At 42.9% G+C, this 142,287-nt stretch overlaps 1 protein-coding gene across 3 annotated transcripts; it reads right to left on the reverse strand.

Annotated features, from left to right (window-relative positions):
- Positions 1–16,506: 16,506 nt before the first annotated feature.
- On the reverse strand, positions 16,507–83,760 carry LOC137629522 (transforming growth factor beta regulator 1). 3 transcript variants are annotated; one of them, XM_068360909.1, is made up of 12 exons: positions 83,546–83,703; positions 75,179–75,273; positions 55,640–55,742; positions 49,725–49,836; positions 47,447–47,601; positions 34,169–34,306; positions 31,448–31,550; positions 21,372–21,550; positions 21,103–21,248; positions 20,770–20,889; positions 18,591–18,720; positions 16,507–16,690 (listed from the first exon to the last, which is right to left on the reverse strand). In XM_068360909.1, the coding sequence occupies exons 3-12, from the start codon at positions 55,739–55,741 to the stop codon at positions 16,571–16,573; spliced, it is 1,305 nt and encodes a 434-aa protein (XP_068217010.1). In that variant the 5' UTR covers position 55,742; positions 75,179–75,273; positions 83,546–83,703; the 3' UTR covers positions 16,507–16,570. The 3 variants fall into 3 exon arrangements, with proteins under 3 accessions (XP_068217010.1, XP_068217009.1, XP_068217008.1); XM_068360908.1 differs by lacking the exons at positions 75,179–75,273; positions 83,546–83,703 and adding an exon at positions 83,710–83,760; XM_068360907.1 differs by lacking the exon at positions 75,179–75,273.
- Between the last annotated feature and the right edge of the window lie 58,527 nt (positions 83,761–142,287).

Below are 142,287 nucleotides of genomic sequence, written 5' to 3' on the forward strand. Positions count from 1 at the left end.
ATTCTCCCTCGCGCGAGCGCCATTATTCTCCCTCGCGCGAGCGCCATTATTCTCCCTCGCGCGAGCGCCATTATTCTCCCTCGCGCGAGCGCCATTATTCTCCCTCGCGCGAGCGCCATTATTCTCCCTCGCGCGCGAGAGACTACACACCCCAATGAATGATGTACGGCAAGGTCGCCATCGCCTCATTCCCCTCCCCGCAAGCGCATGCCACTGTGCATTGTGGGAGAAGGGAAACTTCCACAGGGGTCCAGGATCCCAAAGCTACCACAGGCGAACCCACTAATGATAGTGACTCCTCCCAGGGATCCTTCAATCCCTTTCCCGTCAAAGGGTATGTCTGACAGTGCATCTGTCAGCCAACAGCCCTGATTCGGTGCCCTGATCAGAGCCGTAGCTCAGGCTTTCATGGCTGTCTTCTCTGAATTGGGACACAGAACCATGCCTTCTTCTACCCCTTTGAAGTGAAAAAGAGGAGTTAAGGACGCGGTCACTTCCCCAAGGGCGACTGACTCCACGCAGACCTTCGAGGCAGGTTCTTTTTATTCCTCAGACTGCTTCTCCTTCCCTTTCAGACGAAGATTTCCCATCTCCAAGGGAATCACGCGAGGAGAGACTTTCCCCCATCGCACCAATGGAGGAAACCTCTCTTCGCGCTGAGGGGTCTACTCAGTCGGGGATTGGAAGGAATATGCCGCTCTCGTCAATGTTGGAGTCTTATATCCTTCCCAGGAAGGAATCTAAAGACTCCAAATCATTGCCTAAGTCCTCTACTAGGACTAGGATGGAGCCAACTAGCCACTCAGGGAATTTCCGCGACTCCCCAAGAAGAGCCTTCGGGGATAGAAGGAGACTTCACTGCAAGTCCTACAGCAGGAGGAGACCAGCAAGGGTCAGAACATACATTTTAGCAAGTTCTGACTCTAATGAGGGCTCTCAACGGGTTTTCCGACCCAGAGATCCCTTCTCGAAAGGGCAAAGACACGGTCTTAGACCGCGTCTTTGGTACTCAGAAACCCTCTTAAGACCAGTGCAGCCCTGCCCTGGTCTCAAGGGGTAAAGAGTACCAGGGACAAGATCTCGCAGCAGCTCTCCGAGATGTCCTCCTCCAACCGTTTCGGTACCACCAACAAGCTCCTCCCATCTCCTCACGTACAGCAGAGGAGGTACTACCAGGGGAGTCCCTCTTGAGAGACACTCCAACTGGCAGGTCTCATTCTCGGCAGCCGAGATCCTCAACCAGGAGGAAGTTGCGAAGTGTGCTATGCAAGCCACTTCGTGGCTCGATGTCTGGTTGGGGACCTTAGGTATTCTGTTACGATCTGAGGATTTTTCCAAGGAGTGTACCAGGAAAGCTATGGAAACCTTCCTTCTCTCAGGTACTCGCACGATCGAGTTTCTGGCTCACTAAGTCTCGAACTTGTGGGCAAATACCATCCTGAAACGTCGGGATGCAGTAGCTGAGAGATTCCATCAGAAGGTCCCTAGCGCCAAGATAAATAGGCTCAGACATTCGTCCTTAGAGGGATCTGTCCTGTTCGAGCCTAAGGATGTGGAACATTTCGCTGAGAGGTGGAAGAAGTCTCATCAAGACTCCCTCTTTCATAGGGCTTTAACATCCAAGCCCTTTAAGCCTCCAGCACCACAGCAGTCCCGTCCAGTCAAGACCACTACGATGACAACAGCAGCAAAGACTTTGGTGTCTAAGCCCTTTGGTGTCAAAGAAAGGAAAGGCAAAAAGTCCTCCAGGGGAGGCAAAAATCCTAGAGGGAGCAGCCGAGGCCGCAAACGCTAAGATAGGCAGTCCCCCTGCATTTCCACCAGTGGGGGGATGCCTACAAAGTTGCTCAAACAGGCGGAAGCAACTTGGGGCCAATTCCTGGACAATCTCCGTGATCAGTCTAGGATATCGTATCCCGTTCATAACATCTCTACCTCCCCTGTCGACAAATCCAGTGTCATTGAGCTCCCTTGCCATGGGATCGGCAAGGGTGCAAGCTCTTCGAGCAGAAGTCCAGACCCTGTTGAAGAAGGGCGCTCTCCAAGAGGTCCTCGACGGATCCCCAGGCTTCTTCAGTCAACTCTTTCTTGTAAAGAAGGCGTCTGGAGGCTGGAGACCAGTCATCGACCTCAGCTCTGAACAAGTTTGTCAAACAAACTTCATGTGCACACTGGACCTAAAGGACGCGTACTTTCAGATCCCAGTCCATCCGTCTTCAAGGAAGTACTTAAGATTCAGCCTAGACAACAGAATGTACTAGTTCAAGGTGCTGTGCTTCAGTCTTTCCACAACACCACAAGTCTTCCCCAGAGAGTTCACCCTAGTATCATCTTGGGCACACAGGATTGGCATCCGTCTCCTCCGTTATCTGGACGACTGGTTAATCCTAGCAGACTCGGTGTCAACCCTTCTTCAACACCGAGACAATCTTCTGAGACTTTGCCAAGATCTGGGGATCATGGTAATTCTCAAGAAGTCTTCACTGCTTCCCACTCAAAGACTGGTATACTTAGGCCTTATTATAGACACCACTCTCCACAAAGCCTTCCCATCAGACGACAGGATAGCAAGGCTGAGGAAGGTCGCAAGACCTTTTCTCAGACGAGAAGAACTTCCAGCCTAATCGTGGTTACGTCTCCTCGGTCACCTTTCATCGCTAGCCCATCTAGTTCCCAATGGTGGCCTCAGGATGAGATCCCTCCCGTGGCGACTCAAGTCCCGGTGGAATCAAGCGTACGACTCCCCGGACATCCAGATCCCCATGGGACCTGCGGAACTGACGGATCTCCAGTGGTTGGTGGCAGACGAGAACCTACGAAAAGGAGTGGGTCTTCTCATCCTTCCCCCCAGATTTGATGCTGTTTTCGGATGCTTCAAAAAAAGGGTGGGGGGCCCATGTGCTGCACCACACGACCTCAGGCCTCTGGTCAGAGTCAGAAAAGTACCTCCGCATAAATCTCCTAGAGATGAAGGCCGTCTTTCTACCCCTTCAACAGTTCTAACAGTACCTGGCAAGTCACTCTGTGGTGGTGATGAGCGACAACACCATAGTAGTGGCCTACATCAACAAACAAGGAGGTACTTTTTCGCAGTAACTATCCCATCTAGCAGTAGAGATACTGAGATGGGCCGAAATCCACTCGATACCACTATTAGAACGCTTCATTCTGGGCAAGAGGAATGTGCTCGCCGACAACCTGAGCAGAGCATCTCAGATAGTGAGTACCAAATGGTCTTTGGATCATCTAGTAGCCAACAAAGTCCTGACTTTGTGGGGTTCTCCGACTGTGGACCTCTTTGCAACGGCCCTGAACTTCAGGCTCCCGCTGTACTGTTCCCCAGTCCCAGACCCCAAGGCTCTCTGGCAAGATGCTTTCCAACAACGGTGGGACAACATCGACGTTTAAGCCTTTCCCCCGTTCTGTCTGATGAGGAGGGTACTCAACAAGACCAGAACATTGGTCAATCTTTCAATGACCCTCATAGCTCTGCTATGGCATCACGCAGTGGTTCCCGGACCTTCTGCAACTCCCAACGGAGCCACCAAGAGAACTCCCTCCACGACACAATCTACTCAAACAACCACATGCCAACATCTTCCACAAAGCCTTAGGTTCACTATGACTTCACGCCTGGAGACTATCCAGCATCTCCTCTCTGAGAGGGGATTTTCGCAACAAGTTGCAATCAGGATATCTGGACACCTGCGAAAGTCATCAGCAGCATTCTACCAGGCAAAGTGGAAAGTCTTCTGTGGTTGGTGTCGTGGAAGGGGTAGCTCTCCACTCGATGCCACTATTCCAGCAATAGCGGAGTTCCTTGTGTATTTGCGTGAAGAAATGCGCCTATCAGTCTCGGCAATGAAAGGCTATCGCTCAGCCTTAAGCCTCGCCTTCAGGCTGAAATGAAAGGACATTTCTTCATCGCTAGAACTTTCTCTACTCATACGGAGTTGTGAACTTAACTGCCCTCAGTCGGAAGTGAGACCTCCCCCATGGAACGTGGTTCAAGTTCTCAGGTCTTTTAAGAGACCTCCCTATGAACCATTACGTCAGGCATCAGATCGCCACCTAACCTGGAAGACGGTGTTCCTGCTAGCTTTGGCCTCGACCAAGCGAGTCAGCGAACTTCATGGTCTCTCGTATGACATCGCCCATTCAAGGGGATGGGGGAGGTAACGTTCAGCTTCGTCCCTGAGTTTATTGCTAAGACTCAGAATCCAGGAGTAGCCGATCCTCGATTCGACTCCTTCCGGATTTCTAATCTCCGTTCTGTAACAGATGACCCTGACCATCTCTTACTATGCCCAATATGGAGCTTGAGCCTTTACCTCAAAAGAACAGCCGCAGCCCATCCTTGTGTGCCAGCATTATTCGTCGGCACAGGAAGGACTAGGAGGAGGGTCACCAAGAACACCATCTCTGCATGGATTCGCAAGGTCATTGATCTAGCACTGAATCCAGACCCTCCTCCATCACGTCGCCCCAGACCACATGGTGTCGGGTATAGCACATGATGTCGGGCATAGCTACGTCCCTGGCCTTCAAAAGAAATTTTTCAGTGACGCAGGTTCTTCAAGCTGGGGTGTGGAAACGGCAAACAACGTTCACATCCCACTACCTGCAAAACATGACCCACAGGAGACTCGATACTTTCTCTATCGGTTCTGTGGTGGCTGCACAACAGCTGGTTTAAAACCTCAAGCTCTTTATTAGACGAGTAGCAGAAGGTTGAAGGCATTGTTACCCGGTTTTAGTCTGCATGAAAAAAAAGGTTTGACTGGCCCTTATTCTTTTTTTCATCATCCCCTCTCTTGGGGAAAGCAGCATCCTGGGTTCTCTGCACAGCTGACCTCAAACCACTGCAGGTAAACCATGCTCCCTTTTGTTCCTAGTATTAATATTAATACTGTTACGTCCCCATACCCTGACGAGGTGGTATTGGGAAAGTCCTAGTCTACAAGTTTCCGTCTAAAGAACTTCAAAACAACTTTCTAGGAAGAGTCACACTTCTTCATACCTTCACACACAGCTTGCGTAGGCAGCAGACCTTGCGTAGCAAGCTTTTAGCGAGGTACAAGGACTTCTTATTTCTTGAGTGCTTACACACTTAAATAAGGAGTCCCCGGTCAAAGCCAAAAGCCAGACTGGCTGGGATGTCCATCTTTCCTAACGGGTGAGTTGCCCCTATTAAATAGCATGGTTTGTATTCCAGTTACGGAACAAATGACAAATTCGTAGATAATTTGTATTTTCCTAACTATATAAACCTTGGCTATTTAACCAAACTTGCCCGCCAGCCCTATCCCCCTTGAAGTCCTACTCCAAGCAAAGTGAGTTCAAGCACAGGTGTGTGAGAGGGGGGCCCGGGGTTAGCAAGCTACCCTCCCCTACCCCCGCTAACTAGCGGTCTGGGTAGTAAACCCTTGTTAAAAATGAATGGCTCATCATTTCAGCTACGTCGAAAGTAATACCCCTATTAAATAGCTAAGGTTTGTATAGTTCGGAAAAATACAAATTATCTATGAATTTGTCATATTGGACTTGGTGTGCATGTGTGTAAGATGAAGGGCGGGTCGCAGTCCAGTATCTTTTCTGCCTTCATGTCATCCAGATTTCATTGATGATGGTAAAAGTAGAAAATGTTAATGTTCTATAGCATAGACCATACATACATTAGCGCTTGATAAACAACCCTTTTAATATTCATGCAGCTTAATCACAAAATTAATGTTTGCTTCAAGATTTAACACTGTGTGTGCCATCCTGTGTCCTTGCAGTCTAAGAATGTAGATTCACCTAAAACTTAATGCCGTAACTTTTTTTTATCAATAATTCTCACCTATTGCAGGAATAGAAATTCCCTTGATATGTACAATCCATATTGTGTGTGTCCCTTTGAAAAGGTTCTAAAGACACAGTACAGGTGCCAGAGAAAAAAAAAAAAACCTTAAAATCTACATACTTGGCCGTACAGGTTTTACCATGTATGACTATACATTTTAGTATTGACCTAAATATAGTATTTATATTTTGAGAGTAGCTGGGTTAAATTTTTTATCTTCCTTTGTTTCTTTTGCTCTATATTTTAATAGCAGTAAGAAAAGTATGCAGGTTATTCTAACAGTAGCCGTGCAGTATTTGGCAGAAATTTTACTTAATTTTAATGCTAAATTGATGCTAAGAATTGTTCTTGGTTTTTCATTGATTTATGGTTCTAATACTTGATAAGATTTTGATTTAAGAAAACTTTTAATTAAAAATCAACATTTCCATTCAAGATGTTTTCAGACTAAGTGTTCCTGGTATCAACCAGGTTGTACAGTATTATTTTATACTTGGTTGAAGTGCCAATGTTGCTCTAGTGTTCTTATAATCAAGCATCTTCTAAATTCAAGTTTTTTTTTTTTTTTTCTGAAATTTATTTCATAAGAGTTTTAATTCTGTAATATTGATGGAATCTAGAGTCATTGCTGGACAGTTTTAGATTGTAATCCACTTTCAGATTTTAAATTTTAAAATATTTTATTATTTTAAGTAGTCTGTTGCCTAAATTATATTCATATTTAATGATTAACTTTTCATTCTTTTTTATCAATGTTCAGTACTTGTTTACTGAATAAATTTATCCTCCTGTGAAGACCAGCAGAATTTGTTTTTATTGATTATTATGCTGTAGATAATTTTTATGGGCAATTGTATTATATTAATGTGTTGTAAGCTAGACCTGTAGCTACTCAAAAGGCTCAGATATCAGGGATGACGACTCAGGCATAGTTGGTATGATTATGATTTTTGCCATTTATTGTAATTGCAAATGTACAAATGGGGAACCTGCATTAGGAATAACCTTGTATCCAGTATTTCTGCACCACTTTTGTACATAATTGTATAAATGTTATTTGATTTTACATCATAATAAGTAACATTTAAGCTGCTTTTCTCACATAACAAAATTTGACGCCGCAGCAACTCAGTAGTAGTAGTAGGTTTAAAAAGTCAAAGTTTCTCCTATGCAGTGCCCCTGTGTGTGTATTTACCTGGATGTTTCAGTTTTGTCTTTGGATAACTGCATTCTCAGATTGAAGGTCAATTTTGTTTAGGGATCAGTATTCAGAATAGCATGAGTGGAGTGTTAGACTGAAACCTCTATTTATTTAAGAATTTAATGATTTGGATAGTGAGTATTTTATTTTTTAAAAGTACTACTGCTAAAGTTCATTAAATCCTTGCTGCCCATCGCTTATTCTATAGCGTTCTTAGTATAGCAGTGCACATGAATATCTCCTTAATCATTCTTATTTAAAGATGATGCATAGTTATTGCTATTCTATCTACCATGGCACTTCCCCTCGGGAGGTAGCCAACATAAAACAGGGGGTGAGGACTTTTCTTCTAGTTCCTCCCTGCCTGACGAGGGACTCGGCAGAATTTATCTCGTAAAATGCTAACAAAGTTTGGATTAATCATTGATTTTATACATACAGTAAACCCTTTTTTGTTTTCATTAATATGCTCAAAATTACAGTTCGGCGAGTAAAAAGTGAAGCATGTGTACTTATGAAAGAGAATTAGTTCAAGTCGCTAAAAGCCTTGTAAATGCATAAGCAATATAAGTAATGCTAAGACCTAAACTTTGTGAATACATTTTCTTTCATTCCTTTATGTTAAACTTGAATGATCTCAAAATTTTCAAATACCAAATTGCCTAATGAGTAAGCTATGGCATATTAGTCTAATTTAATTAATTCATTAAATTCTGTAAATAGATATAGAAATGGACTTATTTATACATCTTGAGGACTTGATGTATAAGCTTATTTAACTGAAGATCATCCAGATTTAACATTTCTTTTGTGTAAGAGTTCATATTGCTCATTAACCTTCATGTCGTCTGATCTGCAGTGAATGTGATGAAAGTGGCCTTTCTATGCTCGATTTTCTCAATAGTGTAGCCAGAAGGCAAAAGAGCGCATTGAACATTACTGTCACTAGGTATACCAAGAACTGAATGGTAGTAGGACAAGAAGGGTGTAGTAGACAGTAACTATTAGATGAGCTATGTGAGAACTCTCTTTCCAGGTTATTTGGTAAGGTTGAAAGCGTAATCGCTGAACTGCACAATACTCTATCGGTCGCCACGTTTTGAATTAATATAGGAATACCAAGGTGGGAATGCTATTAAAATGTTTTGTATATTATGAAAGAACATAATTCTGTATGTTGTTTTGTTTCAAACAATAACCTAGTTCAGACTGGGCTAGTTTCACTCCGTGTTCCACCTTTTCACTTACAATGTGACAATTTACTTTCTATGCAAGATCACTTATAAATTGCTAATATGCAAAGTGTTTTCTTTCCTTTATGGATATACTATGATTTATTCCAGATATTGTAGCTATGACTTATTAAAATGAAAAAAGCATTGAACTAATGAATATGCATACAGTATATTTAGGGAGGCTTGTAATGTAGTTCAATTTTGTTCATGAGGATTTTTACTTGTATGTCATATTTTCTTCTTCATACCATGTTAATTTGATTTCATTACTTCAGTGGTTGTACCTGTTTTCACATTTAGAGATTTGCATTCTTACAAAACTTGACCTTACAGCAAAGTAAGTCAAACAAATAATTTAATAAGTTCATCATCTTTCTTTGTTTCTATATTTTATTGTGGCATTGTGCTTAGAATAATGTATTTACTAATTTTTTATTGGTCAATTTGCAGTTAATATTCAGAGCTGGACTGGCATGTTTTTTTGTTTATAATTCTATATTTAAAGATTTACACCCGTACTTACACTGGAGATCCCCTTAAAAGGTGTCTGGTGCCTGTGACGTCCTCTCCATTAGCTAATGCTGTATAGAGTAATTATACTGTGGCACCATGTGCCTAGGGATGATATTACTATAGCATAGCAAGTGCTATTAAGAATCTTTAGACGTTCCCATTTTAGATCTTACCTTCGTGGGTCAGTATGTAAGTTTAGTACAGGGTACTGTATTTTATTTTACCTTTTTCTTGATTGACATTGTAAATTATGTTTACTGCATTGAGGTCTGTTTTTATGTATTTTGGTGTTTCTCTCATGTCTGTATCCATTGTCAATACGTAAATGTAATATGAACATTTGGCGTTTCCCAGACTTATTGTCTTTAGTGACATAGACATTTGGTATATTGCCACATTTTGCAGGAACAACAAAACATTTGGATGAATATTCAGCTTTTCATCAGACTCAGTTTTAATGTTTTATTAAATTTTTTGAGATGTCTTTGTACATTACTGTGTAAATAAATATGATTTTATATGAGATTAATGCAGTTATTCATAACTTGAAATTTACGATTATGTTCGGTAAATGCAGGTACAAGTTCTCTGGCGAATTTGGAATGCTTTGTTACTGTTGTGTATTGACTGATTTAATTAACAACAAATTTTAATTGATTATTCAACAGGAGGATATTTTACTATGTACAGTATACTGATATAATTGTAAAATTCAGTTATTTTGTGATAGTCACTTTTGCTGATGATCTCATTATTGTGAGTTTCAGTTTTAATTAATTTTGGTCTTCTTGCCATGACTTTCCTTTCTTTTAACTAAATTGCCATGAAAAAGTTTGACACAAGTCACACTTGTTAAATTTTGTGGAACTTTATTATTAAAGTTTTGCTTGAAAATTATCCACTCTGATCTCTTAATTTATTTACCTATCATGAAATTTTATGATAAGAGTTTGAGTTGATGTTTTCAATTAGTTTACCTTAAAATGTTGTAAAACTAACCTTTAAATACTTATCATTCGTTTATTTCAATTTAGGCTATTAATTGAGCAAAAGGGACTCCTTTAACATTTATATGGAGAAACTAAATGTAAATATTATTTCCTACGCAAAATACAAACCACTGTAGGTAGGGAGCTGGATGGCTGGTGAACAGAGTGCAATAAGCCCCACTCCTATCGATAACTCTTCATGTGTTTAGCTGCATCGAATACAGATGTACTGATGCACCCTAAATCAAACTTTTCATTTCCTTTTTCTTTCTGGAAGTGAATGCTAGCTGTTGATCATTATGATGTGAACCATGATGCTTTATATAGGATGATAGACTTTACTTCCAGGTTTTGTTAAACCAGCTGTAGATCCACTCTTTTTCTGCTTCTTGCTAAGGACATGATTGTTTGCAATCATCCCCATGTGTAGATTGTAGGTCTTGACCTCTAAAGCTGAGTCAGACATGTGCTTTGAGGGATATGAAGAGAGCCTTGCTTTTTCCTTCCACTCATTAGATGCTTCTGCTAATGCTGCTTCTATGCTTATAACTCTGGCTCAGTCCGCTGGGAACATGCGTAAGGAGCAAGGAGCCCTTAGGGCTACGTTGTTGGGGTATCAGGTTCTGGCAGCATGCAGGGTTCCCTAGTGTTTGCCGCACCCCATTGGAGGTTAGAGGCTATTCTCTGTTTGTGCTACTGCTGTCCCCTGTGATGTATGTAGTGGTTCCCCTCCTTGGGCATAGCACGGCCCTGAGACTGAAAGGACATGCTGCCTCGGTGGTGGGGGGAGGAGGGTTCCATCCATTTCCCCTGACCCAATCATCCATTGTCCCCTCGCTTCCCCTGTGCTTTCACCTAAACCCTTGTGCCCGGAGGTCTGGGGCTTTTGCTCTCATGCAAGTGAGGCGCATCTCCTCATACCAGTGTTGTTCCTGTGGTTTCTTCCTCTTGTAGGAGCATCATTATCTGAGTCTCTCAGACTTCAACACTTCTGCTTGCAGAACCTAAGGGGAGGGTTGGAAATGGGAATTAATTTGCGGTTCTTCTTCCTTCTCCGACTCCTCTTGTCATCCTCTTCGGCTTCCGACTCTGCTAATACTGTTAAAAAGATATAGTCAAAGAAGTCGTCTGCTGCAATCATAGCAAGGGCTCCTTTAGACACAACCTCGCTGAAGGGCATGGCACCCGAGTGTGTTTTGGTCCCCCAGAATCACGAGAACATGACTGTGTCAAGGTCCCTGGCTACCCCGGTAGCCAAGCAGGATTCATGTTTTGACCCCAAGATTAGGCCCCCAGGGATGATACATGTCATGGATTTATGCCTTGGCCCGGCTCACTTCTTCGGCTTCCCCAGTAGCCAAATCAATGCACGGGTGGCCTCGAGCCTTGGCCCTAGGTCCAAGGCTACCCTGTTGGCCAGGTTGACGGGTGTTGGGGCTGGTTCCTGGTTACCTCATTAGCCAAGTGGAACAAATGTTATGACCCCGTGTTTCGATCCCCCAGCCGATGTATGTCACAGCCGTGAGCCTTGTCCTCATGCCCCAGTCATCCAGAGGTTGGGGTTGTGGTTCCTGACTACCACCGTATTCAGGCGGCCACACAGGATCCCAGAGCAGTAACCTCAGGTCATAGCCCTAAGCCTCAAGCCCCAGTGGCCCAGGCTTGGGATTGACTAGTATTGGTTCAAGTTTCAGCTCCCTGGGGACAATGCACATGGCCAGGGCTGTGATTCCATGTCACAGCTGATTGTGGCCATGGCTCGGGTCCCTTAGTTACGACTAGGACACGACTGCGCATTTTGTCCCTAGGGCTAATGCATGGGACTGGGGCCATGACACTGTGTCACATCCTCACTGCCTCCCCCTCCTGGGGTCATGGATAAGTTCCCCGGCTATCCCAGTAGGGGGAGGGGGCAGGAGTTTGCGGCCCCATACTACTTTTTGCCCAATGGTTGACGAAGAAGCTTTTGCATTCTCCATATCCCCTTCTGTTTGGACACCTGTTCCTCCCTCAACCAGCGATACTTAGGTAGAGCAAGTTGAGAGAATGGCAACACTCATAAAGTTTTCACTGCTCGTTTCTGTGCAGATTGGGAGCTAGAGGGATCTGCGTGGACCGTCTCTCCCTGTCCAGCAGTGGGAAAGTATAAGTACTGCTTCCATGTCTTTATGATTGTACTAACCACATACTTGTGGATTATTCTTCGGGAGGGGTGATGAATTCCTGGAGCAATCTGCTGTACCCTCTTTGATGGCTGGGCAAGATGGTACTCAGAATTTATCGGCCCCTAAGACAATATTCAGTGTTTCTGATGAACATCTGGGGACACATTTGGGGGTGCAACGGTCGGAAGGAGGCTACCTGGGACATGCCTGTGCCTCTCAATGGCCCGGCCATCCTAGGGTCTGACAATTCTCAGACAAGTCAATTTAAGAGGTAACTCAGTCACTTTGGAACTCTTTGGTGCAGGGTTCAGCAAGGAAGGCGATCATGCCTCTCCTAGACTCTGACAGGACCACCTGCAACTTTCACATAAAGAACTGGTGTTTACAGATCTCTTGAGTTACCCAACCTGTTCCTTTCCGGCATAGGGGCAGCGGAAGATGGTTATGCTGTTGCCAGTGTTCACCCTCCTTTTCTTCCGTTTAAGAGTAGGAAATTGCTCGTCGGGCTCTTTAAGCAAATCAGCAGAGGTATAGGCCTGAGCCTTAGCTAGTGGGAGTCATCCAGGATAGTTAGTTACTACCCTCTGCAGGCTTTAGCCCCCTCCTTATTAATTTTCTGATAGAGTACAATATTCATCCGTTTTTCCAACAACACCAAGAAACCTAGCCTTGCAGACAGAGGAGTATGGGAGAGGAATGTGCTTTAAGTCTTTTGGGGAGAAACTTTGGACTTTTACTGTGCCCTCTTCCTGTTTAAAGAGTCAACCAGGGGGGGGGGGAGTCTGGAGGGCAGTCATTGACCTCTTTACGGAATGAGTTTGTGTTCAAACAAATTTCAGGATGTAAGTAATGTGATCTATGCTGAGTTCCATCAGAGAGGATGACAAATTGCTTTTAGTGGATCTGAAGGATGTGTACTTTTATGCCTGTGCATCAGTCCATTAGAAAGTACTCTACTTCATTTCTCCCTCTATAATAAGATATACCAGTTTAGGACTCGGGGGTTCAAACTGGGTACTGGTCTTCATATTATTCGTATGTTCACCTTGGTAGTAGCTTGGGGCTACTAACAATGGAAACAACGGTAAATGTATCTCTCGAGTGGCTGATCCTGGCCCCATCGTGTGGCAGATGCTGCAGGATCAAGTTTGACTTTTCACTTCTGTCATGATCAGGGGATTGTGATATTCAAGGAAAACTCACTTACCCAAGTCAAGGTTGAAGCACTTTGGCATGCTGGTAACACGACAGCTGCGAGATTGTCAGACAATCACATCAGTAGGCCTAAAGAGGTAGCGCTTCCATTCTGTCAAACACGGAAGTACAAGCTTAGTGCAGGCAGAATCCTCTTGGCCATCTTTCTTCACTGGAAAGCACAATCCTCAAGTGGGCGGCTTCAGCAAAGATCTCTTCAAGTACTGTACTGTTTGAAGAATCACTGGTTAGTCCCCAGGGATCACCATCCCTCCTTGTGCCAGCAGGACAAGAGGCATGGGCGAATCTTAAATCTCTTCCACACAAGGTATTGCAGGTTGGGCACTATGATTTGCCCGTAATTCTCTCGCTTTGAAATAGTGTTACTAGATCAAAAAGTTCAAGGCAGATAGTAGGCACAGGCAGGCGAACATATGACTTGTGCCAGACACCAGGAAAAGGCCAGAGTGCAGTCAGACTTGTCAGGTAACATGGTCCCTAGTCAGGCACCCATCTAGTGCCTCAATAAGGGATATGGACACTAAGATTGGTATGCCTGTGGTTTCCTCGTCTATGGCGTCTTCTATATTCATGATCGTCACCCATACCACAAAATTGGTAACAATGTCTACCAGCCATGCATTTACCCCTCGTGTGGAAGGGGCTTTGTCTGTTGGCTAAACGAAGAACCCTCACAGGCAAGTCTCGCTCAACTCTCTGCCTCCTGACATGGAACTGTGCTCAGTTGAGCTTCTACCGCTAAAGAGTTATTGAGTCCTTTAACTGGCCAGATAGTACTATATTTTTCTTTGTCTACACATTCACCAAATAGTCTGCTTCATTCTTTACACATCCTCCTTTCCTCATATATTTTACAATACTAAGATAACCAAACAATTCCTCACACAATGGGTGCAGCTTTCTGGGAGGACACTCCATTGTTCTCTAGTCTTGGGTAGTGTGATAGGTTCTACCTTGGTCTTTTCTTGTTTGAGGGTACACTTACGCACACTATTCTGTTTCCTTTCCTCACTGGGCTATTCTTTCTGTTGGAGCTATTGGGCTTACAGCATCCTGCTTTTCCAACTAGGGTAATAATAATAGCAATAACAAAGAGGGGAGGGCTGTACGCCTAAACAACATGGTCATCTCGTGTGGTCGAAAGATGATGCACCTACTCTTCAATGTCCCAAGACTAGTAGCCTTTCTAGTGCTGCAAACTTTCCAAAAATGATGAGGCATACAGTGGGTTATTGTGACAACAGTACTGTAGTAGCTTACATCCAGCATTTCTGGATGGCATTCCATGCTGTAGAGTTGTCAGCGCAATACATTCCAGGCAAAAGGAATGGACTAGCAGTCACACTTGGTCATCAAGAGAGGAGTGTAGTATCAGAGTGGTATCTACATTCCAGTGTAACTAAGATTTTGGTTCGTGGGATTTTTCGGTGATCGTCCTGTTCGCCATACGGCTAAACAGAACAGGATGCTCCCCGTGCTTTCTCCCCTAGACCATTGCCAAAGGCATTTGAAGTCGCCTTCGAACACCCATGGTATCACATGGATAACTACGCCCTTTCTCCTTTCAACTCTGTTTCATTCGCTAATCTACCATGGGTTGATCCTGGTGGCTATCAGATCGCCTCATGCCGAATGGTTTCCCATTCTGCCTTGTCAAGATCCTAAAAGGGCTTCCTTACCCTTCACTCTCCCAAGGAAAGTTAAGCCATCCTCTACGACTTAATTTATATCATAAGAGATTCTTCGTAGGTTGGATCATCTCTATACCAGATCACAGAGTTCCTCACCTTCCTTGCTGAGAAGCTCCTCTCAGTCACTGCTGTCTAGGCTACCACTCGGACATGAGTATGGTTTTTTGACAGAAGGGGGTTACACCTCTCCTTCTCATAGGAGTTTCCTATGCTCAGGAGTATCTTCCAACAGTCTTTCTGATCTTGGTATCTTGCATATGAGCTTTTGAGAAGGCCTCAGTCAAGTTTCTGACTCTCAAGACTGCCTCTGCTGCCTCATTACCATTGAATAATTTAGGCGAATTACATGGTCTCTTTGCCTTAGTGTTCCACTCTTCTGGAAGGAACACCTTAGTTTGGTGCCCGGACACATGGTCAAACTCGGAACCTGCCGGACCATGACTCCAAGTTCAAGCCCTCCTCCACCCTCTCTCTACGTGAGCGTTGAGTGGTTCTGGGGGTACTATCTAAAGACTCCACACCTCAGACCCGAGTGTCGGTAACTTTATTAGCATGGGCAGAACCAAAAAAGAGGTCTTTCAAACAGGATCTCTTTTGGACTTCAGGAGTCAATCCATAATGCACACGCCTCGACTACTGAGAGTCTAAATAGCAGGTAGGACCGGGTCTCGCAGTCAGGAGCTAAGCCTCATCCTTCATTTCAAGAGGAATCTCGCCATTGGCCAAGTGTTGATCTTGCGGTGGCTGCTCAAGTAGTGTGTAGCCAGCCCTGACCCCATACGGGACGGAAATCATCTTGTCTATAGTAATGTATAGATATAAACCTGGAATGGAGGTAGAATGACTGACTCTTCATCTCCATTCTTTCGTCCCCTCTGTTAAGAACAAAGCAATTGAAGCGTTATTAGCTGGATCTGACTTGATGCTGGTGAACTATACTTTTGAGCTCTATTCTTTAGAACCTAGTGTAGTTATCCCCCATCCACCCTAGAGAAATGGCAGGATGGTGGAAAATATACCAACCTTATGCCAGAGGGGTATTCCCTTCGGGGGAAGGGATCCCTTTTTTCACCACATACCAATCTGATTGGAAAGCCTGACACTATCAGCCTACTCATTCCAATGATTGAAATAGGTTCTTTGAGTCATCTCCTTTGCTCCTATAATGGACCAGGTAGATTGACATTTCCAGGGAAGAAAAAGAACCTATCAGAATTATTCTAGGGGGACCTACTGACCCACTAAGCAGTGAGTCTCCCTACATAAAGGATGTTAGTTTGTATTTTGCGTAGCAAGAAATCACAAATTTTTTCAAGTATTCTGTATTTTTCCTAGCTATGCAAACCAAGTCCTTTGAGTTAAAATTTTCTTTTTAAAGATCCAACATTATTTCTTGCATGTTAAAAGGTTCTCTTAAGAACTTTCTCTGTCCTTCCTTTAACACACAGCCTACAGGCTATTATGCTGATGCATGTCCAATTAGGAACTTTTCATTGAAAACTCCAAATTTGGATCTGAAACATGTTGCATGTAGCACTATGCATTTAAACATAAACAAATCCACTGTCTCCCATTTATTACACCTATCTCAGCACCAAAGCAACCATAATCTTTAACTTGCATCCAGAAGGTTTGTAATCACACAAATCTACCTTATTGGGGTACAACTATAATTTTAAACTTACATTTAGGGTCTCCTTCACTTACAGATCTACTCTATGGTGATGTAACATGATGTCTGGCAAATCTTATGTTTCTCAACAGCGCTTCATGACAGAGAGATGCTTCTTTTTCCGCTTCAAAGACACTCTCAACTTCTGCTTCACTTCGACATACCTATAAATGAGTTGAGAGAATATTATAGTTTTATTAGTTAATAAACAAAGCTAATTAACTAATATTACAGAAAGAACATAAAATAAACTGAAAGGCCATAATATTTAAGCCAGAGTAAGATCATGTCTATTTCAGAAAAGTTTTTTTTGCTAACTATAGTTAAGTTTTTTATTTTTTATTCATGAATTTTTTTACATGGTAACATAGTAACTTTGCTGTACAGCAATTTAATAGTGAATGGTTGATATTTATTTTATATAATTGTTGAATATAAAAGCAAAAATTAGGAATTACTAGAGAAAACATTATTTGGTCATGGGCAAAACTACTGCAGGCAGAGGCTAAACAATAGGTCTTTGTAGTCATTATTAAAAATACCCTGTGCCCAATATAGAATCCTTTGGTACCCCAATTATTTCAATAGATGGTGAATCAAGATGTGAAGGGGGAATACACCAGAGAAATCAACATTGAACGCTATTGTTTAGTAAAAGACATCTATTTGTATACATTGTTTCAAACTTGTATTAACCTACATGTTATGTAAGAGAAGCTTTTGCCAAGCTTATTAAATTAGACTTTTAAATTTAGCCTAGAGAAATTGAGAGTTTAGATTAATATAAATTAATATACTGTATGCCTTAGAACTGTACTGTACTGTACTGTATATAAGGATACTGGTAAACAGTTTGATCTAAAGTTGGCCGTTACCAATTGCAGTACTGGAAAAACTTGGCTCCAGATAGTTTTCAGGATAAGCGGAAAAATATATTTACATTTTTCCATTCATTACTTGGCATTGATATGCTTCGAGTTACTTTCAAATTACTTTTTTTTTATTCTTTTCCCATAACTCTTCATCAGGACTACAATGGTTAAGTGATGGAATTACACTGTATTATAAAGGTTATGGTGGTGAAAATTTTAAGATACAAAACTATTTGGAAGATCCCATCCTCTTCCGAATATTATCAAAATCTATCCTGTCTCTCAAATTACTGTATCCCCTGGGGGTGGCAACATTCCTCATCAGCACATGTACTCTCACTTTGGAGAATTATGTTCATACCCATCACCTTCCAAAATCTATATTTTGGCAGTCTTTGTCACATATAATTACCATTAAATGTGGATACACAATTGCCTTCTACCATAAGATTTATAGGCTACTGATTTCTAAGTACAAAGTATTTATGGCTTCAATTTTGGGGGAATCAGACTATTTAAAAAAAATTCCTAACTGAATAGGCTTCCTCAGTACGGGGACCCTGGTTCTCTTATTACAAATGCCAATTTTAAACTCAGGGATAATATCTTACTTGAAACAATTTAAAGATAATCACATTACATCTGTTTACAAATGAGGAATTTTACAGTTCGGGTTCCTCTTTCAGTATTCTATACAGTCTTCCTAAGGTGCATAAGCCTGATATTCCTCTTCGTCCAAATCTGGCCTCCTATAATTTGGTGATTTTTCACACTCTTAAATTACTAGTCTCCAATTTGGAAAGTGCCTACCACAAACAAGACCTCTTTCCCAAACTCCTACCATTTTCTTCCTGAGGTGCGTAAGCTTGACATTCCTCTTCATCCAAATCTGGCCTCTTATAATTTGGTGGAATTTCACACTTGAGTTCCTATTCCCTATTTTGGAAATGCTTGCCACAAGCAAGACCCCTTTACCAAATTACTACCATTTTGTTTGAGGTAATCGTCCAGAAATCTGAACTAAATATGGTTACTGGAACAATATAAATACATGCAGAGTAGTTGAAAATCTTGCCAGTAAAATTCCAGCAAGATATTTACCCCTCAGGTTACTCTGAATATTAACATAAGATAATGAAATACCAAATCAATAATTACCTTGTCTCAAAACATGGAATTTTCTTACACCTACCTCAAACTTCAGCCATTTATATTTTGAACATTTTCTTGCCCCTGGACAGGCCTGCAAAACGTTCTGGACACTGGGATGAGTCAGGCCAAAGAAACGACATCCACGTTCATCACTGTCACTACCCTCTGGGCTACAATTGTGAAATATAAAAGGAAAAGAGACCTAACATTAATCACTGAACTATAAGAAGACCTGCTTTTCTGTAGTAAAGTTACAGACTAATTGAAGTTTTGATTCATCATTTGATTAAAAGAATTTGGGCCATATGGTATGGGTGCTGGTTCTGAGGAGACTATGCAGCTGAGAAGATCCCACAGGTACACTATAAAGTAAAAGTTGAAAGGTTAAATAATAAGAGGAAAGAAAGGAAGTAAGAATGGAGACAAAGAAGACTGAAAAGCGTGAATAACTAGGGGCTCAAAGGAGAAACAAAACCATCTTAATTAATGCCTACAATGCCTCTCCCTCAACTCTGCTGGTCATGAGTGACCTTTTAATCCTTAAATAACCTTGCCCATGATTGATAGTAAGAGGGTTCCTTTGATGTAGGAGTGGCTAAGGAATCTACTTTTGCTGGATATTTTGAAAGACTGGTCACTTTTCAATGAGGGAGCTGCTCTAAGAAAGCCATGGATGCTCTATCAGGTGCTTAAAGGATCTTGTGTTGGAAAATAACAGACCACACATGGTATTGAACCAATGAAGGCTTACAAACGTAAAGTCCATTGCTTATTGCTTGAGCAAACGTTGTGGCACATGAACGGAAGCTAATGCTGTAGCATCATACCGGGGACGGAACAGAGTCAATATGACCAGAGGCAAGAATGGCATGGGTGGCACACTTACCGATGGAGTTAGGGAATGTCTTGTTACAATGTGATTGGGAGAGGACTCGTAGGTATACAAAAGATTTATCTAGCAATTAGTATCATGGCATGGGAGATAGCTTATCAATTTCTGTCTAATGACACCCAGTACTTGATAGATGAGTAATTTTCAGACCACATATTTCTCACAGAAGTTGAGACCAAAAATGAAGATCTTGATTCACCAATAACACAAAGATGTTACAGACCTTACCCGACAACCCTTACCATTTGTACTGAGACACACTTAAGAAAGAAACAACAAAAACTTGAAATTAACAATAAAAAAAAAAACCTTGATGCTACTTTAATATAAATTCAGTTCTGCCATTAAAAGCTGGAAGAGAGAACTTATTCTATAAGTCCTCATTTGGATGTATGCCAGTTCCTTTTTGTTTTCCCTTCACACAAAAACACTGAACAATGTGACAAATTCTTCACAATCTTTTTTTTTTCCCTCATATTATATTTAGGGTATTAGAGATCCACACTAAACCAATATTATTTTAACAAGAGCAGAAATGGTCAAAATATAGTTAGAAAGAAATCAAGAGCTGGAAATAATTCAGAAACAGAAAATAGGCTGGTAAAGTAGCCTGGGGGAGCAAGGAAAAAATGATGCTGAAGCAACACAGTTGTAAAATAGAATGACGATAGATGCCAAGCAGCAGGTAAAAGTACCACAATAAGTAATGGGAGATTCTAGTTCAATTAAAGGTTAGTAAAACTAGGATAGTTCTGCAAAGAATAGGACAATATGTGAATAGATTTTAATTAACAGCCACATAAAGACCTACACACAAAATGGAAACCTGCTGCAAGTACACCTCATAATTCCTTTCAAGCTGAAGAGGAAAAAACTATTGTAAATTAGAGGGACGCTCAGTAGAGTGCAGACCTACGCCATGGCAGCTTATTTCTCAACCTTTTGCTCTACCTTTCTTTACCTTGACCTTTGACCTTAACATGCATCAATCGGTATGGATTTTTATACACTCAAATATGAACCAAGTTTGAAGTCTCTGTGACAATGATGTCCAAACTTATAGCCAATTATATGAATTAGAAATTTTGCTTGACCTTGACCTTCACCCTCCAAAATTTATTAATTTCTAGCTTTTTACATAAGAGTTAATCCCTGCAAGTTTCGTTACTCTACGATTAAAATTGTGGCCAGGAAGCTGTTCACAAACAAACACACAAACAGGGGCAAAAACATAACCTCCTTCCAACTTTGTTGGTGGAGTTAAAAATACTTAAAGCATAAAAAAAAAAATGGTTGATGAATATGAAAATTAATATCTATATCATACCGTATTGTGAGTAGATCCATGTCGAGAGCACTATTGATAGTCTGAAGTATATGATTATGACACTGTGTAGGGGAGTTACCAACAACAGCATCTTCCTCATCCTCACACACAACTTCAAATCTATAAGATGACACAAAATTAAATATAACTCAATAAAATTCACAACTAGTATTCAAATCTTATAGTCACCATCAAATAAAAGTAATTTATAGTTATTGCATTACATAAGTAACAAATAAAAAAGTTAAAATTCAAAATAAAATGTGTAATTCATCATTACTATTCAACAAAATAAGACCAAATCTAAGGAAAATTCTAGATTCTAATAAATACCTTGGACTATGGCCGCCATCCAAGATCTTGCAAGTATAGAGAACAGGGCGTAAAGGATCATGTAGGCTTGCATACATCCTAGATGAACAAAAACCAACAGGATAAATGCACTGTTCAGTGTGGTATGCCTCTCGTTCACTAACAATCTGAAAACGACAATAACGATGGACTGAAGTGAAAACATATTGTGTAATGTAATATATACAAGCTTAGATCTAAAAATACAATATTCAGAACTTAACAACTATAATGGTCAACTAATTACTGACCTCTCCAAGACTGTGTATAGTAAGAGGTCCCAGAGTAATGGGAAAGATAGGACGCCCAGCTGAATCTAAGGTGATAGGAGGGCAAAGTCTCTTGGGCTTGCTACTGCTGCTTCTCCTGGACTTTGCTTTCTCAGATGATGCCACTGTAGACATCAATGTGGTAGTAGTTGTGCTACTTCCTGGAATATAAGAAAAAACTTAAATATAACTCATTTTAAGAATACCTTATTAAGAAAGAAACATTAAAATATAATACTTACTTCAACAAATGACAAATTTGGAAGTAATCTGGATTTTTCCCAACAAAACAAACCTGTAGCTATTTATAGGGGTATTACTTTTGGAGAAGCTGAAAGATGAGCCATAAGACTTTAAGCGAGGATTAACCATCCACCCGCTAGTTATTGTTAAGAAAGAAAACATAGAAAAATAATACTTACTTATAAAAAGAAATATCTGCAAGAAAATAAGATAAGTAGTCAAAAGTTTAAAAATTCAGATATTATCATTATTACTTCCCTAGTTGGAAAAGCAGAATGCTATAAGCCCGAGGGCTCCGACAGGGAAAATACCCCAGTGAGGAAAGGAATAAGGAAACTACAAGAAAAGTAACTAACAATTAAAGTAAAATATTTCAATAACAGAAACAACATTTAAATAAACATTTCATATATAAATTATAAAAACTTAAAAAACCAAGAGGATGAGAAATAAGATAGAATAGTGTGCCTGAGTGTACCCTCAAGCAAGAGAACTCACCCATTTTCTCCCTTATGCACAAATCAAAATAGTTGTTCAGCATTGGATATAAATCATACTGAATACATAGCATTAAAAAATTGAAGAACTTGAATTGAAATACTGAATTATAAACAAAATATGCATACACTTGATGAAATTATAATTCATACTTTTGAACTTGCATTGATTTGGTTAAAATATATATCATTCTGAATTTTGAACTAGCATAAGTTTATACAAATAATTTCACAGTAAATTTTAAACAAAATACTAATACATTTGATGTAAATATTTTTCAAGTAAAGGGGTAACTCTTAACATCAAAATTTCCTAGCAATTACCAAGTATGATATAACAATGTTAAAACTATTACTCTAGTATTAACATCAGTAGGTATTTTCATATATACATACTTCAGTCAAGCTATTTTGCTATACACCATAAAAGCAAAACTGCTAGAATATAAGGCTAAGTATGAATGGAAATCCTAGCTGCAACACTAACATAGAAACATTTTTTACCTAAGGAAGCCTTGATAAGCTCTTCCCCTATCTATCCTATCACCGTTCACTTTTTCGAAGAACTCCAAAATAAATCAAATTTTATATTAAAAGAATGGAAGTGGATTTAGCATGTCCTGTGATTGGATATTTGTGTTGCATTACCACAATAGGAAAGTATAGGTTCCTTCAGGGATTTGACAGTCTTGTGCATTCCGCTAGTTACACAGACTTTCCTTTGAATACACATTATTACGCTAAATGCTCAGACAAATACCTTAAATATTTACTTCTTTCCTTAAAACAAAGTATGGTATTTTAGTTTGAATGATAATGAAATTACAGTTTTTGTAAAATTTCTGATAATCTGATAACTTTAAGTGTTAAAAAATTTGCACTTTTTTCACAGATATTATAACATGATTAAATTAAATATGTTCAACACTGCTCAACATAACCTTCACATATTTGTAATACAACATAAAAATATTACTTCCTTGCCTTTAAAGCTTTCCTGCAGGTGTTGTGGTAAAAAATGTTTGTTGGAAAGAGCAAGAAAAAAATGGCCATAAAGACAGGAATTTTTTTTTCTGTTGTAATAAAAATATGGAAAAAGAATGATAAGTAAAGTTGAGCATATTTTATATCATCCAATGATATCTTTAAAGACTTCTTTTTCATTCAAAATGCAAAATTTTACATTACTATATAAGTGTTATCAAATCATCAGAAATTTTATATAAATACTACAGTACTTTCACCGTTTTTCAAAGTCCTCAGACATGTCCTACTCCCATCTGTCTATAGCCTTTCTATGCCCATCTATACCAGCAAATTTTCTTAGCTCATCAATCTATCATCTTCTCTTCCTTCCCTTGCTTTATTTCCCATCTCTTGGGACCCATTTTTTTTTTTTTTTTTGTCCATCTATTAGCTGTCATTCTCATTATATGTCCTGCCAATGCCCATTTTTTTTCTTAATGTTAAAATATCCTGTACTTTATTTTGTTCTTTTTCTGTCTCAGTGTTAATTGCATCATTTTTCTTTCCGTAGCTCTTTGAGTTATAACTAGCTTATGTTCTAAGGCTTTAGTAAGGCTCCAAGTTTCTGATGCATAAGTTAATACTGGTAGGACCATCTGATTAAATACTTTTCTTTTTAGAGAAAGTGGCATTTTACTCTTCATAACCACATTTTGTTTACCAAAAGCTCTCCATCCTATGGTTATTTTACTTTTATTGTTGGTCTCAAGTCATGGGGAAACACTTACTGTCTGTCCTAAGTAAGTATATTCATCAACAATCTCTAGAGGTTCGTCCATAACCCATATTTGTTGTCTCGGCATTTTCATTGAACAATATCTTAGTTTTAATCTATTCATTTTCAGACCTACTTTTCTGCTTTTTCTATTCAAATCTTCAATCATCTTTTGCAATTCCTCCTACGATTCACTAAACAGAACTATGACATCTACAAATCTCAAGTTTTTAAAGTACTCCCCATTAATATTAATTCCTACATTTTCCCAGTCTAAATATTTAAAAACTTCTTTAAAGCATCTTGTGAATAATTTAGGAGAATGGGATCTCCCTGTCTAACTCATTTCTCATTCTGGATTTTCACACTATCTTTATATAGTTTTAGTATTGCTGTACTTCCTGTTTAGATATCTTCAAGTGTTCTAAGATCAGATTTGTCTATTACTTGTCTTTGAAGGGCTTTCTGAAGACTGAAATATGTTATTTTTATTAATAAAATAAATTTTTGAATATACTTACCCGATAATCATGTAGCTGTCAACTCCGTTGCCCGACAGAATTCTATGGAGGGATACGCCAGCTATCACAATACTAGAAGGGGGTGTACTTACCAGCGCCACCTGTGGCCAGGTACTCAATCATTTGTTGTTTACACCTCCTCAATTATTCCTCGGTCCACTGGTTCTCTCTGGGGAGGAAAGGGAGGGTCGATTAAATCATGATTATCGGGTAAGTATATTCAAAAATTTATTTTATTAATAAAAATAACATTTTTCAATATTAAACTTACCCGATAATCATGTAGCTGATTCACACCCAGGGAGGTGGGTGAAAACCAGTGTACATGATTAAAGGATAGCTAAGTATCCCCAAATTTCATATAACAGTTATCTCAAATAACAATGAAATAATAAGTACCTGGTAAGGAAGTCGAATAGAACCGTTACTCTGCCTTTTATTTAAAGTTCGTCTTCCTTACTGAGCGCAGCGTTCCTCTTGGAGGCTGAATCAACCCAAAGGTGCCAAAGTACAAGGGGTTGCAACCCTACTAAAGGACCTCTACCAAACCTTTAACCCAGGCGCTTCTCAAGAATGAATAGACCACCCGCCAAATCCAAGGATGCGGAAGGCTTCTTAGCCTACCGTAACAACCATAAAACAACAACAAAAGTATTCAAGAGAAAGGTTAAAAAGGTTATGGGATTATGGGAATGTAGTGGCTGAGCCCTCACCTACTACTGCACTCGCTGCTACGAATGGTCCCAGGGTGTAGCAGTTCTCGTAAAGAGACTGGACATCTTTCAGATAAAATGATGCAAACACTGACTTGCTCCTCCAATAGGTTGCATCCATAATGCTCTGCAGAGAACGGTTTTTATTAAAGGCCAACGAAGTAGCTACAGCTCTTACTTCATGGGTCCTTACCTTCAGCAATGCAAGGTCTTCCTCCTTTAAGTGAGAATGAGCTTCTCTGATCAGAAGCCTTATATAGTACGAAAGCCCATTCTTGGACATGGGTCTCGAGGGTTTCTTGATGGCACACCATAAGGCTTCTGACTGTCCTCGAATAGGTTTAGACCTCTTCAGATAATATTTGAGAGCTCTGACAGGGCAAAGAACCCTCTCTAGTTCGTTACCTACCATGTTGGAGAGGCTAGGTATTTCGAACGATCTAGGCCAAGGACGTGAAGGAAGCTCGTTCTTTGCTAGGAATCCAAGCTGAAAAGAACATGTAGCTGATTCGGTTGTGAAACCAATGTTCTTGCTGAAGGCATGAACCTCACTGACTCTCTTAGCTGTTGCAAGGCAAACGAGAAAAGCAGTCTTGAGGGTAAGATCCTTGAAGGAAGCTGACTGGAGAGGTTCGAACCTAGATGTCATAAGGAACCTTAAGACTACGTCCAGATTCCAGCCTGGAGTGGAAAGACGACGTTCTTTAGACGTCTCAAAAGACTTGAGAATGTCTTGAAGGTCCTTGTTGGAAGACAGGTCCAAACCCCTGTGGCGGAGGACAGAGGCCAACATGCTCCTATACCCTTTAATCGTGGATGTTGAAAGGGATCTCTCATTCCTAAGATGAAGAAGGAAGTCAGCTATTTGGATCACAGAGGTATTGGTAGAGGATATTGAATTGGCTCTACACCAGCTTCGGAAGACCTCCCACTTAGACTGGTAGACTCTACGAGTGGAAATTCTTCTAGCTCTGGCAATCGCACTGGCTGCCTCCTTCGAAAAGCCTCTAGCTCTAGCGAATCTTTCGACAGTCTGAAGGCAGTCAGTCGAAGAGCGTGGAGGTTTGGGTGCAACCTGTCTACGTGTGGTTGACGTAGAAGGTCCACTCTTAGAGGTAGAGTCCTGGGGAAGTCGACTAGCCATTGACGTACCTCTGTGTACCATTCTCTTGCAGGCCAAAGGGGAGCAACCAGCGTCAGCCGTGTCCCTTCGTGCGAGACGAATTTCTGCAGAACTTTGTTTATAATCTTGAACGGAGGGAATGCGTACAGGTCGAGATGGGACCAGTTCAGAAGAAAAGCATCTACATGAACCGCTGCAGGGTCTGGAACAGGGGAACAATAAAGCGGAAGTCTCTTGGTGATGGAGGTGGCAAACAGGTCTATGGTAGGTTGACCCCACAACGTCCAAAGTCTGTTGCACACACTCTTGTGGAGGGTCCATTCCGTGGGAATGACCTGATTCCTTCTGCTGAGGCGATCCGCTGAAACATTCATATCGCCCTGGATGAACCTCGTGACCAGAGTGAGGTTTAGACCTCTTGACCAAATGAGGAGGTCCCTTGCGATCTCGTAAAGGCTCCTCGAATGGGTCCCTCCTTGCTTGGAGATGTAAGCCAAGGCTGTGGTGTTGTCTGAATTGACCTCCACCACTTTGCCTAGCAGGAGGGACTTGAAGTTCAACAGGGCAAGATGGACTGCTAACAGTTCCTTGCAATTGATGTGGAGTAATCCTTGTTCCTTGTTCCACACTCCTGAGCATTCCCGTCCGTCCAAGGTCGCACCCCAGCCCGAGTCCGATGCATCCGAGAAGAGATGAAGATGGGGGGTCTGGATGGCCAATGATAGACCCTCCTTGAGAAGAAGATTGTGCTTCCACCACCGGAGAGTGGTCTTCATCTCTTGGTTGATAGGGATAGAGACTGCTTCTAGAGTCGAGCCCTTGTCCCAATGAGCTGCAAGATGGAATTGAAGAGGGCGGAGGTGGAGTCTCCCCAGCTCGACAAACAGGGCCAGAGATGAGAGGGTCCCTGTGAGACTCATCCACTGTCTCACTGAGCAATTGCTCCTCTTCAGCATGCTCATGATGCACTGTAGGGCTTGGTTTATCCTGGGGACCGATGGAAAAGCCCGAAAATCCCGACTCTGAATCTCCATTCCCAGGTACACAATGGATTGGGAGGGAATGAGTTGAGATTTCTCTAAATTGACTAATAGACCTAGGTCTCTGATTAGATCTAAAGTCCAAGAGAGGTTCTCCAGACAACGACGACTCGTGGAGGCTCTCAACAGCCAGTCGTCTAGGTAGAGGGAGGCTCTGATGTTCGATAAGTGCAGGAATTTCGCTACATTCCTCATCAGATGAGTAAAGACCATAGGAGCTGTGCTTAGGCCAAAACACAGGGCTTGGAACTGATAGACAACCTTTCCGAAAACGAATCTCAGGAAAGGTTGGGAGTCTGGATGAATGGGAACGTGAAAGTATGCATCTTTCAAGTCCAACGAGACCATCCAGTCCTCCTGTCTGACCGCTGCTAAGACCGACTTGGTCGTCTCCATAGTGAACGTCTGCTTGGTGACATACTCGTTGAGAGAGCTGATGTCCAGCACCGGTCTCCAACCTCCTGTCTTTTTGGCCACAAGAAAGAGACGGTTGTAGAAGCCCGGGGATTGATGATCCCGGACTATAACCACTGCCTTCTTCTGCACAAGTAGCGACACCTCCTGTTGCAATGCTAGCCTCTTGTCCTCTTCTTTGTAGTTGGGAGAGAGGTTGATGGGCGATGTGGTCAGAGGCGGTTTGAGGCAGAATGGAATCCTGTAACCGTACCTCAGCCAACTGACAGACTGTGCGTCTGCACCTCTCTTCTCCCAGGCTTGCCAGAAGATCTTGAGCCTGGCACCTACTGTTGTCTGGAGATTCTGAGAGTCAGTGCTTTCCCTTTGATGTCCTGGGTCCTTTCTTAGACTTGCCCCTGTGAGAGACTGGACGGGAGCTTCCTCGGCTGGGGGCTCTACCACGAAAGGGCGGTATGAACCTAGTGGCCGGGGTATCAGCCACTGGAGAGCGGTAAGTCTTGGGGACAGAGGTGGTAACCTTAGACTTACGAGCCGATGAAGCTACAAGATCGTGCGTGTCCTTCTGTATCAGGGCAGCCGACAAGTCCTTAACTAGCTCCTCGGGAAAGAGGAACTTTGAGAGTGGAGCAAAAAGGAGCTGTGACCGCTGGCACGGTGTAATGCTGGCTGAGAGGAAGGAACACAGTTGTTCTCTTTTCTTCAACACCCCTGATACAAATAACGACGCTAGCTCACCCGATCCATCCCTGATAGCCTTATCCATGCAGGACATAATCAACATGGCAGAGTCTTTGTCCGCAGAAGATGTTTTCTTGCTGAGGGCTCCCAGGCACCAGTCGAGAAAATTGAACATTTCGAACGCTCTGAACAACCCTTTCAGAAGATGATCCAGGTCTGAGAAGGTCCAACAAACCTTCGAGCGTCTCATCGCAGTCCTCCTAGGCGAGTCCACCAGACTTGAGAAGTCAGCCTGGGCAGAGGCAGGAACTCCCAAGCCTGGTGCTTCCCCTGTGGCATACCAAACACAACCTTTCGATGCGAGCTTCGTTGGAGGGAACATGAAGAAAGTCTTGCCCAGGTGTTGTTTAGACTGAAGCCACTCCCCTAAGGTCCTTAAGGCCCTCTTGGAGGATCTAGCTAGGACAAGCTTAGTATAGCTCGACTTAGCTTGTTGCACGCCTAGCGAAAACTCAGATGGAGGAGAGCGGGGAACAGCAGAGACGAAGTGGTCAGGGTAAAGCTCCCTGAGTAGAGCCAAGACCTTTCTAAAATCAACAGACAATGGAGAAAGCTTAGACTCCTCCACGTCTGATGAGGGATCAAGATGTGCCTCCTCATCATCCGCCACTTCATCAGCAGAAGGTAGCGAAGCAAAAGGACCAGAATGCTGAACCGCAGAGTCAGAACGGGTAGGAACAACAACAGAGGTTTCCTCAACTTGAGGGAGAACCTGAGGTTCAGACTGCATAGGTTGAACAACAGTCGGAGCAGAAGGCAGGTGCAAGGGTGAAGGAGGTTGACTCCTAGCAAGAGTTGCACCCAAGGATTGCACCAGCTGAGCGGAGGACGGAGGCGGAGTAGTCCGTTCCTGTTCCTGAGAGATGAGTGGAGCATGAGAGGGTTGAGGCTGCGCAGAACAAGGTAAAGTTCTAGCAAGCTGAGGCTCCTGAGGCGCAAGTGCATGGTGTAGATGAGCTTGCCTAGATGAGGGTTGAACTCGGTGCAGCGCTGGTGCAGCAGACAGACTCACGGAGGGGAGAGGTTGTTGTACCCCAACCGAGAGTTGCACCACTGGTGGAGCAACAAGGGGAGGAGGAGGAAGAGTGTAACTCTCCTGATCCCTAAGCAGAGATTGCCTTAAAGAAGGCTGAGGCTGAACAACACTGTGAACAGCAAACTCCGAAAGTGGTTCAATATCGTACGCCTGGCAGATGGTGCTGCGACCAGGCGGAGCAGGTGCAGGCTGGGCGAGCACAGGCGGAGCAGGTGCAGGCTGGGCGAGCACAGGTGCAGGGAGTGCAGGCGGAGCAGGTGCAGGCTGGGAGAGCACAGGCGGAGCAGGTGCAGGCTGGGCGAGCACAGGTGCAGCGAGAACAGGTGGAGGGAGTGCAGGAGGTGCAACACTCTCAGCCCGACATTCACGCATTAAGTCCGAAAGCTGAACTTGCATGGACTGAAGCAGGGTCCACTTGGGGTCGGCAGAAGCGATAAAAGACTGAGGTAAAGTCACAGTCGGGGTCTGTATAGGCAGAACCTTACTCCTCTTGGGCGGAGTACTGTCGATCGATGACAGAGGCGAGTCGGAGCTGAGCCAATGACTGCAACCTGGCTGAGCACTCGCTGACTGAACTCTACGTTTCAGCGGTCTCGAGACCTGAGACCAACGTTTCTTCCCTGCATGAAGATCAGCGGACGAGAAGACGGGCTCAATCGTCTGCAGGTGGGAGTGACGGTCTAAGGAAGACACGCCCGCAACCACCGAGGATAATTCTGTGCGCCTAACAAGGCCTGTCGAACCCTTAAGCCCTTCGACATTGCTTCTCCCCTGGGCATGGGAGCTTGCAAGAGGTCCCGGACTGGGAGGACGACTGGCTCGCACAGAAAAATCCTCACGCACCACACTGGCACCACTAGCACTTGGCACTGCACAGACACTAGCACTCGTCACAGCACTGGCACTATTTCCACCCACTGCACTCTTGACCTTCAGTTCTTTAACCTCGGCCATCAGAGACTTATGGTCACTTACCACTGATTCTACTTTATCTCCTAAAGCCTGAATAGCACGCAAAACAGTTGACATATCAGGCGGAGGGCACACAGTAGGTTCGGGGGTAGCCACTACAGGGGTAGGAAAAGGTAGGGGATCATGAGGTGAGGAAAACATAGAAGAGTGAGAAGAACTTCTCCTAGCTCTAGTTCTCTCTAACTTGGATGAATATTTTAAAAGACGTACAAAATCCAATTCCGAAAGTCCGGCGCACTCCTCACACCGATTTTCTAATAGACAGGGCCTGTCCCTACAGTCAGAACAAGCGGTGTGAGGATCTACCGAGACCTTCGGAATACGCCTATTGCAAGACCTACATCGTCTATGGGAGGGAGCTTGCGAAACGTCAGACATCTTGTTTCAAAGAGTAAGTCAAAGGGTGATCCAAAAAACAAGCAAAAATTCATTAACCGTTAATCAGAGTTTATATAAAAGCTAACTAGCTAATATAAAAAGGATTCCAGTATGCGACAGCCGTTAATCTAAGAGAATACTTCACCAAATATCCATGAATAAACTCGAAGACCATGAGCGTATCCCAGAACGTCTAGCCGGAAGCACGACAGAGGAATAATTGAGGAGGTGTAAACAACAAATGATTGAGTACCTGGCCACAGGTGGCGCTGGTAAGTACACCCCCTTCTAGTATTGTGATAGCTGGCGTATCCCTCCATAGAATTCTGTCGGGCAACGGAGTTGACAGCTACATGATTATCGGGTAAGTTTAATATTGAAAACTTATAAGCTGTTACCCAGAATTTGACAATACTATCTATAGGGGTGCAAGTCCACATTAATATTTCTTTAAAATGCATTGAGTAATAAAATACAAAGAGAGCCTTTAAGAACACAATGGATTTCCCTTTTCATCTAAATAGAAGTGCTCACCAGGAGAGTCCTCCAAATAATAATCGAAAACACCTAAAAGCATAATAAGACCATACATTTGATCATCCTTCCAGAGGTATAAATAAACATTCTATTAGTAGTTACCTTGACTAATTTCCGCAGGCTTCCGTTTCACGACAGTTGGTTTAGGCTTCTTGCCGTCCCAGTTTTCAACACTTCCACTGCCCAAAATGAGATAATTGTTGCTCTGTGAATAAAGAAAAGTGAGTAAATAAATCCACAACATTAACAAAACCTATAAACCAACTCTGTGTGGGGAACTGTGTTTATTTAAAATTTCTCACTGAGCTATGGTCTCAGGCCCACACCAGATATAGCAAATTACGACTGAAATGACGGTTTACACGACAGGAAAAAAATAACAATAACAACTTCTCTAACTGCTTTTGAACATGGATATCTTGTGAAACATCATATTCAACGGTACTGTATAGTACTTTAGTCTATATTAAAAAAGAAAAAAATGTAAATATATAAAAAAAACATAATAAAATGGTAAGTGAAAAGAATAAATGAGTACCAGTAAAATAACCAATATATTAAATTTTACTTTGGTGGTAGCCTATTGTAAATATCTCTGCCTGGCAATCTGCAGGACTGGAATTTGAATCCAGCTCAAGCTCGATAGTTCCTAATAGTGTCTGCAACCTCACCATCCTCGTGAGCTACGAATGGGATTTTGAGAGAGCCTATAGGTCTACCTGCCGAGTCATCAGCCGCAATTGCCTAGCCCTCCTTGATCCTAGCTTGGGCGGAGAGGGGGCTTGGGCACTGATCATATGTATATCTCATCAGTCTCCAGGGTACTGTCACTGTCCCTTGCTTCTGCCATACATGAGCAACCTTTGAACCTTCATCAGAATTATCACTTTATGATAACTCTTTTACTTTAAAGTACTGTATTACCTGAACTTCATGAATATTCAAAGAATCATCAACAAAACTTAAATTGACAAAAAATGGAAGGGAAATAGCATCTGCATTAATAGCTCGGGAGTTTATCACCACCATCTGAAATTGCCATGAGATCAGCCCATGGCAGAAGCTACAAAGCCTGACTGAAATACATAAAATATTAACTGTACTGGGAGCTCAACACTAGTTAACTGTACAGACACGATGATGAATATACTGTAATACTTAACGATGATACTGTATAGGTATGATTGCTCCAATCGGCTACCAGGAGCAACAACTACCTCGCAGACTAGTCACTCGGCGTAAGGGATATAGGGACTAAGAAAGGAACTTTTGTTTGTTTTCAGGTAGAGAAGTGTGCATTTTGAGAATACAGTATTAGAAACGTAACTTGTAATAATGAGTTAAAACTAAAAAATTAGTGAAAAAATCACACATAACTTAACATAGCAAGAGTATACAGTTGGCCCTCAGTATTCGTGGATTCTATCTTCGCGGTTTCGGTTATTCGCAAAGTAAAGATACGTATAATATTTAAATAAAGTTTCAAGTATTTGCAATTAAGACTTCTGCGTGCAACTCAGCTTTTTCACTTCTTTGCACCAGGTCTTTGCTCCTTTTCCCTCCCTGCACAGCAAAGTAATGAATAACGAACAAATATATATGACAACTTTATAACTAACACATGTAATCTATTCTGCGGTAACCCCTTTGCATAGAAATTTTACATTCAAAGTACTGTACTGTACTGTATACAAAATACAATACCGAAGGCTAAGACTTAAAGCCTGGCATTGGATGTCGTTACTTGACTGACTAGTTCAAGCATACAATATTATTGCATTGTAAAAAAAAAAAACCCTGATTTTAAAAAGATAATTATGCTTCATTACAGAATTTTTGTACATTTGTTTTCAATTTTGGGTGCATTTTAACCATCAACAATTAGGGAATTTTTCAATCTATAGTATCAGCGGGTGTAGTTCTTATCTTGTACTGAAGCTCTGTTAATAATGTAAAATTACCTCTGTAAAATAGTATAAACTAGAGTACAATACTGTAATAGAAAGCATGTGAAAATAATGTAGTGCAGTACATTGGGTTACCTAGTATATTAGTCAACCCTGTCTAGGCAGTGGTCTGTATTCTGGGAGGGTTATTATCATTACTAGCCAGTCTATAACCCTAGTTGGAAAAGCAAGATGCTATGAGCCCAAAGGCTCCAACTAGGAAATATAGCCCAGTGAGGAAAGGAAACAAGGAAATAAATAAACTACAAAAGAAGAATAACCAATCAAAATAAAATATTTCAAGAACAGTACTTTGCTAGATGAGAGTTCGAGACATGCTAATGCTCAATAGTTTCTAGTAGTCAGCAAACTCACCATCCCTGTGAGCTGGGGATGGGGGTTTGGGGGAACCTATAGGTCTACCTACCGAGACCTCAGCAGCCATTGTTTGGCCCTTCCTGGTTGTAGCTTGGGTGGAGAGGAGGCTTGGGTGCTGATCAAATGTATATATGGTCAGTCTTAAGGACATTGTCTTAGCCCTTGCCTATGCCATTCATAAGTAACCTTTAAACCTTTCAACTGTTTCTCTGTCAGCCATAACATACTGTAGACTAGGAGGTTTTCCATGAAATTACAGCAACTTTGAATGATCTAATGTACAAGCCTTCATAAATGGAATCTCAAACTAAAGGTTAGTGGGAAAATTAAATTTATTATGTAGCCCAAATAACATAAAAAATACAATACACTGTATAAGCATAACCTTGAATGCTGTCCACATAATTAAAATAAAAGCAGAAATTTTACAATACTGTACAACAATTATACTTAGTTACTCCTTAAAGATACAAACTCATTCTAAAACTAAGAATAATACCTTTGTAGTAAGCTGACTGTGATGGTCAGCAGTGGTCTGGTGATGGCACAACCTCTTTAACAAAAATGCCCTCTCCTCAGTTGCGACTACTACTTGTTGCTGTACCTCAGCCACCAAGTCGCAAAGGGCTGCATTCTCCTGATAAATACAAGAAAATTTGTTACTTGGTAATACAGTATATCATAACATCTTTCATCAACTGCTGGGAAACTTTTATCATATCAGAGCATTTTAGACTAACAAATCTTAAAAATATCTCAAATTTTTAAAGTAATTTGTATTTTCCTTAACTATACAAATCTGAGTCCTTTAATTAGGGAGACTGTTTCAGCGCAAGCTAGAGACAGTCGTTTAAGTTAGATAACGAGTGTTATCAAGGTGATAAGGGTGTTTTCAGTCAAAGAGCCTTCACTTTTGACCCTTTAAAACCTAACTGGGTGGTCCACTTTTTTCCCTGGAAGTGATCACCGCTTGATCTATACAGAAGCAAAGCGGAGACTCCAGCAACCTCTTAACTGATTTTCATAGGGATGAAAAGATGATAGAACCTAGCCTGTACATGCAAGCATGTACCCAGTTAAAATAGAGATCCCCTTCCCCCGAAGGGGACATCAGTTAGAAATATATACCTTGTATGATGATCGTTGGGTTGGTATAAGATCCACCATCCCCGATAACACATTTCTTTACATCTAAAGAATAGAGCTACAAAGTGTAATTTACTAGCATCAGGTCTAATCTAGCATGTAACATTTAGACTGCTTAGTCCCAGAGAGAGGGGGACAGAAGAATGAGGAGGAGCCAGTCATACTACCATTCATTGCAGACTTACATTTATACGTTACCAATGACAAGATGTATCCTTGTCCCGTGTGGGAGCTGGGGTAGTTACACAACAACTTGAGCAGCCATCACAGGTCCAAAAACAAAACTGTCAAGGAACTTGTGGGTATACTCTCGCTAGTATAAGGTCATGAAGGTGGTCTGCCTTTCCTAGACTACTTCACTTAATTGACAGGTAAGAGTAAGGACAATACTCCTGACTTGTGAGCTCTGGTTCTAGCTAGTACAATGTCAGTTAGTCGAGGTGTACCCTCTACGAATACTCTCACGAAACCAGAAAAAGACTGTCTTCCCTGACACCTCTTTCTTGGATCTGCCAGTGCTAACAAAAAGTCTCTGTCAATCAAGCCTATAGAGTCGAATCCTTTTCAGATCGCACAGCAGAATCCTCATGGGACACAAGAACATCTATTAATCACCATCTGATGCCTCCCAAAGAGAGCGATGGAGAAGAACTCAAACCTGGGATCCTGTACCATTGGGTTTAAAGGTTTAAAGGCCGCTTATCAATGGCAGAGGCAAGGGGCAATGACATTGTCTTAACTAGCAGGACAATGTCCTAGTGACTGACCATAAATACATATGATCAGTACCCAAGCTAGAACCAGGGAGGGCCAAGCAATGGTTGCTGAGCTGGTGAGGTTCCAGACACTACAAGAAACTATAGAGTTTGAGGAGAGCTCAAAAACACCAGTAGAATGCCAGGCAGAGACATTTTCAATAAGACACAAAGTCTGGCACAAAATTGAAGATCTACTTTCACCCCTTGGCATGGGAGACTGAATAAGAGAAGCCATACAACTCACCTACTATCTCCACCAAAGCTAAAGTTAGCAGAAAGATGCATGGGAGCCTTGAGTATGTGTCACGTTCCACTCCCACAGCCTGAGATCCTGGGGTGGGCAAAACTGTTAGAAGCTCCTCACAAGCATAGACAACTCCCAAAAAGCGAAGAGGTCTATGCTCTTCAGTCGAATGACCATGCTTAATGACGAGAGGCAGGACTGAGAGGTGAAGGAAGACGAGGAAATCCACGATCTGTGCTATAGTTGCTCCGACCAGAGAAATATTCCTTCTACATGTTTCATGTTTTGAACACAATCAATATGGAACAAGAACCAGGAACCACAGTTGATATGCATTGAAGAGAGGAATAAGGAACCATAAAATGTCATATTGCTACTTTTGAGGCATTGTAATTTAAAACTAGATCATCTACAAAGTACTCTGAGCCTCTTCCACCAAAAAGAATTGAAGGTCTAGCACAAGTTAGCAAAAGACTAAACTCAAATACTACTTGTTGGTAAAGTTCAAGTAACTATACTGTGACGTGTATCTGAGTATGCATGCAACTGGCTGATGCCTGATTGGTGTCATGACATGTGTATGTGTGTTGTGTGACACTTGAGGAAAAGTTGTTGTCCAGTCTGTAATCCCTTATATGACACCATTCTTTAAGAGATACAGAGCAACCTTGTGCTCATGTAAGAAGCAAATGTAGAATATTCCTTTCTTCATATTACAATAACATGTGTGGGGGCTGCTTTACATCTTCCAGATCCAGAACTAAGGTAGTGTCTAATATCTGTTCTAATTGTAGAACTAATGTAGAGGTACACACCACTGAGACTGAGTATATGTTGATCCCAGGTGCTCTTTTTGCAAAAGCATTAGTGATTTATAAAATGTGTTGATGTACTGTATAACAAATTTGGTCTTCATCGGTGTTTAATGGCATTCTAATTTTTCTTTTATTTAACTATGTGATTATTTTCAAGCTTGTAATTTTTTTTATTTTTGTCAATGACTTCTGGGTAATTTTTTTCATTTTTGTCAATGACTTCTGGAAGTTTATAGGGATAGTAGTTTTTTCATTATTTACTTTACATAATAAAGAACTTGTTTATAGTCTTTTTTTATTTTATCTTCATATCTCACCATAAGCCTTAATCATTTTTTAAGTTAATGATCTGACACTGTAATTCAATGTCCCAAAACTGAAAAAATTCACATTAGGTTCCATTACTTGTTGGGTCCCCTTCCTCAGAAACAGACCAGGTGGGGGGCACATTTGTATATTGCTCCTTGGGCCGGCGCACATTTGTATATTGCTCTTTGGGTCAATTAGTTAACTGTGGGTTAGTCGGGATCAGGGGCCTTAACTCAACAGTAAGTCTGCATGCTAGACCTGGCTGCAGACTGCTGGCCTTAACATACCGATAATTGGTGCTGACCCAGGAAGGTACAAACCATTAGGCGACATGGCATCATCATCTGCCAAGGGTCCTAAGGCCAAGAGAAACCTTAAGTGGAATATCGAGAGCCTAAATCACTTGAGGGGTGATTTAATTGCTGAAATTAAGTCTTTGAAGCTCCAGTTGACAACACACAGGAGACTAGTGAGCCATCACGTCCTGTTGCTACTGGAGTCACGCCAAGCATAACAACCAGTGCTCCCTCCAATTCACCGACTTGGCCCAATGTTAATGGTCTTGCACTCCCAGTGATCAGAGCAGGTCAAGTGATTGGCAGACTCCAGTGCAGACTCAGCGCGTAAGAGAGGAAGTGGTTCTTGCAGCTACTGCTTATTTGGATGTGGTCAAGACAGGGGCCACTCAAAGCAGAGATCCAAGGCCAAGGTAGAGACCAGACCAGACCCACAGGTATAGCCAGCAATGCAGGAGTCGTCCAGCGATGAAGATCCTGACAGTGATTCCTACCACCATCGTTCACACTGGACATGTCTCCTTAGCTCCAGAGGAGGTACTGCACTTGGTGCTAGAAACCAGGGCACATTTCTAATGAGTGCAAGAGATGTCTGAACCTGTGTTTGCACCGTTGCTCAGTGGGCAGTAAACAACTCCCAGGTATACCCCCAGCAGTCCTAAGCAGGGAACCCACTGCAGTCCCAACTCCTTTCAAGTGGAGGGTAGTAACTGTTAGGGCTACCCAGACCCCGTTGTCCTGCTCTGGTTCAACCAGTAGCATGGAGATTCAAAGCAGTGGTGAGTAAAGTGCTTCTTCTCAAGTAGTTGAGAACAAGAAGAACAAGAAGTCAAAGGACAAGAAGTACACTGGTACAGAGGAGTACCACAGGAGGTTAAACATCAGGCCTTTGTTATAGAAGACGGGGCTACATTGAAAGATGGTGTGAGTGCTAAGAAGCTTGCTCCTAGCATTTCTGAGGCAGCCTCAGATATCGAGGTTACCCCACAACCTGAAGAGGTCATTGTGCCTCCAATGACATTTTCAGGACTGGCTAGTGATAACCTATCTCTGACACTGTCTAAAGCTTCTTTTACCAACTCCTTCAAGGACAAAGCAGAAACTGAAACCGTACTGAAAACCTTTCCTACAGTTAACCTGACACTGTTGACTCCTATCCCATTTATGTGGTATAACTGTGGCCAAAATCATAGTATTTATAACATTGGATAAGTCAAGGATGTAATATTTTTAACAGAAATCTTTAAGTTATGAAATTTATATAGCCTAGCATATAAGGTGAGGTAAATACTATCAAGGTTGCTTTATTGGTTCCTTCTAGCTTTTTAACTTTGGAAACATTGGGAGGACACCTCTGCAATATGTTCTCTTCTGAGAACTCATACAGGACTCTGCAATAAATCCTTTGGCTTGCTTAAAAGGCAGGTGTGGAGATACCTTTTTAATATCATTAGATGGGGAAGATTCAAATTTAGTAACCAGCACTGCTTGTGTTTCATAGCAAACCATGACCATATATTTTTAAATTTCTTTGAAGAATGGTACCAACTTTTTTCCAGACATTCATAGTCCTTAATCATATTGTTATGCCCTTCTTTGTAGGAAGCAATATGCCAGACGGGTTCCGCTATGATTCTTGGAGCCTCTTTTTTTTCATCGCTTGAAGATCAGTGTCCTAGGGACACAAAGTCAAATTTAAAGTTTGTAATATGTTATTTTCCTTAGTAAAATAAATTTTTGAATATACTTACCCGATGATCATATAGCTGCATCCCTGCTGCCCCGACAGAAAAAAATCTACGGGAGGAATACGCCAGCGATCGCTATACAGGTGGGGGTGTATATCAACAGCGCCATCTGTCAAGTAGGTACTCAAGTACTCGATGTCAACAACGAACCAATTTTCTCCTCTGTCCCACTGGTTCTCTATTGGGGAGGAAGGGTGGGTCCTTTAATTTATGATCATCGGGTAAGTATATTCAAAAATTTATTTTACTAAGGAAAATAACATTTTTCAATATCAAACTTACCCGATGATCATATAGCTGATTCACACCCAGGGGGGTGGGTAGAGACCAGCATAACAAGTTGACATTATGAGCTAAGTATTCCGTATTTTATTTTAGCAGTTATTCAAAATAACAAGCATAAAATAAATAAGTACCTGGTAAGAAAGACGACTTGAACAATTACTCTGCCTTTTTAAGTACGTCTTCCTTACTGAGCCTCGCGATCCTCATAGGATGCTGAGCGACTCCTAGGAGCTGAAGTATGAAGGGTTGCAACCCATACTAAAGGTCCTCATCAAAACCTTTAATCTAGGCGCTTCTCAAGAAATGATTTTGACCACCCGCCAAATCAAGTAGGATGCGAAAGGCTTCTTAGCCTTCCGGACAACCCAAAAATATTTCAAGAGAAAGATTAAAAAGGTTCTGGAATTAGGGAATTGTAGTGGTGGAGCCCCCACCACTACTGCACTCGTTGCTACGAATGGTCCCAGAGTGTAGCAGTTCTCGTAAAGAGACTGGACATTCTTAAGATAAAAGACGCGAACACTGATTTGCTTTTCCAATAGGTTGCGTCGAATATATTTTGCAGAGATCTATTTTGTTTAAAGGCCACGGAAGTTGTGACAGCTCTAACTTCGTGTGTCCTTACCTTCAGCCAAGCTTGGTCTTCCTCATTCAGAAGGAAATGAGCCTCTCGTATTAACAGTTTGATAAAAATAGGATAAAGAATTCTCTGACATAGGCAAAGATGAATTCTTAACTGAACACCATAAAGCTTCAGACGGGCCTCGTAAAGGTTTTAAAATAGAACTTAAGAACTCTTACAGGACATAATACTCTTTTTAGTTCATTTCCAACCATACGAAAAGTTTGGAATATCGAACGATATTGGTCAAGGCCGAGAAGGCAGCTCGTGTTTGGCTAGAAAACCAAGATGAAGAACATGTAGCCGTTTCGGATGAGAATCCGATGTTCTTGCTGAAGGCATGAATCTCACTGACTCTTTTAGCTGTGGTTAAGCATATCAGGAAAAGAGTCTTAAAGGTGAGATCTTTCAGGGAGGCTGATTGAAGTGGTTCAAACCTGTCTAACATAAGGAATCTTAGAGCCACGTCTAAATTCCAACCAGGTGTAACCAAACGACGCTCCTTCGAGGTCTCAAAAGACTTAAGGAGGTCCTGTAGATCTTTATTGTTGGAAAGATCTAAGCCTCTGTGACGGAAGACTGATGCCAACATGCTTCTGTAACCCTTGAGTGGGAGCTGAAAGAGATCGCTCTTTCCTCAGATATAAGAGGAAGTCAGCTATTTGAGTTACAGAGGTACTGGTCGAGGATATGGATACTGACTTGCACCAGTTTCGAAAGATTTCCCACTTCGATTGGTAGACTCTAGGGGTGGATGTTCTCCTTGCTCTAGCAATCGCTCTGGTTGCCTCCTTCGAAAAACCTCTAGTTCTCGAGAGTATTTCGATACTCTGAAGGCAGTGAGACGAAGAGCGTGGAGGCCTTGGAGTACCTTCTTTACGCGTGGCAGACGTAGCAGGTCCACCCTTTGGGGAAGAGTTCTGGGAACGTCTACTAGCCATCGAAGTACCTCGGTAAGTTATTCTCTCGCGGGCCAGAGGGGAGCAATTAGCGTCCACTTGTCCCTTCGTGAGAGGCGAACTTCTGCAGTACCTTGTTGACAATCTAGAACGGAGGGAATGCATATAGATCTAGATGAGACCAATCAAGTAGAAAGGCATCTAAAAGAACTACTGCTGGGTCCGGGATAGGTGAGCAAAGTATTGAGAGCCTCTTGGACATCGAGGTTGCGAAGAGATCTATGGTTGGCTGGCCCCAGGAGACCCAAAGTCTCTTGCATACATCCTAGTGGAGGGTCCAATATGTTGGAATTATTGTCCCTTCCTACTGAGGCAATCTGCTAAGACATTCAAATTGCCTTGGAAGAAACTGTTACTATTGAAAAGTCTAGACCTGTTGAACAGGAGAGGAGGTCACTTGCGAACTCGTACCATGTCAGAGAGTAGGTCCCTCCTTGCTAGGAGATGTACATCAAAGCAGGGAGTTGACCGTGTTCACCTCCACTACTTTGCCTTGAAGGAGAGACCTGAAGCTTTTCCAGGTCAGACGTACTGCCAGAAGCTTCTTGCAGTTGAAATGCATTGTCTTTGACTCGAGTTCCATAATCCCGAGCATTCCCTACCGCCTAAGGTCGCACCCCAGCCTACGTCCGATGTGTCTGAGAAGAGAACGTGGTTGGGAGTCTGAACAGTCAGGGGAAAACCCTATCAAAGGTTGATAAAGTCCTTTCATCCAGTCAGACCAGACTTATCTTCCGGAAACCGGGATCTAGACCGCTTCTAGCGTCTTGTCCTTTTCCAGTGAAGAGCAAGATGAAACCGAAAAGGACGGAGGTGTAGTCTTCCAAGTGACACCAAAGAACCACGGATGACAGTGTCTTAACCAGACTCATCCACAGCCTGACAGGGCCGCGTTCCTTCTTCAGCATCTTCTGGATGGATAGCAGGGTTGGGGGTTGATCGTCTTGTTCAGCCATGTCCTCATCAGAGGGTTCCTCATCCGAAACTGATGAGGAAACGGCAACGGAGTGGGCAACGTCTGACTCGCTGAATCCGGTCGCACTGGTGGATGCGTGACGGAGCCGGACACAAGATCATGGTACTGCTGCAAAGTCTGTGAACTGTCAACCATGGGGAAGCGAGGAAGTACAGCGACAACCCGAAACTGTCTAGACTGTCTGGGTTGTGCAGACAACCCCTATCGGGTTGCTGAGGTTGCCGCACTGCGTCACAACAAGTCACCTCTGCTGGTTGTTGAACGTCTTCCTAGTGACACACTGAATGTCCACAACCACCTCCGAGAGTCGCTTAATGTTAACGTGCGACTGGCAACCCACACTGGGTCGCACCGGAGGAGGAATCATCTCAACTGGCGGACGTGAGTAGGAAATCTCAGCGTCAACAGGGCGTACAACCAACCGGTAGGAAGGTTGTTGGCAAGAAGGTTCTTCTCCGTAAAAAATCCTCTATCAAGGACTAAGCTTGGACTGCATGTCTTGCAACAAAGCCCAAGGTCTATGGGAGCAGGTGTGGCAACAGACGGGGTAGCGACTGAAGCGGAACCATTTACCCTCCCTGGAAGCATGTTATGCTTTAATTAAAGTCCATAGGAGGCTAAGCAGCTTAAGGCTCCTCTCCAAATGACAGAGTCCTCAAGGGAGTATCAGAAGGAGGGAGAACAGCACTTTCTCATCTACAGGAACCATGTCCGAGAAAAGCTAGGTTATCTCAGTGAGGGTTTCACTGGTGCATAAGCAGCAGACCAGAAGGCAACGTTATGAAACTGCTTGACAGTCTGTGAACTGTCAAAAACTGAACTGTCAACCACAACAGGAGCGTGAGGACATACAGCACTGGTGTATTAGTAGCAGACCAGAAGGCAACGTCATGTAACTGTTTGACAGTCTGTGAGTTGGCAACAACCAAAGTTGTGTGGGGAAGCCTCAACTCCTGACTGACTAGTCTGCTGCGGGCGAGTGGCGGTAACCACAGTGGGTTGCGGAGGCTGACACACCGTGTCAAAACACGGCAGCTTGTGGTAGCTCACGCACGGCAACGGAGTGCTCCGTGTGTCTGTGGGAGTCATCATACATTTGGCAGGGTTGACTGTGCATGGGTGGAGGAGCTCTCACAACAAGAGTGTGGGAGCAGGCAGCCATGCCGGGCGCACAACCGTGGTAGGCTGTAGGCCCACGGGTGCATCGTCAACCTTCTCCGTAGTCGGAGTGTGGGAGCTAGCAACAACAAAAGCGGAGAGCTGGTGCGTGGGAGGGACTGCCGTGGGTTGCGGAGCATGCCGTATGGGATGCGGAGCATGCCGCATGGGTTGCGGAGCATGCCGCATTGTGTCAAAACACGGCAGCTCTACAGCACCTTCCCACTGCTGATGCGGTAGCTCACGCATGTCAACGGAGGGTGCAGCATGAACATGCGTCTGGCAGGGTCGACTGCGCATCGGAGGTGGAGCTCTCACAGGTGGAGTGTGGGAGCAGGCAGCCGCAGTATCTGCTGAGCGCACAACCGTGGCAGGTTGTAGATTAACAGGTGCATTGTCAACCTTCTCAGCACGATACTCCTGCATGAAGGAGCAAGCTGAGACTGTATAGTCTGCAGCATGGACCACTAGGGTCTATAAAAGACGGCAACAAACGGAGCTACTGTCCGTTGTGACTGAGGGTCTAAAACAGCTGGTGCGGCAACAGACGGAGTTACTGCCTGTTGCGGTACCACCTTGCCTCTCTTGGGAGGTGTGCAGTCGTCGGATGACTGGAGCGAGTCCGAACTGACCCAGTGGCTACACCTAGGCCGTTGGACTTGCGCGGAAGGGACCGACTTGCACTTAAAGCTGCAAGATTTGGTCCATGGTTTCTGCGAGAAACCTCTTCCGCAGACGAGGAATAAATGGGCTCTCTCGTCTTTATGTGGGTGGGGCGATCACGTCGGCAACGTGTGTAGATACACCCGAAACCACCGAGGGAAAACGTCTGTTCATCGATCAAGGCCTGTGGAACCCAAAAGTCCTTCGACATTACTTCTCCCCTGGGCTTGGGAGCTTGTAAGAGGTATCGGACTAGGTGAACAACTGGCACGAACAGACGAACCTCGAACGCAACACTGTAACACTTTGCGCATATCACTTTATCACTTTTGATTTTCTGTTTGCACTTATTTCACTGAAATCGAAACTTTAAGTGATTTGTACCTGAAACACGCAATACTATCCTTCATTAAAAGGTAGTAATTGCGAAAACAGTTTTACAAAGCAACAGAAAAAACATAATGAAAGATAAAGAATTCAGTGGCTGGAAAAGAGACTAAACACTAGATCAAATAAACTACGTTTAAAATCTCTCACCGCATAAAGCCTGGGAACAAGAATAAAACTCTAGAAACGTTTTACCTTCTTCCCCTACAGCGACTAGGGAGAAGAGTGAAAAACGAGAACAATGTTACCCGCTTGAACGAAACGTTTATTCTCCTCTCTCTCCCTCCGTCTCTATCTCTCTCTCTCTTCTCTCTAGACTTAGAACCTGAGAGAAGAGCCCAATTATATATCGTTAAAACATATTATTTGCTAAAGGAAAAAACTGAAAGGTTTCCCAAAAAGTTCCTTTATTAGAATTAAAACCATTTAAGCTAAGAAAGAATGAACGAAACGCTAGAATCGGTTTACTCTTACTGCAACGTGAAACCGTGAAATACTCTCTCTCTATCGTAACGATAGAGCGCATGTTGAACGTTCTGAACGTCAACAACTGCGGAGATTAAACTAAACGTTAGTTCATCTTTGAAAACAGTACGAGACTATCAAAGAAATTCTTTCAAAAACATTAAAATTCTTAAAAGGAAAATACGATATGACGGGCTCAATGTTAATTAACTACGGTTCCAAGTAAGGACCGCCTACTATTAGGAAAGGTCGCATATAAACAAACATAAAAATTAATTTTTATAAGTTTATAATAAATGGAAAGTTAATCAAAGAGGCCTATAAAGGCGGAGAGATATAAAATAAATAGATCTATAACTCGTTAAGCAAAATTACCAAAAACCTAAACACACTTCCGTCTAAGGGAAGGGTCGGCCATTTAAAAGTGAAAGAGAGTCCATACTCTCTTCGTCACCAACACTTCCGTCTAAGGGAAGGGTCGGCCATTTAAAAGTGAAGGAGAGTCCATACTCTCTTCGTCACCATAATTAAAAGCTATCCAAAACGAGTTCAAGTTTTGAAATGAAGATAAAACCCCCTGCATAGCGAAAGCTCAAAACTGGAATAGTGTACTTCACCAAATCGTTGTGAAAACAAATCCAGTTAGGGACGGCGTATTCAGTAGGTCTTGCCTGTGGCACGACAGAGGGAAAATTGGTTCGTTGTTGACATCGAGTACTTGAGTACCTACTTGACAGATGGCGCTGTTGATATACACCCCCACCTGTATAGCGATCGCTGGCGTATTCCTCCCGTAGATTTTTTTCTGTCGGGGCAGCAGGGATGCAGCTATATGATCATCGGGTAAGTTTGATATTGAAAAATTTTGGATGTTATAAAACTTTAAATGGCTAGGCAGGCCAGGGACTTCTTTATTATTAAATTTTATGAAGGTAATTTTAGCCTTCTTGGTCTTTTGAAAGTTTTAACTTCATCCTTTCAATTTTCACGAAGGTATTAAAATATTGTACAATATTTCATAATTCATATTGAGGGAAAAATTTACACAATATTTAACTTTCCTACCTTCTTTTTTACCCCAATGCAAAAGACCCTTGGGATCTTACGGAAGAGGGAACAAAAAGTTCCAATGTAATAACACTGAATATAGAAGTGTGGACAAAGTGATCCATTTTATTGCTCATATCATCAACAGAATTTTCTTTATTCGAATTAGCAGAGGTCACTAAGTGCCTGGGCTTCACCATTTGATTCAATTTGATTCATGAGCACTGTACTGCAACCTTAAAAATTTTATTCATTCTTTTCTTTTTTTTGGTGGGGACATAACAATAGAAAATAAAAAAATAAAAATAGGAGACCCCACTAGCCTTTCATGGAATTAATTCCTCCACCAAAGTCAAATACGAAAGCTGTCCCCACAACATTCACTTTCTACCCTAACACTATGAGATGGTACCAATATTATCAGAGTGGCTTAAGTGCAAGCCAAATCTGCTTGATGGGACTAAGAACATTTCAAGAATACAATTATCACTACTTTAATCACAGTGGCAATCAAACCAGACAGAATGCCGAATCCTATTTAAAAAAAAAACCAGGCCACTCCTTAAATCCAAGGGCTAATTCTTTACAGAGATAGTTTTATGTGCCAATATGGGAATATTGACTCTTATTTGATCCAAACATTATCGGGTAGTTGGTAAGACCACTACAGCTCACACAACTGCAGGTTGCCAGACTGACGTTCGAGTCCCGCTCAGATTCATTAGTTCCTTAGGTCGCTGCAGTCTCACCATCCTTTAGAGCTAAGGAAGGGGGGTTTGGGGGAGCCAATAGGTCTATCTGCTGAGTCATCAGCAGTCATTGCCTAGCCCTCCTTGATCCTAGCTTGGATGGAGAGGGGGCTTAGGCACTAATCAGTCTCTAGGACAATGTCACTGTCCTTTGCCATTCATGAGCGGCCTTTAAACCTTAAATAGTATTCATTCCCATAAATCTAGACAGTTTAAGGGAAGATAGTTCAGAGACACTTGATAACCTATGAAGTAATAATAAGCAATAGAAAAAGTATGAGAGAAATTTCAAGTCAAACTGAGGAAAAAATTATTCCCCAGTCCGAGAACTCTCTTGCCAGTCACAAGGCTTCAACACGGGAACAACACTCTGTGTTGAAGTCAAAAGACTTCGTTTAAAGCATTCTCTCATAGAGGAGCTAAGTGATGACTAGTGGTAAACCATTGAAAAAGGCAAATTCATGTCCCAGAAAAAGAGAATTTCATATGAGGATTAACTCAAAATAAGGGTAAATCATTAAACCTTATAAAAAAATCCCTTTAACAAAGTCTTGAGAATCCAAGGAAGAAAGAGACTGAAAACCAACCAAATAATTCCTTAAACTGAGGAAAATACATCAGTATCATGTTGAAATTCTTGATTATTAAGGCAATGATTACGGCATTCAGGGCAAGGTGAAGCCACTTCTTGCATGATTTTATGGCCACAGACTTACACCGGTTAAATTTACCACAGGGAACAAAAGGCAATGATACTGATTACAGAAAAAATTTGTGTATTTCTAGGGAAAGTGTCAAATATTTTCCATCCTAGAAGGAATAGCATATGAATCTCAGGTAAGATCCATGGAAATGAATTATAAAATTAATATAACTGAAATATATGAAAAGAAGATTTAAGATCATATTAAGGGTAATTTATATGAGATAACACATACATTTACAAGGTATGATTGCCAAGCTGCCAATGATATCTGTGATGTTGTGAACAAGGGGCTCTAGGGCTCTCTGAAGTAATAGCACTAGCATGACATGATAACTCAATATTTATACTACTTATAGACATCTCAAATATTGGCTTCAACGCTCCATAACTGAAGCATAACTAAAGCAAAATATCTATACTTTTCAGTAACACATAAAAACTTACATATACTAATTCTTTTATAATTCTTTTCAAATGCTTGACCTTCTTCTTGTAAATTTGTTGCTCTTGAGCTCTATGACGAGCAAGTCTTTCTGCTATTGCAGGTGGAAGACTGATGCCACGTCCGCGACCTTTATCGACAATCATTCTGGCAGTTCCTGTAGGGGGTGTTTTTGCATTAATTGCACATCAATGAAGTAAATATTGCATAACAATCACATAAAATAATTGAAGCATCATTCCAAAACATAAGGCCTTTAGTTGACTAATCCTTAATCAAATGCTCTCATCAGTAACAGATACAAATACTGTACTGTAATTCCAATATAAAGGATTTTCATACAGACAAAAAAATTTCAATTAATCAAAGCCTACTAATCTTAACCTATTCATATCATACATATAAACTGAAAGAAAACCTAACTTTTAGTACAAAGTTCATTATTTCAATATTTAACCAGGACTCAAATTGCTTATACTCTACTGACAAAAAAGTCTTAACATTGACTTGTATTGCTGACTACTGCATTGCCTTGGATGGAGGGATAGTGCTATTAGTTTTTAATAACCACACTGTGAAGGAAACTGAGCATATTGATGACTGTTTTTGGTTGGAGCTTTTCCTAGCCCTAGAGCTTCTCTTTACCATATTTGTCCGGCAAACTTTGCCAACACGGCATCCCTCCTCTTTGACACGTAGTTGTTCCATTAGTTTGTAGACTGGTGAGCTAAGATAGAGACTTGTCTTCAATCCCGATAACACCAGGTAGGTAAATTTCTTTTTGCTCTCAGGATATGACAGATTCTGAGAGGCATTGAAGTAAGCCACTGTCGAAGACCAGTGGTCCAGTCAGGAGGTTGCTTGGAGGCTAACCATTACTGTGGCTTCCATGTTTGAAGCCTCTGAGGCAGAAAATATTGATGGTTGCCCTCTTAATCTTTCTACTGACATGACTGGTGTGAATGCCCTGTGGAAAGTGTGTTTCTAGAAAAGCACTTAACCCTAGGTGAAACATCTTGGTTTGGGGCCTGAGCACTCAGAGGTGAATGTGTACATTAAGAAGGGTGAGATCTAACAGCTGAGGAAGATTCTGCAGGTGATCGTGCATCTGGCTCATGCCAATGGTTCATTAACCAAAGAGCACCTATGCTTATCAGTATATGCACATACACACTCATAACAGGGAAGCGAGAATGCATAGATCCTCCCAGTTCTGCCAAGAATATCCTACCGAAAGGCGCGTATATACAACCGTCGAAGTTACGGGGGGAAGGGGGAAAGGATCAAGAGAACCTTTAGGTAAGGTAGCCTCACCCTCATTTCGTGTCCCTCACCGAAGAACCTCAAGGAGGTGTACCTTACAAGGAGAGCCTGGTTGCCAACAGCACGCCACTTCTGATGTATTGCGTCAGCAGAGAGACTCCCATGCGGAGGAAGTCTGGTGTGTCCTCTGCACATAGGACAAAGTACATGAGGATCAGTCTCCAGCACAGACATAAAGTTGTCGCATCGGCACCCTTCCCTGCCTGGGCAAATCCGCATTCTAAAAGGAATGCATTCACTCTTTCACACAAGAGAAAAGGGAAAGTTCTTAAAATTTCAAGCCAGTTGGTTAATTATTATTAGTTGCTAAACCATGTTATGCAGGAAAGAACTGACAACATCCGTTTTCTTCCAAGCCAAAATAAAAAGTGGCTTGTATTGGCTACTGGGTGTGTGAGCGGGGTGGTTGGTCTAGTCCCTGCTAACTAGTGGAGGATAGAAACACCTCACTAAACATTTTATGGCTAGTTTCATCTGTCGCTGGAATATATCTCCATAGTGAAAAGCTGAAAGGTTTGTATTTGGTGTCAGAACAAACAGTACTTAAGGTAAACTTACCTATCACTCAGTGACAGCAAAGTAATATCCTGGACTACCGTATCAAACCATTTCTGGTAGAAGCGTAAATTTTAATGGTGTTAGTGATGACCCTTTTTCAGTAAAGCAAAGATCAGTCAAATAATAGTCTGAGACTTATCTTTTCTCTAGCACAGTACTTGTTTTAACAGCTATTACTTGGGAGCTGAGAGGTCTATCAGCAATTAAAAAAGGTTTAGGGTGACAGTATACATCCATGTAAGAACTGCATTGAATTAAATAGCTAATTACTTTGATTTACTAGAGATGCGGGGAAAGAGGTTCCCCAACTTGAAAAACCAGTTTCCACCAAAATTTTAAGACAAAAGTAAACGCAAAACAAACATGAGTGAATTCATGAGGTACAATAGTACAACTCACCAGGTGGAGTTGGTGCTGGAGAACCACTGCCAGGTGTACTCGATGCTGTAGTAGGGGTTGCTAATGATGCAGAAGAAACCAACATTTCTTCATTCCCTTCAACTATCTCCACCTGAAGTAGAAATTCGATTTAAAATCTAATGCAAAGCATGGTTTATTAGCAATAGACATGATGCCTTTTTAAATTCAATGTTTTGAAAGTTTGCTGAATGTTGAGGATGATAGGGAGGCAGATATAATTGCGGTTCCAGGTGTTAAGGTGCCAGTGATGGGAGATGAGAATGAGAGAGAGATTACAATAGAGGAAGTGAGGAGAGCACTAGATGAAACAAGAGTAGGAAAAGCATCGGGTATGGATGGTGTGAAAGCCGAGATGTTGAAGGAAGGGGGTGTGACTGTACTTGAATGGTTGGTGAGATTGTTTAATGTGTGTTTTGTGTTGTCAATGGTACCAGTAGATTGGGTCTGTGCATGTATTGTACCACTATATAAGGGTAAGGGAGATGTGCATGAGTGTTGTAATTCAAGAGGTATTAGTTTGTTGAGTGTAGTTGGAAAAGTGTATGGTAGAATACTGATTAATAGGATTAAGGATAAAACAGAGAATGCAATCTTGGAAGTACAGGGTGGTTTTAGAAGAGGAAGGGGTTGTATGAATCAGATTTTTACAGTTAGGCAGATATGCGAGAAATATTTAGCAAAAGGTAAGGAGGTGTATGTTGCGTTTATGGATCTGGAGAAAGCATATGATAGAGTTGATAGGGAAGCAATGTGGAATGTGATGAGGTTATATGGAGTTGGTGGAAGGTTGTTGCAAGCAGTGAAAAGTTTCTACACAGGTAGTAAAGCATGTGTTAGAATAGGAAATGAGGTGAGCGATTGGTTTCCGGTGAGAGTGGGGCTGAGACAGGGATGTGTGATGTCGCCGTGGTTGTTTAACTTGTATGTTGATGGAGTGGTGAGAGAGGTGAATGCTCGAGTGCTTGGACGAGGATTAAAACTGGTAGGCGAGAATGACCATGAATGGGAGGTAAATCAGTTGTTGTTTGCGGATGATACTGTACTGGTAGCAGACACAGAAGAGAAGCTTGACCGACTAGTGACAGAATTTGGAAGGGTGTGCGAGAGAAGGAAGTTGAGAGTTAATGTGGGTAAGAGTAAGGTTATGAGATGTACGAGAAGGGAAGGTGGTGCAAGGTTGAATGTCATGTTGAATGGAGAGTTACTTGAGGAGGTGGATCAGTTTAAGTACTTGGGGTCTGTTGTTGCAGCAAATGGTGGAGTGGAAGCAGATGTACGTCAGAGAGTGAATGAAGGTTGCAAAGTGTTGGGGGCAGTTAAGGGAGTAGTAAAAAATAGAGGATTGGGCATGAATGTAAAGAGAGTTCTATATGAGAAAGTGATTGTACCAACTGTGATGTATGGATCGGAGTTGTGGGGAATGAAAGTGATGGAGAGACAGAAATTGAATGTGTTTGAGATGAAGTGTCTGAGGAGTATGGCTGGTGTATCTCGAGTAGATAGGGTTAGGAACGAAGTGGTGAGGGTGAGAACGGGTGTAAGAAATGAGTTAGCGGCTAGAGTGGATATGAATGTGTTGAGGTGGTTTGGCCATGTTGAGAGAATGGAAAATGGCTGTCTGCTAAAGAAGGTGATGAATGCAAGAGTTGATGGGAGAAGTACAAGAGGAAGGCCAAGGTTTGGGTGGATGGATGGTGTGAAGAAAGCTCTGGGTGATAGGAGGATAGATGTGAGAGAGGCAAGAGAGCGTGCTAGAAATAGGAATGAATGGCGAGCGATTGTGACGCAGTTCCGTTAGGCCCTGCTGCTTCCTCCGGTGCCTTAGATGACCGCGGAGGTAGCAGCAGTAGGGGACTCAGCAGTATGAAGCTTCATCTGTGGTGGAAATGTGGGAGGTTGGGCTGTGGCACCCTAGCAGTACCAGCTGAACTCGGCTGAGTCCCTGGTTAGGCTGGAGGAACGTAGAGAGTAGAGGTCCCCTTTTTGTTTTGTTTCTTGTTGTTGTCGGCTACCCCCCAAAATTGGGGGAAGTGCCTTTGGTATATGTATGTATGTATGTATCTAAATATAATGAATTAAAAATTTTCTTAAACTTCTATTGCAATGTTAGTAAATCAAATAAAAATTTTATAACTATTTTATTGTGTATTACATATGTATCTGAATTAGAAACAAACTTTCATAATAAAATTAATTTTTTTAATATTTACCCTGTATTCAGTAAAGATACACATATCAAGATACAGGTTCGATTGACATATAAATTAAAAAGTTATATAGTGGATTTCAATAGCTACCCCTAGTAGAGTATAGGAAAACCATCCATATGTACCATGTTTAAGACTCTGGTCTTTGATTTTCACCCCATTTATAAGAGGGTAGATAAGTGGGATCCAACAAAATCTTGGTAAGTATTGAAATAATTTCATCAAGAAAATTTGGTTTGCTTATTGAAACTACCCAGTATTCAATAAGTTAAATAACACATTAAATTAGATGATGAGAAGGTGATTATCCATTATACACCTCTATGAGATTAGGAATTAACCAGGTATCATGTCCTGCGACTCCACAGATGAAGCAGGAGTTGGAAAGAGCAATCTTATGAATCCTGGTAGTAGCCAAAATACCTTCTCCCGCCAAAGAACATCAACGATGTCCAAGGTGCAACATCTTTAGGTTACTATTGTCACTGCTGTGATGCAACAAAAAGCGAGGTGATGAATACAACAGGAACAAGGATAATGAGATTAGAGACAGGTCTGCCAAAAACCTGTCACATATCTGCAGTTTTATCTGGACACATATGCCCATCCAAAGTCCCAAATGTATAAACCGGAGAATGATGAAAGGCACCAGCTCTATGATCACCAGGTGGTTAGAAAAAGACTGAAATCCCGCAAGAGCTTCATAACCACCACTAGCCTCAGCCCCATGGAATCAGCAACTTATCACTATCAAAATCATCTTCGTCCTCCTCCTACCCTATTCCCCTTGCCTTGAATTGGCAGCACTGAATCTGGTCCTTTTCTGGAGGATGAAGCAGCCAATTTGATTCGAAGGCCTGAGATTTCTTCACCTCAGATCACAATGATGGGGCTGTCCCTGAAGGCTTGGCAGAGTTCACCTTTGAAGAGTAGGAGCCTATAAAAGATAAAGCCTGGTAAATTAGAGAATCCAGCATGGTAGTTCTTCACTTACCCAGAGCAGCCTCAACGTCACTCCTCATAATGAGTAATGTGGATACACGTTTCCAAGTGCAAGTGTTGCCTCCAATCCAACTTCTAGAGAAAAAGTGCCACTAAATATCATCTCTTTAGCATCCAGTTGGCCCACCGGTTGGCTGACTGTGGGCCGAAGGTTACTGCCTTCTTGCCAGGCAGCACGAGCCTACAAAACTTTTCCACTGATTCTATGATTGATAGATACGTCTGTTATACGTGCAAAATGGGTCACTCCAAGACCACCCACTCAAGAGGATGAGAGGGATGTGCCTTCTGCTATGAGTCCCTCAAGTGGGATTTCCATCATTAGTGCACACAATGACTTCTCAACCAGGAGAGCTGATGAGGCCCTGCACTCTGGACCATAGAACATCCTCTGTCATTTGGGATTGAGAGGCAGGATCGTACTACAATGGTTGGACATGAGCAAACCTACAAAACTGTATATCTGAATATTTCAACGACGGAAGCTCCAAGGAAAGCCTTGACCCTTAAGTGACCCTCAAGCACCAAGGAATGAATGAGGACCATCCTGGTGCAGGTGTTGTAGTAGCTTCACTTAGTTTGTTGCATTCCCAAATGAGTGCATTTCCACAAAGAATAACTCTGACTGTGGGTACACTGCCTCCACCGGTATTGAACCGAGGTCCACTCCCTTCAAAACAAGAGATCCACGAGCCAGCATGTCCTTCGAAAAAAAAGAGGGCTTGGTACACCAGTCAGAACATATCCCCAGCATGTATGATCAGTCCAATCCCAGAATGGAACCGGGTAGGTAGGCCTACTCTTGATAGGCCAATGATGGACCAAGCCATGAACAGTCTCAGACCACAATGGTGATGAAGCAAACTCTAGCCCAGTCAGGCTCCATGTACGTGATTAAGCAATGCCAACATCTCTTTCTGGGGGACCAAAGTACCATGAGAAGGCAAACAGACAGAAACAGACTTTCACCTTCCAGGAAGGAAAGGTGAGGGAGGATGTTCAAGTTCTATAATCACTTAACTAACAGAACACATGTCCAGTCTTACGAGAGACCTTCCATGTGAATTCAGTGTATCTGTACCAGGAGACACAATAAATTCACAATCCAGACCACTGACTTGCAAAGGGTCACCTACCGGGTGAGAACTAACTCATGCTCTTGACTGAGAAGAAATACTGCCTCGTAGACCTACAGGACTTCTTGCAATTGACCTTTTTTGTAGACATTGACTTCTTCATTTTCTTCTATTACAAAGGAGAAGCACCAAAAGGGAAGGGAAAGAGGAGGATCAGGAACAAGAGCTGGAAGAAGAGGAAGACAGGAGAGCTCATTTCTTCTTCTGCCAGACTTCTTGAGTTAAGGTCATAGTGACCATCAGCAAGAAGCTCCCACGCTGGAAGAAGTTGTACAAGCCTCTTCAACATGATCGGCAACACTGGGGAACACGGGATATAATCAGTGATGTTAGCAGAGGGATAACAGGTACTGACACTGGTTACACAAGGGAAATCACATGTGCTAGGGTTAAAGACATGGGTTTCACAGGTAAATATATCACAGGCATGGGTGCCGTAGGCATTGGAGTCACAGGCATTGGGGTCACTGGCACAGAGTACAGGGGTACTTGGTCGTGGGCAAAACTCCATCAACTTTCGTTCAGATGGTGATCCTGCAATGCCTAAAGAGGGCCATTATGTCATCAGGTCAAACTCATCATCACTGAACTGCATAGACACAGGAAAATCTTAAGGATGTGCTGCTTTTATTATCAGATGGGAGAAAGAGATACATTAACTTCCCTCCCTTCCAGACAAAGAAGAAGAAGAAGAAGAAGAAGAACAAGAAGAAAGAGATACATTAACACATCTTGAACCTTGCATCAAGGTAGAGACAAAACTTTTGAACCACCACCAACACTCTCTGAGGATCAAGACCAAGGAGTTTCCGTAGCAGTAGCAGGGAGATAAGAGCCATAAGGAACGCACATGATATTTAGTTTTTTCTTCTTCCTAGTGAGATCACACCACTGCAACAAAGCCACAGCATGATTTGTTACAGGTAATGATTGTGAACAAGCATGTCTTACAAAAAGATCAAAGTACAGTATACTATTTTATATGGGGATTCATGACAGGCTGGCTCATAAAACTGCCAGACTTCTTACCTTGCTTACCAGGGTACCTAGCACATCAGCAAACATTGTTTTCTGTATGAAGAAGGCCTGCAGGCACAACCCACATACAGATCTATAAAAATATGAAAAACGAATCACAGGTGGTTGTCAAAAGTGGCTAGTCTGTGATAGGCAGATGGGTGAGGCTTCCCCCTCACACCACCTATTATTAACCAACAACTTTATGTACCTTAACAATTCAACAGATATTCCATCCTGTGCTGAAGCCATCTCCAATTTTAAATAACAAAAGGTTTGTATACATGTAGAAACAAATACAAACTACTTTTAAAATTAGATTATCTTTGTCATAATTACTTACTTCACTTCAGTTATCATCTTTCTTTATGTAACTTGGGACCACAAAAAAAGATAGCAGAAAAAGAGAATAAAAACAATTTCTTAAATAAAAATGTCAACAAATTGGAAAGAGAATTTCAATATTGATATTAAATAAGTTATACCCAGTAGAGTAGAGAGTAAAATAAATAGAAAACAATAACAAACATACTGTGTGAGATGTTGGAGGATGGGTATTATTTCTTGTACTTGGAGATCCAATTCCAGGGGGACCCAGTAAAAGGTTTTCAGCAGTATTCCAAACAGATGACATTCTGTAACAGAAACATTATACAAAATATGAATATGACAAACTCTTAGAAACTTTGTATTTTACCTAACGATCCAAACCTTTAGCTATTTATTAGGGGTATTACTTTCGGTGAAGCTGAAAGGACGAGCCATTAAAATTTTAGCGAGGGTTAACTACCCATCCCGCTAGTTTGCGGAGGGTAGGGAGGGGTAGCTTGCTACCACTCCCACTCACACACTTGTGATTAAGCTCACTTCGCTTGGAGGTAAGACTTCAAGGGGGATAGGGTTGACTTGTAAGTTTGTATAAATAGGTAAAGGTTTGTACTGTTAGGAAAAATACAAATTATCTACAAACTTGTCATTTGTTCCGTAACTGGAATACAAACATATGCTATTTAATAGGGGTGACTCACCCATTACGGGGGTGGATGTCCCTGCCAATCTAGCTTTTGGCTTTACCCAAGGGTTCCTTGTATTGAATATGTTTGTACCAAATATAAGGAGTCCCTACCCCTCGCTAAACCCTGCTATGCAAGGTCTGCGGCCTACGCAAGCTGTGTGTTGAGATAAGCAGTGGGACTATCAAGGTGAAGGTTATTCCAAGACTTTGTAGGAAAAAGTGTTGGACCAAGACTTTTCCAATACCACCTCGCTAGGGTATGTGGACGCAACAGTATTGACACAATACTAGGTACACAAGAGAACATGGTTTACCCGCAGTGGTTGAGGTCAGCTTGTGCAGAGAACCCAGGCTGCTGCTTTCCCCATAAGAGGGGAGGATGAAGAAAAGAAAAAGAGCCAGTCATTTCTTTTCATTCATGAAGCTAAAGCTGGGTAACAATGCCCTCAACCTTCTGCTACTTGTCCAATAAGGAGCTTGAGGTATACAACCAGGTGTTGTGCAGCCACCACAGGACCAATAGGGATCGTATCTAGTTCCTGTGGGTCACGTCTTGCAGGAAAAAGGTTGTGAAAGTCACCTGTAGCATTCAAACCCTTGCTTGTAGAACCTGTCACAGAGTAATCTGCTTTGAAGGGCGAGGGGCATAGCTAAGCCCCTGACATCGTGGGTCGACGTGTTGGAGGAGGATCTGGATTCAGAGCGTAATTAATGACTTTGTGAATCAAGCAGAAATGATGTTTTGGTGATCCTCCTCTTATTTCTCCCAGTGCTGACGACAAGAGAGGGTACCTGGGTGGACTGTTGCCCCTCTCTTGAGGTAGAGCCTCAAACCTAACCCCAGGTACAGTAACATTATCTTGATTGTCACATACCGAGTGGAGACTTGTAGTCTGGAAGGGGTCCGACCTAGGATCTGTCACCTCTGGAGACTGTCTTGGCAACAAACTCAGGGACGAAACTGAACGTTGCCTTTCACCCTTCTCATTGAATGGGCTATGTCAAGAGAGACCATGAAGTTTCTTGACCAGTTTGGCTGCTGTCAAAGTGTGTAAGAACACTGTTTTCTAGACCAGTTGAAAATTTATCAAATGGAATGTAGGGAGTTCTCCTTAAGAGACCGGAGAACTTGAACCATGTTCAGAGAGGGAGGTCTCAATTCCGACAGGGGAAAGGCAATTTTGTAAGTCCGCATGAGATAGGAAATATCTAGCGATGCGGAGATGTCCCTTCCTTTCAGTTTGAAGGCGAGGCTCAAGGGTGAGTGATCGTCTTTACCTGCCGAAACTGGAAATGGGGGTCTTTTCCTCCTCCAAATACAGTACTCAAATTCCGCTATTGCTGGAATAGAAGTAATGAATGGAGAGATACGCTTTCCCACGACACCAACCACAGAAGACATTATACTTTCCCCTGTAGACTGATGCTGAGGAATTCCTCAGATATCTAGACAACCTCTTCGCAACTTATTGCGAAAAACCTCGGTGAGAGAGGAGGTATTGTACTGGGTAGTCTCCAGGCGTAAAATCATAGCAAAGCTATTAGCTTGTGGTAGATGTCAAAGTGTGGTTGTCTGTGATGTGGAGAGGGTTCTGTTGGAGGCTCTATCTGGAGCTGCAGAAGGTTTGGAAACCATTCTGCGTAATGCCATAGCAGAGCTATGAGAGCCCTTGAGAGGCTAACCGATGTTGAGGCCATTTCTCTTCAGACAAAAACAGGGAAAAGATGTAAACGTCGTTGTTGTACCCACCGTTGTTGGCATGCTTCTTGCCAGAGAGCCTTGGCGTCTAGAACTGGGGAGCAGCGGAAGCCTGAGGTTCAGGGGCGTTGCAACCGATCCATAGTTGGAGAACCCCGTAAAGTCGGGACTTTGTCGGCTAACAGGTGATCCAAAGATCATTCGGTACACCTTATCTGAGATGCTGTGCACAGATTTTCGGCGAGCACATTCCTCTAGTCTGGAATGAAGCAGGCTGATAGTGGTACCGAGTGAACTTTGGCCCTTCTTAGTATACATAGTTAGATGGGAAGAGGCTGCGAGCAAAAGATACAATTTCCCATGACACCAACCACAGAAGACGTTGTACTTTGCCTGGTAGACTGATGATGAGGAATTCCTCAGATATCCAGACAACATCTTTGCGACTTGTTGCGAAAAACCTCTCTAAGAGAGGAGGTGCTGGGGAGTCTCCAGGTGTGCAATCATAGCGAAGCTATAACTTGCGGTAGATGTCGAAGTGTGTGTGTGTGTGTGTGTCTCTATATATATATATATATATATATATATATATATATATATATATATATATATATATATATATATATATATATATATATACAGTATATGGATAAAATTTACACAATATCGTGCTCAAATAGTCAAATAAAAATAAATTTCTACCTCATTATGGGATCGAACCCTAGCCCCTTCAAATGAAAGGCCCAGGCGCTCCCAACCATGCCACCAGAGGCTCAAAAGAAGTTGGAACTTAACTACTAACAGCAATTAAGAATTTACCTGGTGAGACATCAGTCTCTTATCAGCGTTTTTATCCTGACATCCCGGCTCACCAGGTGAGACAATTGATATCATTTAATTCGAATTGCCCCTAATGAGTCAATATGGATGAAAATCAACACAATATCGTGCTTGAATAAAAATCAATTAATTATATATATATATATATATATATATATATATATATATATGCATATGTATCTACAATACATGTGTGTGTATATATATATATATATATATATATATATATATATATATATATATATATATATATACTGTATATATATATATATATATATATATATATATATATATATATATATATATATATATATATGTATATATGTATATATATATGAATAAATATATAAATATAAATATATATACAGTATATATATATATATATATATATATATATATATATATATATATATATATATATATATATAAAGTTTTTATTCTTCCCAGGTCACAAGCTCTACAAAAAAAAAAAAAAAGCCTTATCTTCTGTTTGGGAAATCAAAGGTTCTGTTAATTACACTTTGGGCACCACTGTAATTGCCATTAAACTTTGCTACTGCTTTCAAGAACGAATAACTAGAGCCAATACAGTTTGGTAAAGGATGATCCATATGATCACAACCAAACAGTATGACACTCACAAAGTGCTTAAAGGGTCCCCACTTAAGATGGGGCAGTGGCTAAATCTACATAACATATTCCCAAATATGGCAAATTTCCGTATTTTAGGTTATTATTGGTTAATTGGAAAAGCAGAGTTAAACAGTATGGAGGCTTTCAAGGAAACTTGTCCACAGCAAGTATTTGTTGTATGAAAACTAAATGTAATATGGTAATCATGTCAAAAACAAGGAGAAACTAGAGGAGCACTCAGAAGAGTGCAGACCTCCGCTGCGGAAGATATTTCTTGACCTTTTACTCGACTTTGACCTTGACCTTTGACTTCAACATGTACAGTATTAATTAGTGTGGATTTTCGTGGATTTTCATACACTCATGTATGAACCAAGTTTGAAGTCTCTGTGACAACAATGACCAAACTTATGACTGATTATGTGAATTGGATGTTTTGCTTGACCGTAACCTTGACCTTTGACCTCGACCTTGACATTCCAAAATTTGATCTTGTCCAACTTTTTACATAACAGTTAATCACTGCAAGTTTCATTACTCTATGATTAACCCTTTTACCCCCACCATAAGGTTAAATTTCGAGCACATTTTGCTATATAATTTTTTTAAATTGCTCTAAAAGGCTTAATTTTTGTCCTAGAGAGGTCAGGTTGGTCTCATTCTTTTGGAAAATGCCTGAAGTTTCTCATAAAAATGTTATTTTTATTAGTAAAATAAATTTTTGAATATACTTACCCGATAATCATGTAGCTGTCAACTCCGTTGCCCGACAGAATTCTACGGGAGGGATACGCCAGCTATCACAATACTAGAAGGGGGTGTACTCACCAGCGCCACCTGTGGCCAGGTACTATAGTACTTCTTGTTGACACCTCCTCAATTTTTCCTCGGTCCACTGGTTCTCTATGGGGAGGAAGGGAGGGTCAATTAAATCATGATTATCGGGTAAGTATATTCAAAAATTTATTTTACTAATAAAAATAACATTTTTCAATATTAAACTTACCCGATAATCATGTAGCTGATTCACACCCAGGGGGGTGGGTGAAAACCAGTGTACAAGATTAAAGGATAGCTAAGTATCCCGTATTTCATATAATCAGTTATCTCAAAATAACAATGAAATAATAAGTACCTGGTAAGGAAGTCGACTTGAACCGTTACTCTGCCTTTTTTTTTTTTTTTAAGTTCGTCTTCCTTACTGAGCGCAGCGTTCCTCTTAGGAGGCTGAATCAACTCTAAGGTGCTAAAGTATATAGGGCTGCAACCCCTACTAAAGGACCTCTACACAACCTCTAACCCAGGCGCTTCTCAAGAATGAATTGACCACCCGCCAAATCAAAAGGATGCGGAAGGCTTCTTAGCCTACCGTAACAACCATAAAAACAACAATAAAAGCATTCAAGAGAAAGGTTAAAAAAGGTTATGGGATTAAGGGAATGTAGTGGCTGAGCCCTCACCTACTACTGCACTCGCTGCTACGAATGGTCCCAGGGTGTAGCAGTTCTCGTAAAGAGACTGGACATCTTTAAGATAAAATGATGCAAACACTGACTTGCTCCTCCAATAGGTTGCATCCATTATGCTCTGCAGAGAACGGTTTTTATTAAAGGCCATCGAAGTAGCTACGGCTCTCACTTCGTGGGTCCTTACCTTCAGCAAAGCAAGGTCTTCCTCCTTTAAGTGAGAATGGGCTTCTCTAATCAGAAGCCTTATATAATACGAAACCCCGTTTTTGGACATGGGCCTCGAAGGTTTCTTGATTGCACACCATAAGGCTTCTGACTGTCCTCGAATAGGTTTTGACCTATTAAGATAATATTTCAGAGCTCTGACAGGGCAAAGAACTCTTTCTAGCTCGTTACCTACCATGTTGGAGAGGCTAGGTATTTCAAACGATCTAGGCCAAGGACGTGAAGGAAGTTCATTCTTAGCTAAGAATCCGAGCTGTAAAGAACATGTTGCAGATTCGGATGTGAACCCAATGTTCTTGCTGAAGGCATGAACCTCACTGACTCTTTTAGCTGTTGCAAGGCAGACGAGAAAAAGAGTCTTGAGGGTAAGGTCCTTGAAGGAAGCTGACTGGAGAGGTTCGAACCTAGGTGACATAAGGAACCTTAAGACTACGTCTAGATTCCAGCCTGGAGTGGGTAGACGACGTTCTTTGGAAGTCTCAAAAGACTTAAGGATGTCTTGAAGGTCCTTGTTGGAAGAAAGGTCCAAACCTCTGTGGCGGAGAACTGAAGCCAACATACTCCTGTACCCTTTAATCGTAGGAGCTGAAAGGGATCTCTCATTCCTAAGATGTAATAGGAAGTCAGCTATTTGGGTCACAGAGGTATTGGTAGAGGAAACTGCATTGGCTCTACACCAGCTCCGGAAGACTTCCCACTTGGATTGGTAGACTCTACGAGTGGATACCCTCCTTGCTCTGGCAATCGCACTGGCTGCCTCCTTCGAAAAGCCTCTAGCTCTAGCGAATCTTTCGACAGTCTGAAGGCAGTCAGCCGAAGAGCGTGGAGGTTTGGGTGCAACCTGTCTACGTGAGGTTGACGTAGAAGGTCCACTCTTAGAGGGAGAGTCCTGGGGACGTCGACCAGCCATTGTAGTACCTCTGTGAACCATTCTCTTGCAGGCCAAAGGGGAGCAACCAGCGTCAGCCGTGTCCCTTCGTGCGAGATGAACTTCTGAAGGACTTTGTTTATGATCTTGAACGGTGGGAATGCGTAAAGGTCGAGATGGGACCAGTTCAGCAGAAAAGCATCCACATGAACTGCTGCTGGGTCTGGAACTGGGGAACAGTACAAAGGAAGTCTCTTGGTCATGGAGGTGGCAAACAGATCTATTGTCGGCTGACCCCACAAGGTCCAAAGTCTGTTGCACACGCTCTTGTGGAGGGTCCATTCCGTGGGGATGACCTGATCCCTTCTGCTTAGGCGATCTGCTGAGACGTTCATGTTGCCCTGAATGAACCTCGTAACTAGGGTGAGGTTTAGACTTCTTGACCAAATGAGGAGGTCCCTTGCTATCTCGTATAGGCTCCTCGAATGGGTCCCTCCTTGCTTGGAGATGTAAGCCAAGGCTGTGGTGTTGTCGGAGTTCACCTCCACCACCTTGCCTAGCAGGAGGGACTTGAAGTTCAATAGGGCTAAATGAACTGCTAGTAGCTCCTTGCAGTTGATGTGGAGCGTTTCCTGTTCCTCGTTCCACGTTCCCGAGCACTCCCGTCCGTTCAAGGTCGCGCCCCAGCCCGAGTCCGATGCATCCGAGAAGAGATGAAGATTGGGGGTCTGAATCGCCAACGATAGGCCCTCCCTGAGAAGGAGATTGGTCTTCCACCACAAGAGAGTGGTCTTCATCTCTTTGGTGACTGGGATAGAGACTGCTTCGAGAGTCAAACCCTTGTCCCAATGAGCTGCTAGATGGAATTGAAGAGGGCGGAGGTGGAGTCTCCCTAGCTCGACGAACAGGGCCAACGATGAAAGGGTCCCTGTTAGACTCATCCACTGTCTCACCGAGCAACTGCTCCTCTTCAGCATGCTCAGGATGCAATCTAGGGCTTGGCTTATCCTTGGGGCCGATGGAAAAGCCCGAAAATCCTGACTCCGAATCTCCATTCCCAGGTACACAATGGATTGGGAGGGAATGAGCTGGGACTTTTCTAGATTGACTAACAGACCCAGTTCTTTGATCAAGTCCAAAGTCCAGTTGAGACTCTCCAGACAGCGACGACTCGTGGAGGCTCTCAACAGCCAGTCGTCTAAATAAAGGGAGGCTCTGATGTCCGATAAGTGAAGGAATTTTGCTATATTCCTCATCAGATGCGTAAACACCATAGAAGCTGTGCTTAGGCCAAAACACAGGGCTTGGAATTGGTAGACAACCTTTCCAAAAACGAATCTCAGGAAAGGTTGGGAGTCTGGATGAATAGGAACGTGAAAGTAAGCATCTTTCAGGTCCAACGAGACCATCCAGTCCTCCTGCCTGACCGCTGCTAGGACCGACTTCGTCGTCTCCATCGTGAACGTCTGCTTGGTGACATAAGCATTGAGCGCGCTGACGTCCAGCACCGGTCTCCAACCTCCTGTCTTCTTGGCCACCAGAAAGAGACGGTTGTAGAAGCCCGGGGATTGATGGTCCCGGACTATAACCACTGCCTTCTTCTGTAACAGGAGCGACACCTCCTGGTGCAACGCTAGCCTCTTGTCCTTTTCTTTGTAGTTGGGAGAGAGGTTGATGGGAGATGTGGTCAGAGGGGGTTTGCGGCAGAATGGTATCCTGTAACCCTCCCTCAGCCAACTGACAGACTGGGCGTCTGCACCTCTCTTTTCCCAGGCTTGCCAGAAGATCTTGAGTCTGGCTCCTACTGCTGTCTGGAGAGGAGGAGAGTCAGTTTTTGCCTTTAGAAGCCTTGGAACCTTTCCTAGACTTGCTCCTGGAAGAGTCTGGACGGGAGCTTCCTCGGCTGGGGGCTCTACCACGAAAGGGCGGAATAAACCTCGTAGCAGGAGTATCAGCCACTGGGGTGCGATAAGTCCTGGGGACTGAGGTAGCAACCTTAGTCTTACGAGCTGATGAGGCCACAAGATCATGGGTATCCTTTTGTATCAGGGCCGCAGACAAGTCCTTAACAAGCTCTTCAGGAAACAGGAACTTAGAGAGCGGAGCGAAAAGGAGTTGAGACCTTTGACAAGGTGTGATGCTGGAGGAAAGGAAGGAACAAAGCTGCTCCCTTTTCTTAAGCACTCCTGACACAAACATTGAAGCAAGCTCGCCAGATCCATCCCTAATAGCCTTATCCATGCAGGACATTAAGAGCATGGCTGAGTCCTTGTCCGCAGGGGAGGTCTTCTTGCTAAGGGCCCCCAGGCACCAGTCTAGGAAATTGAACATCTCAAAGGCTCTAAATACACCCTTTAGGAAGTGATCTAGATCGGAGAAGGTCCAGCAAACCTTAGAGCGCCTCATTGCTGTTCTACGAGGAGAGTCTACCAAACTTGAGAAGTCAGCCTGGGCAGAGGCAGGTACTCCCAAGCCTGGTTCCTCTCCTGTGGCATACCAAACGCCCGCTTTAGAAGTGAGCTTAGTCGGAGGAAACATAAAGGAAGTCTTTCCTAATTGCTGCTTAGACTGCAACCACTCCCCTAAAATTCTTAACGCTCTCTTAGAGGACCTTGCAAAGACGAGCTTAGTATAAGTTGACTTGGCTGGCTGCATGCCCAGCGAAAACTCAGATGGCGGAGAGCGGGGAGTAGCAGAGACAAAATGGTCTGGGTATACCTCTCTGAAAAGAGCCAAGACCTTACGAAAGTCAATAGGAGGCGGAGAAGACTTGGATTCATCCACGTCTGATGAGGGATCCAGGTGTGCAGCCTCATCATCAGAAACCTCATCACCAGAGTGTAGCGAAGTGAGAGGTAAGGTATGCTGAACGGCAGAATCTGCACGAGCGGGAGCAAAAACGCTTGTGGTTTCATCCTCAAGTCTCTGTTGAGGCAACACCTGAGGCTCAGGCTGCAAAGGCTGGTCAAAAGAAGAAGCAGCAGGTAGGCGCATGGGAGGAGGAGGCTGACTCCTGGCATGAGTGTCTTGACTCAAGAGTTGCGCTTGCTGTAAGGTTGGTGGATGCGCAGTAGCAGGTTCCTGAGGAACGAGTTGAGGTTCCTGAGGTGTGAGCTGCGAGCGTTGAGGTAGTGGCTGCGCAGAACGCAGTAATTGTCTCGCGAGTTGAGGTTCCTGAGGCGCAAGGCTAAGGTGTTGAGGCTCTCGCCTTGAGGAGGGTTGAGGTCGCTGCAGCGAGAGCTGAGGAGTCTGCCTCATGGATGGGAGAGGTTGTTGTACCTCAAGAGAGTGTTGCCTCACTGGTGGAACCGCAAGTGGAAGCGGAGGAAGTAAGGTATAAGCTTCCTGTTCCCATTGCTGAGGTTGCCTTAAGGAAGGCGGAGGTAGCTGCACACCGCTGGAAACTGGCAACTCAGTACGTGGTAAGGTATCCTGAGGAGCCTCAACATCGTACGCCTGGCAGACAGGACTGCGGTTAGGCGGAGCGATCGCAGGAGGAGGTGTAACCTTCTCAGCCTGACACTCACGCATCAAGACCGCAAGTTGTGACTGCATGGACTGCAGTAGAGTCAACTTGGGGTCGGCAGACACTAAGGTCTGCTGAGGCAAAGCCTTAACAGAAGAGATCTGTTGCGGCAGCACCTTACTCCTCTTAGGAGGTCTGCATTCAACTGATGACTGCGGCGAGTCAGAGCTGATCCAATGACTGCAGCCAGGTTGTAGAGCTCTTGAGGTCTGGACTCTGCGTTTGAGCGGTCTTGAGACCTGAGTCCAACGTTTCCTCCCTGACAATTCTTCAGCAGACGAGTAAAAGACGGGCTCAATCGTCTGCGGGTGGGAGTGACGGTCTCTGGAAGACACGCCCGCAACCACCGAGGATACTTCTGTGCGCCGATCAAGGCCTGCCGAACCCTTTTGCCCTTCGACATTGCTTCTCCCCTGGGCTTGGGAGCTTGCAAGAGGTCCCGGACTGGGAGGACGACTGGCACGCACAGAAGTACCCTCACGCACCACACTGACACTGACACTAGCACTTGGCACTGCACTGACACTAGCACTCGTCACAGCACTGACACTATTACCACCCACTGCACTCTTGACCTTAAGTTCCTTGACTTCGGCCATAAGAGACTTATGATCACTAACCACCGACTCCACTTTGTCACCTAAAGCCTGAATGGCACGCAAAACAACAGACATATCAGGTTGAGGGCAAATAGTAGGTTCGGGGGTAGCCACTACAGGGGGAGGAAAAGGTAGGGGATCATGAGGTGAGGAAAAAAGTGAAGAGCGAGAAGAACTCCTCCTAACTCTCTCTCTCTCTAACTTGGTTGAATACTTAAGAAATCGGACAAAATCAAGTTCCGAAAGTCCGGCGCATTCCTCACATCGATCTTCCAACTGACAGGGTCTTTCCCTACAGTCAGAACAAGCGGTGTGAGGATCTACCGAGGCCTTCGGAATACGCCTATTACAAGACCTACATCGTCTATGGGGTGGGGCTTGTGAAATGTCAGACATCTTGAATCAAAGAGTTAGCCAAGTGGGGATTCCAAATCAAGCAAAAAGATCGTTAACCATTAATCAGAACTAAATAATAGCTATCTAAGCTAATATAGAAGTTTTCCAGTAAAGCGACAGCCGAAATCTGAGAGAAATACTTCACCAAAAGCCGTGAAAATACTCCAAGATCATAAGCGTATCCCAGAACGTCTTGCCGGAAGCACGACAGAGGAAAAATTGAGGAGGTGTCAACAAGAAGTACTATAGTACCTGGCCACAGGTGGCGCTGGTGAGTACACCCCCTTCTAGTATTGTGATAGCTGGCGTATCCCTCCCGTAGAATTCTGTCGGGCAACGGAGTTGACAGCTACATGATTATCGGGTAAGTTTAATATTGAAAATGTTATTTTCATTAGTAAAATAAATTTTTGAATATACTTACCCGATAATCATGTAGCTGTCAACTCCGTTGCCCGACAGAATTCTACGGAAGGGATACGCCAGCGATCACTATACAAGAAGGGGGTGTACTCACCACCGCCACCTGTGGCCAGGTACTGCAGTACTTCTTGTTGACACCACCTCAATTTTTCCTCGGTCCACTGGTTCTCTAAGGGGAGGAAGGGTGGGTCAATTAAATCATGATTATCGGGTAAGTATATTCAAAAATTTATTTTACTAATGAAAATAACATTTTTCAATATTAATCTTACCCGATAATCATGTAGCTGATTCACACCCAGGGAGGTGGGTGAAAACCAGTGTACATGTATATCAAGAAGCTAAGTATCCCGTATTTCATATTATCAGTTATTCAAAATAACAATGAAATTATAAGTACCTGGTAAGGAAGTCGACTTGAACCATTACTCTGCCTTTAATAAGTTCGTCTTCCTTACTGAGCGCAGCGTTCCTCTTAGGAGGCTGAACAACCCTAAGGTGCTGAAGTATAAAGGGCTGCAACCCATACTAAAGGACCTCTACACAACCTCTAACCTAGGCGCTTCTCAAGAACGAATTGACCACCCGCCAAATCAACTAGGATGCGGAAGGCTTCTAGCCTACCGTAACAACCCAAAAAACAACAATAAAAGCATTCAAGAGAAAGGTTAAAAAAGGTTATGGGATTAAGGGAATGTAGTGGCTGAGCCCTCACCTACTACTGCACTCGCTGCTACGAATGGTCCCAGGGTGTAGCAGTTCTCGTAAAGAGACTGGACATCTTTGAGATAAAATGATGCAAACACTGACTTGCTCCTCCAAAAAGTTGCATCCATAATACTCTGCAGAGAACGGTTCTGTTTAAAGGCCATCGAAGTGGCTACAGCTCTCACTTCATGGGTCCTTACCTTCAGCAAAGCAAGGTCTTCATCCTTCATGTGAGAATGAGCTTCTCTAATCAGAAGCCTTATATAATACGAAACTGCGTTTTTGGACATAGGCATCGAAGGTTTCTTGATGGCACACCATAAGGCCTCTGATTGTCCTCGTATAGGTTTTGACCTTTTAAGATAGTATTTTAGAGCTCTGACAGGGCAAAGAACTCTCTCTAGCTCGTTACCCACCATGTTGGAAAGGCTAGGAATTTCGAACGATCTAGGCCAAGGACGTGAAGGAAGTTCATTTTTTGCTAAAAATCCGAGCTGTAAGGAACATGTTGCTGATTCGGATGTGAATCCTATGTTCCTGCTGAAGGCGTGAACCTCACTAACTCTTTTGGCTGTTGCAAGGCAGACGAGGAAAAGAGTTTTGAGAGTAAGGTCTTTGAAAGAAGCTGACTGGAGAGGTTCAAACCTAGGAGACATAAGGAACCTTAAGACTACGTCTAGATTCCAGCCTGGAGTGGACAATCGACGTTCTTTAGAAGTCTCGAAAGATTTAAGGATGTCTTGTAGATCCTTGTTGGAGGAAAGATCCAAACCTCTGTGGCGGAGAACTGAAGCCAACATACTTCTGTACCCTTTGATCGTAGGAGCCGAAAGAGATCTAACATTCCTAAGATGTAACAGGAAGTCAGCAACTTGGGTTACAGAGGTATTGGTAGAGGAAACTGCATTGGCTCTGCACCAGCTTCGGAAGACTTCCCACTTGGATTGATAGACTCTACGAGTGGATATCCTCCTTGCTCTGGCAATCGCTCTGGCTGCCTCCTTCGAAAAGCCTCTAGCTCTAGCGAGTCTTTCGACAGTCTGAAGGCAGTCAGACGAAGAGCGTGGAGGTTTGGGTGTACCTTCTTTACGTGAGGTTGACGTAGAAGGTCCACTCTTAGAGGGAGAGTCCTGGGAACGTCGACCAGCCATTGTAGTACCTCTGTGAACCATTCTCTTGCAGGCCAAAGGGGAGCAACCAGCGTCAGCCGTGTCCCTACGTGAGAGACGAACTTCTGAATGACTCTGTTGATGATCTTGAACGGCGGGAATGCATATAGCTCGAGATGGGACCAATCCAGCAGAAAAGCATCCACGTGAACTGCTGCTGGGTCTGGAACTGGGGAACAGTACAAAGGGAGCCTCTTGGTCATGGAGGTGGCGAACAGATCTATCGTTGGCTGACCCCACAAGGTCCAAAGTCTGTTGCACACGCTCTTGTGAAGGGTCCATTCCGTGGGGATGACTTGATCTTTCCTGCTGAGGCGATCTGCCGAGACGTTCATATTGCCCTGAATGAACCTCGTTACCAGTGATAGGTTTAGACTTCTTGACCAAATGAGGAGGTCCCTTGCTATCTCGTACAGCTTCCTCGAATGGGTCCCTCCCTGCTTGGAGATGTAAGCCAAGGCTGTGGTGTTGTCGGAGTTCACCTCCACCACCTTGTTTAGCAGGAGGGACTTGAAGTTCACTAAAGCCAGATGAACTGCCAGCAACTCCTTGCAGTTGATGTGAAGCGTTTCCTGTTCCTTGTTCCATGTTCCCGAGCATTCCTGTCCGTCCAAGGTCGCGCCCCAGCCCGAGTCTGATGCGTCCGAATAGAGATGAAGATTGGGGGTCTGAACCGCTAACGATAGACCCTCCTTGAGAAGGATGTTGGTCTTCCACCACATGAGAGTAGTCTTCATCTCTTTGGTAACAGGAATAGAGACCGCTTCGAGCGTCATATTCTTGTCCCAGTGAGCTGCTAGATGGAATTGAAGGGGGCGGAGGTTGAGTCTCCCTAACTCGGTGAACAGGGCTAACGATGACAGGGTCCCTGTTAGACTCATCCACTGTCTCACCGAGCATCTGTTCCTCTTCAGCATGCTCAGAATGCACTCTAGGGCTTGGCTGATTCTTGGGGCCGACGGAAAAGCCCGAAAAGCTTGACTCCGAATCTCCATTCCCAGGTAAACGATGGTTTGGGAAGGAATAAGCTGGGACTTTTCTAAGTTGACCAAAAGACCCAGTTCCTTGATCAAGTCCAAAGTCCAGTTGAGACTCTCCAGACAGCGACGACTTGTGGGGGCTCTTAACAGCCAGTCGTCTAAATAAAGGGAGGCTCTGATGTCCGCCAAGTGGAGGAATTTTGCAATATTCCTCATCAGTCGCGTAAACACCATAGGCGCCGTGCTTAGGCCAAAACACAGGGCTTGGAATTGGTACACAACCTTTCCAAAAACGAATCTCAGGAAAGGTTGGGAGTCTGGATGAATAGGAACGTGAAAGTAAGCGTCTTTCAGATCCAACGAGACCATCCAGTCCTCCTGCCTGACCGCTGCTAGGACCGACTTCGTCGTCTCCATAGTGAACGTCTGCTTGGTGACATAAGCATTGAGCGCACTGACGTCCAGCACCGGTCTCCAACCTCCTGTCTTCTTGGCCACCAGAAAGAGACGGTTGTAGAAGCCCGGGGATTGATGGTCCCGGACTATCACCACTGCCTTCTTCTGTAACAGGAGCGACACCTCTTGGTGTAACGCTAGCCTCTTGTCCTTTTCCTTGTAGTTGGGAGAGAGGTTGATGGGAGAAGTGGTCAGAGGGGGATTGCGGCAGAATGGTATCCTGTAACCCTCCCTTAGCCACTTGACAGACTGGGCGTCTGCACCTCTTCTTTCCCAAGCTTGCCAGAAGATCTTGAGTCTGGCTCCTACTGCTGTCTGGAGAGGAGGAGAGTCAATGTTTGCCTTTCGAAGGCTTGGGACCTTTCTTGGACCTGCCCCTGAAACCGTCTGGACGGGTACTTCCTCGGCTGGGGGCTCTGCCACGAAAGGGCGGAATAAATCTTGTAGCAGGAGTATCGGCCACTGGGGTGCGGTAAGTTCTAGGAACCGAAGGAGCAACCTTAGCCTTACGTGCTGAAGAGGCCACAAGGTCATGAGTGTCCTTCTGAATAAGAGCCGCAGACAATTCCTTGATAAGGTCCTCAGGAAACAGGAACTTAGAAAGCGGAGCAAAAAGTAACTGAGACCTTTGACAAGAGGTGATACCAGTGGAAAGGAAGGTGCAAAGTTGTTCCCTTTTCTTGAGTACTCCCGAAACAAACATGGAGGCAAGTTCGCCGGAACCATCGCGAATTGCTTTATCCATACAGGACATTATAAGCATGGCCGAGTCCTTGTCAGATGGGGCAGTCTTCTTGCTCAAGGCCCCCAGGCACCAGTCGAGAAAATTAAAAATCTCAAAGGCGCGAAAGACTCCCTTTAAGAAGTGGTCTAAGTCAGAAAAGGTCCAGCAGACCTTAGAGCGCCTCATAGCCGACCTTCCTGGAGAGTCAACCAAACTTGAGAAGTCAGCCTGGGCAGAGGCAGGGATTCCCAAGCCTGGTTCCTCTCCTGTGGCATACCAAACGCCCGCCTTAGAAGTCAGCTTAGTAGGTGGAAACATGAATGACGTCTTCCCTAGTTGCTGTTTGGACTGCAACCAATCCCCTAACATTCTCAAAGCTCTCTTAGAAGATCTAGCGAAGACGAGCTTAGTGTAGGCAGACTTAACAGGTTGCATGCCTAGAGAAAACTCTGATGGAGGAGAGCGAGGGGTAGCAGAAACAAAGTGATCCGGGTAAACTTCTCTGAAAAGAGCCAGGACCTTGCGAAAGTCAATGGAGGGTGGTAACGACTTGGGTTCCTCCACGTCAGAAGAGGGATCATCCAGGTGCGCCGCTTCCTCCTCAGAAACCTCATCACCTGAGGGTTGAGAAGCGAGAGGTAAAGTTACAGCGGTATGCTGAACGGCAGAATCCTGACAAGCGGGTGCATATACACTTGCGGATTCATCCTCAAGTCTCTGTTGAAGAGGATGAGGGCTGGTAATGACAAAGTCATGAGGCTGGGAAGAAGGAGGCTCTGCGGGAGTCTGGGGAGCAAGCGTGGTGAGAGGCGACTGTAGTAAAACCTGAGGTTCAGGCTGCAAAGACTGCTCAAGCTGAGGAGAAAGAGGTAGATGCATGCGTTGAGGTGGCTGACTCATTGCATGAGGTTCATGTCTCAAGAGTTGCGCTTGCTTCAAGGGTTGAGGTGGCTGCGCAGTAAGCGGTTCCTGTCTCACGAGTTGAGGTTCTTGAGGTGGGTGCTGCGAGAGTTGAGGTGGCGGCTGCGCAGAAAGAGGCTCCTGTCTCACGAGTTGAGGTTCTTGAGGTGCTTGCCTCGAGAGTTGAGGTGTCAGCTGCGAGAGCTGAGGTGGTTGCCTCAAGGATGGCAGAGGTTGTCGTACCTCAAGAGGTTGCTGCCTCGAGGATGGTCTTACTGCAAGAAACTCTTGCCTCAAAGGTAGAGGAGGTTGTAAGGCATAAGACTCCTGTCCCCATTGTTGAGGAGGTTGCCGCGTGGTAAGAGGTTCCTGCCTTAAGGAAGGTGGAGGTTGCTGCACAACGCTGGTATCTGGCAACTCCCAACGCGGTAGCTCACGCATGGAGGTAGCTTGAGGAACCTCAACTTCGTACGTCTGGCAGACTGGACTGCGTAGAGGAGGAGGAGCGCTCGCAGGAGGAGGTGTAACCTTCTCTGCCTGAAACTCACGCATCAATACCGCAAGCTGCGACTGCATAGACTGCAGCAAAGCCATCTTGGGATCAACAGACGTTGAGGTCTGTTGAGGCAGAGCCTTAACAGAAGTTGAGGTCTGTTGAGGCATCGTCTTACCTCTCTTAGGAGGCGTGCAGTCACCTGATGACTGCGGCGAGTCAGAGCTAGCCCAATGACTACATCCGGGCTGAATAACTCGTGCGGTCTGGACTTTACGCTTAAGAGGTCTTGAGACCTGAGTCCAGCGTTTTCTCCCCGAAAATACTTCTGCAGACGAGGAAAATAAGGGCTCAATCGTCTGAGAGTGGAAGTGACGATCTCTGTAAGATACGTCCGCAACCACCGAGGATACTGCTGTGCGCCGATCAAGGCCTGCCGAACCCTTTTGCCCTTCGACATTGCTTCTCCCCTGGGCTTGGGAGCTTGCAAGAGGTCCCGGACTGGGAGGACGACTGGCACGCACAGAAGTACCCTCACGCACAACACTGACACTGACACTAGCACTCGGCACAGCACTGGCACTACCACTTCCCACTGCACTTTTCACTTTAAGTTCCTTGACGTCTGCCAAGAGGAACTTGTGGTCACTCACTACCGACTCCACTTTATCACCTAAAGCCTGAATGGCACGTAAAACATCAGACATATCAGGCTGAGCACAAATAGTAGGATCGGGGGTAGCCACTACAGGGGGAGGAAAAGGTTGAGGATCATGGGGTGAGGAATAAAGCGAAGAGCGAGCCGAACTCCTCCTAACTCTCTCTCTCTCTAACTTAGTGGTATACTTGAGGAATCGAACAAAATCAAGTTCCGAAAGTTCGGCGCATTCCTCACATCGATCTTCCAACTGACAGGATTTTCCCCTACAGTCGGAACAAACGGTGTGAGGATCAACCGAGGCCTTCGGAATACGCCTAATACAAGTCCTACATCGTCTTTGGGGAGGAGCTTGAGAAAGGTCGGACATCTTGAATCAAAGAACAGTCAAGGGGGGATTCCAATTAAAGCAAAATATTCGTTAACCATTAATCAAATCAATCTAAAAGCTATCTAAGCTAAGAGACAAGTTTCCTGTATAGCGAAAGCTGAAATCTTAGAGCAATACTTCACCAAAAACCGTGAACAAGACTCCAAAATTATAAGCGTATCCATGTAGGTCTTGCCGGAAGCACGACAGAGGAAAAATTGAGGTGGTGTCAACAAGAAGTACTGCAGTACCTGGCCACAGGTGGCGCTGGTGAGTACACCCCCTTCTTGTATAGTGATCGCTGGCGTATCCCTTCCGTAGAATTCTGTCGGGCAACGGAGTTGACAGCTACATGATTATCGGGTAAGATTAATATTGAAAAATTATCAAAAATATGTAAAAATATGTAATTAATAGTGTTTTGCAAGAACGTACCGGTACGTCCTTTTTGGGTGAAAGGGTTAAAATTGTGGCCAGGAAGCTGTTCACAAACAAACACACAAACGTTGGGTAAAACATAACCTCCTTCAAACTTCGTTGATGAAGATAATGACTAAAACACGATGAGGTAACCCATTTGCAATTGACAAAATGGAAAATGTATATATTTAAAGCAGTATACTTGAATGTGCATGAGAAAAAGGCCTCTCGTTTTGTAGAATACTTGGATTTTCAGCAGAAAAAGGTATCTCATTTCATATTGGAGTAAATAGGGGGAGGGACTATAAAGAAATATATGAACACAAGTAATCCTATTTGGTTGAAAGAAAGTGGGGGCATGGCTAATGCGCAAATGGATAAAACTGCTTAATATGCAACAAAAGTATGTACACATGCACGAACAGGAGTAAACGTGCAGAAATCTTAAAATGGTTAGTGCGCACCAAGGTTGAACGGCAGTGAATACAACCGCATTGCAGAATATCAACAAACAAATGATAAATGTCATCATATACTGTAATAGGATGCAGATATTTTGATAATTTTCCATGGATTTATTGTGCGTCCAAAAAAATAATGTATAGAGAAGAAAAGGTTTGTTTTACCAATAATCATGTTTTCCCCAGTATATTTTCCCAGGAGCCTTTGTATATCAGTGGCCAGTTCCTCCCGTATACAAAGAAAATGGACACCAACTAACTTAAACTTCCCCACCTAACCTAACCTACAGGCCATGTCCTTACACCGCCGTATTCTTAGTCGATCGTCATCATCCATACAGGTGGTCGCTATCATACATGTATTTTCCCCATCCTATAAACCCCTGGGTTGCCAACTGGGTAGCTCCATTTTCAGCAGATATATCAGGGTACAGTACATCTGCAAAAATAATTGTAAAGTTTTACTGTATTACAGATTCTAATTTTGAACAGAAAATATATGTTTTCCTGTAGTTAATAGCTTGATTTGACCAAATTTGACCTTCATTTCAACCACAAACAAACAGAACAACCAGTTCCACTAACTTTAAGTAGCCAAACTGGTTGCTGTTATTACGACTAAAATGTAAGTGAAAACCGGTTAAATCACGTTATTTTCGACAGGAAAATATATATTTTCTGTTAAAATTTTTAAAGATAATGACTTGTTCAAATTCCGTGTCACTTCACTCATCAAGAAGGTATGTACTGTGAACTCTAACATTAGCAATGTTACGCTGCCATTGCTAACGTTAGTAATGCTACACTAATATTAGCATGTGTATTTTAAGGCATTTTTCCATATACCCTTTACACAATATATAAAAAGGTACAGAACCTAACAAACCCGCCTAAGCTAACCTAGAAGTTCCCAGGTCACAACCCCTAAACGGGGGTAAGCCCCCGAACCCCCTTCCCAGGTCACAAACTTGTACTGGCAAGAGGTAATGTTGAACTGCGCACTCTAAAAACATTAAAATCAAAGAAATGAATGGCTCACTTTTATGACCTGGACGTCGAAACTTGTGGGTCACGGGGGTTTTGAGACTGTGACGTCTTAACTCCGTACGGTAGCAAGGAATGGCACTTGGGACACTGTAAACGTTGAGGTATTACATTATGTGATTTAAGGAAATTATCAACATTGGATGACATATCACAAAAATCTCCATGAAATTTAGCAAATGCTTTTAAGTATGGAATACTGCAGCTGTTACAAGTTTCTATAACCTCTCCCATCGCAAAATACGAAAAAAAACCTCACTAGAAATAACAAAGACCTGACTCGGGTAAAGGTTTCCACAGAAAAGGATTTGTTGGAAGGGTATGAAGAGACCACTTGAAGAGATAAGGGAAGGGGGTAGGGAAATATTAACCCCCACCCCCTGTGCAAACTTTTCATACGTATGGGTTCGTGATTGGTTAACGTAAAAACAACGGAGTCTAGAGAGTAAACATGAATGAACTAGAATGGGAAACTTGTCCAGAGTAAGTATTTGTGTGGAATCAGAGCGTGACAAGGTAATAACAAAATGTATAAAAGTAATATAGCAAGATAAAATGGAGTGTACTGTATGATAAATATGTTATTTTCATTAGTAAAATAAATTTTTGAATATACTTACCCGATAATCATGTAGCTGTCAACTCTGTTGCCGACAGAAATCTACGGTCGGGATACGCCAGCGATCGCTATACAGGTGGGGGTGAACACCACAGCGCCATCTGTGGTCAGGTACTCTAGTACTTCTTGTCAACACCACCTCAATTTTTTCCTCGGTCCACTGGTTCTCTATGGGGAGGAAGGGTGGGTCAATTAAATCATGATTATCGGGTAAGTATATTCAAAAATTTATTTTACTAATGAAAATAACATTTTTCAATATTAATCTTACCCGATAATCATGTAGCTGATTCACACCCAGGGTGGTGGGTGGAGACCAGCATACATGTTAACACAGAAGCTAAGTATCCCGTATTTTATTTTATTAGTTATTCAAAAATAACATAAAATAAATAAGTACCTGGTAAGGAAGACGACTTGAACCATTACTCTGCCTTTATTAAGTACGTCTTTCTTACTGAGCGTAGCGGTCCTCTTAGGATGCTGAACGACTCTTAGGTGCTGAAGTATAAAGGGCTGCAACCCATACTAAAGGACCTCATCACAACCTTTAACCTCGGCGCTTCTCAAGAAAGAATTGACCACCCGCCAAATCAACAAGGATGTGGAAGGCTTCTTAGCCAACCGTACAACCCATAAAAAGTATTCAAGAGAAAGGTTAAAAAGGTTATGGGATTATGGGAATGTAGTGGCTGAGCCCCCGCCTACTACTGCATTCGTTGCTACGAATGGTCCCAGGGTGTAGCAGTTCTCGTAAAGAGACTGGACATCTATGAGATAGAATGATGCGAACACTGACTTGCTTCTCCAATAGGTTGCATCCATAACACTCTGCAGAGAACGGTTCTGTTTGGGGGCCACTGAAGTAGCCACAGCTCTCACTTCATGTGTCCTTACCTTCAGCAAAGCAAGGTCTTCTTCCTTCAGATGAGAATGTGCTTCCCTAATCAGGAGCCTGAATAGGTAAGAAACTGAGTTCTTAGACCTTGGAAGAGAAGGCTTCTTGATAGCCCACCATAAGGCTTCTGATTGTCCTCGTAAAGGTTATGACCTTTTTAGATAGTACCTAAGAGCTCTAACTGGGCAAAGTACTCTCTCCAGTTCGTCACCCACCAAGTTGGACAGGCTTGGGATCTCGAACGACTTAGGCCAAGGACGTGAAGGAAGCTCGTTTTAGCAAAAAACCGAGCTGCAAGGAACATGTAGCCGTTTCAGATGTGAAAACTATGTTCCTGCTGAAGGCGTGGATCTCACTTACTCTTTTAGCTGTTGTCAAGCACACGAGGAAAAGAGTTTTTAATGTGAGGTCCTTAAAAGAGGCTGATTGGAGAGGTTCAAATCTTGATGACATAAGGAACCTTAGGACCACGTCTAGATTCCAGCCTGGAGTGGACAACCGACGTTTCTTTGAGGTCTTAAAAGACCTAAGGAGGTCCTGTAGATCTTTGTTGGTGGAAAGATCCAAGCCTCTGTGGCGGAAAACCGCTGCCAACATACTTCTGTAACCCTTAATCGTAGGAGCTGAAAGGGATCTTACGTTCCTTAGATGTAACAGGAAGTCAGCAATCTGGGTTACAGTGGTACTGGATGAGGAAACTGCATTGGCCTTGTACCAGCTTCGGAAGACTTCCCCTTTAGACTGATAGACTCTGAGAGTGGATGTCCTCCTTGCTCTGGCAATCGCTCTGGCTGCCTCCTTCGAAAAGCCCCTAGCTCTTGAGAGTCTTTCGAAAGTCTGAAGGCAGTCAGACGAAGAGCGTGGAGGTTTGGATGTACCTTCTTTACGTGAGGTAGACGTAGAAGGTCCACTCCTAGAGGAAGAGTCCTGGGAATGTCGACCAGCCATTGCAGTACCTCTATGAACCATTCTCTCGCGGGCCAGAGCGGAGCCAACCAACGTCAGCCGTGTCCCTTTGCGAGAGGCGAACTTCTGAAGTACCCTGTTGACAATCTTGAACGGCGGGAATGCATACAGGTCGAGATGGGACCAATCCAGCAGAAAAGCATCCACGTGAACCGCTGCTGGGTCTGGAATCGGAGAACAATACAACGGGAGCCTCTAGGTTATCGAGGTAGCGAACAGATCTATGGTTGGCTGACCCCACAGGGCCCAAAGTCTGCTGCAAACATTCTTGTGAAGGGTCCACTCTGTGGGGATGACCTGACCCTTCCGGCTAAGGCGATCTGCCATGACATTCATATCGCCCTGAATGAACCTCGTTACCAGCGTGAGCTTTCGATCTTTTAACCAGATGAGGAGGTCCCTTGCGATCTAGAACAACTTTCACGAATGAGTCCCTCCCTGCTTGGAGATGTAAGCCAAGGCTGTGGTGTTGTCAGAGTCCACCTCCACCACCTTGTTAAGCTGGAGGGACTTGAAGTTTATCAAGGTCAGATGAACCGCCAACAGCTCCTTGCAATAGATGTGAAGTGTCCTTAGCTCCTGATTCCATGTTCCCGAGCATTCCTGTCCGTCCAAAGTCGCACCCCAGCCCGTGTCTGATGCGTCAGAGAAGAGACGGCGGTCGGGTCTCTGAACAGCCAAAGGTAGACTTCCTTGAGAAGAAAGCTGTTCTTTCACCACGTGAGAGTAGACCTCCTCTCTTCGGAAACAGGAACTGAGATCGTCTCTAGCGTCATGTCCTTTATCCAGTGAGCCGCTAGATGATACTGAAGGGGGGGAGGTGGGGTCTCCCTAACTCGATGAACAGTGCCAGCGATGAAAGTGTCCCTGTTAGACTCATCCACTACCTGACTGAGCATCGGTTCCTTCTCAGCATGCTCTGGATGCAATCTAGGGCTTAGTATATCTTTGGGGCCGACGGAAAAGCCCGAAAAGCTCGACTCTGAAGATCCATACCCAGGTAGACAATGGTCTGGGATGGGACGAGCTGGGACTCCTCAAAATTGACCAGGAGGCCCAGTTCCTTGGTCAGATCCATAGTCCATCTGAGAATCTCCAGACAGCGACGACTTGTGGGAGCTCTTAAAAGCTAGTCGTCTGACGGAGCCGGACACAAGATCATGGTACTGCTGCACAGTCTGTGAACTGTCAACCATGGGGAAGCGAGGAAGTACAGTGACAACCCGAAGCTGTCTAGACTGTCTGGGTCGTACAGACAACTCCTTATCGGGTTGCTGAGGTTGCCGCACTGCGTCACAACAAGACACTTCTGCTGGTTGTTGAACGTCTTCCCAGTGACACACTGACTCCGTAAACAAAAAATCCTCTAACAAGGACTAAGCTTGGACTGCATGTCTTGCAACACAGCTCAAGGTCTATGGGAGCAGGTGTGGTAACAGACGGGGTTAGCGACTGAAGTGGAACCATTACCCTCCCTGGAAGCATGCTATGCTTAAATAAAAGTCCATAGGAGGCTAAGCAGCTAAAGGCTCCTCTCCAAATGACAGAGTCCTCAAGGGAAAATCAGAAGGAGGGAGAATAGCACTTTCTCATCTACAGGAACCATATCCGAGAAAAGCTAAGTTCTCTCAGTGAGGGTTTCACTGGTGCAAAAGCAGCAGACTAGAAGGCAACGTTATGAAACTGCTTGACAGTCTAGTGAGTTGGCAACAACCAAAGATGTGTGACTGAGAAGCATGCGGTAAGGTATGCAGAGCATGCTGTATGTAGAGCATGCTGTAAGGTAAGCAGAGCATGTTGCATGGCGTGCGGCTTATGCCGCATGGGATGAGGCTCATGCTGCATGGGATGAGGCTCATGCTGCATGGTATGAGACTCATGCTGCATGGGATGAGGCTCAAGCTGCAAGGGATGAGGCTTATGCCGCATGCGTTGAGGAGGATGCCGCATAGTATGAGGCTCCTGCCTCATGGGTTGAGGCGGTTGCCGCATAGCATGAGGCTTTTGCCTCATGGTTTGAGGAGGATGCCGCATAGCCTGAGGCTCCTCATAAGCATGAAGCTGCCTCATGGGTAGAGGAGGATTTTTTAAAGAAATCTGAACCTGACACTAATCTAGCTGTCCGAGGATTTACCTGGTGAGACATCAGTCTCTTTACCAGCGAGTTTTACCAGATTTCCCCGGGCCACCACGTGACACAATTGGTAGTAATTCATTCAAATTACCCCTAATGAGTCAATATGGATAAATATCAACACAACATCGTGTTCAAATAGAAATAAATTTCTACCTCATACTTGGGATCGAACGCTAGCCCCTTCTAATGAAAGGCCAGGTCGAAACCAACCATGCCACGAGAGCCCATTCAAGAGTTGAGGTTCTTGCCTCAAGAGTGGAGGTGGCTGCCGCAAGAGTTGAGGTTGCTGCCTCAAGGATGGTGGAGGTGGCTGCCGCAAGAGTTGAGGTTGTTGCCTCAAGGATGGTGGAGGTTGCCGCAACGCAAGAGGTTGCTGCATAGCGCTGGTATCTGGCAACTCCCAGTGCGGCAGCTCACGCGTGGAGGTAGGTTGAGGAACCTCAACATCATACGTCTGGCAGGGTGGACTGCGCAGAGGTGGAGTTGAGGTTGCTGCCTCGAGGATGGTGGAGGTTGTCGCACCGCAAGAGGTAGCTGCCTCGAGGATGGTTGTAATGCAAGATACTCCTGCCTCAAGGGTAGAGGAGGTTGTAAGGCATAAGGCTCCTGCCCCCATTGTTGAGGAGGTTGCTGCGTGGTAAGAGGCTCCTGCCTCAAGGAAAGTGGAGGTTGCTGCACAGCGCTGGTATCTGGCAACTCCCAACGCGGCAGCTCACGCATGGAGGTAGCTTGAGGAACCTCAACCTCATACGTCTGGCAGATTGTACTGCGCAGAGGAGGAGGAGCGCTCGCAGGAGGAGGTGTATTAACCTTCTCTGCCTGAAACTCCCGCATCAACACCGCAAGCTGCGACTGCATTGTCAGCAGCATAGACCACTAGAGTTAGAGAAAGACAACAACAAACGGAGCTACTGTCCGTTGAAACTGAGGGTCTAAAACAGCTGGTGCGGCAACAGACGGAGTTACTGTCTGTTGCGATACCACCGTGCCTCTCTGGGAGGTGTGCAGTTGTCGTACTGCAGCAAGTCCGAACTGACCCAGTGCTAATGGCACCACCTAGGAGTTGGACTTGCGCGGAAGGGACCGACTTGCACTTAAAAGCTGCAAGATTTGGTCCATGGTTTCTGCGAGAAACCTCTTCCGCAGACGAGGAATAAATGGGCTCTCTCGTCTTTGTGTGGGTGGGGTGATCACGTCGGCTACGTGAGTTGGTTACACCCGAAACCACGGAGGGAAACGTCTGTTCGTCGATCAAGGCCTGCTGAACCCATAAGTCCTTCGACATTACTTCTCCCCTGGGCTTGGGAGCTTGTAAGAGGTCCCAGACTAGGCGAACAACTGGCACGAACAGACGAACCCTCGAACGCAACACTGTAACACTTTGCGTGTATCACTTTATCACTTTTGATTTTCTGTTTGCACTTATTTCACTGAACTCGAAACTTTAAGTGGTTTGTACCTGAAACACGCAATTCTATCCTTCATTAAAAGTTAGTAATTGCGAAAACAGTATTACAATGTAACAGAAAAACATAATGAAAGATAAATAATTCAGTGGCTGGAAAAGAGATTAAACACTAGATCAAATAAACTACGTTTAAAATCTCTCACCGCATAAAGTCTGAGAACAAGAAAAAAACTCTAGAAACGTTTACCTTCTTCCCCTAAAGAGACTAGGGAGAAGAGCAAAAACGATAACAACGTTACCCGCTTGAACGAAACGTTTATCCTCCTCTCTTTCCCTCCGTCTCTATCTCTCTCTCTCTCTCTCTTGACTTAGCACCTGAGAGAAGAGCCCAATTATATATATCATTAAAACATATTATTGTTAAAGGAAAAAAACTGAAAGGTTTCCCAAATAAAAATTTCCTTTATTAGAATAGAACCATTTAAGCTAAGAAAGAATGAACAAAACGCTAGAATCGGTTAACTCTTACTGCAACGTGACACCGTGATAGACTCTCTCTCTATCGTAACGATAGAGCGCAAGTTGAACGTTCTGAACGTCAACAACTGCAGAGACAAAACAAAACGTTAGTTCAACTTTGAAAACAGTACAAGACTATCAAAGAAATTCTTTCAAAAACATTAAAATGGCATAATATGTTAACAGGTAAAAACGAAATGACGGGCTCAAAGTTAATTAACTTCGGTTCCAAGAAAAGACCGCCTACTATTAGGAAAGGTCGAATATAAACAAATATAAAAATTAATTTTAATAAGTTTATAATAAAAGGAAGTTAATCAAAGAGGCCTATAAAAGGCGGAGAGATATAAAATAAATCTATAACTTTGTTAAGCAAAATTAAGAGAGACTATACTCTCTTCGACACCAACACTTCCGTCTAAGGGAAGGGTCGGCCATTTAAAAGAGAAAGAGAGTTCATACTCTCTTCGTACCAAAATTAAATCAAAAATTAAATCAAATTAATTCCAAAAACTTGCTAAGCTAATGATATAGCTTCCTGAATAGCGAAGGCTAAACTCTAGAGCAAATACATCACCAAATCGTGAGCAATAACTCCAGAATCAACAGCGTATCCATGTAGGTCTAGCCGGAGGCACGACAGAGGAAAAATTGAGGTGGTGTTGACAAGAAGTACTAGAGTACCTGACCACAGATGGCGCTGTGGTGTTCACCCCCACCTGTATAGCGATCGCTGGCGTATCCCGACCGTAGATTTCTGTCGGCAACAGAGTTGACAGCTACATGATTATCGGGTAAGATTAATATTGAAAAAATATTTTTTGGGAATATAAAATGGAGTGATTTTATAAGGTATCGGATAATAAAACGAGTAATACTGGGTTCAAACGTAATATGTATACGAGGGTATTACATAAAAGGAATGGTATAGTTGTACTGGATCAAGTTATATACTTGAATAAAGCGGGTGAAGTCGAATATTTAAATTTGGCGGGTAGAGAAGAAGATATCCTATTGGTGGACGTGGAGTCTAAGCGCAAGGGGGAGGAGATTATACGCAGAAGGTCGAAACCTGCTATGTACAAACGAACGAACGAGAGCGACTACAACCGAACCATAGAATGACAAAAAATAAATGAAAAACCACTGCTAATGTTAGCATGCGCTAACATTGCTAATGTTAGATTGCGCAGCTCAATATTACCGTATTTTTTCATCGGTTTATCCAAGAAGGTAGTGTATAGAGAAGAAAAGGCTTGTTTTACCATTATATATACCATTTCTCCACCCATAACCACCAGTTCCCACTGGGGGTCCCCCATTATTGTTGGATATGGATATATATATATATATATATATATATATATATATATATATATATATATATATATATATATATATGTTTCTGAAACTATTCATTTGTGACGGGAATGAGTGTTAGAGAGTGGAATTTTTTCTATAGAAAAAAGTAGTTTTTTATTTCCCCTAGGTTACATTGCCCTGTAATACAGTACAATAATATACCCGGTTCACCTTTAACTATCCTCATTAAGGTTATTGTAATTATGTCAAAATTTAACCAATTTTACCGACATTACCAACATGAAAAATAAATGTTGTTTTCGATTAATTGATTGAGTTTTCTGGGCATCCTTACATCTAGGGTCATTAACGCCAATGATTTTTCCTAATGGAAAGAGTTTATTAGAAAATATATTCCCGGCCGGAACTATAATAAAACCAGACATTCCTCAATTAAAAGGTTTTACAAGTGAAAACAAAACTATATTCTATAACAAATTACAAAATACTTACCCTGCTTGCTAAATAGCCCACAGGGTACTGGGTACTGGCTCTGGGTTTTTTTTTTCAGGAAAAATTGATTTTAAAATAACATTATAAATCAAATATGCGATAAATTCTCACTTTATGTGGTTTATTACCCTAACACTGACACAATAGAGGTCCATACTATATACCTGTTGTTTGTTGTTGTTGCGTTTACCTGAAGGCAGCTATAAGTGTACAACTACGATATAAGATAGCCATACAATTTCTAAGGCAGCTTTAGGTTTTAAACTCAACTTACAATATATAAAATGAATGCTGTATCACATTATAATAATATAATACCATAATGATAATATAGTAATATAACAATGCGATGATAACACATGGAATGATGAAGGGCGAAATAGTAAAACATTATAAAAAAGGCTGTTGGGGAAAAGGTTTGATAAACATAGACAGCCTTAAGTTTAAAATCTGAACTACAATATAAAGATGAATGCTATATTACATTATGATATAATAATAATAATAATAATAATAATAATAATAATAATAATAATAATAATAATAATAATAATAATAATAATAATAACACATGACAGGTTGAATGACGAAATAACAAATATTTGGGGAAAATGTTTGATAACCATGCAGCAGGTACAAAATTAACGAAGAATTCAAATTACATGCAGAAGGCTTTAAAATTAAATAAGCTGTGGAATTAGAATTGTGAAAGAAACTGAAATTGATATATAAATTAATAAGATGATTACGTTAAGGTTCGCCCATGATAATGGCATATGGAAATTGGAAGGCAAAATTTAAGGGAACCAATTATTATGGTATGTGCAATAGGAGAGATAAGAATGTCCAGAATGGAGTTTAAGTGGCAGGAATAGAACTAAAGATTACGAAATGGACGTCAGGCAACAAGAGGGAGACTGAAATCAAGAAAAAAAACTTCATGGCTGTGGACTGAGGGTCATGAACATCTAAAACATGCTGCTTACAGATTCCTTAGCAAATACCTACCTTTTGAAGCGTACCTTAACAGAAAGGAATGGACCACCTTAAACTTATTTATTTACTTTGACGGCTGTTTTTTCCCGGTCCTATACAGCAGGGGAACCATAGCCTACTCTCTACGGGACCTCTATAGTCATTCTATCTTGTTCGGAGTATTCAATATTTCAGATCACGAGTATTCATTTGCTGTTAGATAATCACTGTCAAAGGACTAGCAGAATAAGAAAGTCTCAAGTTTCCTCTTGAAAGCCCTAATATCTTCAATCGTCCAATGTGGGAATACGTCACCAGTGCTGATTTCTCCTGTGGTGAATCACGCCAGACCACATTTTCTGTTGCTGCCCACTAGGACCTGGATGTTCTGATGTAGACCTACATGAAGCAAATGACAGATCCATCCATTTGATACGTGTTTGGTGTGATAAGATAGGGTGAGTAGATTCAATGCCAAAAAAGGCTGAGATGTGTGATTGACAGTGATGGAGGTCATACCATATATTAAACTTACCTTTTCTTATAATCATTTACGTTATAGGCTACAGCTTAAATCATTGTGTAGATAATTTATAGTCTGATCTTCATAAAAAGATTGGAATCTTGTTTACTTTCATATCAATGGAATATATATATATTAGAGAACCATGACTTATGAACGTCACCTGTGTGTGACACTGTGAACGTTGTAGAGCACACCCCTCGCTTGTACCTCGTTTGTACATTGTTTACATGCCAAATACAAATGGAAATCGTTCCTATTTATGTACAAACGATCCGAGGGAGAAGCCATTGTTAAAAGACATTATTGTAAGTGATGCAACGAGCTGAGTGATGATGTGGTGACTAGTGCCAGCCAAGGGTAATCTAAACGTGGCCATAACAAAAGTGAATGGACTTGAATCTAATGCAACCGGGAATTGTCAAGAATAGTGTTGCTGTGTATTAAAGTTAAGTCTGTTACTAGATCTACCTGATTGTGTATCCCTACACCACGATATGAACAAACCCGCAAACCTGTGGAGAACGTGAATACAGCAAAAGGGACTCAAAAGGTCAGTAGTATCCAAATGGTTTACAGTGATTAAAGTGATTCACTCTATCAGTAATTCCCTAGTAGGTAATTCACAGTGATAAGCAGCAAAATGGCCGCACAAAGCATTGGTTGCCCAGTGCCTGGATGCACCTATCGAACCGAGGCATCCACAGAGCCCATCATTACCGCAGCGCTCCTGAACGCACACACAACGACTCATGCCCAGGGCCCAGTAGCTCAATACCACCCGCCAAGCACCAAGGTTGAAAAACTTAAGCGCCCAACGATATCAGCGGCCGGCACGAGTGGGGAGTGGGACTATTTCCTAACTCGTTGGGGCGAATACCGCAAGGGAACCGGGCTCCAAGGGGATGATGTTGTGGTACAGCTCCTTGAATGTTGTGAGGAGAGCCTACGCAAGGACATCACCAGCGCCGCGGGGAGGAGCCTGGTAGGCGAACCGGAGGATGCAGTGCTTAGTGCGATAAAAGCCCTCGCGGTGCGCGGGGAGAACGCGATGGTGGCGCGGGCGGCTCTCTCAAACATGCGACAGGGCCGCGAGGAACCGATACGGGCATTTCACGCCCGCGTGAAGGCCCAAGCAAACACGTGCAAATACGTCAAGAAGTGCATATGTGGACTAAACGTAAACTTTGCGGACGACGTGATCAAAGATGTGCTTGCACGAGGTATCGCTTACCAGGACATCCAGCTGGATCTACTTAGCGACCAGCGGCAGGAGATGTCGCTGGAGGAAACGATCAGGTTCATCGAAGCGAAAGAGTCTGGTAAGCAGTCTGCGTCCCGATTGCTGGACACCCACAGTCATGGCGCAGAGGCTGTCACCAGCTCCTATCGCCGCATCAAGCGCCAAAACGCGGTAAACAGGGGTGATGCACGTCAGACGGATGCAAGTGACGGTGGCAGACAAGCTGTTTGCGGGTACTGTGGTGAGAAGGGCCATGGCAAGAATGCGCCCTGGCGAATCAGGAAGACTGAGTGCCCGGCTTACAGTAGAAAGTGCCGCAAATGTAATCGCGATAACCACATAGAGCGAATGTGCCGGAGTAAATTGGCGGCTGAATCTGCCAACACAGACGCATGCGACGAACAGACGGCAGCATTCGTAGAGTTGTGTGCCATGTCAGATATCCGAACGATCGACGGTGAACAGTTGCTAGCACTAGATCACCACCTGTATGACAACATGTGCGACAGATGGCTCAGGCGGAACTCCCAACCGCAGCCGTTCATAAACCTCCGACTCAGCATCCATGCAGGGGATTACCTCGCCCTGGGATTCAGACCGGTCAAGCGCGCAAGACCCGCAACACTCCCTGCCATGGCCGACACCGGTTGCCAGAGTTGTCTGGTCGGGGTTAACGTTATCGAGCAGATGGGCCTGACGACCGCGGACCTGCTCCCGGTCTCGATGAGAATGAAGGCTGCGAATAAACAAGATATCCGTATCTTAGGGGCAGCCATCGTCCGATTCTGCGTAACACACGCCGGAGATCCGCAAACCGAATCTCGGCAAATAGTGTATGTCACGGATTCGACCGACAGAGTGTTCTTGTCACGCAGCGCCTGCGTCGATCTTGGCATAATCTCCAAAGATTTCCCCACATTGGGTGAGAAGTCGTGCAGTGCGGCAACCACAGACAATTGTACACCGCAAAATGATACATGTGACAATGGCGTGACATCTCAATGCAATTGTCCTCGGCGCACGGCGCCCCCACCTAAACCTACGTCTATCCCCATGCCGGCCACAGAAGGTAACAGGGAGGCCATTCAACAATACCTGAAGGAACTTTACGCCTCCAGCACATTCAACACGTGCGTCCACCAGCCCCTCCCCATGATGGCGGGCCCACCGATGCGCTTGATGGTTGACTCAGATGCTAAGCCCGTTGCCCATCACACACCCATTCCAGTAGCGTTACACTGGCAAGAAACCGTGAAAGCAGGTCTGGACCAAGACGTCAAAATGGGAGTTATCGAGCCAGTGCCTGTAGGAGAGCCGGTGACATGGTGCCACAGAATGGTAGTCTGCGCTAAGAAGACGGGGAAGCCTAGAAGGACGGTAGACCTTCAGGCTCTCAATGCTCATGCCACTCGTGAAACACACCACACCCAATCGCCCTTTCATCAGGCCCGTTGTGTCCCACCGGGGAAACTAAAAACAGTGTTCGATGCCTGGAATGGATACCACAGTGTACCACTGCACAAGGAGGACCGCCACATGACCACCTTTATCACACCCTGGGGCAGATATCGATACTGTGTCGCCCCACAAGGCTATGCCGCGTCAGGCGATGGCTACTCAAGGCGATATGATGAGATAGTATCCGACGTCCGTGACATGACGAAATGCGTTGATGACACATTACTGTGGGCCGACACTATTGAGGAAAGCTTCTACCAGGCAGTCACTTGGCTCGACATCTGCGGGAGAAACGGCATCACCCTCAATCCCGACAAATTTTTGTTTGGCTGTCGCGAGGTAGAATTCGCCGGCTTCACCATCTCAATGGACAGCGTGCGCCCTTGTGCGAAATACCTGCAGGCAATATCAGACTTCCCACGCCCGAAGAACATTACCGACGCTCGATCTTGGTTTGGCCTAGTAAACCAAGTGTCTTATGCTTTCAGTATGACTGAGCGCATGCTCCCATTCCGCGAGCTACTGAAACCCGACAAGGCATTTACGTGAACCGACGATCTTGAAAGCGCATTCCAAGCATCTAAAGAGGCCATTGTAGATGAAATTACCAACGGGGTGCGCATCTTCGACAAAACCAAGCCGACATGCCTTGCGACCGATTGGTCTAAAGAAGGCATCGGGTTCTGGCTATTCCAAAAACATTGCCAATGCCCAACAGACAAGCCATTCTGCTGCCGCGAAGGTTGGAAGGTGACCCTAGTCGGGAGTCGTTTCACGCACCCAGCCGAATCCAGGTATGCCGCGATAGAGGGGGAAGCCCTGGCGGTAGCCGATGCCCTTGACAAATCACGCTACTTTGTCCTCGGCTGCTCAAACCTGGTCATTGCGGTAGATCACAAGCCACTATTAAAGGTGTTGGGGAACCGATCCCTGGATGACATCCCGAATCCCCGACTGCGCAACCTAAAGGAAAAGACACTGCGCTACCGCTTCCACATCGTATACGTGCCAGGGATGCGCAACAAAGCAGCTGATGCCATTTCACGTCATCCGAGAGGCGACACCAACCCAGAAAAACTGTATCTCCCTGACGACAATGCATCAGTCTGCGACCACTCCATACCGTCGGTCCACCACGATATCCTTGCCGGCATACGCATGAGGGACTGTGACACATGCACGATTGAAGAGCCCGCATACCTCACAGCCCTAGATTCCCTTCCAGCGGTCACCTGGGACCGTGTACGGGAATCTACAGCAAGCGATCCCGCCCTTCACGCGCTCACAGAGCTCATCGAACATGGGTTCCCGACATCAAAAGATGACATGCCACAACACCTCCGTGCGTACTACCACCTACGGAACGAGCTCATCACCTTCGATGGTGTCGCATTGTTCAAAGATCGTGTTATCATCCCGACGTGCTTGCGCCAGGGTGTCCTTTCCGCATTACATTCGGCACATCAGGGTGTTTCCATGATGACTGCTCGTGCAGAGGCATCAGTGTACTGGCCAGGCATTACTGCAGACATACAGGCGACTAGAGATAACTGTGAGGATTGCCACCGCATGGCCCCCTCCCAACCATCCGCCCCCCCTACCCCACCCGTCTTGCCTGTTTACCCATTCCAGTCAATGTGTGCCGACTACTTCACTCACAAGGGCGCCCACTACCTGGTAATTGTGGACCGATACTCGAACTGGCCACTTATATCAAAGTCTACCAGTGGTGCCAAAGGACTAATTGACAACCTGCGCCGTGCATTCGTCACGTACGGAATTCCTGAGGAACTTGCCAGCGATGGTGGGCCAGAATTCACGGCAACCGAGACACGGGGGTTCTTGAGAGACTGGGGTGTCCACCACCGACTGTCATCAGTAGCATTTCCACACAGCAATTGCCGAGCGGAAATCGGAGTGAAAACGATGAAGCGCCTGATTACTAACAACACGGGGACAAATGGAGACCTAGACACAGATGCCGTTCAGAAAGCAGTCCTCCAGTACAGGAACACTCCAGACCCAGTCACAAGAATCTCCCCAGCCATGTGCGTCTTCGGTCACCCGATCCGCGATCTCATCCCTATCCTTCCTGGGAAGTACAACCCCCACACCACATGGCGCGAAACCCTGACATCCAGGGAAGAAGCCCTACGCAAGCGCCATGTCCGCATGATGGACACTTGGTCACAACACACTCGCCGTCTGCCACCCCTACGGGTTGGTGACCATGTTCGCATTCAGAATCAAACTGGCCCACATCCCACCAAATGGGACAGGACCGGGACAGTCATCGAGGTAAGGCAGTACGACCAGTACGTGGTAAAGGTTGATGGCTCGGGCCGAGTATCGCTGCGCAATCGGAAATTCCTGAGAAAGTTCACACCGGTTACGACTCCGACAGAGCCGCAAAATATAACCTATGGTGGCATACCCCTTCAACCACCCGCAAGCGCGGCCCCGACCAAGCCGAAGGAGACTAACCGACACGTATCAACACCGCCAGACCCGCCTGCTGACCAACCACAACTGCTGGCTGACCGACATTACCCAACATCAGTCGATCATCCTCCCCCACTCACGCCTGTAAAGCCGGCCAACCACACTCGCCAGCTTATACACACAACGCCGAACGACCAAACTCCACTGCCCCCACCAGCAACACCAAGTCGTGTCAGACCTTCAACGCCAGCCGCTCCACCCCAACTAGCAAATCCCATCCCACCAATTGGTCTCGCCGTAGGCCGGCCATCCAGGACTGTCAAAACGCCCAAATGGCATGAAGACTATGATTTTTCATCTCATGATTAACATGTCTATATCCAATGTCGTAGAATGCTCGATCGACCTGATATTATATCAGACATTGCATTACTTTCATCAGTGTAATTATTGCTTTGTGTAACTTGACTAGTTTGAAGAATGTTTGATGAACCTGTTATTAGACTAGATGTCATATTACCATCCTCATTACATTCATTTATCAGTATAATTTACAGAACTATCAGGCTGTTCAGTGAAGATTTTCCATTTTAAACTCAATGACCCAGTTAATTACTGTTCAAACTTAATCAGTCTCTTCCTAGCCGATCAAGACTTGGGAGGAGATAGAGAACCATGACTTATGAATGTCACCTGTGTGTGTGACACTGTGAACGTTGTAGAGCACACCCCTCGCTTGTAGCTCGTTTGTACATTGTTTACATGCCAAATACAAATGGAAATCGTTCCTATTTATATATATATATATATATATATATATATATATATATATATATATATATATATAGTATATCTATATATATATATATATATATATATATATATATATATATATATATATATATATATATATATATATATATTTATATATATATATATATATATATATATATATATATACAGTATATATATATATATATATATATATATATATATATATACTATTACTTTATGTTCACTATCATAATGTGGATCAAAACATTGCATTGTTCCTCCTAATGATTGCATTATACTTGAAATTCAACAAAATAAGAATCAGGCCACAGCCATGCAGTTCCTTCACGATCTAAGCTATATATAATATTAGTATCCATTCAAATATCGAATATTATCCACATACTGCTCAATACCTCCCTCAAACCGGCAAACATAATTACATAATCAGTCATTTAGACAAACTGTAAAGTTCATCACATGATGTCCTAAAGACGTATCATTGATAAAAATAATTTGGTAATCAGAATTTATTCGTCTGACAGAATATGTTATAAAAACGTCTCTATATAATTTGGAGGAAATATATCTTTAATTTCCTTAATAGCAGAACAAAATCGTCACTCAGTACCCAGTTAGAGCACTTGAATGCATGTAAATTCATTAAATTTCGGACCTTTTTGTTAACAGCAGCGCATAAATGCTCGATACTCCCTCCTCCCTCCTGGCTGTACATTTCCGTCCTCTGATTGGCTATAATTTCCTCAGCAGTGATTGATTGTTGCCTTTGTTTACTGTAGCTCACACACGCACACACACACACACACACACACACACACACACACACACACATCGTAACCAAAACTGTCAATTGTTCCTTTGAATAATTTACATTATTTTAATATCGAATATTATTAACCACGTGTTACTCAATACCTCACTTAAACCAGCAGACAGAATATATCAGTCATGGCTTTTAAAGTTCATCCTCCGTCTTATGACGTCACAAAGACGATTTTTCTTAATAAAATGATTAATTGGGAATTAGAATGTATCCCTCTGATAAAATGTTATCAAAACATCTTATAGGGGACTGTTTCTATATATTTTGAGGAATTCATATCTCTAATTCCATTAAAAGCAAAAAAAAACTTTAGATCCGTACTCCATAGCTAGAGCGTTTGAAAGCAATGTTGTGAAAATTCGTGTAGGTTTTATAAACAGCAACTCATAATGCAAAGAACTCTTTCATGGAGGGAGTATTCCAGTCCTCTAATTGGCCATGTCTTCTTATCTGTGATTGGTTGTTGCCTTTGTTTACATATCATACGTAGACACCTAACATTGTAGCCATAACCCAGTGAATTATTCCTTTGAAACTGACGTATTTATTTAATCCATAACCTTTAAAAAGATCTATTACCTATTTATTCTTAAATTGATACTATTTCGTTTTTTACTTTCTCGTGAGAATTGTAATTTCTAAGTCTTAATCTATTTACAATAAGTATAGGCATTTTACCACTACTCGGTTGAATTCATTCATAAAGGACGAGATTGTATGACGTCACATACAACCACCAATCACAGCAGATGACGAATCAGCCAATCAGACGCCAGATATTTCCCGCTAAGGAAAGCTAAAGGTGATAGGGTTTCTCTGGCGTATGGGCTGCTGTTGGCGAACGAGTTAAATTCACGCGAGATATTTCTTAAAAGAAACTCACACTCACACGCTCTCTCTCTCTCTCTCTCTCTCTCTCTCTCTCTCTCTCTCTCTCTCTCTCTCTCTCTCTCTCTCTCTCTCTCTCTCTCTCTAAATTCCAGTCCTCTGATTGGTTATGCCTTCCTCAATTATGATTGGTGGTTATTTTCTCTTATTAATGCTGAACAGACAAACACACGCACATTTATCATCGTAGCCAGATTCTAGTCAGGTATTCCTTCAAATATGACGTATGTATTTAACCTATGCGCTTTAACAAAATCCAATATTTATTCACCACTCAAAAAAATAATTATTTTGAGTTTATTTCAATGGAATTTGTAATTTATTAGTTAAAATTTATCTGCAATAAGTATAGGTATTTCACCCTTATCCGATAAGTCCATTCACAAAAAATACCATTGTATGACGTCACTTACAGCCACCAATCAGAGCTGAGAAAGAATTAGCCAATGAGTGGCCAGATATTTCCCGCTAAAAAATCCATAAAGCGAGAGGGTTCCTCTGATTTGTTGGCTGCTGTTGGCGAACCAATTCCATTTAAGAGCGGAATCTTGTTCAAACTAGCTAATGGCGTTTTTTTCATCTTAATTATTTCTGTATATATAACGATGATATTTTCTGAGTAGCCAGAGAAAAATATTTTCTTATATCTTTTAGATTCATTCACATGTTTATCATTGACAGATTTTTCCCTTCGGTAATCACACTTTTCTTTTAGGAGTGGGGAAACGCATATGATGCTTTTTTATGTAACCTTTTTTATCATCAATATTACTATTTCTACCATAGAGTATGTTAAAATCTTATTTTGTGTGTGAAATTATGAGATGAACCAGAGTGACGTCACGTTCGTAATGCTTAATTTGATACATTGTCGTGACCCTCTCACACACCCTATATATATCAATACATAATTTGCGCTAATTAGCAAAAAATAAAAAAAAATGAAAAAAATTAAAGTACTGATCATCTAAATAACCGTACTCTATTTGAAGTTGTACAATAAAGTGTTGAGATGCAATTTCAAACTTCAAAAAACATTTATCGAGTCAGTTTTTTTGCGTGCTTATATATTCTATTCTTATTCAGCATGTCTGAAAGTACTTGACACATAATCTAAATTGGCGTGTCATTTAGGAGACAAGAAAATTTTCAGTTTATTCTTACTTTACTTACTTTAAGGGCTTCTTTCCTGGTCTTATACTACAAAGGAACTCTACTCTCTATAGAACCCTCACAATCATTTTATCGTATAAATTCCAAGGTATTCAGGTCGAACACCACATGTTGCTCTGTTATTGTCAAATCCACATTATCGAAGCACTTAAAACAAGTTCTTCAGTTTTCTATTGAAAGCCTTAATGTCTTCAGTCTTTCTGATGTCTTGTGGTAACAGTCTAGGGACCCTATTTTTAAAGTCTCTACTTAGAATCAAAGACAACACAGGCTTAGAACCATATATCTTAGTTCTAGCAATTTGATACCATCTGTAATTATTCTCGTGCCAACACGACTTGTTTGCTGAACAATATGTAGTAATTCTCTCAGATATTTTCAACGTCTGGTTCTGATAATTTGATGATTTATTGAACATTTTTTAAAAACTCAATTCTTGCTTTAATAGGCAGCCAGTGTAAATCAATTAGTGTAGGAGTGATCATTTCTCTGGGTGGGACATATATCAGTCCTACTCCTCTTCTTATTATGTTTTGTAATTTCTTAAGCTGCACTTTCAGTAGACTGATAGCCTTAATATATTCACCCTTTCGGACTCTAAATCATTCAATCAACTGGATATGTCTAGTGGGCCTAATGTTCGAAAGCTCTAGAATAAAATTTCGAGGTAGTGTACTTCTTGGCTCTAATACCTTGAACCTTTAGTAGGGAGCAATAACAGGAGAAGAAACTTTATCAAATACAATAAATTATAAGATAAAGAAGCGCAAAGTAATTATTTTTACACAATTAATTACAAATAAGTGGTGAAATGATAGTGATCTAATTTCAATGACAAAGAGTCTTCTTCATTTATTTACAGGTTTTTACCTTGCCCTTAAAATGCCCTTAAAGTTGATCCATGTTATTCTTAAAATATTTTATTTCGATTGTTTATTACTTCTCTTGTAGTTTATTTATCTAATTGTTTCCTTTCTTTAATGGGCTGTTAGAGCCCTTGGGTTTATAGCATCCTGCTTTTCCAACTAGTGCTATACCTTAGCTTTTAATAATAATAATAATAATAATAATAATAATAATAATAATAATGATAATAATAATAATAATAATAATAATAATAATAATAATAATAATAATAATAATAATTTCTTTTTGCATTTCATTGACATTCAATGTTAACAGATGATACACGATGGTGACTGTTGTGTTGCAAACGACGCCATCTTAGAAAGTTAAGGTTGTGTCCGCCATCTTTAAAGGGGGTGTAAACAATTCGTGGTTTGCGGTGTTAAATGGACATATGAAGTTTCAGAAGAAGAATTACCAATCCCTCTTCTTTATTTACAACTGCAAAGGTGTATAGAGTAAGTTTTAGTCCATTGGACGTTTAGACATTTGATACAGGACAAGATTATTTAGAGTGCTATCGCCAGACCATCACTCTTCTGTCACTTCAATGCTTTCTGCCATAGGCGGCTATTTATGATAGCTACATTACTCCCCAAGGGAAGAATTATTCCAAATTACTTAATTTCTTAGTGATATACTTCTAGTAGTGGAGTAATTTATATTACTTTCAAATTCACTTTTAAAAGTGTCCTTTTTACCGGTTAATGACACTGCTGTAGTAATAAAGAGTAGGGACATCCGCAAAACCTTATCAGTACAGCCATTTTTATTAGTATATTGTAAACTAAGAAATTTATTTATTTTAATGATGGGCAAAATTGACCAAAGTAATCCTTTAGGGCTAGACTAGCTACCTGTAGCTTTGTGTGATGCCTTTGTAGTCAGGTTGGACAGACCTGTCTAGTCAATATTTGCTGTTAACATTTCTAACTAAAAAAAATTACTTTTCATGGTCTGCAATTAATTGCGGGAAACCCACAATTTTAAGGGGGCCTTTGTATATCAGCGGCCAGTTTCTCGCGTGTTCATTAAAAATGGACATCAATTAACCTAAACATTCCCCTCTTAACCTAACCTAGGAGCCTTTGTATATCAGCGGCCAATTCCTCACGCGTTCATTAAAAATGGGCATCAATTAACCTAAAATTTCCCCCTAACCTACAAGCCGTGTCCTTACCTATTTACCTAACGGGGGCGCGACTCCCCTTAAACTGCCGTATTCTAAGTTAGACATAACAATAATACATATAGCTGGCCGCCATCATACATACACCCCCTAACCTACAAGACGTGCCTTTACCTGCTCAACTGGGGGGCTAACGCCCCCTGCGACCCCCTCCTTACACTACTGTATTCTAAGTTAGACATAACAATAATACATACAGGTGGCCACTATCATACATACACCCCTGATTTTAATTATGGCCAAAATAAAAAAAAAAACCCATAATGGAAGTAAATACGTGAACACCACATAACCTATAATACCCCAGCTAACCTAACGTACAGTATTATCATTATTGTTATTACTAGCCAAGTTGTATATGAAAAGAAATAAAATAAGACATGTAAGAACTGTAACACCATTAGCCATATACTTATCCACATATGGGAAGGAGGAGCTATGCCACCCCCTTCGATCCCCCACCTTAGACCAAGTACTGACGTAAACTTGGCTTAGCCTAAGGCAGGTATACATGGTTGAAAAGTTCATCGAATGCGTTTCGACAGACAAGTGTTTGAAGCGATATTCAAACGTGAACGGGGTATTTGGTTGTTGAAAACGTTTGTGGAATGGTTCGAAAAAAGATTGTTCTCGCCTGACTTTTGTGGGCGGGGCTTCATTGTCCACAGCCCTTATGCATTTGTGGCTGACTCCATCTCTTCGAACCATTTGACAAGCAGGTTCGACAACCGGATTCGAGGAACTGTTCGATTGTGTAAACCCCGCTTAAGTCTGAATTGGATTCATTCTTGGCAAGGTAACGCTAAATCATAATATTTCGCGAATCGTAAAACTAGCTTTATTATATCGTATTTCAAACCAAGTTAAACTTTTTCCCAATAAATAAAATTGATTTGACAAGTAATAAAGTATTTGCCTGTTCCAACCAACCACATACCCCCATTGATTGGTTAAATGCTTCACCAGTTAGCCAACTTTATACAGGAATAGATCTAAAATATCCTAAAAAAAAAAAAAATTAATGGCTAGAATTCATAGTTTTATTTAAGTATTGAGTTATTTAATTATGCTGGTTAAAACAATTTTTTGAGTAATTTAATACTCTGAATTAAAAGTAAAGGAAAGGAAGACAAACTTGACCTATCCTAACTTAGTCACCTACCTGGACCTGACAAACTTGACCTATCCTAACTTAGTCACCTACCTGGACATGTCCAAATACAACTGCCATGAGCGTGGTCATTATCATATATTATCGCTCCAGCACTGTATCCAGTGCATAGCAGGCTGACTACTTTCATAGAGGTCAAAATCTTTGCAGATTGATCCCTGTACATACCCACTATATATGTGGTCCATTATCTGGATGGGATGTCCACATGGGCTCTCAGCCTGTGGGTTGAGAACCCATTTATGAAGATTGTCAACAGTCCTTCCCACTCTAGATCCTTAGTAAACTTGCCAATTTAAATTTGGAACAAATCTTCAAATTCTAACACAAACGGCTCTGGCACTCAACTACTCCACTGCTAAGTACTGCTCACCAGTCTGGGAAAGGTCATGTCGTTCCCATAAAGTTGACGCGGAACTCGATCAAGCATGTCGCATAATTACTGGTACCTTGAGACCAACACCTCTTCCAGTACTCTATAGATTCACAGGCATTACACCACCGAACAGCAAATTCAAAGACCCAAATATATAAACAAGAGAATGATGAAAGGCACCCGCTCTATGGTCACTGGGTGGTTACTTACTTACTTTACTTTAAGGGCTGCTTATCTGGTCCTGTACAGCAGGGAAACCCTACTCTCTATAGGACCTTCACAGTCATTAGACAAAGATTGAAATCTTACAAGAGCTTCATAAACATCATTAGCCTCGACCCCATGGAATCTGCAAATTACCGCTTAGAATTCTGAAGGGAAAATTATCATTGGTAACCAAACTTAGTTACTGGATCTTCCTTGATCCATGGGTTTCCAAACTAACTGGACTCAGAACTATCACAAGGATTTATCACAACTATGTAAATTTATTTATCAGTACAATAATTCATGATCTCATCCACATATGGCACTCGAGATGGTTTGGGCATGCTCTTTGCACTCCTCAAGAGAGTTTAGTTCACCAAAATTTGAACTGGGCTTCACAAGGCACTAGAAGAGTTGGAAGACTCAGGCTTACATGGCTGAGGACTATGAAGCATGAAGTAGATGATGAATGAAGAGGTATTGATTCAAAAGCTTAAGATTGAGACAACTTGCGAAATCTAACCAAGGCCCTTTGCGTCAATAGGCGTAGGAGATGATGATGATGACAATAATTCTGCAAAGAAAATAAGAGGTGTTCCTGGTCTTTTTGTAGGCAATTTCATGGTTATATTTGGAGGAAACTCGTATCTATCATGTTATTAATATTTTTTTATTCACACAAGATGTTAAAACTGAAGAAGTATTTGTTACTACATGAGTAAAAACTATCCTCTTGTAATAGGCGTATGACTTCACCAAAGTTGGAAAGTCCATTGAAATCTAACTACTGACTGGTGGCTGTCAGTCAGCAGTCAACAAGAATAGCACTTTTGACTTTGGCCACAAGCAGTACACCTGTATTCTTGTGGCCTATCAAAAAATATTGGCTGTTTTAAATATTTTCTCCTTCCAAAATACATAGATAAAACAGAGGAAAAGTGCAAGAGTTGGTTGTGTGAAGTTAAAGATGGTTAGAAACGTGGCAAGTAAATGAGCAAACCTGCCATTGATCTTCATTAAATTTTTGCTTTTAACAGGCGTATAACTGTTTGTTATCATCCCCATGTTACGTGTGTAGATTGGCGCCTCCTCTGCAATGGATTTTACCTCTAGTGAGATCCATAAATCTCGCCAGAGTTGCCATGGTTGTAACTGCTTGTGTGGCCTTGAACAGAGTGAATTCTCAGACTTCCATGTCTGAGAATTCACTGTGGTCTAGCTGGTCAAGTAAACTCCTGCCTCTCTCACTCTTTCATCAAAGAAATCTGTTTATCTTTGGGTTGGAACTTCCTCTTAATCCCGCAGTTTCTACTTTGAGGACGGAATTGCCTCAAAGAGACTTAAGGCTGCAGGCACAGTCTCTTCAACCTTTGAGTCAGTTGCTATAGAATCCTCTTTCAAGGCCAGCCTCGAGACAGTTCCCTTGAATGACCAGTGATCCTGTGAATTTAACTTGGCCATTGCTCAGCATTTGTTAAATCCTGAGACGATGGCAAAGTACAAGTTGGTTCTGGTGACCTTCTTTGCACAGCAGTCAGCAAATCAAGGGGCCAACTGAGTCCTGAAAAGAAGGGATGTGGTTATTTGTTCCTATACATAATACAGTACAAACCTGAGCAAAGCTGTAATTGGCTGTTAAGCTTTCAACAAAGGTAACGCTCACCTTCACTTTGCTTTTGGTCGGTATAGAGTATAGATGCACTTCCTGGTGCATAGCTGAAATTATTAATCTGATCTGCTTTTTCTTGCAGATTGTTGTTTGCTGTGCTTTGTGATGTTGGCTCCTTCGTCAGACATATGGCTATGTCCTGGAAAGGCTGTGACCAGTATATGAGCAAGCCTGAGATTGACCTGCATGAGTGTTGTAGCTGGTGCAGGAGACATTACTGTTCGCAGGAAACCCACTTTCTTGAGTGTAGGGATTAGCCTCTGCTGTAGTGAACTGAGTTTGCAAAGAAGAGGAAGAAGTCGAGGAGGGATTCTTTGGAATCTGTTTTTGGTATGGGCAAACTGATACCTTAGAACCTCTCCGGCTCGTACCTCCCTTTTTTAGGTTCAAATGATGCTGTGTGCTCTTCCTCTTCTCCTTCTGAGGCTGCTGCTGTCGGAGAAGGGAAGAGAAAGAATGAGTCCTTTGAGAGTGACAGGAGTATTACCTTCCTCTTCTAAAAAGTACTCTCTCCTATGCAACTGTTGATGACATTCGCAAGGACTTGGACCTGGGTGGGCTGTGGCCCACCCTTGCTATTAATGGTGCCCCTTCAGTGGAGAAGCTTCCAGAGTTACTAGCTGTGGCTAGGTCGCAGAAGTCTTCCCCTCCTATTGCTGCTCCCTGCTGCGGAGGAGCAGAGTGGTGGAGTGACGCCCCCGGGTGTGTCCCTTGATGTTACCGAACCATCAATTGATGTTGAGGGCCTGTCTCCTGAGAAATCTTCAACCATGGTGAAGGAGAAGCGTCGTCGCTCCCCATCACCTGCTTCGTTTGTTCCCGCAAATTCTTTTTCCCCTTTTGAGGAGTTGTGCGCTGCCAGGAAGAAGAGTTCATTGAAGCTCAGCACAACCAATCTGGAGAAGTCTCTTGAGAACTCTCCAGGTTCCTCTGCATGGCTTCATGGGAGGAGTAGTGTTGCACCAAATCCTTCCCCCAGGGGAATCATGGAGGTGTGAGGTTCAAGGTACTTCAAGTAGTTATTCCAGCAAGGCAGTGTGTACGTGCTCTACTGGTCAGGATGATGAGCTACCCTCTACTCACTCTCCGGCCCAGGGATGTTCCCTAGACATTTCAGGATCTCCACTTGCTGGAACTCCCAGATGATGGGAGAAAGCTTTTCCTATTACTTGTAATATTGTTCGTGCTCTGGACAATCTACCAACCTCTTTTCCCACACATACATGTAAAGAAGCCTGATCTATGTCGGCCCGCATGTTTCCAACAAGCTCCTCACATGCACGGCTGCTTCAAATGCACAGACGAGTATGATCACCAATGCGCTGAGAAACCCCCTAACTCCATGAACAAGAAAGCTTCGGCTTTTCTGGAAAGGAAACAATCTGATTCTCGATCATGTCCCTCAATTCGCGCACAGGCACCGGCTTTTATGTGTTCATCTTACCACCAGCAGGATAAAGAGAATAGATATACAAAAAATCCCTTTGTCTTTCTAGCTTCCTGAGACCATTAGTTGTGCTTATATCTCGACCAGCAAAGGTGTTGGAGGTCCAAATCAGGCAAGGGATCATAAAGTTAGTCATATCGGGTCCTCCATAGCACTCAGGAAGAACCTCTCAGTAGCTCAGATATTAAGAGGAGTCTTCTGATGCCGATATTCTTTACCGCCCACTACCTTTGGGAATATACCCATAGATCCTTGGTATTTTACTCTATATTCCTGTGGTGGCTGCCCAATAGGTTATGTAGCCAGTCTGCAGCCTAGTTCTCTCATGAAACAAAATGTATCCTATCTAAAAAGTTTAAATGAAAGATAGAAAGACTGGCCTTCTATCCTTTCTTCCCCCTCTCTTGGGGGTGCAGTGGTTGTGGTCACAATGAACTGGACTGGACGTCCTATGCAGGTGAGGTTTCTAACCTAGCAACCTTTCTTTTTAAATAAGATATGTTGAAAAGTATATCCCCATCCTCCCAGACAAAGGGGAGAAGGGATAGAATGTATTCAGATCCATTTGTTACACATGGGTATACAATCAGACATATCCTATTTAAGTACTGTATGTAGATTCTCTGATTACCATTTAGCCGTGGTATGGGCCTAACCTAATTCCTGTGACATCTCCATGCTCAGACCATTTGGAGGTTGGCAGTAGTCACTACCTTAGCTTCTGGCATTTCCTGAGAAAGTTAAACTAGTCAGATTGTGGTTTAGAGGGACTTCCTCTCTCCTGATAAAGGTTATTGGCTTGTGATTTTGTAGTTTTTTAAAGTAACTTGTATTTTTCCAAAGTATGCAAACCTCAGTCCTTTAATTTTAATTTTCATTTAAGTTACATTTCCCATCTTAACCACCCTGCAATTTCCAGGACTAAGGTAAAAAGTGAGTGTGTGCCTGACTAACATTTGGGGGGGGGGGTCCCTGCCACCTGCCTTGTTAAGTTTTTAAAGGCCGTTCCAGCTTTGCTGAATTCCTACTCCAATTAAAAGACTAAGGTTTGTATTTTAAGGGATTAAAAAAATTTCTTTTAACATTTGGGATTTTGTCCTTTTTTTGACATTTGTCCATTTTCTTTTCCAGTTTTTGAACATATTACCAAGATGCAAATGTTTGTCCACTTGAGGATTTAACAAAGAAATGCCATTTTGTTCAGCCAAAAATTGCTCCAGTCGCTTGAAAAAAGGTTCTGGGAAGTCTTTTCATAGGTAAGTGATGTGGGGTTTTGTATACTGAAGAAATGTCCGACAATTGTACAATATTACTGCATATTCATTTCTATGCGAATATAAAGTCTTCCCTTTTTACCTCTGCCAACAAAGTTGGAAGGAGGTTATGATTTACCTCCTGTTTGTGTTTGTTTATGAACAGCTTCCTAGCCACAATTATAATCGTAGAATAATAAAACTTTCAGGAATTAGCTGTTATATACAAAGCTGGAAATTATAAAATTTTGAAAGGTCAGGGTCAAAGGTCAAGGTTATGGATGAGCAAAACGTCCATATTACGTAATCAGCCATAAGATTGGACATAATTTTCAGACTTCAAACTTGGTTCATATTAGAGTGTATGAAAATCCATGCCAATCAATACATGTTAAGATCAAAGGTCGAGAAATAAGCTGCTGCGGCGGAGGTCTGCGCTTTACTGAGTGCCCCTCTAGTTAGGAGTATGATTTTGGCAAAAGTGAAAATAGCCATTTAAACTTTTAATGAGGTGGTTGTAGTTACGTGATACAAACCCAGACACCTGACTGGAATACGACCCCAGCGATACTTTTAACAAGGTAGTAGTAGCGGCTGACGGGTGCCAGATAGTGTAGCCTTTACTTTGACTTCAGATGCCAAAAAATACAGACGTACTTCTTGGTGTCTTTATCTGGCATTTTTAATCTTTGGCTTTTTCTTTCAGATTGAGTAAATGGTCTTGCAGACAGTTGTGTTTGAGGGGTATTAATGGAAGTAGCCAAGGATATGCTGTGATTCCTGATAACTGTAATTGTGATAGTTTTCTCCACTACCTGCCATTATACAATATACAGTACAGTACTTGTTCCTGTTAAGCTGCATGTCTGTTGCTTTTCTATTCCTCATTTATGGCTGTACAATAGCAATGACAGTGTGAACACAAAGAATTTTGTTTTCCTTAGACATCGCTAGCGTTCCATCAGAAGAAGAGTTCTTTCGCTGCAGAGTGTGAATGTGACAGCCACTGCCCTTCTTTCCTTCAGTGTCTGCCAATCCCATAAAGCACTTAGGACAATTCACGTAGTTTTACTCTTATGGTTTTTTCCCTGTGAGTGTCGTTATTGGCCTGGACGACTCCGGAGAATATGAACTTCAAGTTCTCCCTCTTTCCAAGCTTCATTTTTGCTGAGTCTTCATTGCTACCTGTGAAGAAGAATGAGCAGAAGACTCCATCAAAGAGGTCCAGTAAGTCCGATTGATAGGAGTTACATATGCATAACTCCTACTTCTTTTCTCCTTGTGGGAGAGACAGTGCATTATCAGTAACCTCCTGTCTTGTGTGAGTGTCAAGAGTTGTCACATAGAAGAAACATTGGTGTCTAGGTACTCGGTATAAGAGTTTGTTCTTACACGGATAAGAGCGCTCATCTTTTAATAGGAGTATGCGTTCAGGGTAGCTGGAACTCGCCTGCTCCTCTCTCTAACAATGACTTGTCACTTGGTAGAGAGAATGGTACCATTCGAGGCCGTACTCAAGTGCATCCGAGCTTTCATATTCCAGGAATGTGGGACGGAGGGGCTTTCCCATACCTCAGAGAACGAGGCCGTGGTTGCCCCTGTGCCCTGACCCACAGTAGGGGAAGTACCCGGTACCTTTCTGGGTGCTGTTGGGTACCGTGCCAAGAGGTCTTCTCCTTTTCCTGTTATCAGTCCCTGATTACATTCCTGGTTCTGTCCTGGGGAAGGAATAGTCATTCTCATGGGGGGAAGCAAATTCTTCAGAGCATTCTGCTTCACCCTTGTGCTTGGTAGCAGACAAAGGTGTTTAGGGGCAGGATGTCTCACGGATTCCATACCATGGTCCGAAGCCCACGGATGCTGAGTACCCTGAGTCAGAGTTTCTTCGTGAAGCCCTTGCGTTCATTCATGAATGCAACAACCTGGGGCACTGCCTTCAGAGAGGACTTTGGTCATTGATTTGCACTTCTGAGCCCCTCAAGGGTTGAAGACCTCATTGAGGTTGCCTTGGTTAGATGTCGTTGGCTTGGCCATGGACTGGGTGGATTCACTCTATTCCTGCAGGTCAAGCAAGATTCTGCCCTCCCCATTCTCTGCAGGTAGACCCGTCAGTTTGCGCTCTGACTTTTGGCTTTCATTGGAGAAACTCGAGGCGGAAGGCACATTCTTCTCAACCTCTGAGTCAGCAGCCATGGAGGTTTTTGCCTTGGGTCCTCTCCTGGCTCAACCAGTGGTCGGAAGCAGTGACTTACTTCGCAAAGTCGATGAGATTATCAACCCCAGAAGTTTTGGAGAAGTACAAGAGCCTTGTGCTGTTGGGCATGAAAGTGGTCACTTTCCTGTTCCACCAGATGACAAACATTTGGATTAACTGGGTCTTGAAGAGGCAAGATCCAGTAGTTTCTTGCATCTCAAAGCAGGTTAGCATGGAGGTGGTGTTGGCATTGGGGATCTCTTTGGTGCGATGTCCCAGGTATCTCCTGCTAGAGAGCCATGTGCAGGTGGTGATGGAATCATGGAGGATTGTTTTGCAGGACTCCCTGATCCACTCTGTTCTCTCTTTCGAGGGTCCCAGCCCTTCGAAAGGGTCTGCGGCCAAGCCTGCAAAATTGGGATTGAGGAAGGGGCCTGCACCTACGCCTGCTCTTAGATCCTTTCCGCAGATCCCATGACCTCTTCATGATAAGAGCCTGCGCATGCATAGCCTACTCTAGCTTTGTGAGATGATCTGTAAAACTTACACCTTGTTGACTGACAAGAGAGTCGAGGCTCCAGCCAGGACCAGGTCTTACGAGGTCAGGGGTATTGCTTCCACCCTCACATTCAGAAGGAACCCCTCAGTGGGTCAAGTGCTGAAGCCAGTGTCTGGTAAAGGAAGACCACCTTTACAGCCTTCTACTTGTTAGAGTTTACCCACAAGTCCCTTGACAGTTTTGTGCTTGGACCTGTGGTGGCTGCTCAAGCTGTCGTGTCACCAGCCCAGCTCTTGCATGCGACAGGGAGACATCTTGTCCATGGTAATGTGTAGATGTACGTATGGAATGGAAGGTACAGTATTATACTAGCTCTTTTCCTTTATTCTTCTGTCCCCACTTTGTCCCCTCTTGGGAACAAAATGGTCGAATCATTACATGCTGGTCAGACCTGATGGTAATTTTCACTTCAGAGCACCATTCTTTATATCTAAAGAAGTATCTATTTCCATCCCCCTTAATAAGATGGGGGATTGTGAATCATATACAAACCCATTAATCATCATAATTGGTATTTGATACTGCCTGATGTCCCCTTTAGAGGAAAGGGTTCTCCAGGTTGATCAAGTACGTTTTCACATGTACAACCCAGGTACTACCAGTCTTTGATCCATAAGAAAACAGATAGGGGTGACGGTGGTCCTTGCTTTGCATCTCCACAGATCAAGCATCGTACACTTCCATAGAAGAAATTAGAACTTTCCAGTTTTGGTTCCAGTTGACTTCCAACCCTCCAAGCAGCGAATCTTCCTAGTTAATGGAGGAGGATTTGTATGTCATGTAGGAACAAATGACAAATTTTCAAAGTAATTTGTATTCTTAGCTATACAAACCTGACTTCTTTATTCTTACGTCCCTCAACCACCCCCTCTCAGAACTGGGCCAAAAGGATCTAAAGTGAATCTTTTCAGATTGGAGAGGGCGTGGGGCTCCTTGCCCTCCACCCTAGTCAGTTGGATAACTGTTCATCATCCAGTTTTAATGACCAATTCTAGTGTGTGTTGAAACTCCCTAATTAAAGAATTCAGGTTTGTATAGCCAGGAAAAATACAAGTATTTTGAAAATTTGTCATATTTATAAAAGTTTTCATCTAATATATTTGTAAAGGTTTGCAATGTATACTTAAAAAATTTTCTATTACTTTCTTGTTGCTTCAGGTTTCCAAGATCCAATCAAACTCTCTTGAAAAAATGGCTTGTTAACATGAGGAAAGAAAGCTGGTCACCTACTGTATATTCTAGCCTTTGCTCTGATCACTTTGAAGAGAACTGCTTCAACCGTACTGGTCAGACAATTCGTCTTCACATGGATGCTGTACCAACTCTCTTCAACTTTGTAAAAGACTTTAAAAAGGTACACATTGCACAGTATTCACATAAACACTCATTGCTTCTTGTTTTTGCGTGATTATGTTAGCTATTTGACTAGAGTTAAACATCTTTGAATTTAGAAACTACTGTTTTGGTCGTTTATGATTTATTTCAGAATGAATAGGTGAAAAAGTTTCTGAAATTCAAATCACTTGGAACTTCATAAGACTTTTGTGGTTAAAACAACTTTGAATTTATCTTCAAAATCAGGTTTTAGGTTTTAAAGGGTAAGAAATGTACATGCGATGGTTATTTGATAAACTGACTATTTTGGAGCAAGAACACTTGCTCCAAAATTTCCTAAGTGGAAACATGTTGATTTTTATAGTAAATTGTATAGGACATGCATGAAAATCTATTGGAGACAGACAATAAATCTAAGAGTGATACTACTTTTCAGAGGTAATTTTTTATTAATAACACAGCTTCAGTACAAGTTGAGATGACTCCTAACACAAAAGTCATCGCCAAATCATGCTATGTACAAGTAACAACAAAAACTTGTTCACACCTAACAACACTTGCTGATACTGCAGAATAAAAGTCACTAAAAGGTGGGGGTTGAAATGTACCCAAAATTAAGAACAAAAGTAAAAATGCTTTAATGGAACACGATTAAATTTCAAGCAATAATGTTTGCTCAAAGTAGTTGGTCTGAGCTTATGAAACTGTATGCTATGTTTTAAGGATTTTTATACAATTTAATACTGTTATTACATTTTTTATCTTCCTACAAGTAAAAAAATTCTATATTAGATAGCAAAAATTACTAACCAATAACATTTATAAAGTTTTAGTTTAAAATCTGTGGCACATTATAATAACTCTCTCTCTCTGACACACTACAATAACTCTCTCTCTCTCTCTCTCTCTCTCTCTCTCTCTCTCTCTCTCTCTCTCTCTCTCTCTCTCTCTCTCTCTCTCTCTCTCTCTCTCTCTCTCTCTCTCTTTGACACACTACAATAACTCTCTCTCTCTGACACACTACAATAACTCTCTCTCTCTCTCTCTCTCTCTCTCTCTCTCTCTCTCTCTCTCTCTCTCTCTCTCTCTCTCTCTCTCTCTCTCTCTCTCTCTCTCTCTCTTTGACACACTACAATAACTCTCTCTCTTTGACACACTACAATAACTCTCTCTCTCTCTCTCTCTCTCTCTCTCTCTCTCTCTCTCTCTCTCTCTCTCTCTCTCTCTCTCTCGATACATTAAATTTGTTCTGATGTAGATATAAACCCTCCGCTATTTATAGAGTATACTTTCGGCGTAGCTGAAAGACGAGCTATGATAATTAGTGAGGGATAACTACCCCATCCACTAGTTAGTGTGTGGAGGATAGGGTAGACTGGCTCCCCCGCTCACTCACACCTCTCGGCTGAGTAACCACTTTACTTTATGGCTCGGTAGAGGACGGACATGCTGCCTTTCTCTCCCGCAAAGACTTGCCTTGATTACTTTTTCTGTCATTTTTTTTTCTTGTGTTTTTTCATTTATCTTACATTTATATGAGTGTATATATGTATAAATAGAAACATACTTTCATGTTGTTAGATTCTTATAACTTTAATTACTGATGACAACATATCCGACTGCCTCCGCCGTAAGGGAGTTGTCATTGCTGCCCTACCCTGCGCTGCTGGTCGGCAGGTTGTCAACACTTATGTGTGTTTGTTTCATTACTGAATTAAAGTGTATAACAGTTCAGCTCCCTTTCGAGTAATTATCTTACAAGGAAGGTGACTTATTCCTGAATAGTGTATGTTGTGCAGCAGAGCATGAATTGTAATTAATCACAATTCTCCTTTCACATGTAGCAGCGACGTAGAACACAAGGCCGATGGCTACGGCCGCCTTATTCGTTATCTTGCGCTCTGTGTTGTAGCTCATGAGCTGCCCTCGTTACGAGGTAGCATTCGCTGTCAACCTTCAACTTGATGTTCCTCCTTCGAGGGGAACTTCACTCTTTCTCGCGAGAGAGAAATTTTTTACGCCTACGCTTTTTTCCCTTGGAGCTGGGAGAAAGCATGCCTTAGGCTATGGTCTCCTGCGGGAGGACTTCTCTCTCGTTCGCGAGAGAGAGAGAGAGATTATTACACCTACGCTTTTTTCCCATAGGGCTGGGAGAAAGCTTGTCTTAGACGATGTCCTCCTTCGGGAGGACTTCTCTCTCGTTCGCGAGAGAGAGTTTATTACGAGTACGCTTTTTTCCCATAGAGCTGGGAGAAAGCCTGTCTTAGGCGATGTCCTTCTTCGGGAGGACTTTTCTCTCGTTCGCGAGAGAGATATTATTAAACCTACGCTTTTTTCCCCATAGAGCTGGGAGAAAGCTTGTCTTAGGCGATGTACTCCTTCGGGAGGACTTCTCCCTCGTTCGCGAGAGAGATATTTTACGCCTACGCTTTATTCCCATAGAGCTGGGAGAAAGCTTGTCTTAGGCGATCTCCTTAGGGAGAACTTCCCTCTCGTTCGCGAGAAATAACTTGTAGGAGGTTGCTGAACCACCACGGGCGGTGGCAGAGCTTTCTCCGAAGCAGGTTACCCCCTCGCGGTCCCTCGTTACACTCAGGGTTCTCCTTCAGGGGCGGAGTGAGAGCCTTATCTTAAGCAACGTTCTCCTTCGGGAGAACAAACCTCTCTTGTGTAGGTGTCATCTTTGAACCTGCTGGTTCTCCTTAACCTTTCGGGGTCTCGTTACGATCACCCTTTGGGCTGGCGTGATCGTGAGCTTTCAGACTATTGTCATGTTGATCCTGGTGGTTCTCATGACAGTAGGAGTTCTTCGGGACTCTGCTCGATACCTTTGGGTTTCAGTTGCGCTGAACCTTTGGGCTCTCATAACGATGGTAATGTTGAGCCTTCGGGAACTTGTATCATCAATCACGCTGACCTTTCAGGGTCTCGTGACAGAGCAACTTTGGTTTCTCGTTATGCTGCCCCTTTGGGGTCTCGTAACATTAGTTACGCTGAACCCTTGGGCTCTCATAACTTTAGTCACTCTGATACTTCGGTGTTTTGTGACAGGGAAACTTCGGTTTCTCGTTACGCTGACACTTTGGGGTCTAGTAACATTAGTTACGCAGAACCCTTGGGCTCTCGTAACCTTAGTCTCTCTGACACTTTGGTGTTTTGTGACAGGGAAACTTCGGTTTCTCGTTGCGCTGACCCTTCGGGGTCTACGTAGTAACATTAGTTACGCAGAACCCTTGGGCTTTCGTAACTTTAGTCACTCTGACACTTTGATGTTTTGTGACAGGGAAACTTCGGTTTCTCGTTGCGCTGACCCTTCAGGGTCTCGCAACACAGGCTACGTTAGGCCTTTGGTCTCTCATGCCCTTAGTTACGCTGATCCTTCCGGGTCTCATGACAGAGAAACTCCCGTTTCTCGTTTGCGCTGATCCTTCGGGGTCTCACAACGCAGTTCACGCTGAACCTTTGGGTTCTCGTAATCATAGTCGTACTTATATGACAGAGTTTACGGACTCTCGTTGTGTTGATCGTTCACACTCACACAACACAGGCTATCGTGAACGTAGTAGTGAGTACTCTCGCGCGCAAATTTGGTGCGCACGACCAAATTGGCACGCACGGCCGATGTGACGCACTCGACCTGATTGGCGCGCACCACCGGATTGGCGTGCACGACCAAATTGACGTGCACGGCCGATGTGGCGCGCACGACCGGATTGGTGCGCACAATCAGATTGGCACGCTCAGCTGATGTGGCGCACACGACCGATTTTGGCGCGCACTCACGACCTTATTACCTCGCACTCACGACCTTATTACCTCGCACTCACGACCATATTGGCGCGCACGACCGATTTGGCACGCACGACCGATTTGGCGCGCACGACCAACACTGCGCGCACTCACGACCATATTGGCGCACATGACCAACTTGGCGCGCACGACCACCTTGGTGAGCACGACCAACTTGGCGCGCACGACAAACCTTGGTGACCACGACCAACTTGGCGCGCACGAACACCGTGGCGAGCACGACCAACTTGGCGCGCATGACCACCTTGGTAACCACGACCAACTTGGCGTGCACGATCAGCTTGGCACACAGAACAACTTGGCGTGCACGATCAGCTTGGCACACAGAACAACTAGGTGCACGCAATCAGTTGAAGTGCGCAAACAACTCTTATAACAGAGAGTTTTACTCTCATGACAGAGAGTTTTCGAACTCTCGTCCTGTGAAGTGTTCGCGCGCGCCCATCGTCATTAAGAGTTTTACTCTTATGACAGAGGGATGCCTGCTGCTTAGGGGTTTCTGACTCTCTACAGATAACTATGACACAGTTCTTTTGGGTCCTGGTCACGTAACACGATTCCTGAAAATTCCATCAGGAATCAGCGACAGAGTTCATGCGGGTTCTTGTCACAACATCCCTTAAGGTCGTGAGAAAGGAATTCACAGATAGATTCTGAACCCCTAGGTTCTTATCCGAGTCTCTCGGTTTCTGCAATCCAGAGTTTTTTCTGAAACCTCTAATGTCGACCCCCCCATACGGGATGGGTCTTCCAAATGTGTGACTTAATACGTCACTCTACACTCTCAGCTGATTACTATGTCAGCTAGTCTGGTTTCGCCAGCCCCGATCTTTTCGTTTTCGAACGAACCACCTTCATCGTCCCTCTACCTTCCCACCTCGAGTGGTTTGGTTAGCAAACGGAAATTAGCGGGGAATGAAAAAATTCTTTACATTCTAGTTCATTTCCCCTGGCAGGCCTTTCCTGAATTAGATGGTAATTTTCTCACTAGTGAGAAAGCGTTCGATGGCAACTCCTTTGGGTAAGCGGTTGATGACAATTATGCCTGGTCTTCCTGAAGCAAACCCCACATACGAGACTTCACCCTTTTCGGGAGACTCGTTCTTGAGAAGTTTTACAGAACTTCAATTGGTGTTGTTAAAACTTCATGAAGGCCGTAAGCCTTCCCGGAGCATGCGCTCTAGCCACGACAAAACCGTGAGGTTATTGTCTTAAACTCGGGTTCTACCGTTTGATGGAGTCAGCCTACCCCGTCATTGTACCTTGGGTACAACGACTTGCTGTTTTACACGGTAGGCTTCTGTGACTTTTTATTCTATCCTTACAGGGTTATAGTTTCGAACAATTAGTCCCGAAGGAACATTGTTAGCTGACATTAAAAGAATGATAGCAACAGCGTGGGCAACTTTTCATTACGTTTACGAACGTTTCAAACCCCGCCTACAGGTAACCAGACATCCATTTCTGTGTAATGAAAACTGGCTAGCCCCTCACATAAAGAGGACGGGTAAACCAAAGGGCAAATGATCGTTTTTATAACTGTATATTTTGTTTGAGAACATGTGCGCTCTCATTCAAGAAAATATTACAGTTAGTCAACTATCAAAATTCCTTGGGCAATAATGTTGCGATTCGTCGCACATACATTATTTCCGCAACCGGATTCGTTGCAAACATTTCATGGAGGCAGAGAATACGCATGCACTAGCACAAACGGATAAGTACATAAATGCGTGCAAGCGATCTTTCTGCCAATAAGGGCTATGTACATCTTGCAATTACAACTCTGTTCTATTAAGTTGTATACTGTATATTCCTTACTGAAACTGGGTTATTCAGTACATCACTTGGCTACTTTCCTGTAACCAGACATATGGCATTTACGTTCTGCCTCCTTATAGGCATTTTTTTTTTTCCTTACCCCCGATCGGAAGTCTTAGTCTCCGATAAAGGCTTTGGCTGGAAACTTCTCATAAGCATATCTGTTCCCTAGTAGGGAACATTTAATATAAATACTAGTTTACTGATCGGAGACGGAGAAGTACGAACGTTTTTTGTCTTAGGAAGGAGAAACCTCCGTTACGAACGTTTTCAATGTTCTCCAACTGAGTTCTGGACACGACTATTAAGTCGAACTACGCTTGTATGCTTGTCATGCTCACAGTTCGGTGTTACTACCCCGTAGTAGACTTATGCCTTTTACCCATCCAACAATAGATTGAAGATACGTCTCAATCCCCTCTTGGGTTTGGTTGGATGCGTTCGGTGATTACTGTACAGTCTCTTGTCCAGAAACATAACATAAGCTGTACTGATTAACTGGTTTACCATTTTGTATCGGTCTTATTCGGCCAACCACACTGGATTAGTGGCAGTTGGAGGGAGGACAGGCTGTTTCCCTTCATTGGAAGAACGTACAAATAGTTACACGTCTCGACGTCATCTCGAGATGTGTTTATTGCTATGCACCCCACCCCCCTCACCGCTGGACAATCAGCGGATGATGGGTGGCAGACGAGAGCTTCTGCAAAGTTGCCTGTCTTCTCGTCTTCCCTGTGGATCTGATGCTCTCTTTAATGCATCAAAAGAGAGGGGGGGGGGGTGGCATATGCCGCACCATTCCAGCCTCTTCCGTTGGCCTGATTCAGAAAGGTACCAGCATTCACCTCTCTTAGAGAACCATCTAGCAGTACGAGCCTCAGATGGATAGAGGACAACTAGCTGCCCCCATCTGCTCGTGTCAACAGGAATGTGCTTGCAAAACCACCCAGATAGTGGGCTTCTAGTGTCTTGGAATCATCTTTTATCCAACTAAGTCTTAACTTTGTGAGGTCCCCGGCTGTAGTTATGCTCGCAGCAGCCCTGAACTTCAGGCTCCCGCTCGACCGTTCCCCAGTCTCGGAACACCAGGCCCTCAATCAAGATGTATTCCAAGATTGGTGGGGCGGCCTAGAGGTGTGCCTTTTTTCCCCCATTCGGTCTGGTGAAAAAGTCCTCAGCCAAGTCAGGATAAGCAAGATCTTATCAATGACTCCAATAGCTTCGCTATGGTATCCCGCAGAATGGTTCCCGGACCTTCTGCTGCCCCTGACGGAGTTCCAATAGCTTCCCTATGGCAACCCACAGAATGGTTCCCGGACCTTCTACAGCTCCTGACGGAGTTCCGAGAGATCTTCCTCCACGACACGATCTTCCAAGCAGCCACATGCTAACACTTTCCTAAGCCGTAGCTTTGCTTCGACTTCACGCCTGGGATGATCCTACACCACCTCTCTCAGAGAGGCCTTTTGCAACGAGTTGCGGAAAAGATGTCTAGGCACCTCAGACACTTTTCAGCGTCGGTCTTCCAGGCGAAGTGTTCGGTCCTTTGTGACTGATGTCGTGGAAGGGGATCCTCTCCCTTCGATGCCTTTACTTATACAAGTTTGAGATAACTTTTCCCACGTCGGATCTCAACCTCCTCTTGGGAACGGGTTTGGGTCCTTCAGTCTCTGAAGGCCCTCTCTACGAACCTTTATGCCAGGCAGCAGATCGCTTCCTTACACGGAAGACGGCCTTTCTACTCACTTTGGCTTTGACCAAGAGAGTTAATGTGTTGTATGATCCATCTTCTGAAGTCTCCTACTCTAGGAGAGGGGGAGAAGTAATCCTCAGCAGTGTCCCTAAGTGAATTGCCAAGACTCAAAATCCGAGTGTGCTGTACCCTAGGTGCAGCCCATTTCAAATAGAGTCTTCGTTCTGTAACTAAAAACCCATCAACTGGGGTTTTACCGAGTGAGGAGTCTGTGGGGTTACCTTAAAAGAACGATACCAGCTCGCCACGTGCGTCGGCACTGTTGACCAGCATGGGGAAGGTCAAGTGGAGGATCTCAAGGATATCCTTCCCCTCTGGGACTGGAAGGCAATTAAGGTTGCTCTCATTCAAGACTCTCCTCCATCCTAAGACCCAGAGCTCGTAACGTCAGTGGCTTTGCTACGTCCCTGGCGTTCAAGAAACTACTCTGTGGCGCAGATACTTTTAAGTGGGCATGTGGAAGCATCAATCGACCTTCACGGCCCACTGCCTGTAAAGACGTAACCCACAAGAACATCGGTCCTGTGGTGGTCGCACAACAAATGGTCTAAACACCTCAGGCTCCTTGATGAACAAGTAGCAGAGGGTTGAGGGCTGAGGTTACCGGGATTAGTCTGGGGTGAATGAGTAAGAATGCCTGGGTCCTTCCTTCCTTTCACCTTCTCTCCTCTGGAGAAAACAGCTCCGCAAGCCTCAGCGTAGCTGACCTCACCTTGCTGCAGGTAAGACCCATTTCCCTTGTGCCTCCTAAGTATAGAAGAATACTTTACGTCCCCAATACCTTTTTGAGGGATGGTATTGGGTAAGTCTTAAGAACAATAGGTTTTGTACTCGAGTTCCTATGTTAAAGACAAGCCACACTGTTAGTTCCACTCACACACAAGCTTCTGCAGGGCGCTATCAGTGCATTACCTCATATCGGCACATGATTTTAGCGAGGGTAGGTTCCCTTCTACTATCGATCACAGATCAAAATAGAGAGGACCCCGAGTCATGACCAAGGCCCGTTGGTGAGGACTTCCTCCCTCCTAAGAGTAAGTCACCCTATAAATAGCGGAGGGTTTGTATCTACGTCGGAACAAATAACAAATTTGTAAGTAATTTGTATTTTTCCTAGTATACAAACCTGTAGCTATTTATACAAATTGGCCTGCCACCCTGTCCCCTGAGAAGTTCTGCTAGAAAGGAAAGTGGTTACTGAGCCGAGAGGTGTGAGTGAGCGGGGTAGCCAGTCTACCCCACCCCCCACCCGCTGACTAGCGGATGGGGTAGGTATCCTTCACTAAAATTATCATGGCTTGTCTTTGAGCCACGCCAAAAGTATACCCTATAAATAGCTCCAGGTTTGTATACTAGGAAAAATACAAATTACTTACAAATTTGTTATTTTAATCATATCCCTTTAATTCATTTCCTATCCTGTCATCATTTTTATCTAATTATTTTCAGTTTATTTCTTTTTAGTAATTTGATTCCTTCCTGCATAATAAATTAATACGGTACAAGTGTTTTAGTTAAAATATGTGAATAGAATGAAAAAGAATATTCAGGCTTTTTAAATTATATGTAGAAGTACTAAAATTCTCTCTTTTCCCCATGCATTATAACATAGACATCTGGCCTTAAAGCAGATGCAAGAATTATCATTTGTTTGTTTCATAAAGAAATGTTTTTCTTCTATCTCTCATTTCTTAATGGAAAAGTTTAATTTTTCACTACAAATCTCTCTAAACATAGCATAAAACTATAGCCGCACTCAGTAGAGCGAAGACTCCCATGGCGGAAGTCTGCGCTCTACTTATTTCTCAACATTTTGCTTGACCTTGACCTTTGACCTTAACATGTATTAATTGGTGTGGATTTTCATACAGTCAAATATGAACCAAGTTTGAAGTCTCTGTGACAACGATATCAAAACTTACGGCTGATTATGTGAATTGGACATTTTGCTAATTAATTATTATTATTATTATTATTATTATTATTATTATTATTATTATTATTATTATTATTGTAACAGTACAATACTACCCAAGTTACAGCTCTAGTTGGAAAAGAAGGATGCTTTAAGCTCTAAGGGTCTAACAGGAAAAAATAGCCCAGTGAGGAAAGGAAATAAGAACAAGATAAACTATATATGAAGAGTAATGAATAATGAATATAAAATATCTAAAGGCCACTAACAATGCAAAACTAGATATGTCATATATAAACTATAAAGAGAGACTTATGTCAGCCTATTCAACATAACATTCTCTGCAAGTTTAACCTTCTGAGGTTCCACTGATTCAACTGCTTGATTAAGAAGATCATTCCACAATGTGGCCACAATTGGAGTAAGACTGATAGAATACTGTGTCGCATTGAGTCTTATGATAGAGAGGCAAGTCTGTTTGAACTAAATACATACCTAATACTACATACAGATGGTACAATCTGGGAAGATCCGAATCCAAAGGATGGTCAGAATTATAAATAAATTTATGCATCATGCATAAAAACCTAACTAAATGACTGTACCAGTGATTAATATCCGGATCAAGAATAAGAAATTTAATAGGCCACAAGTTCTTATCCAACACATTAATATGAAATTCAGCAGCTGAAGGCCAGACAGGAAGGCAATACTTGCAACAGTGCAGAATGAAAGAATTAAAACATTTCTTTGGAATTTATCTATCACAGAACATCTTTTCTTAATAAGGCGATTTTGTGCATGTGAAGAAGAAACAGACGGAATGAGTTTCTGAAAAGTAATTTTACAATCAAGAATCACACCTAAAATTGTATATAGTTGAAGAAATATTATCAATGCAGAGATTTGTGTGTTGAGGATCTACTGTCCGCGGCCTACTTACAATCATACTTTTGAGTTTTGTTGTTAGGGTTCAACTTGATATCCCCATAATTTGTACCATGCAGTAATTTTAGTTAGATCTGTATCAAGGGATTCAACAACCCCAGATCTACTCTCAGGAGATGGAATTGAAGTAAAGAGAGTAGCATCATCTGCATATGTAATATGCTTGTTTTCTAGGCCAAACCACATATGTTTATAGACAGTAATACCTTAACATACGAGTGTCCCAACATATGAGAAATTTAAGATACGTGAAAAGTTTCGAGCAAACTTTTGCCCCGTGATACGAGACAAATTTGAGATACGAGGATACAAGACTGTTCCCTATGCGGCCACTAGGTGGCCGAGTGTGCAAGAGGCTGCTCACGAGGACAGCATCCCTCGTTCTTTCCCATCTGAGCTCCGTCGCGTAAAGTTATCTCTAAGCATTGGCCATAGTGTTTGCATTTTTTATGTGTTTTTTGTGTTAATCAGTACAGGATTAAATGAATAAGCAATGAGTCCAAAGTAAACGAGTGCAAACAAGGGTAGTGAATAGAAAAAGCGTAGATGACAATCGAGATAAAGCATGAAATAATCGAAAAGCATGAGAGTGGTGTACGAGTAACTGAGCTGGCTCGCCAATATGAAAGGAGTACTGTACATCAACAATACGTACCATCCACAAGTAGAAGGATGCTATAAAGAACTAAATCAGAGACATGTTAACAAAGCAGTGAAGTGGCAGGAGTTTTCTGATTCTATGGAAAAGAAGCACCTGGACAAGTTGGCGTGTGGTCGTGCGTTAGCCTTTCGTGATGACACGTGTACGTCATTTTCGTAAAATTTTGAAGAGGAGACGAAAGCAAACATCCATAGATAGGTTCCTTTTAAAAAGGCCAGAAAAAAGTGAAGGTGAAAGCAAGTAAGAAAGCAAGGTAAAGAAAGGTAAAAAGAGCCAAGCCGGAAGAAGAAAAGTAAAAAAAATGAAAACAAAATTAGAATTAAGTTTAGTGTAACGTAAGATTAACATTTATTTTGAAGTGCGTGTACAGTAGGCTAATTTCATTTAACTTAAATTTAAAGTTTAAGTGATGTTACATAGTGTTACAAAAGTGTAGTGTACCGAACGTGTTGCCGTCAAGTCTCTCTCTCCTCCCTCCTCCTCCTCCTCCTCTCTCCCTCCTCCTCCTCCGCACACACCGCTGTTAGCCGCTACCGTCTGTCTCAAAGGTGAGAACTCCATAATAATGTCACATTTTATTGCAGATCATAACCAGTACATAGGTATTTGTTATTTTGTGAGCGTAGGTTGTGAATTAGAACATTTAAAAACATGTTTTTCCACTGAAATATACTGTTTTTAGGTGCTTTTTCAGAGGGTGTTAGTTATTTTATATGGGAAAAATTGATACGAGATACAAGCTCGGGTCTCGGAACGCATTAAGCTCGTATCTCAAGGTATTAATGTAGTATAAGAAGTAATGGGCCAAGAATGCTACCCTTAGGAATACCAGATATCACATTCCTATGCTCTACTTACTTATGGTGTCCATCAAAACCAGCTCTTTGTAATTTATTACTTAAAAATTCAATAATGATGTTTAGAAAAGGCCCATCTACTTCCAATTGTTTGAGTGAGAAAATAAGGTCCGTGTTGTCAACAAGGTCAAAGGCTGTAGGAAAATCAAGGCCAATCATTAATATTATTATTATATGGAAGTTATGGAAATTGGGTGGTAATCAGCAGGACTAGAGCTACTACAAACACATTTGTATAATGGAGAAACATTACTAATTCTCCAACAAGTGCTAAAAGAACCTCTTTTTGCTACCTTGCGAAAATAACCGATAACTTGGGAGCTAAGAAATCAGCAGTCTTTATAAAAACAAAAACAAAGGAAAAATATATCATTTGAGTCTACACCACCATAATCATCAAGATCCATCATGAGAATATTAATTTCATGGGACCAAAAAACTAAACTAGTTAGTTTAGCCTCAGGAAAACAAGAATAAGGAAGATTGAGTTTCTCATTACTCTTAGTGACAAACACATCATCCAAAAGGGTGGCCTTTTCCTTCGGATAGTGAGTGACAGAATGGTGTAAGTAACGGAGGAACTGTTACAAATAGTTCAGATGTAATAATAAAATGGCTGTGTATAAGATCTTTAAAAAGTGATAAAAGTTTCATGATCATAGCAAATAATATCTCTCTCTCTCTCTCTCTCTCTCTCTCTCTCTCTCTCTCTCTCTCTCTCTCTCTCTCTCTCTCTCTCTCTCTCTCTCTGTGCTTTGTGTACAAGTATTTCCTTATGTTTTTGTTGAATTTCTTTTGATTTATACATGTATTTAAAATGTGAAGGTTAACCGAGTGCTTAAATTTGTATCATTACACCAGATTTCATTGGACATTCACCTATGAACCTGGATGTTTTAGTTGCCAAGGAAAAACAGGCTGAAGCTTCTCCATCTTACCATTCCAAAAATTTGAAATGTGATTAATCTCTTCCTGGTATATCAGAATTTTGCCGAGAAACCAGTAACCAGTGAGCCACAGAAATGCCTTCTTGTGCTGCAATTAATTGCACTAACAGACAATTCAAAGGATGTGGACGGACATTTCATCTGTAAGTTTATCCCACGTTTGAAAAGCACTCTACAAATGTAATACGAATTTGGTTTACCACTGAAACATGTAGATCCTTTTTTTTAGTGGTTTTTGAAAGTTGAGCATATGTTTTTCAGAAGAAATATAATTGGCTTTATTTTAGAATTTTAATGATAATCTCAATTTTTCATTATAATTTTCAATTTTTGGCTACTGAAAAAAATTGAAATTTGATAATAAAGTTTATATTTATATGCATCTGATGTTCATATTGCTTTGCCCCTGAAGGGGACTCAACAGTGACCTTACCCCAAACAGATAAATCTTCCCCCATTATTCTCATCAAGAGGCCATGCTTCTTGCCCACCAAGGTGACATTTAGTGATTAATTGCAACTCTTTTTTAGTCAGTCTTGAGTATCCTATCCTATTTTGAAAACATTAGTCAGTAGGGAGGAGGCTGGGCATGTGTATGAACATGTAGACCAGCAGCCCAGAGCAGTTTGGTTACAGGAACGAGGGACTAACATCTGAAAGTGGATACATGTTAAGTCATCTAACATATTCAGAAATGGAAAGGTACTGCAACAAAGGGGTGCTACTTGCATTTAAAAAATGTCATCCATAAGAAATATTAAAACCTATGATTTTGCTCATTATTATCATTATTGCTAGTTGAGATACAACCTTAGATGGAAAAGCAGGGTGCTATAAGCCCAAGGTGTTCCAACAGGGAAAATATCCCAGCGAGGAAAGAAAATATGGAAACAGATAGAATAGTGTGCCTGAGTGTACCCTCAAGCAAAAGAACTCTAACCCAAGACAGTGGAAGACCATGGTACAGAGGCTATGGCACTACCTAAGACTAGAGAACAATGGTTTTATTTTGGAGTGTCCTGTAAAAGCTGCTTATAGCTAAAGAGTCTCTTCTACCCTTACCAAGAGGAAAGTAGCCACCGAACAGTTACACTGCAGTATTATTATTATTATTATTATTATTATTATTATTATTATTATTATTACTTGCTAAGCTATAACCCTAGTTGGAAAAGCAGGATGCTATAAGCCCAAGGGCTCCAACAGGGAAAATAGCCCAGTGAGGAAAGGAAATAAGGAAACACTAAAAGAGAAATTCAAGAACAATAACAACATTAAAAAAAGTCTTTCATATATATAAACTTTAAAAACTTGAAAATAGCAAGAGGAAGAGAAACAATACAATAGTGTGGCCGAGTGTACCCTCAAGCAAGAGGTCTCTAACTCAAGACAGTGGAACACCATGGTACAGAGGCTATGGCAGTACCCAAGACTAGAGAACAATGGTTTGATTTTAGAGTGTCTTTCTCCTAGAAGAGATGCTTACCATAACTAAAGAGTCTCTTCTACCCTTAGAAGAGGAAAGTAGCCTCTGAACAATTACAGTGCAGTGGTTAACTGTTTGAGAGAAGAATTGTTTGGTAATTTCAGTGTTGTCAAGTGTATGAGGAAAGAGAAGAATTTGTAAAGAATACGCCAGACAATATAGTCTGTGTATGAGTCGTAACCCGAGAGAGGGGTCCAATGTAGTACTGTCTGGCCGGTCAAAGGACCCAATAATTCTTTAGCGGTAGTATCTCAACAGGTGGCTGGTGACATGGCCAACCTAGTAGGTAATCTTACCCTCAGGTGAAGGAGAATTTTCTGGTTATCTTAATGTTGTCAGATGTATGAGGAGAATGTGTAAAGAATAGGCCAGACTATTCGGTGTATGTGTAGGTAGAGGAAAAATAGGCTGTAATCAGAGAGGGATCCAGTGTAGTACTATCTGGCCAGTCAAAAGACTCAATAACTCTATGGATTATCATAATTGGAATAGAAGTGAAATACTAATTTTATATGATAGAGCTTGTCTGTCTGAAAACTTGTCAACTATTCCTGAAAATACCTTACTTGACCCATGCACGCATCCACAGTTTCTCTCTCATTGCCATTCACATCAGTATTACTAACATTATTGGACTTCATAGGTCAAGTTTGGCATTTTGTGGAATAATTTATTGGACAAAAGTGTTTTAGACAGTCAAAAAACTATTCCAATATGATGATGAGCAAAATCATAAGCTTTATAACATTTCTTATGGATGAAATTTTTAGGGGCATATGGCACCCCTTAGCAGCATTGCCAGCCCAGCAGATGCCCTTTTCTGTATATGTTAGATGACCTCACATATATTTCCATTGCCAGAAGTTGGTACATTCCTCATGTGACCAAACTGATCTGGGCTGTCGGTCAAATCAGGCGAGTATAGAAATAAAAAAAATGCTAGAATTCTATTTTTTTTCTATTTATATCCCATGACATTCATATTGCTGACAGACACATTCTAATGGAAGTGGGTCCTAAAAGAAAGGGAAGGGAAATTTAAAGTCCTTAAAATACACACTTATGCACCAGTCACCTCTTAGTCTAGTGTCTCATACCAACCCTTTACAACAAAGGTTATAACTTAATTCTCCAGATTGTGTTTTGAGATACCTATAAGAATAATGAAATTCATCTGTTAACAAAACTAAAGGAAACTCATCTTTTAGTAAGTTCCATCCCCAGCAGCTACTAAGACAACTAAAGCCTAATAATCGTGAGAACCAAGATTCTTTAAGATAATGTTTAGAAAATACTGATTGGTAAACCCTGAAGTACAGCTAAAACTTTCCAAATGGATATTTTCACAAAATTTCAGGGATGTGGCTGCATTTCTAATGTCATGCTCTCTAACCTTCAATTCTTTTCTCTGACTTGGGTGCAGCTCCTTGTGAACCTCTGGGGTCAATCTTTTAACTGGAAAAGATATAGCATATGGACAAAGGACATGACAATCTAACACCACAACAGAAAGTAAGAACATTAACCATAATGTATATAGTTTCGGTCAAATATTACTCAACAGCCTTCACCCTAACAAAGAAGTCTATGCTGATGCAGTCATAATTTTCTTTTCCAAAAATGGTATTTTAAAAATTTGTAGTGATCCTTGGCATAAAATAATTCTTTGTTTCGAAAGCATGCAAAACCTATAAGATCCTCTTATATTCTCCAAAACCTCACCAGAAAGAGCTCGTAGTTCATTCAAAGCAAATTATGCTAATGCTGAAATTATCATGCAGTATTGAACTTTTATCTTTTACTGTCATAAACAAAATCCAGTGAGTAAAGTAAATTTTTAAATTGATCTAGCCTAAATTCTTCCACTTTAAACTACTAAAAGGGAGAAAATCAGTTTCTTATCCTGCTGTAATAAAGACTCCCTTTTGTTTATACTCCCAATACATTAAGGACAATTAACTATTTAGAACCAGGTTAGAAAATAGGAGGTTTTATGAATCGCTATAAAAGGGAAAAATTTCAAAACTAGACGGGAACAGAAGCAGAAGCTTCCTTTTCACTTGAGCTTATGATTAAGCTACGATGATCTATGACATTACGAAACTGTTGAGGATAAGCTCTCTTGGTGACATTTACTTTTCTTTTACTTTATGAGCAGTTTTTCTGGCCCTATACAGCAGGGGAACTGTACTCTCTACAGAACCTCCAGAGTCATTTTATCATGTTCATTTGGAAGCATTCAAAATTTCACATCGCTTAATGCTTGTTTATTGTTAAAGCCATACGATTGAAGCACTTAGAGAACAAGAAAGTTTTCAGTTTCATCTTGAAAGCCTTAATATCTTGAGTCTTTTGAATGTCTTAGTGGGAGCTTATTGTATAGTCTCAGGGCCCCATATTTAAAAGATCTAGAGACGACTTAGAAGAATAAGTATAAGAAATTGCCTCAAGTAACTCATTTGGATATCTTTACCAAATTAAGTATCCTTAGAGATTAAATACTTCCACAACATAGCTCTTCTGTATTCATCACCTCTGAATCTTAATGTAAGAAAAAGTATTTGCTTAAAATTATCATTTTAACATGTCTGTTATTGATACTACTTATTCATTCAAGTGAACACATAGTGTCTGAAATCTAGATGAACCAGACTCACTGTTAAATGAAACAAGATTGAACTGACAAAACATACTGAAATTTATATGAAATATTTTTATAGAAATCTCTTTGGATGCTTCTTAAACCAATAGAAATATTCACGTCATATAAATAATAAGTTGATCTTTGAATACCTATATCCATAGTATCAGATCTACTCCTATCTCAAACATCAGAGGTTTCAAATCCGAGCTGGAAATGGAAAATAGCAGGCATACACAAATAAAGATTTATTCACTGTCTTTTGTATTTCCACTATGAAAAAGGGAATGTAAAACTTATTAAAGACAGACACAAGACGTTAACTTAATTTAATTGTGAAGCTTAAAACAGTCGGCTATTAGCTGAAGAGAACTGTAAAGGGGAAATCTAGACAATCAAACTTCCTCCAAACATAAACAAAACACATTCACAAAGACGAGTGTACTGTCACCGACATACAAAGAATACAACCCAATGAATAACTAGTTTAAAACCATAAAACCAACACTATTGATTGTAGAGGCAATTCTAAAAAAATACTAATGGAATAAAATACAATAATGGAAACCCCTGGAGCCGCTAATGGGGGATAAATATTGACTAAGAAATGATGTAAGAAACTGATTAGAGCTCGGGTTACCCTTAGTCACCAGATGTCACTTTGGTGGAAAAGTGACTTGGCCTCTTGAAAGGAAGAACGGGAAGTTTAGTTTTTTGGGTTAACATTGCTGATGAGTCAGCATCGGGGACAAAGCAACATGAACATTTTGAGAGGTTCATAGAAATAAAAGGGATTTCAATTGGCTAGTGAACAGATTCCAAAATAGAAGGTAAAGTACATGCTGGTTGATGCACTGGCTGATATTCATTTATACTGTTGTTCAGTGCTTAATATTACAGTATAGTGTATTGTATAGTTACTCACATTGTGTAAAGAAAACTGTATCCATTGATTCTTTTCATTCTTAAGAAAGAGTTATTTGAGGATTTAAGTATCCCTCTCTGCTTCATTTATGAAGGATTATTTCTTTTCCTCCTTTAATATTTTTCTATTCATATGTGGAGGTTCCCCTTCGGTCGTCCTTCACTTCTTACAGTGTGGGTTGAAAGCCTGAAACGGGATAAATGGGCTCCGAGCAAGAAATCTGTCCTTTGCTCTGACCATTTTGAAGCGGCGTGCTTTGACAAGAGCGGGCAAACAATTCGCCTTCGAGTAGAAGCTGTCCCTACGATATTTGATTTCCCATCTCGTCTAAAGAAGGTACACATCCCTCCTAGGTTCAGAAATTTAAGGTTATTTGAAATTTGATTTAGTCTTTTGATATCCGCATAGATTTTCTTGAGATGTTTTATCAATATTGTTTTCACATACTGTATTTACCATTTATCTGGTTGTGATAAAAGTATGCTGATAGGCAGATATTAGATACTTTACCTTGATGAATATTATCTGTAGGTCACATTGCTAATATCTATAGAGCAGTAGCTACACCTCAAAAGGAAAAAGAAACTCCTTATACCCTCCTCTCAGGGAGCCATTCATTGGCGAATTATTACGTGATATCATGAGGTCAAACTCACGACCTGTGATCCTGGAGTCCCACCTTACTTTTGTGTTTATACTGTTCATGGTGATCTTGACATATTAATAGGTATGTAGTTAATTCTAGTAGTGATTCTTTCTCTATCATAAGGCTCAATTTTACCCAGTATTCTAGTTTTATTTCAGCTGTGACTAAGTTGTGGAATGATCTTCCTAATCAGGTACTGCAGTTGTGTCGATGGAACTTCTAAAGTTCAAACTTGCAGAGAATGTTTTTATGTTGAACAATCTAGCATAAGACTCCTTTTATAGTTTATATGTGAAAGATCTATTTTGATGTTACTGTCTTTAAAATATTTCATTTTAATTGTTCATTATTTCTATTGTAGCTTATTTATTTCTTTATTTCCTTTCTCTCTAAGCTATTTTTTCCCTGCTGAAGCCCTTGGGCTTATAGCATCATTCTTTTCCAACTAGGGTTGTAGCTTAGCTAGAAATAATAATAATAATCATATGACTTAACTTTTGTTCAATTTGATATTTTGGTGTACAGTACTGGTATATTTTATATATAGATTTGTGTTTATGAGTATTTTGGTTCAGGAATATTTAGGTATGTTTCAAGCCTGTTTTGATGTGTGCTTTGCATTCTATACAGTAAATAAGGTTATTTTGGCATTTGTTCTCTGTAAGCCACATCAATGAAGCAATTTCGTAGAGATATATTTAGTATGTTATTTTGAGGGTATCAATTTTTCTCTTGTTCTGATTATTGATGACAGAATCTTTTGATAAAGGATTATTCTCTACGATAATTATAAAACCAGCAGTCTTGATAGTACCGTATAGGGCTCTGAAGTACTATCTTCTATCACTGAAGGAGTATCGGGCGGATTGATTTCCATGTTGAGAAGACAAGTTTTTCTTCCACCTATGTTGAGTTGTGGAAAATGTAGCAATTCTTCTTCACCCAAGGGGTTACTGCACTGTAATTGTTCAGTGGCCACTTTCCTCTTGGTAAGGGTAGAAGAGACTCTTAAGCTATGGTAAGCAGCTCTTTTAGGCGAAGGACACTCCAAAATCGAACCATTGTTCTCTAGTCTTGGATAGTGACTTAGCCTCTGTACCATGGTCTTTCACTGTTTTGGGTTCGAGTTCCCTTGTATGAGGGTACACTCAGGCACCCTATTCTGTATTATTTCTCTTCCTCTTGTTTTGTTAAAGTTCTTATAGTTTATATGTAGGAGATATTTATTTTAATGCTTTTAAAATGTTTTATTTTTTCCTGTTTCATTTTCTCACTGGGCTATTTTTCCTGTTGGAGCCCCTGGCCTTAAAGCAACCTGTTTTTCCAACTAGGGTTTTAGCTTAACAAGTAATAGTAATAATGATAATAGATCCTATTTCTAATTAGCCTATTTTTATAATTGTCCTAAAATAGTAATACCTTTTTACTTTTTCTTAGAAAAGTAAGGTAAAGAAAGTCCTTTATGCTCACTTTATTTTTTCTAGTACTGTAAATGATAGGCAAATTTTTCCAATAAGAATACATGGTAGGCCTGCTTAATGTTTATCAAGGAGATAAATGTATTAACTATGCATTATTACACTTGATAACCCTGAGTTTAAGAATTAAATTAATAACATTACAGTGAACCCTCGTTTATCGCGGTAGATAGGTTCCAGTCGCGGCCGCGATAGGTGAAAATCCGCGAAGTAGTGACACCATATTTACCTATTTATTCAACATGTATATTCAGACTTTTAAAACCTTCCCTTGTACGTAGTACTGTTAACAAACTACCCTTTAATGTACAGAACACTTAATGCATGTACTACAGTACCCTAAACTAAAACAGGCACAAATATTAAAGGTGATTTTATATCATGCATTTCCTAAACATGCTAAAAAGCACGATAAAAAATGGCAACCAATGTTTTGTTTACATTTATCTCTGATCATAATGTAGAAACAAACTGGAGGTAGAGCTTTGCTTATTACCCAGACATATTTCCCATACTTTTCCCTTAGAACTACATCACATCTTCCTACTTTAGATATATATATATATATATATATATATATATATATATATATATATATATATATATATATATATATATATGTATATATATATATATATATACATATATACATATAATACATGCATATATATATATATATATATATATATATATATATATATATATACTGTATATATATGGGTTATGGAAAAAATCCGCGAAGTGGTGAATCCGCGATGGTCGAACCGCGAAGTAGCGAGGGTTCACTGTATATTGTTAATTCTCTCTCTCTCTCTCTCTCTCTCTCTCTCTCTCTCTCTCTCTCTCTCTCTCTCTCTCTCTCGTTCAGGTGCCATACAACATAGGTATACTACCTGTAGATGCCGCATGACCCATATTAGCCAATGATAGCTCATACGTCAAGACTGCCACCATCTCGAGAAAGTATGGGCTGGTTGGTGAACGCTAGCAATGGTGATCAATGCAAACAAACATCGTTCACATGGTTTCTCATAGAATATGTGCATACGGTTTCGAAATTTACCAAGCTTCTATTTTGATATGTTACATTGAATAAATATACATCTAAATATTATTATTCAGTTATTGTTAGTAGCTTTTAATAGGCAAAGTGAGGCATTACAAGTAGTTGGTATGTCATTGTGTGAATTTCTAACAATGTACCTTGTAGAGGCAAAACTGAATAACAAAAAAAAAAAAAAAAAAAATGTGCCACCAAAAGTGGTCCACAAATATTTACATATCCTTGCCTGAAAATTATGAGAAATACAGTTCTCAAAAAAATTTGAACAACATATTTTGAGAAGATTGTCTATAAATGCTAAAAAGACGATAAAACATTGAAATATAAAAATGAAAAAAAATATGACAACAGCAATATTAGACATTATCCTCTTTTTCCATTCACAAGCATTTCAAAAAGATTATGAGAAAAAAAAAATGCATTTAAAACTTAAAATCACAACATACAGATAAAAGACTGGTGTATTTGGTGAGATGTTATCTGACGTGGCCGGATTGCATTACACACAGTAATACACTTCAGGCAGCCTTAATTTGTACCCATGAAAATAATCAACAAAATAATGATAATTATTTGGTTCCTTAAAATCACACTGACAGCTTTTCTGGTCTTATTGTGACTAGAACAGATTAGACAACCAAGTCTGAGGAATGAGATGAATGATGTTAGGAGCAAAAATCACATTGGCACTTTTTGTGACCTATCTGGGAATCAAACCTATGACCTCAGGCTTTGCCATCTCAAAGCACTACAGCTAAGCCATTGCCACTCCTTGAATACTGGACAAGAAACCAGTGACCCATGAAGAACACTGTATTTTCCACTTTTCTTCTGATATTGCCTCTTAGCAGCTGTTTGTGTGTGAAGCTTGGGGTCAAAGGGAGCAGCTGCAGGAGCCCATTTGGAAATTGCTTTCTCTGGGATTGTTGACCTGCTACAAGAGAATGATTTTTCACAGCATTTTATGAGTTAGGTCAAGATACACATGCTAAACTAAGAAATCTCATATTTTGGGACCTATCTAATACATTCCTTTGTGTAATGTAAATCATAAATCTTCAAGCAATGCTCACCTTCACTAGATGCTGTGGGAAATTGAAGATGGTAGGCACCACCTTATCCCTCAGCCGTATGTTCTGTCCGGTACTGTCAAAATCTTCAGCCCTGAAGTGTTCACTACAGAGGACACTGTGCTTTGACGCCTGGAACCCATCTCTGTTCGTGACTATCTTCCACGATCTCTCCACTTCTGATTTGCAGGGAAACCTAATAGAAGAAGATTCATTGTATATATCATACATCATACTTTATTATCATACATTAGAAAAAAACAACTGTAATCTTTCCTTGTAAAAAAAATGGTAAATAGAGGTGAAAAGTATATCTCACATACAATTACCTCTGTTTTATGCTACATGTGTGTGATATATAATAAGTTTATGTCTGGGAGTGGCATATAGAATTAAATTTATACATGTAAGGTACATGGTCACTGCGACCATGATTGGAGATGTTACTGATGTACACGCCATCTCAAGTGATTTTACCACCCAATTAATTTTGCAACCCCTCAGACCAATAGGTTAACAAAACAATCTCTAAATGGCTAAAATTCACGGCTTGAAGTAAAATTTTCAAAAAAGCGTAATAGGTTTTCAGCATTCTCTTATAAGGGAATGTTCTTAATATTGCACAATAACAGATATGATGTATGCCCATTTAATTTTGCCAAATCATGCTAATCAAATGCAGTGGCAAAGCTAACTGAGGAGGCAAATTTCCCTAGGATACCTCAATGGTTGTCAAATTACCAGGGATTATATATATATATATACTGTATACATATATTTTTCAATATTAATCTTACCCGATGATCATGTAGCTGTCAACTCCGTTGCCCGACAGAAATCTAAGGTCGGGATACGCCAGCGATCGCTATACAGGTGGGGGTGTACACAACAGCGCCATCTGTGAGCAGGAACTCAAGTACTTCTTGTCAACAAGAACTCAATTTTTCCTCTGTCGTGCCACCGGCAAGACCTACTTGGATACGCTGTTGATTCTGGAGTTGTTTTTCACGATTTTGGTGATGTATTCGCTCTAGATTTTAGCCTTCGCTATTCAGGAATCTTTATCATTAGCTTAGCAAGCTTTTTGATTTAATTTGGATTAATTGTTAACGAACTTTGCTAGATTTTGGAATTCCCCCTTGACTATTTCTACAATTCAAGATGTCTGACCAGTCTCAAGTCCCTAAGTACAGGCAGTGTAGTGTTAGGGCTTGTACTAGGCGTCTTCCGAAGGCCTCCATAGATCCTCACACCGTTTGTTCCAATTGTAGGGGTAAATCCTGTCAATTGGAAGATCGATGTGAGGAATGCGCTGGGCTTTCGGAATTCGATTTTAACGAATTCCTTAAAAATGCACGTAGGCTAGAGAAGGATAGGATCAGGAGGAGTTCTTCTCGCTCTTTTGATTTTTCCTCTCCCCATGCCCCTCAACCTATTCCTTCCCCTGTAGTGGTGACTCCCGACCCTGCTACTAGTGCTCAGCCCTCCATGGCGGATATGATGCGTGCCATTCAGGCTCTTGGTGACAGAGTGGAGTCATTGGCTAATGACCGTAATCAGCTTTTGGCAGATGTCAAAGAGCTGAAAGCGCAAAGTGCAGTGGGAAGTGTTGTGAGTGCAAGTGAAGTGAAAAGTGTCAGTGTCAGTGTTGCGCATGAGGGTACATCTGTTCGTGCCAGTCGTCCTCCCAGTCCGGGACCTCTTGCAAGCTCCCAAGCCCAGGGGAGAAGCAATGTCGAAGGACCAAAGGGTTCGGCAGGCCTTGATCAGCGTACGGATGTACCCTCAGTGGTTGCGGACGTATCTGTCAGAGATCGTCCCATCCACAAACAGACGAATGAGCCCTATCATTCCTCGTCTGTGGAAGAAGTTTCGAGGAAGAAACGTTGGACCAAGGTCTCACGACCTCTCAAGCGTAAGGTCCCTTCCGAGCGAGTCCAACGGCCCAGGTGTAGCCACTGGGTCAGTTCGGACTCGCCGCAGTCTTCCGAAGACTGCACACCTCCCAAGAGAGGTAGAGTGGCTCCGCAGCAGGCAACTACTCCGTCTGTTGCCGCACCAATCACGGTAGATCCTAAGTGGTCCATGCTGCAGACTATGTAGTCTCATCTTGCTTCCTTTATGCAGGAGTATCGTGCTGAGAAGGTTGACACGGCACCAGTTAACCTACAACCTGCCACGGTTGTGCGCTCAGCAGATACTGCGGCTGCCTGCTCCCACACTCCACCTGTGAGAGCTCCACCTCCGATGCGCAGTCGACCCTGCCAGACGCATGTTCATGCTGCACCCTCCGTTGACATGCGTGAGCTACCGCATCAGCAGTGGGAAGGTGCTGTAGAGCTGCCGTGTTTTGACACAATGCGGCATGCTCCGCAACCCATGCGGCATGCTCCGCATCCCATACGGCATGCTCCGGTACCCACGGCAGTCCCTCCCATGCACCAGCACTCTGCTTTTGTTGTTGCCAGCTCGCAGACTGACCAGCAGCGGCATGATGTTGGATCCGCAGCAGCTACGCATGCACCCGTGCTGCCGGATTCAGCCGTTCAGCTTTCTGCTCCACCTTTGCCACTTCCTACTCAGCTTTCGGATGATGGAGTATCGGATGACGAAGCTGCACATTTGGACGAACCGCACTCCGACTTAGAAGGACCCAAGTCTACGCCTCCCTCCTTAGACTTTCGGAAAGTCCTTGCCTTGTTCAGGGACTTGTATCCGGAACAGTTTGTGTCTGCAACCCCTCGCTCTCCTCCCTCTGAGTTTGCTCTGGGCATGCAGTCAGCAGCTCCTGCCTTCACCAAACTTGTCCTCGCACGCTCATCCAAGAGAGCTTTGAGGATTATGGGAGAGTGGTTGCAGTCCAAGAAGCAACTGGGAAAGACTACTTTCATCTTTCCGCCTACCAAGCTTGCTTCCAAATCTAGCGTCTGGTATGCCACGGGAGAGGAACCCGGCTTGGGAGTTCCTGCCTCTGCCCAGGGCGACTTCTCAAGTCTGGTTGACTCTCCCCGCAGGCTGGCTATGAGACGATCTAAGATTTGCTGGTCCTTTTCTGACATGGATCATCTGTTGAAGGGAGTCTTTCGTGCTTTTGAGATCTTCAACTTCCTCGATTGGTGTTTGGGAGCGTTAAGCAGAAAGACTTCCCCTTCGGATAAGGACTCTGCCATGCTTATCATGTCTAGCATGGACAAAGCCATTCGGGATGGGTCTGGTGAGCTTGCGGCTTCGTACGTGTCGGGAGTGCTTAAGAAGAGAGAGCATCTTTGCTCCTTCTTGTCGTCTGGGATCACTCCTTGCCAGAAGTCGGAGTTGTTGTTTGCTCCTCTCTCCAAGTGTCTCTTTCCGGAGGAGCTGATCAAGGGGATGGCTGCCTCGTTGATCCAGAAGGATACCCATGACCTGATGGCATCTTCCGCACGTAAGGCTAAAGCTTTACCTTCCGTGCCTAGACCTTTCCGTTCTGCCGCAGTGGACACACCAGCAACTAGGTTCATCCCGCCCTTTCGTGGCAGAACCTCCAGCAGAGGAGGTACCCGTGCCGACAGTCACCGTGGCAAATCGAAGAAGGGTTCCAAGTCCGCAAAAGGCAGAATCTGACTGCCTTCCTCTCCAGACAGCAGTGGGAGCCAGGCTCAAGAACTTCTGGCAAGCTTGGGAGAGCAGAGGTGCAGACGCTCAGTCTGTGAAGTTGCTAAGGGAGGGGTACAGAATTCCGTTCTGCCGCAGTCCCCCTCAAGCAACGTCTCCCATCAACCTCTCTCCCAACTACAAGGAGAAGGACAAGAGGCTAGCGTTGCAACAAGAGGTGTCGCTCTTGCTACAAAAGGGAGCGGTAGTCATAGTCCGGGACCATCAATCCCCGGGCTTCTACAACCGTCTCTTCCTGGTAGCGAAGAAGACAGGAGGTTGGAGACCGGTGCTGGACGTCAGTGCTCTCAATGCTTTTGTCACCAAGCAGACGTTCACGATGGAGACGACGAAGTCGGTCCTAGCAGCGGTCAGGAAGGAAGACTGGATGGTCTCGTTAGACCTGAAAGACGCGTACTTTCATGTCCCCGTCCATCCAGACTCCCAACCTTTCCTAAGGTTCGTCTTTGGAAAGGTCGTGTACCAGTTCCAAGCCCTGTGCTTTGGCCTAAGCACGGCACCTCTTGTGTTTACCAAACTGATGAGGAATATTGCCAAATTCCTTCACTTGGCAGACATCAGAGCCTCCCTCTATTTGGACGACTGGCTTTTAAGAGCTCCGTCAAGTCGTCGCTGTCTGGAGAATCTCAGATGGACTATGGATCTGACCAAGGAATTGGGCCTCCTGGTCAATATAGAGAAGTCCCAACTCGTCCCATCCCAAACCATTGTCTATCTAGGTATGGAGATTCAGAGTCGAGCTTTTCGGGCTTTTCCGTCGGCCCCAAGGATCAGTCAAGCCCTAGAATGCATCCAGAGCATGCTGAGAAGGAACCGATGCTCAGTCAGGCAGTGGATGAGTCTAACAGGGACACTTTCATCGCTGGCCCAGTTCATCGAGTTAGGGAGACTCCACCTCCGCCCCCTTCAGTATCATCTAGCTGCTCACTGGAGAAAGGACATGACGCTAGAGGCGGTCTCAGTGCCTATTTCCGAAGAGATGAGGTCTACACTGACGTGGTGGAAGAACAGCATTCTTCTCAAGGAAGGTCTACCATTGGCTGTTCAGACCCCCGACCACCGTCTCTTCTCGGACGCATCGGACACGGGCTGGGGTGCGACACTGGACGGACAGGAATGCTCGGGCACGTGGAATCAGGAGCAAAGGACACTTCACATCAACTGCAAGGAGCTTTTGGCAGTTCATCTGGCCTTGATAAACTTCAAGTCCCTCCAGCTAAGCAAGGTGGTGGAGGTGAACTCCGACAACACCACAGCCTTGGCGTACATCTCCAAGCAAGGAGGGACTCATTCGAGGAAGTTGTTCGAGATCGCAAGGGACCTCCTCATTTGGTCAAAAGATCGAAAAATTTCGCTGGTAACGAGATTCATTCAGGGCGACATGAATGTCATGGCAGATCGCCTCAGCCGGAAGGGTCAGGTCATCCCCACAGAGTGGACCCTTCACAAGAATGTTTGCAGCAGACTATGGGCCCTGTGGGGTCAGCCCACCATAGATCTATTCGCTACCTCGATGACCAAGAGGCTCCCGATGTATTGTTCTCCGATTCCAGACCCAGCAGCAGTTCACGTGGATGCCTTTCTGCTGGATTGGTCCCATCTAGACCTGTATGCGTTCCCTCCGTTCAAGATTGTCAACAGGGTACTTCAGAAGTTCGCCTCTCACGAAGGGACACGGTTGACGTTGGTTGCTCCCCTCTGGCCCGCGACAGAATGGTTCACCGAGGTACTGCAATGGCTTGTGGACGTTCCCAGGACTCTTCCTCTAAGAGTGGACCTTCTGCGTCAGCCGCACGTAAAGAAGGTACACCCAAGCCTCCACGCTCTTCGTCTGACTGCCTTCAGACTATCGAAAGACTCTCAAGAGCTAGAGGCTTTTCGAAGGAGGCAGCCAGAGCGATTGCCAGAGCAAGGAGGACATCCACTCTCAGAGTCTATCAGTCAAAATGGGAAGTCTTCCGAAGCTGGTGCAAGGCGAATGCAGTTTCCTCAACCAGTACCTCTGTAACGCAGATAGCTGACTTCCTGTTACATCTAAGGAAGGTAAGATCCCTATCAGCTCCTACGATCAAGGGTTACAGAAGCATGTTGGCAGCGGTCTTCCGCCACAGAGGCTTAGATCTTTCCACCAACAAAGATCTACAGGACCTCCTTAGGTCTTTTGAGACCTCAAAGGAACGTCGGTTGTCCACACCAGGCTGGAACCTAGACGTGGTTTTAAGGTTCCTGATGTCAGCAAGATTCGAACCGCTTCAATCAGCCTCTTTTAAGGATCTCACATTAGAGACTCTTTTCCTCGTTTGCTTAGCAACAGCTAAAAGAGTCAGTGAGATCCACGCCTTCAGCAGGAACATAGGTTTTACATCTGAAACGGCTACGTGTTCCTTGCAGCTCGGTTTTTTGGCTAAAAACGAGCTTCCTTCTCGTCCTTGGCCCAAGTCGTTCGAGATCCCAAGCCTGTCCAACTTGGTGGGGAACGAACTAGAGAGAGTACTTTGCCCAGTAAGAGCTCTTAAGTACTATTTAAGACGTACAAAGCCATTACGAGGACTATCAGAAGCTTTATGGTGTTCTATCAAGAAACCTGCTTTACCGATGTCTAAGAACGCAGTTTCTTACTACATCAGGCTTTTGATTAGAGAGGCCCATTCTCATCTGAAGGAAGAAGACCTTGCTTTGCTGAAGGTAAGGACACATGAAGTTAGGGCTGTCGCTACTTCAGTGGCCTTCAAACAGAACCGTTCTCTGCAGAGTGTTATGGATGCAACCTATTGGAGAAGCAAGTCAGTGTTCGCATCATTTTACCTCAAAGATGTCCAGTCTCTTTACGAGAACTGCTACACCCTGGGACCATTCGTAGCAGCGAGTGCAGTAGTAGGTGAGGGCTCAACCACTACATTCCCATAATCCCATAACCTTTTTTTTTAATCTTTCTCTTGAAATGCTTTTTATTGTTGTTTTTGGGTTGTACGGAAGGCTAAGAAGCCTTCCGCATCCTGGTTGATTTGGCGGGTGGTCAAATTCTTTCTTGAGAAGCGCCTAGATTAGAGGTTGTGATGAGGTCCTTTAGTATGGGTTGCAGCCCTTCATACTTCAGCACCTAGGAGTCGCTCAGCATCCTAAGAGGATCGCTAGGCTCAGTAAGGAAGACGTACTTAAAAAAGGCAGAGTAATGGTTCAAGTCGACTTCCTTACCAGGTACTTATTTATTTTATGTTTGTTATTTTGAATAACTGCTAAAATGAAATACGGGATACTTAGCTTCTAATGTTAACATGTATGCTGGTCTCCACCCACCACCCTGGGTGTGAATCAGCTACATGATCATCGGGTAAGATTAATATTGAAAAATGTTATTTTCCTTAGTAAAATAAATTTTTGAATATACTTACCCGATGATCATGAATTTAAGGACCCTCCCTTCCTCCCCATAGAGAACCAGTGGACCGAGGAGAAAATTGAGTTCTTGTTGACAAGAAGTACTTGAGTACCTGCTCACAGATGGCGCTGTTGTGTACACCCCCACCTGTATAGCGATCGCTGGCATATCCCGACCTTAGATTTCTGTCGGGCAACGGAGTTGACAGCTACATGATCATCGGGTAAGTATATTTAAAAATTTATTTTACTAAGGAAAATAACATATTTACATATTTATATATTTATATATGTGTGTGTATATATATATATATGTATATATATATATATATATATATATATATATATATATATATATATATATATATATATATATGTGTATATATATATATATATATATATATATGTGTGTGTGTGTGTGTGTGTGTGTGTGTGTCTGTACTGTATGTGTCAACTTAAATGAAAACTTACCTATGAAAACTTATTCATTGTTGTCTTGTCTCCACTGTGCATTGGTTGAGCAGCCAAACACAGCACAAAACTGCGGCATGCTGACAATAAACACATATGAACACTCAACTTTATGAATAACTGAATATGTGCCGAGCAACCTTGACAAGTATACTTCCCCAAGATGGCGGTCGTCTCGACGCATGCGGGCTGGGGTCATGCTGCATTCAGTGGGAGTATATCTATGCCATACAATATAATACATATAGAAGAAGAAACCAAAAGCTTTGTTTCTTTAAAAAGTGTCAGTTAAATACATAAAAATAATTGTACCCTGCATAAATACATTTTCAATCTTTCAATTTCATTATTTGACCACTATTATTTAGGAAACCTTATCGCATTCTAAAAACTCACAATTTTTTTCAATAGGTAATTGTGCTTTATTAAAACATGACCTGCGGGTGTACTGTCAGGATCCGCTCTGCGAATAAAGTAGGTGAGCTTCGCCCTCAGTTGTTTTAGGGATAAGTTCGATCCCGAGGTTTCTCCTTTGAAGAGCTGTCCTCCCCTGAAGTCTGAAGTTCTTCTAAGATAGACCTTTAGACATTCTACTGGACACAGAGAGACTTCCTTCAGAGGGCATATTCTCCAGGGACCCCATCTCTTAGTGGGTAACTCATTCTTGGCGAGAGAGGTAGGATCAGGAAAGAGATTCAGTTCTCCCATTTCTGTGAACTGAATATGGCCCTCATCTCTTGATAGGGCTACTATTTCACTAACGCTAGCCCCTGAGGCTATAGCGAACAGGAAAATAACATTTTGGGTAAGATCCTTAAGAGAACAATTTTCATTGTTCAAGGTTGAGGCATAACGTAGGACCTTGTCCAAGGACCATGAAATTGGCTTCGGAAGTGCTGCAGGTCTAAGTCTAGCGGCTTTCGGGATCTTGTTAAAGATTTCGTTTGCCAAGTCCACTTGGAAGGCGTATAGAAGAGGTCTAGTCAAGACTGACTTGTACGTAGTTATCGTGTTGGCAGCTAGGCCTTCTTCATAAAGGTGGATGAAGAAGGACAGGCAGAAGTCTATTGAGACTTCTTTCGAGTTTTTTGCTTTAACAAAAGCAACCGACTTTTTCCAAGACGATTCGTATTGTCTTCTACTTAACTTGACTTGTATTCTTCTAGGAAGTCTATACTGCCTTTTGAGATACCAAATCTTTTCTTAACCGCTAAGGTGAGAAAATCATGAGATGAAGGTTTTGGGTTCTCTGTGATGAAGCGAAGACAGTCGACTTCTGAACCAGTTGAGATAGAGCAGGGTTCGGTAGAGGGACCAGCCTTAGCATCAGTTCCAATACCAGAGGGAACCAGTTGCTCTTGGGCCACTTAGGGGCTACTAGTGCTGCTGTTCCCTTGAAGGATCTCAGCTTGTTGAGGACCTTCAGTAGGAGATTGGTTGGAGGGAACAGGTAAATTCGTTCCAGTTGAGGGACATGGCGTCCATCGCCTCCGCCAGAGGGTCCTCGTATGGGGCCTCATATCGAGGTAGGTTTTTGTTGTCGCTCATCGCGAAGAGGTCGATCTGCAGTTCCAGGACTAGTTCCAAGATGGAGAATGAGTCTGGGTCTAGGGACAATTCTGGCTCTATCGGCTTTAGCCTGGATAGAGCGTCCGCCGTCACATTGCGGAACCCTTGTAGGTAAACTGCTGATAAGTGCCATCTCTTCTTTTTTGATAAATGAAAGATGGCTAACATTACATGGTTGATGTGGGGCGATCTCGTGCCTTGTCAGTTCAGACATCTCACTATCACTTCGCTGTCCAAGATCAGCCTGATGTGGGCTGATCTGCGAGGGGAGAGTTTTTCCAATGACAAGAAGACTGCCATGGCCTCCAGAATATTGATGTGAAAGGTCTTGAACAGGGATGACCAAGTCCCTTGGGCTTTCCTTTGGTGGGAGTGACCTCCCCATCCTTCCGTTGAGGCATTCGTGTGGATGGTTACTGATGGTGGAAGTGGTTGCAAGGGCACGGTCCTCATTAGGCTCTTGACCTTCGACCACAGCTTGAGAAGTGATCGCAGTAAGGTCGGTATTGGTCTTTGTAGATCTTTTTGAGCGTTTGATGCGTATCTTCTCCAGACTCCTGATGCATCTTTCAGCTGTGCTCTTAGCACTGGGTCTGTTGCTGCTGCAAACTGGAGAGAGCCCAGTACTCTTTCCTTTTGGCATCTTGAGATCCTGTTGGATTTCAGTAGTCTCTTGACAGACCCCGCAATCTCTCAACTCTTCTCTGGGGGAATTGAGAGGCAGTGTGACTTTATGTTCCAATGGATTCCCAGCCATTGAAACTCCTGAAGTCTTGAAGTTGATCTTGAATCTCAGATGTTCCAGGAACTGGATCAACTTCTTGGATGCTTGCAGACAAGCGTCCTGGATGCTGCCCACGCCAGCCAGTCGTCTAGGTACGCTGCTACCTGAACGCCTTCTAGGCCTAGTTGTTGAACGACTGCGTCTGCAAGTATCGTGAAGATCCTTGGGGCTATGTATAGTCCAAAGGGCATGGCTCTGAAGACATACTTTTTCTTCTGTAGCTTGAATCCGCCCCGGCTGACTGGGAGATGCCAGTAAGCATCTGCCAGGTCTATTGAGACTGTGTACGCCCCTTTTGGTAACAGGGTTCTTATGTGCTGAAGGGTTAACATCCTGAACTTGCTGTTCTCGATAAACTTGTTGAGTGGCGACAAGTCCAGAATGACTCTGAGTTTGTCTGAGTCCTTCTTGGGAACACAAAACAGCCTTCCCTGGAATTTGATGGACTTTGCTCTCCTTATAACCTGTTTGCTCAAGAGTTCTAAGCTATATTCTTCCAATGAGGGGGTGGAGTGTTGGAAGAATTGAGGAAATGATGGTGGAAGCTTGTTCCATCTCCATCCTAGTCCATTCTTGATTAGGCTGGGGGCCCAAGGATCAAAGGTCCAACAATCCTGAAAGTGTTGGAGCCTCCCTCCTACTGAAGCATCTCATTGCTTCGATTGTCCGGAGGGTTTACCTCCCTGACCGCATCCTCCCCTACCTCGGGAGAGGTGTCTTGAGGAGCCCCGTCGGGAGCCTCTACCTTTGGGACGAAAGGTAGTGGTTTGCCTCTCAAACCCAGGGTTGAATGCTGATGACTGGGCAACCAGCTGCTGAGGCACCACTTGGAATGTGTTCTGTGGTTGAGCAACCACTTGGGGCACCGCGGTCATGGTGACTGTAGGATGTTGCTGGGCAGGCCGAGAGGGTAGTCTAGGCTTCTTGGTCGTCCTTTTAGGTTGGGGACCCCTATCCGGGGAAGACTTCCTTTTAGATGAAATGCCCCACTTCTGGAGAAAGTTCCTATTCTCTGTGGTGGCTTTATCAACTACCTCCTTGACCACTTCATTTGGGAAGAGGTCTTTACCCCAGATGTTGGAAGATATCAGCTTCCTGGGTTCGTGTTTTACTGTTGCTGCAGCAAACACGAACTCTCTACAGGCTCTCCTAGCCTTCATAAAGGCATACAGGTTCTTTACTAAGGTGGCCATGTGCATTTTGGCCAGGACCATAAGCATGTCTGGGGTGCTTTTTAGGCCTGCACACATCTCTATGCAGTTATGTAGGGATAGGGATGCCGCAAGTCTCTCCTTCGTCTCTTGCTCCCTGTGCAAGAGAAAGTCTGACAATTTCGGGAGATTCTCTCTGAACTGTCGTCCAGCGATATCTGCATCCAACTTCCCTACTGAGAAGGTTAGGTGGACTTCCTTTCATTCCTTATCTTCCATGGGCAGGGCTAATGGCAGAGGCCTACACTCCTCTAGTGCAAGGCATGGTTTGCCTGCCTCCACTGCCTTGGCAACAGCTTTAAAAGCCTTCGACGCAAAGAGGAAGGCTATTGAAGCAGGAGCAAGAAAGGTAGGGTGTTTCTTGCTCAAGGCGGACACTTTCGAGTTTGCGTAACCCACCTTCTTCAGGCTGCTCGACATGAGAGCCTGTGCCTTGTCGTGGTCGAAAACCATGACCTCCTTCGGTTCCGTCTCCTCTTTTGACGCTGGCTCCTGCTTCAGTCGAATGAAGCAGTCAGGGTAAGCATTAAAGCTTGGCCAGAACTGGATGTCGTCTAAGGGGACAGCTCCCATCTTCTCAGAGATGTAGAGCTTGCCATTGGTAATCGGCATAAAGTCCGCGTACCTCCAGGGATTAGTCTCGGAGCAGGCTGGGAGGTCTTGGACTCTGGGTCGCTTGAATGACCCTCGGGAGGCGGTGATTCGAGCTTCATGGAGCTCTTTCTCAAATTTTGCTTCCCTTGCTTCGCCTTGCTTGCGAATATTCTCCATTAAGGCCGTAAGATGAGCCAAAACTGCCTGGCTCATGTTGTCCAATAGAGGGGTAAAAGCAGAAGATGTAGAGGGTGTCAGCGCTAGTGCCGGCACAGACGGAAGGGACTCCAACTCTTCTTCTTCAGGAGGTAGAGTAGACTCTTTCGGGATCATCCTTCAGTAGATCATTTTCAGTGTCCGTGGACACTTCAGACATCCTTTCCTCCTGTTGGATGTCCATGCCTTGCAACGCCTCACTGACATCCGTCTCGATGGCAATCTGGACGCAGGGAGGTCCGGGTCGTGTTTGGGGCACGACAGCTTCACTACCCGCCTTCGGGAACAGCAAGCTACGCATCCTATCGTTAGGTAGGTACAGTCCCAGAGAGTTCTTCTGGAACCCTCGTACCCATTTGCGCAGCTTTTCTCGTGCTGCATCCCTCGACTCCGTTGACTTGGGGTCGTCGAAACCTTCGGCCACCAAGGCCAGTACCGTAGGGTTTCGGTAGTAATGGTGCAGGCGGCATGAGACCTGCACGCTTTGTGATCACAGAAGTTCCTACTCCTGTGGTTACAGAAGATCACCTTGCACTTCATTTGGGGGTCCTCCTGTAAAGAAAGGAAAATTAATGAGTATGCGGTTGTTTATTACACATGATAAACAGGTTATGCAAAATATTAATATTTTAACCATTATAGCTTAGGATAGTAAGCTAGAAAGGAAATAGGGAAATAGGAAAGACACATACTTGTGCCTCCTGTCTAGCCAATTGCTGTGACCTCCCCCCAATATTAAAGTTTTTAGAGTTTCCTTATCAAGTCAAACTCAAAAGAGAAGGGTTCTAACCTCTAGGGATAGAATAAGTTTATACTAACACTGACCCTTCTTAAATTATTTGATATTGTGGGGTAAGATATCAACTGATTACTTATCAGTGTATTGAAAGAATTCTTTCTTTTAATATAGAATTGGTCTCAACAATAGACTGTGCAAGGATACACAAGGTATGTTGGAAAATAACTACTGTATAATATATACTATAGTTTTCTGTCTGCAGTATATACTATACTGCAAATATACTGGCTACTGTATAATCATATACTGTAGTTCAGCCGGCATGTTGCCGGCTAGGCTAGCACCTGGCGGCACTAGCCGACAGAGAGAGAGAAAGCATGGAGTGAAGGGCTGCCTTAATAAAATGGATGTTTACAACAAATAACCTTACTGCCTTCCTCCAGAATGAGGGTTCAAATGGAAGGGGAGAATGCATCTTTCAGACTTCCATCCAGCCACAAGATGCGTTGCCGGTTGCTGCCGGTTTCAGGGATGTGGATGGCAGTCCAAGGGAGGACTGAAGAACACTCAACGGCAGAGGGGTCTCCCACCGGCAACCGTCAAAGCCGGCACAACCTTTTCCGGAGCCTTGCGTCCATAGGGGAAAAACAGAGTGGCTATTAAGCCGCCTATGTAGGAGCCCGGCCAGCGCTACGATCTACCCGGCAAACGGGGAGATTGTAGGATGACTGCCACAGGATTGTGATAGCTAGGCCATCGCTAAAGGACAGAGAGGGGCAGGGAAAGGGTCCTGTATCAAGTGTTAGGAGAAGGCGGCAGGATTGCCGCCACTTCCACACCAGGGCTGAAACTTTTTTCACTATCGGCGCCATTCCAGGCAGCAGAAGAATATCTATTCTTCAGTCTAGGGTCTGCCGAAACAGGACTAGTCTTCTAGACCGCAGGGGAGAAGGTGGCGGCATTATACTACCACTTCAAGTGCAGCCTAGGGAGGCTTAGCCGCCCATGCCGACAGCTCTAAGCCGGCAGGGGAGTGACTACTCGCCCTGCAGCTTGGCCGCCTGCATAAAGACTGAATACTCTGAGGTTCTGTCGAAAACCCAAGCCGGGATACTCGCCGGCAAGGGTGGGAGACAAAAAACATTAGCCTAGTCAAGCCGGAGTGACTACTCTATGGCAAGACCAAGATAGGGTTGTCGCCTATGGTGGCACTCAGAGGGAAGGAGAGATTACCCTTAAATCTCCACAGGAGACGAGTATCGGGTTATATAAATAATTCTAGGACATATACTATTTCCTGTTGAATTGATAAAACGATACACGAGGGTAAACGGGATAATGTATGAAAGTATACTAAAGCGCCTAGGCTAGGTAGCCTAGCGCGGGCAAGATCTCGGTTACCTAAATCGTTGAAACTCTAAAATATACGATCGACATAAGGAAGAGGAAATTTGTATGCATAATCATATCTTCTTTAGTATA

The sequence above is a fragment of the Palaemon carinicauda genome, chromosome 37, assembly GCF_036898095.1.
Source record: "Palaemon carinicauda isolate YSFRI2023 chromosome 37, ASM3689809v2, whole genome shotgun sequence".
NCBI classification, from domain to species: Eukaryota; Metazoa; Arthropoda; class Malacostraca; order Decapoda; family Palaemonidae; genus Palaemon; species Palaemon carinicauda.

Bases quoted from the DNA above. Each gene is read 5' to 3' on its own strand.
- LOC137629522 (XM_068360908.1), bottom strand. From the start codon at position 55,741: ATGTCATCTGTTTGGAATACTGCTGAAAACCTTTTACTGGGTCCCCCT. The intron at 21,551-31,447 runs GTAACTACTAAT...CTTATATTCCAG, and splicing joins GCCTGCGGAAATTAGTCAAG to GAAGTAGCACAACTACTACC. The intron at 18,721-20,769 runs GTATGATATAGA...TCACAATTGTAG, and splicing joins ATGGATCTACTCACAATACG to CCCAGAGGGTAGTGACAGTG.